This window comes from Notolabrus celidotus, chromosome 18 (genome assembly GCF_009762535.1).
Source record: "Notolabrus celidotus isolate fNotCel1 chromosome 18, fNotCel1.pri, whole genome shotgun sequence".
Lineage (NCBI taxonomy): Eukaryota > Metazoa > Chordata > Actinopteri > Labriformes > Labridae > Notolabrus > Notolabrus celidotus.
Genome location: NC_048289.1, coordinates 23,784,793 through 23,928,971, shown reverse-complemented (window position 1 = coordinate 23,928,971; position 144,179 = coordinate 23,784,793). Strand labels below are relative to the sequence as shown.

The following is a 144,179-nucleotide window of genomic DNA, read 5'->3' as shown; positions in this document are numbered from 1 at the left end:
GGCTTGATCCTAAAAAATAAATTAGAATTAATTCCCTCCTTGGAAAAAAAATTAGCTTGGGGGCTTAACAAAATAGGAGATGGAAACTCCTTTACCAAACAGGTCCTGACGTGGCCAACATTTACTCTAAAGACTGATCACCTGACAAATGCTGTGTGTTTTAGAATCATTGGATTAAAAGGTAAATTAGCGATTGATTAAAAGTTGCAGGACAGAAAAGATGTTTTTTGCTCAGTTTGCGGGTAAAGAGGAGACTTCACCGCCATATTTTGAAAAACTATACGCCGTTGATAGAAACACAGTTATCCCACATAAGCATGACATCTGAACTTAAAGATGACATTTTTTAACATTCTGTTATCAGTATCAGTTTAACTTATCCGGGCTGATCCTCTGATTTATTGCTGTTTTTTTGCCCCACAGCAGGAATTATCCTTAATTTATTGCCTGTGTTAAATCCTTGATTCTGATTGGTCCAGATCCCATAACAACGGTTATTAATTCTAGACAGCAAATCATGCCAGGGACAACCTGATCACAACATCACATCAAATCCATCAACAGAAAGGAGTCCTGCATGTTCCAGGTCTTCCTGTTGACACTGTGGCAAAATGTTAGCTTGCGTAGGCATTCAAAAATGGCGGCCGTTGAGATTGAGAATATTCTAATATTGGATCTTGTCCTGCAATCCAAGCAACAGCTGCAGAGCTGGTGAGTGCTCCTAATGTTGCGTTTTGTTACAAAAGAACTTAATAAGAAGTAATAATGATAGCTGCACCAATGTCGGAGGTTGTTTTTTTTTTTAATTCATACACAAATAATTTTTAAATCAATATTTTATATGAACTTGTTTATGCCCTTCGTTTTTAGTTGGGTGATCAGGGGGATAATGTATAGTGAGCAGCTGGTATGTCAACAAGAATCCCTCCAGGGTCAACCTCTCTGGATTACATAACCACCTGCTCACTATACATTATCCTGAACATATGGGACACTGTCAGGTCACCAAATTTAAATGAGAAAGAACTTTTTATTGTTGAATCAGGAGTTGTTGCTGGTGGTAACAACTGAGGTGAGGAATCAGTGGAAAAGGAGTAAAGCCAGGGCAATCTAATGTTAACAAGCTTAACGCTCCGCCAGATTATAAATACAACTTTATATGGAGGTAAAAGGTGTCAGAGTGCGCTCACAAAGTGTGGCCAACACAAATCTGTGTGAACACAGCTACAGTAAATATGGTCAAATCTGACATGTAAAGTCAGACTGGAAACTGTGACGGATGTATGTAACAAATTGTGGATGTTTATCTTTCCTTTGGCTGACCCGGGCCTGGTTAGGTCAACTAATCCGGGCTAATAAAAGACTGTCAGACTGAAATGATGTGGTTAACTCTCATCCGGATTATTTTGGTTAAATGCCACGTTTTCTGGTTACATCAGTCTTAATCAGTCTGGTGACTTATTCATGAGTTTATAGCTTTCATTTTTAGGAGTTGGTGATTTTTTTTAAGGCTATGATGCATGATTACATGATAAGCTCAAAGTGGTTTCTTAATAAGCATGTTCTTATGTAAATGGTCGTACACCCCACCCCCGAATTGGGTTCCTTTTCAGTAAGGAATCTGCTAACTCTCAATTGGCTTATTATTAAGACAACAGCTGCAGTACAATCTGAATTGTAGCTTTGAAGAGCTACATAATCCAGACCATCAAGAGTCCAATGAAGCTGGCTAGGTTATCCATGTATAAAGGACACAGCCTCGGGGTTCGTTAGATCGCGCCTGACTACTTTTTTACTCTGTTAGACTTGTTAGAAGGGATCATTGTGATCTCAACAACAAATATGAGCTGCCGGTTGTATTTAACCAGATTTATCTTTTAAATAAGTAAAAACAATATATATTATAAATATCATGATTGTTTCTGAATTTCCCTAAATTGAGTTAATAAATAAAAAACAAAGATTATATTCTGCATTTTATAAACCAGTGGGAACCCTCATAGAAGCTTGGTGGATCAGAGTGAGGCAGCTCAAAGATGTGAGACGTCATTGCCAGTGACTACAAAAAGCCAGGGTGGGAGTGGGGGGGTGGGGGGATAGGTGGGTGGGTGGGTGGTTGGGTGGGGGTTGTTAGGTCCTTGCCAGTGGCGACCGCACAGCTTCTGGTTGCCATGGATAAAACTTACTGGCAGGTGAGCTTTGAGGTGAGGGCAGAAGTGGGGGCATCTCCTCTGTGGCGCTGCTCTGCGCCGAATTGTCCGCTAGAAACACACACACACGATAAGTACGTACATACACACACACCACAGGCACACAATCAATAGTGTGAGAGACACATTTCGTATCTCAGAACACCTGCCAGTCTGTACAGTCAAATACACACATTTTACTAGACAGGAGACAGAGAGAGAGAGAGAGAGTGGGGAAGAACAAGAGAGATGGAGTTAAACACTTGAGTACCTTGCCTACCTTTCATTTCCTCCTCGTCGTTGGTGGCGTTGCTCTCTGTTGATCCCTGGAGTGCAGTGAGACGGACAGAAGGAAACTGAAATTAACTCGCCCGGCTTCTCGTCCATCAGGACAAAGAGTGAAGCAGTAGGGGGATGCTCAGGCTTTCAGACGGACTACCCTTACCTTGACTCCATCAGGAGGGTTGTGGACCACTGTGCTCTGAGACTCCTGCAATGTAGAACGGAACAGTTAGTCCAGCACATCGTAGTCCTCATCCAGTGCCTCTCAACTGGCTTCTAACTGGACCCTAATCCTTCACTTCAGCCTTGAAATCTGAACCTGATACGACGCCTCCTTCCTGGTAGTTGGTTTCTCCTTTTAACTGTCAAGAGCACTCTCAGCTAAGGTTGGGAGATGATGTTCTTTCAACGACAGCCTTCCCTGATTTCATTCTTATGAAAGCAAACTATTTCTGGGGTTTGACAATTTTATAAATATCTGAGAAGCTACAACTAGTAAGGTTTTGAACTTATGCCTTAAAATTGGGAATTACTGTCAAAATGTTCTGTTGACTGACTCCACAGGAAACCTATTGTGATAAAATCTCCATAGTTTCACAAAGTTATCTGAGCTTCATTATTCAAACAACAGAGAGAAAAAACAACTGAAAGTAAGATAAATGATACTTCAGCTTTTGTTCTCATATTTGATAATTCAAGCATTCAATCTGCTTATTTTTCAAAAATAAGAAATGTAAAACAGTAACATCCAAAATCCTCATGGTTTTAGTGTTCTCCAGAAAGAGGTGATGTCTTCAAATGTCTCATTTATCAAAATAACAGCTGTTGTCCTAATGAGAAGAAACAAATCCTCACATAGGAGAATCTAAAACCAAACCTTGGACCGTATTTTCTGGACCAAGTCCTTGAGTATATTTCTTTTTTGTCTCAGTCTGATGAAATTTAAGCAGAACATAATTCTTTGCATTGACCAGTAATTATTTACAACCCTATTTCCAAAAGGTTCATGCTGTGTAACACATTTATAAAAAACGATTTACATGAATTGAAAATATTTTAAACCCTACATTTAATTGAAAACAGCACAAAGACATATCAAATGTCAAAAGTGAAAAATTTTGTTGTTTTATGAAAATTATATACTCATTTGAAATTTGATGTCAGAGACATATTTCTAATAAAAGGGACAACAACATTTTGAAAAAGTTTTATAATGCTCAAAACAGAAAACAGACATGACTCTGTAGTGGAAGTCACTGCATGGGCTCAAAATTACTTGGTCTGTGAACACAGTTTGTTACTGCATCCACAAGGTTTAAAGGTTAAAATGTTAAAACTACTTTTTGCTCTTTACTGTGTGGGAATAAGAATTGAAAGCTCTCCATGTCAGTACACTCCTATTTTTAATTTGTTTATTTTATATATTTTATTCTATGTATTTATTGTTATTTAAATTTTGTATTTATTTATTTCCTGCTATAGTTATTATTATTACTATTATAACATACATATACATGTTTCTTTGTTTGTTTGTTTGTTTTTCATTTTTTACCCTTATTTGTCAATTTCCTGTCTGTTTTATAACCTGTCGGGTGGTTTGGGGGATGTTGGGGATGAACATATTTGTTTGTATATGTACATATCTGTTCAAAACTAAGAAAAAACTATAAATAAAGTTATTGGGGGAAAAAAAAAGTTAAAACTAATGATTCCTCTGAGCCTGAGCCAAGTTAAGAAGGACTGGCAAAGTGGAACATTCTCCTGTGGTCTGATGAATCAAAATTTGTAATTCTTTTTGGAAATCATAGATGCTGCGTACTCCGCTCAAAGGATGACGGGGGAAGCACCCATACCGGCACACAGTTCAAAAGCCAGCTTCCCTGATGGTATGGAGATACATAAGTGCTCAAGGTATTAGCAGCTTACACATCTGGGTACCATCAATGCCGATTATTACATACAGGTTTTGAAGCAACATATGCTGCCATCAAGCCATCGCCTTTTTCAGGAGACACCTCACATGCTTCAGCAAGACGATGCCAAACTACATTTTGTATGCAATACAACAGCATGGCTCCTTAGTAGAAGAGTCCAGGTGCTAATCTGGCTTTCCCACAGTCCTGACTTGTCACCCATTGAAAACATTTGGTGCACCACGAAACAAAACATTCGACAAAGGAGACTCTGAACTGTTGAGCAGCTGAAATAATTTTAGTCTCATCAGAAATGTGTTGGTGGCATCAATTCAAAATGAGCATATAGTTTCCATAAAAACACATTTTACAGTTTCAGCATTTGATTTGTTGTCTTTGCACTATTTTACGTTAAATATAGGGTTTAAATGATTTTCAAACCATCGAACTCTGTTTTATTAACATTTCACACAGCATCCCAAATTCTTTGAATGGGTTGTATAATACATCTCAAATTCTTCCCCCTAGGCCTACCCATGCTTTAGGGTCCTGTACCACGAGTTGAGATGCACTGTATTACCAGACCCAACAGCGTATTATGTCACCATACCAGTACAAGCCACCATATGTTACGCATGCTATTAAAGCGTTAGTAAATTCCAGCATGCCAGCACAATGAGAAGGTTTGGTAGTTCGGTTAGGAGGTGATAGGGATGGTAATGGGAGTGTTAACCAGGTTAGATTGAGAATGATGGACAGATCTGCTAAAAAGTAAAATATTGGGAAGGATGGTTGCAAAGCTTACTCTAGTCAGGAGAACTGGTTAATGGTAGAAATCAAATAGCAAAGAGGCTGAAGCATGACATGACTAGATTCTACTTTTATAACAGCAGCTGAAACAAGATGATTCAGGACTCTACAGGTCTCTGTGCTCATAATCAATAGTCCTGCAGACAGGTTCATGCTCCTTAAAACAAAAAAGGTGCCAATGTGCAACCTGAAATTCAGTCAAATCCAAAAGGTATGATTCCTCTTTTTAATCTTTATTCTTTTTAACTTTGGAGACTGCTTTTCAGGAACACATGAGCACCTCGAGAGATAAAATGCCCAGAGGATGGGTGCTGATGGGTGAAAGTGTCACCTCCTGGATGGTATAGATGAATGATGAAAAGCAGCAACTATGACAATGGAGGATGATGCACAATGGGCTACTAATGCAACTACTGGAATGAAGGGGGGTGTTAGGAAGTTTAAACTGTCACTGAGGCGGCCTACTGTACCATCTGGGCGTTGGTTGCCATGTTGGTGTCTTTCAGGGCATTGATGGCGCTCACTATACTGTTCTTACTGTTGTTGGTGGAAGGCTGGGACGAGAACGCAGACACTCAGGGTGAACACATACGTTACATACACGTCAACTTACACACAGATGCATTAGAACTGCACGCCTTTCAGGGAGTGGGGCTAATGTTGGCTGAAGCTCCTGGGCTGTTTAGAGCTAACAGGGTAAATGAGAGGGTGAGTGCCATAGAATGGCCTCTAGATCATCCTTTTTACTGCCTCACTAACTCTTTATGCCTCCGCCACTTAACTGCACAGAGAGACCCCTGGGGCGGGGTGAGAGGGAGGCAGGAGGCAGGAGGAAGAGGAGGAGTGATGCTTAATAGCAGCAGAGAAAGAAGGAGACTGCTCGGGAAAGAGAGCAGCAACCCTCTGACTGAGACCAACTAAAGGTGGAAGAATTACACAGAAAAAGAACTGAATTACAATTAGGGATCATTAGATAGTTAGAAAACAGAGTTTCTCAAACTTATAGGGATGAAATGATACGCTCAAATCACACAATGCTGAGTTTTTAAGGGTGTAGGTAACCAGTTTATGTTCAAGCCATAGTGATGAGAACGCCTCATAAAACTATTGTATGTGATACTTTAATTTTGCCACTTTTACAGCCTCATGCCGACGTTTATGTTTCCTTTTTCCTTTTATTCTATTTAAAAGGACGCAAAAGTTACTTCGGCTAGACTTTCACATTTTGGTAGTAAATAGAAACAGCCAAAGAACAATAAATGGTGACAAGTGTTTGATGTATCTGCACCATCCAAAAGAGGAGTGAGCTCTCGGATTGTAGTAACGCTGTAGTAACTGACTGAACAAGACAAGTCAGGACAGAAAGTACCCTTTACTGTTAAAAAAGGGTATTGATACTAGGGATAGACCAATTAACGGCGCCGATATTCGGCATTTTGGCGCATATCGGCATCAGCCATTTTTAAAAGTCTGACGGACGATAAGAGATCAATTTAAAGCTGGGTTATTTTGGCTCAAAATTCACTAAATCATGTGGCAGAAATGACACCGTCTGCAGAAACCGTAGCCTTGCTTGCGTTCCATTTCTTCTGTAGTTTCTCATCACAGGGGACGAGCTGAGCAGCATCTGTTGTGGCCCTACTATTACTAGTGATTTAAAACTCATACAACCCCACTTCAAAAAAACTGAAATACCCCCATAAAACAAAGATAAGTGAAAGATTAACATTTCACTTATATTGACATTTTGGAAAACTTTCTTTACTGTAGAAAACTTTAGGGAGCTATTTATTTGTTTAAGTTAAGTTTTTATTTAACTTTATAAGACATGCTGCTGAGCCTGGGAGCTCCCTGCACTTTGTGTTAGAATTTTAAAACAATGAAGTTTATTGTCTAGGATAACAAAAAACTTTAACATGTTGCAAATCTGAAAAGTTGTTTAATAAACAAATGCCTAAAGGCATTCAAACGAAGTTAAGTGTTGGAGTTTGTGTTATTCAAAATTTTGACGCCAATATTTCTCCTTTTCCTGCAAATGAATATCGGCTCCAAATATCGGTTATCGGCCTCCTTCACTACTAATAATCGGTATCGGCCCTGAAAAAACATATCGGTCTATCTCTAATTGATACGCCTATTTACAGTTTGTAAACAATAATTACAGTTAGCATGTGCGCAGTTTGTCAACTGAAGTACGAGTCAAGCTGTGTGACAAGATTAATCACCAAAGATCAGAAGTTCTAACTTAACAAACTGACTGATAAACGGTAAACGACTCAGTGAGTGGGTAGATGACATTAGCATATGGACAATTATTAAGTGGCCAGACATTTTTGGTGAAGAAGCCCACAGTCACTCGATGTTGACACTACAACTGCATTATCTGTGCTCATGTACAGACCATCAAATATCTCGACATAGACTGAGTTTTGGGTCTTGAAATCAGAACTCTTCCTGAGCTAAAAACAAGCGCGAGACCTTGGTCATGATAAAAGAGCTAGAAAAACAGAGTAATCCCAGTTTTTTTTTTTGGCTTGCTAGCTTGCATGGTTATTTGTTTGACTTCATATATGCCGAGTGAACATGAATTCTGCTCCTGTTAACCGTTATTCCAATTTCCACTTATTACTTACCTCCCAATGTAACTTCTTAATAGTCTCGCCCTGAGATTTAGTCATAACCAGGGCTTGAAATCAAAACTTCAGTAAGAACATACAGTGGGGCATATTGATTCAGGATTTTGGCAGTTTTATTATTTCTTTGCAGATGATACCCGATTAACCTCAGGTTGGAAACAGTCAACACGTTTAGTAGCTTGGTGTTTTGATTTGAAGTGTGACCCTGTTAACTGGCGACTTTCAGACAAATACATTTCTTGCAAATGTCTGTAGTTTCAGACAAATCTTTCATCATCATAATAAACTACAATAAGATGCATTCACCAGGACTCTTTCTGGGCTTCAGCAGCTGAAGACCACTGAATGGAGCAAAATACTTCCATTGCCAAAACGTGTGCTTATGTTTGATGACGGGAGGTCGAATGTCAACTCTCAGACTAAGATACCGTTACATCCCTACAAGCTTGAGCACGAGATAACAGGAGGTGTGGAATCTAACAACAGGCTACATTTCCAGAGGAATCTCCTCTGGAAATAAGACTTTGGATAAATATAATATACTTTGTGAAAAAGATATTACAAGGTAAAACACAAAACGTGAGCTTGGGAGTGACATATAGAGGACCAAGAACATAACAAAAATGAGGTCATTAACTAGAGGAGAGACAGTGAGTGATGTGGTAGGACAAAAGAGGACAGAGAGGTGACGAGACAGCCTTACCTTAGCAGAATCGGACTTCTTGTTGAGTAAACTTTTGCATGCTGTAAAAAGAAAGGAGAATAAAGACGGGGAGAAAGAGGTAGAAAAGAAAAGTTTAACTGTTGACGACAGCACCCGTGCCAATCCATACTTTGTATTCAGCTTTTAAAGGAACCCGCAACTTGTGCAAAAACCCGGAGCAGCAATTTTTCATATCCATGACCCCCCCCCTCCCTCCCTCCCCCCCAAATACCTGAGCCTTCATGACGAAGTGAGCCTGGGTGTTGCCAGAGAAAAACATGCATTTAATGGATTTCTGGGACAAGTTGCTACACTCTGCAAAACCCATTCAACATCATAATCCATTCATTGCCATCTGGGGATAAAAGAGAAACCTGAGAGCAAAGTAAACTTCCTCAATCCATTTCCTGTCTGGAAGACCCCAGCAGATCTAAAAAGAGAGGGATGGTCAGACTCAAACTGCCGCCAGGACTGACGGAGATGAGCCGGGTTAATGTAAATCATTGATTTTCCTTTAGGGCCCTGGTCACTTTTCCTCTCGCTCTAAAGCTCTCAACTTTCTCTTGCTTTCTTTCTTTCGCTCGTTTTCTACCGATACAGTCCCCCAAATTCTTATCTTTAGTGTCTTACCTTCCAAAAAGAAATGGGAGAGGGAAAGAGGGGGAGAGGGGAGGGTTGAAAAGAGGGCTTAGCATTTCAATACATGAGAGAATGGAGATAAGGGGCAAACAGCATTTACAGCAGCAAACAATATCATGTGACAACTCATGCTTCTCATTATGGGCTGTTATCGCTTTGCAACTTCTATCTTGACCTGATCATGCAGCATCCAAAGAAAAAAAAAGTATATATCTATGTATATTTAAAAAAATGTTCATTCCAAAACTAGTGAAAAGAGCTGATTTGTCCAAGCACTCTTCATTTGGCTACTTCTTCTACAGAACAGCCAGCAGGGTGCCAATCGTGACAGCATGGGGGCGCTACGTTCAAATGCTCTCTGACACGCCCTCCCCTCCCGCTCCTCCAGAGAATCATCACCAGACTCCACATAACAGTTAAGTCGAGATGACCCACAGCAGGAGCTCCTCACCGCTCAAACTCCGTACCAGATCAATGACAGGCAGGAAAGGATGGATTAGAAAGCATCTGAAGTTGTACCTCCCAAGAGACTTTTTGTTTTTATCTTAACAGGGTTTTAAACCACCATGGACACCCACATGCGAGAGGCAGCAAGGCAAACACCTCAAAAGAAACATAGAGAAATACTTCAAACGCTTCGGTCACATTTTGCTATAATGTCATTGAGGAAAAAAAAAGAAAACATCATGTGCAAACTGCCAAGCCTTGCTTCAGCCAAACTCTGCAGACATGTGCAAGGAAGCTGTCACAGTAAAATGTGTTTGCAGTGATGTGTGACGTCATCAGAAAACCAAAAGCTAATTATTATTATTTTTTTTAAAAGGCTGCACGATTCAAAAACAGGAGGAGAGCTGAGAAGTCCCATCTGGAGTGATGATGTCACATGTGATCTTCAGAAATAAACTTACAAAACTGGCAACTTGGTCCAGGATCAGAGAGGAAGCCCGCATTCGGTGGGCTCTGGCAGACAGTCAAACCACCACAAACACCCCAAAACTCAACAATCACACATCCCTGAGGTAATACCTCCCTAAAACACTTAACACTGAACCTTTAACCCTGCCTGAACATAGTTTTCTATGGATGAACTTCTGCACACTGTAGAGCAGACAAGATTCAAATGTCTGAAAAGGTGACAAAATCTAGTCTGCTCAACACTGTCTGTTTCTAGTGTACTGAATCCATGGAGCCACCATCGGAATCGCCGACCTTTCCCACCCACCCATCCCTCCCTGCAGGGCGAGAGCAGAGCCTGGTTTTAGTACTTTCCAAACAAAGGAATCCATCCCTCGGTTCCTCGTGAAATACACTCTAGTATCTGACGAGTGGGGTGGCAGGTTTACGGCCACACTGTCTGGTGGCATTTCTTTCGAGGAGGTTTGGAGACCTTTCTGGAAAGCACTAAAACAGACCTCTGTTTAGGGAGATGAAACGTGGGATGCCATAAGTCTCGAGGGATTCATCAGGAAGACTGCATGACTGCAATGATTTCAACAGTTGGCTCCGTTAGCAGCACTCCCATCCGTTTCAGCCTCCCCCTGCTCCTTTGACATCCGCCCTGCCCCTCCCCTCCCTCCCTTCCAAAACCAAGGTCGGACGATGGCAGCACGCCAACCCAGCTCTTGCCGGCCCCCTGCTGTGTCAGTTCTCGCCCCCAGGATACAAGCCCCTCCTCATCCCCTGCCCCAGCCCGCCCTGTGCCCGTCCCCATGACCTCCGCCAGGGGACAGCACAGGTGAACGTGGGGTCAGCTGGAGTTCAGGATGGAGCGTGTTGGAGTTGACGACAAAACTGAGTTTGAAGATGAAATGGGGGTTTCACTGCTGAGGCTCGAGTGGTGGTGAGGTGTGAATGTGAGAGGCACTTGAGTGCCTGGGTTGGACTAAATCGATTACCGTTAAGTGATGTTGATGTTTATGACTGTGTGCATTATGTCTTTGCATTACAGCAAAGAGAAAACACAAACTTAAGGGCCTAATGTGTGTGAGTATGCATGGATGCGTGTGTGTATGTGTGTGTGTGTGGATGTTGATGAGGATGCTGGTAAAGGCTGCATGCAGGAGTGTGAGGATGGTGATGGGGTCCCACCCTGCGTTATGAACCAAAAGAAGTAACTGTGTGTGGAGAGGAGGTGGATGGGCGTGTCTCTGGGACGTACCTTCCTGAGCCAGTGAGGCCGTGGAGGAGGCGGCAGCAGCAGAGTTGGTATGCTGCCGGCCCACTATTGGACAGAAATGCTACAGTTGGGTGGGGGTGTATAAATTAGGCAGGTCTATGTCAGTCTTTTTTTCACTCATGGGCCAAGAGAGCTACAGGGCGAGCTGGCAGGAGCCCAGAAGCATCACAAGGTTTGATGGAAACGGGCTGAAGCGAAAGTCGTGCCCCCCTGTGGTTTCCTAGGCCCAGGATTGAAATCTTTAACCATCGACTGACCAATTAACTTAGAGGCGGAAACCAAGGCTTCAACGAAAACAAGTCACTCTCAGAAGACTGAGAAAAAAAAACACTTAATTCACCCCCAACATTAAAATCTCATAACTTAAGGCTTCCTTCTTTTGAACATGCAAATGCTCCGTGGGCAGCAGAAAAGAGGGACACACACACTCTCGCACACACAAACACACAGACACACAGGGAGAGATACATTAGCATGGACAAGGACGTAACAAGCGCCCACATATAATCTGGTACATGACAGAATATCATAAATTAGCCTTTTAACTCACATAAAAGATGCATTTTACTCATAATAATAATAATCTACTGTTATCTGTATGTTATTTCTACAATGACTCCAATGGAGCTTCACGTTTAGCATCAGGTTGATAAGTAACTCTTGTGCACACACAAAACATATTGTTATTTTGAGGATGAGTGGGTGAGTGTGTGTATGTGTGTATATGTGTGTGTGGTGAGGGGGTTAAAAGAGGTGCAGAGGACTCTATCTACTCTCCTTCCTCCTCTCCCTCTGCATTTGCAGCGTGGGAGGCGGAGGGCGAAAGGGCACACCCACCTGAGAAGTTTCTGGACACCAGCATGGTGGTGAGAATGGCTCCCTGGAGGAAGAGAGGAAGGAGGAGAGAGAAGTGAGGGAGGTGTAATAAGTGCAAGGAGTTTGATTTTATTTACAAGGAATCAAGTTTTTTCCTCCCGACTCGCTGCTTTGTATTCATCTCTAAAGGGACGACAACTTTACTTTCTCGGTTTCTTTTCAGCACGTAAACACAGTCAAGGCTGTGTGTTCCTTTGTTCTCTGTCAGAACAGAGTCTAATTATTAAAATACTGTATGTATCCTGTTACAACTGAGATGCACAATTAACAGTCTTCACATCTCCAAGTCCCAGAACATTTTCTTCTATGCAAATTTATTTAAATGATGTGGGGAAAAGAAGAACAAATGACACTTGATCCATTACTTTGCATGTTCTCATGTTAATGCAAACTGCAGCTAAATGAGGCGGCTTTGCTGTAAGTGTTTCAACTCTGCTCCTGATACTAGTCTCTGTAAACACATCAAAGATACAACTTTGTATGAAATATGTTTTTCAGGAGACTCTTTTTCATTTTAAGAGAAGAAACCAGGCAACTCTTAGAACTTCACCTGAATTAAATCTTACATTTTTAATATATATTCAGTTATTTACATTATATATCAATTTGAAAGAAATTCAATGCCATGGTTTGGCATTTGGTATTTCCAAAACTCACCACCATAGAACCAAAAACAAGAGATTTCATACCCAACACCTTTTAACATTAATTTAGATCAGGGCAGCTGGGCACCTCTAGAGTTTTAAGCTTTCAATAAATGTTAAAAGATGTTGTCTATTTTAAAAGTTACAGTTTGGAGTGATGCTAATAAAAAGAGAGATAAGTTCAATAAAAAACGGTTGACCCAAACACAAGCCTGCCTCGATTATAAGACCACTCCCATTTTCAGAAAAAAATTATAATCATTTTAAGTGTTTCAATTCTGCTCCGGATTCTAGTGTCTCTGCAAACACATCAAAGCTGCAACTTTGTATGAAATATGTTTTTCAGGAGACTCTTTTTCATTTTAAGAGAAGGAGCAAGGCAATTCTTAGAACTTTACCCAAATTAAATGTTAAATTTGTAAAAAATATATATAGAAAATGAACGAGCAGGTTAAACAATTTAAAAGAAAATCAATGCCACTGTTTGGCACTTGGCGTTTTGAAAACTCGCCACAAAACAAGAGATTTCATACCCAACACCTTTTAACATTAATTTAGATCAGGGCAGCTGGGCACCTGTAGAGTTTTAAGCTTTCAATAAATGTTAAAAGATGTTGTCTTTTTTTATAAGTTACAGTTTTGAGTGATACTTAAAATAAAACAGAGAAAATCTCAATAAAAAACTGTTGGGACCGGGCGCTGGTGGCCTAGCGGTCTAAGTGCCCCACATACAGAGGCTACAGTCCTCGTCGCAGAGATTGCCGGTTCAATTACCGGCCAGTTGACCATTCCCCTCATGTCTTCCCCCACTCTCTACCCCCCACATTTCCTGTCTCTCTTCAGCTGTCCTATCATATAAAGGCAAAAAGGCCAAATATATAACTTAATAAAAAAAAAAACTGTGGTGCCTCAAATATAAGCCTGCCTTGATTATAAGACCACTCCCATTTTTAGATTTTTAAATAATATATTTTTTAAGAAAAAATCAGTTCAATCACAAATAAAACACATTTAATAAAACAAGGTTTGTTGTTTTTGAGACATTTTAAATAAAAACACGTTTTTGACATCACTTAAAACCTAGCTTTCTCATTAAAGTGAAATAAAATTTGATCACATGAGCAAATTAATCACTTTGTTATTGGTATACTAATATTTAAATAACCTGCAGTCTATTGGAGGACAGCTCTGGTCGTGGGCCTTCTTTCATTTTTCAGTAACGTACCCACATGTATATTTTGAAACAGTCTATATATGCTCGCCAGTTTCAGACATTACACTGTGTTGAAGTATTTCTTGCTTGACAACTGTTTAATATCTCTGCTGCATTGATGACCATATTCTTAAAATAGACATCATAACTCTGCCTCAGTTATTTGTTAACTTGGCCTACTTTTAATGATCAACTAGTCTCTCCATCTTTCATCCCCCTGGCGGTGTGGTTGTGAGTGACAGCTGGCCTCAGCTATGAGGGGCGTGCTCTTTACAGATCAGTGGTGCCGTCAACTGTTTTGGCATTTAAAGACTAAACCCTGAATAAAAGACAGTCCCTTTCATGAGAGAATTGTAATAATCAAATCAGGATACATACCTTGAGTTTTCGACGAGCGTTAAACTTGCGGAGACACTCAACAGTTTCCTGTCTGTGCATCATGGAGGCCACTGTAGAGCGGTGCTGCAGGACGACAAGATATCAAACACATTACGTACAATCAGACTAAATCTATGTGACTTTTACTTTGTGATCGTCGTTAGCTTTTTCGGTGATTAGGGCGAGTGAGTGAATACTTACGCAGACCCAGGGGTGCTTGAGGGCCTGCTCGGCAGTGATTCTCTTGGCTGGGTTAATAGTCAACATCTGGTTGATCAGGTTCTTTGCCTCTGGAGTCACTGTGTCCCACTCAGGGGAAGGGAACTGTGTAAAAAAATGCAGGAACAGAAAGAGTGAAAGTTGGGAGGAAGGAATGCAGATTTGAAACATGCTTATTGAGGGACTTGTTAAGAGATTGCATCATCATGTTCAGCTAATCCACACCATCTGGACTCCAGGTCTCCAGTTAATCAGTCAAAATTAGACCGCAATGAGAACAAAACTGTTCATTTTCTCTCTGCAGATTGATACAGAGGCATGAACACATGCTTCTGTTTTGGTTTTGAAAAGCTTTTTTTTTTTATACTGACTGGCTTCCAAACAAACAGGCTGCATGTTCAAGCCTTCCCCTGTCTCTCTCCTTACAAGCTGCAGTGTGACTTTATCATCCAGAGACTGAAAGAGGAGGATACCCCTTCTCTGATTCTCTCTCTCCACACACACACACACACACACACACACACACACACACACACACACACACACACACACACACACACACACACACACACACACACACACACACACACACACACACACACACACACACACACACACACACACACACACACACACACACACACACACACACACACTCCTCTCTGCAATGCGTCAGGGAGGCCCTGATAGGATCAATAGCTTTGGACCAGCTCTCAATTGGACACTATTAAACATTCAAAAAGTGCTTAGCAAACCCCTGCACTGCACCCTTCACAAATAAACACCTTACCCACACACAGACACAGACACAGACACACACACACAGACACACACACACACAATGCAGACTCACGTCGTACGCTCCAGCTTTGATCTGCTGATAGAGTTTGTGTTGATCTTCATCCCAGAATGGAGGATACCCCACTAACAAGATATAGAGAATAACACCTGACAGAAGACAAAGAGGGGACGAAGGTTTAGAGGAAGATCTTCACATTTTTTTTTAGTAAAGTACGGTTGCACAATAAAGACATTTTATTGATTTACAAAATGCAGAAGCTACAATTTTATGACAAATGTAAAATGTGCCAGAACAGCATCGCAATGAAGCAATGCAGTTCTGGAGAGGTGCAGTGGACTACAAATCTTATTCTCTGTTGATTGGTTCAGACACAAACACAGTTTTTCAGAGTTGAAACAAAAATTGCAACTTAAAAGTGACATATCATGCAAAATTGACTTTTTAATGGTTCTCTACCTGAAAATACGTGTCCCTGGCATGTCTACAAACCCCACCAAAATGAAAAAAATCCATTCTGCCCCTGTTCTGATTTCTCCACCTTTCTGTAAATGTGTGCTGAAACAAGCCGTTTCAGTCTTCTGTGTTTTTCATATGTCACAACGACATCCAGTCTGTAATGGAAGTCAGAGCTCTGAGCTTGTTCAGCCCATAGACTGTATTAAATACAACTCAACTCCTCCTCCGTTTTTCATTTCCTGCACACATGTGTGCTAACCAGGAGCTTAGGAGGGAGGCATGCTAGTTGCAGGCTGTCTTAATAAACACAAAGGTCGGTTTTACTCCCCACATCTGCAGATTTGAAGATCTAGTGGATGATTTTTATTTTTCATGGAAAAGTGCTTGAGCTAGTTAGCATAGCCACATAGCTACATGTTCGTAGCTGTGTACCAAGACACACGTCGACATACTGACAAATAAAACAATAAGAAACACTAAATCTGTGACCAATCGTTCAGAAAGGTCCTGCTGCAGGCGCCTCTCCTTCAGGATCAGATTCTGGATCAAATTCAGAGGGTTGAAGTAACGTGGGTCTGTGAGCAGCCGTGTATATTCAGCCAATATGTAAACATTAGATCAACATGCTGGACAGCCGAGGCCACATCCACTTCCTGAGGGGGCGTGGTCAGAGAGCTCATTCTCATTTAAAGGCACAGACACAGAAAACAGCCTGTTCTGAGCAGGGCTGAAAAAGAGGGGTTTACAGGCATGCCAAAATCTGATTTCAAAGTGTTTTTCTGAGCAATAAACTTTAAAGACATGTTTTGGGGACCTCTTAGACCAATATATTTTGATGACAAAGAGCATAATATGTCACCTTTAAAATGACCATTCCAACAAGTTGTAAGTCACGTCCCACTGAAATATCTCTCTTTAATCATCACCATGTCATATCCTGCAGCCCTGACCTGAAGCTGCATCACATAAAATGTCAACAAAACAAAGTAACATGTGCAAGAATAATATGGAAATTAAATACATGACGTAAAAATCTGATATTTCTTTTCCCACCGCCAAGTGAGGAAAATATTTCTTCACAGTTTTATTGTCAGTTTGAGACTCACCACAAGCCCAAATGTCCACAGGCTTGCCATAAGGGTCCTTCCTCAGGACTTCAGGGGAGAGATACCCCGGGGTGCCTGCAAACCCTGCCCGACAAGAGAAACACACAATTAACCGATGCCTTTCATTAAACTTGTGATGGAGGCTATTTCTGTGCAGTTATGTGAATGGTTTGGATGATAGTGACCTGTTGGACTTCAGATTATGACAGTGTAGAGTCACAAGCAAATACCCGTTAATCATCTCATCCCTGCCGGAGAGTCAGCCAAATGCTGGCAGCTCGGGCTGTTCGCCAAGACACAATGGCCTAAGCATGAACTGGAAGAGTGTCTGTGAGCCTCTTAAGCAACGCTCGGACAACGAGTCTTTTGGACTCCAAGTGAAAGGGCTGATGTGTTTGCACGGAAATGCAGGGACCTACTGTCTGAATGAGGGCCTACTCAGCTGTGAGCCTTCTGTTTGACACTGAAACGATGGAGTGCTAAACACTCAGACGGAATAACAGCTCCGTTAACGGTCAGGCACATTTGATTTGTGGGTGTCCGTGTTTATGTTTTCTTACCGAACCAAGCCTGCTGGTCTCCTTGCACTTCGATAGCAAGGCCAAAGTCAGCCAGCTTCACTGCAGCTCCCTTCATCTTACTGGCCAACAACAGGTTCTCAGGCTGAGGGAGAGAGAGACACACACACACACGTGCGCACACACACGGTTAAGCAGAATGTAGGACAAGAGATCAAGACAGTGAGAGACAGATAGTGACAGGCACTTTTCAGTAAAGCTCTTTCTGAGAAATATTCACATTTGATGTATTCGACACAGCTCGTGTGGGGGTGGGGGAAAGGTGTGAGCGAGTGATGGAAACAGAGGATATAGAGAAAGAGAGAGAGAGAGAGAGAGAAAGAAAGGATGGGTGGTTGAGAATCTCCACATCGCCTTATATGGGCATGGGTTGGTAGCCATAGAAACCACTCGGGAGTCATTTAGGCAGCGCTGCAGACTGCATGCTAAATGGAAAGTGTACTTAGCAAGAGGCGGCGTGTGTGGCGGCGTTCTAAATGGCCGTTGTTTGGGCAGTGGGACATAAATGGCCGCAGTAAAAGCCCACTCAGGATAAAAGGCCAACAAATCAGACAGGCAGCGCTCGAGGTAACAGCATTATTCTCTGACACACACAGAAAAGTCGCCCACATGAGTCTGAAACACCCCTCCAGGTTGTTTTTTTAACCCCACTCCTCCTGCTCTCTGCTTGAACACACGCAGCTCATCTCTATCATTACTCCTGCGTCCTACCTGGATCCTCATAATCACCTTTAAGTAGGTTAAGCACAGAATTGAAGGTGGCTGAAAAGCTGTCTTCCTCCCATCTTTGAATTGTAGCCTATCAGCTATTAAAGGATGATACAAGCCCCTCCCCCTTTTGCTCTATGGGTGGTGTGATGTCACTCGGAGTTGTCTTGGCAACCCATGAGGTTTATCTATGCCTCTTCTCTTATAATAGACCCCCACCCTCACAAAAAGGCACAAAGTGTGTTCATGTGCCGCTCCAGTCCTTGTCTTTTCCTTGCCATAGGTGAGAGACTGACCCCTGCACGTGATCGTGACTCACCATCTCTGCTCCACATGCACACTCACTCACTCACTCACTTACACACAGACAGACAGACACACACACACACAGCTGATGACGTGCTGACACATCCGAGAACAGAGACGGATTTAGGGAGACAGAAAGAGGAACAAAGGGTGGTAGAGAAGGGACGCAGGGGAAAAATAATAAGGGATAAAAGCAGAAGTGTAGAGGAAAAAGACAAAAGAGAAAGAGAGAGAGAGAGGGAGAGAGATGGAGAGAAACCGAGAGCCATCTGTGTGTTGCCATGGCCACGAGCAGAGGTGTGTGTGAGTGTGTGGTTGTCACAGCAACGGGCAGCCACTCACCTTGAGGTCTCTGTGCACAATATCATGCTGGTGGATATGATTGACACTCTCCAAGATCTGACTAATGCAGTGACTACGGAGAGAGAAGAGGGGACAAAAGAGAGAGAGAGAGCGACGTCAGTCAGTCCAAAATAAAACACATCACATCGGCTGGTTAGAGGAGAAACGTCAGCGTGTTTCCTTTAAGAGCGGTGGATCACAGGCTGGTTAAGGGCCTGCACGGTTCATACGTGGAAAAACACGAGATGTGTGATTACACTGTTTAATATGTGATAATGACGTGAAGTGCATTAAGCAAATGTTTGAGGAATTGACATTAAACACAACTCACATCCTGTCTATCAGCTGTTCCTCATGTTTTACCTGTTTGCAACATGTCCCTCATGAATCCTAAACAAACCTATAAAGCAGTTCTTTTCACTTTCCAGCCATATTTATACTTCTGTATAGGATCGACACCGTTGTAGCCTTGGTCGTAGATCTGCGCAGTTGTAACTGATGTGTAAAATAATAGGTTTATAATTCACCAAAAGTCCATCCTCAGTTTCAGTTTACACTTTGATATATATGTTTCATGTTTCAGTATATATTTTAGGGGTATTTGTATTTTATTTTGGAATCTGTTTTATTTTCGCGGGCTTCCTGTGATGAAGTCGCTTCCTATTCGCTCACGCTACTCTCCTCAGACGGTAAAATCCCTACTGAGGAGAGAGGTGTGCATGTGAAGCCCAACAACGAGTTGCTGTACTAAACAGGTTGTGTTTTGTACAGAATAAATATCTCCTGTGTTCGTGGATACTTGAGTCCTGCCTCCTCATTCCTCAAAGCAACACAACGCAGAGTGCTACCATTGGCAGCTGTGGAAAGTACATGGCCAGATCGGCTACACAGCCACTGTATCTATGCGGAAGCCTATGCAAGGAACCGACGCAGACCGCAAGCCCCGCCATTGGTCCGCTCCACAGCATTGCATTTCCTGCATTTACAACACTTCCGTTATCCCCGCACATTGGCCGTGTGTTTCATCTCCTCCAACGTCTCCTCTCTATTCTTCCCTGTCAGCATTGCTGTGTGATAAACAGCAACATGTATCTGCTCTAAATTAACATAATGCGCTCGCAACCTGACTACCGAAATTCTTGAGGGCAGTGTGGTCTCTCTGATTATTGCTGTTTGACACGGACACATCGACGCACAAGTATGTAGAGGTATTGTCTGCGTCGGCCACTGCTGCATAGGGTCAACGCTAGGGATGTTAACAACTAATTTAGTATCGATTAATTGATTTTTTTGTTTTTTTTAGAAATATATTAGGTTTTTTAACAGTTCAAACAAAACCTATACACTTGGCTCACATATATATCATGGTTAGCATTCAAGTCAAGTTAATACATGTGTCAGGCACAGGATTCACAATGTACACTGCAGAGGTGCAAAGATAGAGGAAAAGAAAGTAAGGGAATAAATAAAATACAAAATAATAATGATAATAATAAAAAGTTGTGTCTATAGCACAAAGCCTCTTGTAAGAATAGCGGAAAAATTTAGCCAAATATATACCAGGAAGGGTTCCCATGTTCTGCGGAAAACATCGTCTCTGGAATGTAGTTTACATGTTAAGTAGTCCAGTGGGACATATTCAAGTATGATTAATTGATTGTTAAGAACTTACTCAAACACATTTTTTGGTTTGATTTTCTATCACGTGGAACAAACATCATGTGGTCTTATATTTCGTTCAGCTATCAGGGAGGTGTTTTATGTTTAAAGCATGTTTTGATGTGAATCAGCTGACAGCTGGGGGCTGCGGCTGAGTGACAGGTCTCCACGAGCGCTTTTTTTCTCCACAGTTGGACTGATTATGACCCGGTTGCGCTCCCGGCTGACGCCTGACAGCGTTCACATGCTTATTTTTCTCAATAAGAACGAGAAGACAGACAACTGGACACTGTGAGTCCAAAATATGTTTCTGTTCAATTTCTTTTGTTGCAGTAAATCCACATGTTGAAGTCTGAGTCTTCACTTTTATGACTGTATGCCCACAAGGTTATTTTGAGTTTTACATTTTGTACGCCTCAATATGATCTGTAGCTATTGAATACTGTCAGTTATATACATTGTGTCGTGAAGGAGCATTTGATCTAGGGGCAAAAAATGCATTTGGCTTTGTGTTTTTTTTTTTTTTATGATTAATCGATTATTGATCGATAACATTTCCAAAGATCGATCACGGAAAACACTTGAAAGTTGAGTCTCTAGTTAATGCAGAAGTATAAACCAGGCTTTCATCTGCGCCAATCCCCCTGAGAGGAGCTAGCCTGAGCTTCATCTGACCAAACATCTCACCTGCATCCAATATGTAAAATGTACACATGCATGTAATACATTTATTTTACTCTGAAACGGCTATACTTCTTCTTCTGTGGTTTTTTGTTGCAAACGCTTATGTTTGACGCTAAAGCAATATTTATTTTTTGTTGTTCCTTAAAGCTTCTGTGAGGAGCTTTACAGCCTGATGTTATCAGTGATGACCTACAAAAACAAACAAGAAGATCGTCAACAAAACTGACAACTTCAAAGTGTGAACACTGAATGACTGAAAACGCTGTGAGGGGGAGGGTGTCGGACCAGACAACTGAAAACACCTTTTACATACGTACATGACGAGGTCAGCAAAGAGGTGAGAAGAGGGTTTTTTTGTTTACAGAAGGTGTCAACATTGACGCAAACAAAGTTCCTTACAGGAGCTTTGATACAAGTTATACAAGGTAAAAACGTCAGTTATTTGGAGTTCTGAGTTTAGTTTTTTCACAGTTAGGCCTGGTGGTAAACATCATGCGCCGCATGTATAGGGGCTGTGGTGCTCGAAGTGGGTGTGCCCTTTGTCACTCCTATTTTTCTAGTTATTAAAGGCATTTTTGCCCCCCTCCAAAAAAAATCGGGAACAATTCACTTCCTCAACAATATACATAAAAGTGTTGTAAGTGGGTCTAGCGGTCTAAGCATGGCCCATATAGAGGCAAAACCCTTGTCGCAGAGGATGCAGGTTCGATTCCAGCCTCGACCATTTATTGCATGTCCTCCCCCACTCTCCACTCCCCACTTCAGCTGTCCTATCCATTAAAGGCAAAAATGCCCAAAAATACAACTTAAAAAAAATGTAATAATAAAAGTGTTGTAAGAACATCATTAATGCTTGCATGCTGCAGGTTTTTGGTTCGTGCTACTGCTAAATTAAGTTATTTTGTAAAGATTAAAAGCAGTGATGTATTTATATGCCTAACTGCTGGATAGCAGTGTTGTAATCTATGACCAATAATTTAATTATTCCATCAGACAGTAACAGTTTAAACTGTGGAGGTAGGACTAACATAAATAAACCTCTGAAACAGGCAAAGTCAAACAGGCACAATAAATCATCTTGACTGCAATATCTCATGTTTAATCGTTATTGCTGCATCATGATATCCCCACATTTCAGCAATTACCTCTGTAGGATGCAAGTCTGTCAATTACAGATGATGTGAATAAAATAATATGCAATTTTCTGGGTCATCTTCAGACAAAAATGCTGAGCGCGCCTCATGATGAGTTCCTAAAATGTGAAGATTTGTAAGTGACTCAGTTATGTATTATTGACAACATCTTTAAAAGCAAACTCAAGACCTCCCTTTTTAGTCTTGCTTTTAACTGAGTTATATTCTTATTCAGTTTTTTTTTTTAATTCTATTTATTCATTAATTTCAAATTTTAGTCAGTTTTATTCTACTTTATTTATTTATTTATTAATTTATGTATTTATTTTAAGTATAGCATCTTATGTTCTTTTAATGGTTTAATATTTTAGTGTTTTATTATCTTAGAAATGTATTTTATTTTGGTGATTTTAATTTCCTGTGTTGAGTTTTAACATCTTATTCTACCTCCAGTGTTTCCTCATTAAGATATCATGAGAGCGTTTCCTCAGTACGTTCAGAAACTTCTTTTTTATTTTTCATTTATTTATTTTAGTTTGGGGTCGGGCCTTGGGTTGGGATCTTTTTCTTTATGTATTCTATTTCAAGTTGTTTTTATATACAGCACTTTGTGTTACAATGTCATTGTATGAAAAGCGCTTTATAAATAAGCAGTAAGCAGAATGTCAATAACAGTGGCCTTTATTCTGATGTTTTGTAAACACCCTTTACATACGTAAATAACGACGTCAGCAAAGAGGTGAGAGGTTGGGTGTTTTTTGTTTACAGAAGGTGTCAACATTGACACAAGCAAAGTTCCTCAGAGAAGTTATACAAGGTAAGAATGAATCTATTTTTTGGTCATCTTTAGATAAAAATGCTAGACATGCCTCGTGATGAGTTCCTAAAATGTGAAGATTTGTAAATGACTCAGTTTTGTATTATTTAAATCAGATATCTTTGAGGTTTGGACTGGTGAATTGACAAAGTAAGCAGAATGTCAATGACAGTGGCCTTTTTTCTGATGTTCCTTCAGGATTAAGCATTGATTAAGGATTTTTTTCACATGGCTTTAAACACTCACATTCAGCCAGGAGAAGTTGAACATAAGGCTGAGTTACATAACAAACGTTAACTACACAAACGCTATCATTTTTCAAAGGCACAATCAAGGTACTGTAGTTTTAAACAATCAATATTGAGCACTGGTGTGGGAGGCCTTCCACCACACAGTCAATAAATCTCTATCCCGGTAGCAATTTTAATAATGGGGGCGTCAATTCAGCTGCTACTAATATAGTTATTTTTCAATTCTGGCTGCAGAGCATGTTTTCACACTCGCCTGGTGGTGAGTGTGTTGGCTCATGATGGATCTTATAAAATGTTCCTATGAGCCAGTACATGACCACCTTATTACTGTCCGACACACTGTGGTGTCAGGCTCCACCATCCCACTATTTGAGGCTCATGTTCATGTCACGTCTCCAGAAAGGTTAACGGGTCAAAGGGCACCGCAAGAGAGAGAGAGAGAGAGAGAGAGAGAGAGAGAGAGAGAGAGAGAGAGAGAGAGAGAGAGAGAGAGAGAGAGAGAGAGAGAGAGAGAGAGAGAGAGAGAGAGAGAGAGAGAGAGAACGTGGCCGAGGCTCAACGCACGTGGCTTCCTCTCTGTTTGTGTGTGAAGGTTTGTGCGTTTCCAGCCCCTCTCCATGTGTGCGTGAACAGACAAAGACCCCCCTAATCCAATTGTACAACAGGCTTCATAAGCTGCACACCACACAGCCACGGGGAGAAGGGGGAAAAAAAAGGAGGGGAACTCCCAGAAGGAAGATGCAGCGAGGACGGAGAAAGCTTAAATGTCACAATGTCGACAAAATGTCAGAATGTGGTGTAAAATGCCCAATGCTCTTCCACAGGAGCCAAGATGACGTCTTCAAACTGCATGCTCTTGTCCAAAGCAGCCACCTAAAACCCTGCGGATAATCAATTTGCTAAATTATAACACAAGAGCGGTGAAATCGTGACTTTGGAGAAGCTAGAGCCGGCGTCTTTTGGCAGAATTAATCATCTCAAAAAAACTGGTTTGTGATCAATTTGCTGGTGATCGCTCAGGAAGCATGTAGATGTAGGATGGAGACTGACGCATGTGGCCAAAGAGAGATGAGAGACCAGTATAATAACCCACTTGTTGACAGGAGGGGGGGGGGTTCAGTCACTGCCAAGAACACAAGCAAACCAATTATATCCACCACTGTGCGCCTGTGGGTCCACGCTCATAAACTGAGAGAGTATTCATATATTTAATGGGATTACACTGTATGTTTGCAGCAAAGCGGGTGTTCATATGTTATTGTTGCTCATATGTACCTGGCATCGGCCTCGCTGTAGTACTCCCTGGCTACAATGTCTTCAAACAGCTCTCCTCCTGTCACCCTGGGAAAGGGGAAGGAATGAAAAGGGAAGAGGAAAGTAAGAGGAAAGGAGATGTTAGCATACACAAACAAACCATGGTCACACGCATGGATAAAATGTCACTGTGTGTGTGTGTGTGTGTGTTTGTGTGTGTGCAGAATATACTCACAGGTCAAAGACTAGGTAATGAAAGCCTTCCTCTGAAATGCTGTCATGGAGTCTCACTGCGGGAGAGAGGGAGGGCAGTGAGATGAAGACATAAAGACAGGAGACGGGTAAAAAAAAGAAAGAATTGCCGCAGCGTTTGAAGAGAGAAATGGACCAAGGCCAGGCTGAAGAAAATGTCAACTCTGACTGTGACGTTTCGGGTACTGCAACAAGGTTCTTGGGCACATACCGGCTATTTAATCAAACCTTAAACACTGTGTGGTTATTTCTTCATTTCTTGTTTATTCTTAAAGAGACATACGTGCTAATAGATGCCAGCCAATGCCACACACCGCAGCGTTTACAGCCTGAGCTTAAATGCAATGACCATCACGAGACTGCCCATTAAAAAAAACCACAACACTCAAATTTACAAGAGACAGTAAAAACTCCAACACGAAGAACCAAACAGTCCGCTCTGAAAATGATTCAAAGAGATCATTTTACACTGACTGAACCCTTCCGGAAATGTAACAACACCGTCTGGAAGTCATTGTCGAGAGCGCACGGTTCGATTCCTGGCAGTTTCAAATGTATCTCAATGAATATGTGTTTGTGAGCGCCAGTCCAGCTCGGCAGTTAAATCCCGGACAGATGCTTTCGTCCTCAAAATTGACCCCCACTTATCCCTCATTCTCTCCGCTGTCCTGTCATCTAAATAATCAAAGCTTAAAATATAATCTTAAAAAAAATGAACATGTGTCGTAGGGATGACGTTATGGAGTACGCTCTTGATCTTGAGCATCCGAGTGATATTCCACCAAAGACATATCGGCTGTCAAACCACGGATCACTGACTTAAGGTGAATATTTTTGCCTATTGAGCTGAGTTTGGGGGGCTTTTTCCCCTTTAGCTGACAGTTTAAAGAAGAACAGTAAGAGAGGGATGATGAGACGAACTCTCTGGAACTCCTCCCTCCAAACATCTGCAACTCTGACTCTCTTCTCTGACCTCTACTCCCTCCCCATCTCTGATCTATCCTTCTGTATCTTGTATCTTTACCTTTTGTTTTGTCACTTCATGTAAAGCGTCTTTGAGTACCTAGAAAAGCATTACATAAGTCTTATCACTTATTATCAATATCACATGCAACACATGTTAGTAGCTAGCATGGAAATGAGATTTATGGTCTTTAGCTCGATAGTCCGCCATTGTTGTTCTTATCCTCCCACTCCATCATGGCTGTTTGACTGGGAACATCATAACATGTGTTAATAGGGCTGTGATCAAATGGCAACATCCGGCCGTGAGAATTGAATACCATGCGGAAGTGTCAAAAACAGCAGTTCCTCGAAAGTCCACATGAGGCTGGCTCCAGAAGTACCGGAAACCACATACACACCAATTGAGAAAAGACGATCTTTAAAGCAGAAATAAACATGTTTACAGCCTGGTACAAAAAATAAGTTTAGTCTAAGCAGGTAACTTTTCGTTTGGTACACACTGTACGGGGGGTGATTTTTTTCAGAAAGCGGCATTTTAGCAGATATTAAGGTTATGAGTTAAGGTTAAAGCTGACTTGACTGACAGGCCATGGCACTGTAGCTGTTGGCGAGGAGGCTCAAAGCCCGCCTCTTTACCTCACATTAGCTCGACAGAAGTTAGCATGGCTGTTTTCAAAACCGCCTTCTATACTAGCAGTACATACTGATTTGGTCACAATTCAGTTTGTAGTATGTGAACAAGAGCAAAATCTGCAGAATGCTAAAACTACCCGGATGTCGTACTGATTCGGAAAAGTTTCTCAGTATGCATTACTCTCGGACAAGTCCCCTCACGTACTGTTTCCCACAGTGCACAGCACTAACGTTCTGCTTTTTCCTTTTTCTGTAAATGGCAGGGGGCACTCAGTTTTTAAGTACTGTGAAGATTATCAAATTCCATATTAAACCACTTCCTAACTTTTTAAATCAGAAGTGATGCTAAAGAAGCAGTTTTGCTATCAGCTTGGCCGTTGTTTGCTTCCACTTTCTGAAACCAGAAATCCAGCAACGCCTGACCCAGCACGCTGCAAAACAGATCCAACAGAACAGTCATACTGCATACCTTCAAACACAGTATGTAGTAGGTAGTATGCCTTATGTACTGCATACTATATTTGAAGGTAGTATGTAGCAGGCAGTTTCGATAGGTGCTTGCTAACAGCCTGTAGCAGTTAGCTAGGAGGCTCAAAGCCGGCCTCTTTACCTCAAACTAGCTCAACAAAAGTTAGCTTGGCTGTTTTTGAAGCAGCCTACTACATACTACCTAGGAATGTATTATGCAGTACGTACGGCACACTACATACTGCGTTTGAATTTAGCATGTAGTATGATTGCTCTGTTCGATCTGTTCTGCAGTATGTTGGGTCAGGCGTTGCTGGATTTTTTGTTTCGGAAAGTGGTAGTAAACAAATAGTGAAACTGCTTCTTTAGCATCCACTTATAATTTAAAAAGTTAAGAAATGGTTTATATGGAATTTAGTCATTTTCACAGAAACTAAAAACTGAGTGCCCCCTGTCAAAAAAGAAGGAGAGCCTTAGCGCTGTGGGAAACAGTACGTGCGAGGGAGACTGGTCAGCTGCGTACTTTACATGAATCAGTAGACATCCGGGGAGTTTTGGCATACTGCAGATTTTGCTCTTGTTCACATGCTACATACTGAATTTTGGCCAAATCAGTATGTACTGCTAGTGTAATAAGCAGTTTTTAAAAAAACAGCCCTTGTGTTCAGCATTTCCAATATGGCATCCGCCGATCTATCCTTCTGTATCTTATATCTTCATCTTTTGGGATAGGCTTCAAAACAGCGCTTCAGAAACAGATGGGTGACGTCACGGCTACCACTTTCATTTATTACACAGTCTATGGCTTTGATGTTTTCAGAGGATCTCGTTTACATGGCATCAGACGCCCAAAAGGCTGTTTCTGTGTAAATGAACGCCCAAAATGCAACAATAGTTCACAGTTTTCTGTTGAAAACAAACAGTTTAAAACGTACAAAGTAACCGCCCTTTAGTTCTGCTTTACACTCAAACAATCAAACAACTGAAACAAATACAGCTGCAGGCAGTGAATCATAGGTCTGTGTCAAGACATGGAGATGTTATGTTTGTAAACAATCATGCTTTTAACAGTAATGATTCCTGATTACTGATAGACATTAGTAGCCTTGTGTCAGGAGTAGACAAATCGAAGTGGAAAGCACAGTAATGAGCTCATAATACCATGATACTGCGGTTAAGCAGTAACCATCTGAGCCTTCCTGTCATCACAACAGCACAGCAGCAGGATGACAGAGCAGCACACAGGCAGCAGGAGCCAGGCGTTAGAGGAGAGGCCTGAGATACGGCTTAGGTTTAGTGTCAGGGAGCCACAGTTATCGTTATGTAAAGTGAATATCAGTTGTATAATAAGATGAAGTAGGATGGCCCTGCAGCAAGAAACAAGAGCGACTGCTCTTTCCTCCTCTTCCCATCTTCTCGCTCTCCCTCCATCTGTCTCCTACTCCTCCTGCTTTCGTCTCTCCATCTGTCTCTCTTTTTTTGTGCCCTCTTTTGTCCAAAGTTTGAATGCAGTCCATGCCAAAATATGTCAAAAAGAGGAGGAAGGACAAGGAGGGAGAGAAAAATCTATACGGAGAGGGGAAGGGGAAAGTAGGCGAGGGGCAAATAAGCGCCTGAGGGACGAGAAACTAGGACACGAGGAATGAGAAATAAGGAGGAGGGCAGAGGGAAAGGTGTCATTGATTTTGTCCTATTGCCCCTCTCCGCCCGTTCACACCTTTCTCCTCTGGATATCTCCATTACAGGAGCACAATGTGTTCCATTCTTTAATCATCACTGTGCTCCAAATTCCCACCATTAAAAGGCTGTTACACTCTGTGATATCAAAACGGTCAAGAGTGATAAAACGAGACAAGCCGAGAAAGCGGAGAGGACGTCTCTGTCTTAATAAAGTCTGTTTCATCGGAGCTGGCCGAGCGAAGATCTGCTGTCACAGTGTTAGCAAGAGGAAGATAACCTTCTGTCGCCCTCATTCTGAGCATCAGTAACAGCAAGCACGTCTTTTTCTTTCTGCTCTAGATCAGCTCTATAACTGAAGATATCTCACACTAAAAAAACAAACCGATGGAGAGTAAAATCGACTCTCTGCTGTGCATTTCAAGAGGCTTTTGCAGGAGCTGGATGTCTGCACACAGATAAATAAACACTGTCAATCAGCGCGAGTGATCCTGCTCCTTAATGTACATCAACCTGTTTGCAATCACTTTTCCATCTGCCAGGCTTTACAATCCTCGCCCTGCAATCCCACACAAAACCCTGCGCTTCCATCCACCTTCTGCCTCCAAAGCTCTGCTCTTTGCACCGACATCCACAAATGACAGCAGCTGCGCGGTGAGATCAGCGTTATTGACAGTGCAAATGAATGATCACAGTGAGGAGGGTTGTGGCTTCTCGAGGGGGCTGCAAATTCCACCTGAATTGTTCAGACTGGAGCTAAGAATCTTAACCTGTATGCGTGAAAAACAAAACAGAGACACACCACTCGACACGGTTTAACAACGAGCTCACACTCACCAATGTTAGGGTGCTTCAGGAGACGGCAGATGCGAGCCTCTCTCTCGAGTTTCTGATGGTCTGAGGAGAGAAGAGTCACTGTTTAGACTACATTCACAGAAGAGCAGAGTGTTACATCTTTAACATCATGTTCAGCATCTGATTCAAAAGGCACAACAATATGATGCGCACATTTGGGCTTTTCATTTGCAAACAATTACAAGTGCTTCATATTAACGAGTCCGCCGCTGCTATAGGCAGAACATAAAACACTCAAAGGCATGCAGATTTATTAAAACACCCTGTAAAATGCACCAATTTAAATCCTTTTTCTTAGTATGATGCAGTTTAGCTGTAATTGATAAGGAGAGAAGAGGTGCAGAGAGTAAAGGGAGAGAAAGGTGGGTGGTAAACAGGATTACATGCAACATCTCCAGCTGAAATTTAAACCAGGACACCGTGGTTATTTGTTATGTCTCTCCAACACGACACCACAGGACCCAGATAAACCTTTACAGCAATGTTTTGGTTAACACCAGAGAGAGACACTTGTGTTCTGAAGCACTGGTCCAAAGGGTTACCCAGGCCCTGTAAGTGTACTTGTACTGAAAAAAAAGCATCAAAAGCAACTTCAAATAGCTGAACTATGCATTTCAAAACACGCTCTTTGTGATTTCCATCAGTCTTTTAGATCAGTCTCTTTTTTGCAAGTGAAATATAAGAAATGTTAAATACAAAATGTGCAAAAACATTTAAAAAAAAACCCTCACATGATTTGACTTCAAGATGCACAGCATTACTCACTGCTATCACTAGCCGTGATATTATGTGTTGCTGTAGACGTTCCATACTCCAGCTGATACGGTCGTCTCATCACTATCATCTCTCTCTCTTATTCTCCTCTATCCCTCTTTCCAACCCCAACTCGGTCGAGGCAGATGGCTGTCTATCATGAGTCTGGTTCTGCTCGAGGTTTCTGCCTATTAAAGGAAGTTTGTCCTCGCAGCTGTAACTATCTAAATACTGTGAGGTGCAATGCTCATGGTGGGTTAAGATGAGATAAGAATCAGTGTTCTCCTGTCTTGATGTTGGGTCTTTGTTAATAATGTAACAGAGGGGGCGCTGGTGGCCTAGCGGTCTAAGCACCCCACATACAGAGGTTACAGTCCTCTTCGCAGGGGTCGCCAGTTCGATTCCCACCCACGATTATCTCCTGCATGTCTTCCCCGGCTCTCTGCTCCCCACATTTCCTGTCTCTCTTCAGCTGTCCTATCGAATGTAGGCGAAAAAGCCTTTATTGATAGTACAGCTGAAGTGAGACAGGAAATGTGGGGAGCAGAGAGCGGGGGAAGACATGCAGCATATGGTCGCGGCCGGTAGTCAAACCAGCGACCACTACAATAAGGACATAGCCTCTGTATGTGAGGCGCATAGACCGCTAGGCCACCAGCGCCCCACATACAGAGGCGAACTTGGACTCATGGTTTTTCACCCTGCATACTGCAGTCTTGCAGTTATAGTTACTGTATATTAGGGGTGGAATCGCAGGGTGACTTACAAGGCTATACCATAATGTGATTCTGCAATAGTTGATACCACATAATGATTGGGGATGGGTATCAGGAACCTTGTTCTGATATCTCATTGAGACTGGGTCTCATCTACCAGAGAGACCTGCCTTGGATAAGCAGAGCAATACTGATTGACAGACATACAGCACAAAGGATCTGCTGCCGACTAACAATACATCATTAAACTACTAAACAGATTATGTAATGCAAAAAACAAAACCATAGATTGATGCATAGACTAAGCAAGAGCAGGTTCCCAAAGATGCTCTCTCCATCGCCCCTAAAAGAAGTTTAAAATCCTGAGTGGAATCGAGCTGGACAGCTACAGACTCCGCTGTAACATGTTCCAGGGTGAGGGGGTAGAATGAGGAAATGCCCCTTCCCTGAGCTCTGTACAGACTGAGGGGACAGTGAAAGTCATGGAGTCCTGGGAGCATAGGATATGGCGATATTGTTTATGTAACATGTACAAGGATAAGTGCCAAGAAAAAACAGAAACCACATACACACCCATTCAAAAAAAGATGATCTTTGCAGCAGAAATAAACATGTTTACAGCCTGGTTTAAAATACGGCTTAGGTCTGAATAGCTAATTTCTCTATCGGCACACACTGTACGGGGGTGAATTTATTTACAACAAATTGTTAATTTTGAAAATATCAAACTTTGAGTTTTGCCTAAAAAAAAGGCATGGCTGACTTGGTTGACAGGCGGCCACCCTACAGCTGTTAGAGAAAAGGATAAATGTCCGCCTCTTTGCCTCACACTAGCTTGGACAAAGTTTTCCAGGAGAAGTTAACATGTTTACAGCCTGGTACAAAAAATGATCTTAGTCTGATTAAGCTATTTTATCTATTGGCTCACATTGTACAGGGTCACATTTTTTGATGACTCAGCAGTTTCGAAGCTATAAAGATTACGAGTTTTTTATAATTAGAGGCAAAGTTGACTTGATTGACAGGCGGGAACACTGCAGCTGTTAGCAAGGAGGCTCAAAGCCCGCCTCTTTACCTCACACTAGCTTGACAGAAGTTAGGTTGAGTTCAGCATTTCCAATATGGCACCCACCGAAGATGAGCAACAGTCCAGCGATGGATTTTATTCTTATATCTGTTTTATTTATTTATTTATTTATTTATTTATTTATTTATATATTTATTTATTTATTTATTTATTTATTATCTAGTTCAAATTTGATTCACTTTTATTTATTTATGTACTTAATTATTTTAAGTAAAGCATCTTATTTTCTTTTAATGGTTGAATATTTTAGTGTTTTATTATCTTAGAAATGTTTTTTATTTTTGGTGATTTTAATTCCCTGTGTTGAGTTTTAACATCTTATTCTACCTAGAGCGATTCCTCGGTTCGTTCAGCAATTCATTTTTTATTTTATTTTTATTGTTTTTATTACTACTGTTGCATATATTGTGTTCTCAGCCTTAGGATTGCGGGGCGGGTTTAGGGTCGGGCTAGGTTGTTTTTATGTACAGCACTTTGTGTTACAATGTCAATTTATGAAAAGCGCTTTAAAAATAAAGTCTGATCGATTGATTGATTGTAAAAATATGTTATACCAATGCCAAAGTCTGCCTATGAATAAAATGGAAAATAACTTAAAAAGTAAATACAAATATTTGGCACCAGCTCTATGATAACTGTACACAGGAGTCAGGATGATGTCATACTAATGTGTTGATATATCAATCCACTCCTCATATACAAATTCACAGTCTAATGCACCGTGAGGCTAAGGCAATGCTTCGTCTTATAAACTTGCATGTGAACACTTGACTCACTGCTGTTTCTTTGGTCCTGATTATTTACTGAAGCATCAGTCACAGAGACTACTTTCTCATGCCGTTACATTAATTATGTCAATGCAAATATTAGAAATGTAAGAGCTTATTTGTGTCGCATCAGCCTGACCTCATGGTAATCCACTTATTCAAGATGAGTGGCTTCATTTGCCTCTGAAAGGTAACAGACTAGTGTAAGTCGAATAGCGCTGACCTCACGTCGCTGTATGGTTGTATTTAAGAGCGTCAAACTGTTTGTGGATGTTAAACAGGCTGTGTGTAGCTGTGGTGTTGAGCTTTGCATGCTAGTGTTCATGTGGGTTTGTGTAAAAAGGGTTAGTGTGAAGCACAGTTAGACAAAACATTGGAGTGTTTGCTCTTCAGGCTTGGATGGGACGCCAGCAGCAACACACACACACACACACACACACACACACACACACACACACTCATGTCCAAACAAACATCCTTGTTGGGGATTTGACTGAATCCTGTAGCAGTTTGTATGCCTGTTTGTACAAGATGTCTGTGTGTCAACCACATGACACGGTTGTCACTTTTAGAGCCATGTAGCTTAGGTCAAAGGTCGCGTGTGGGAACTGTAGTGAGGATCCTATGTGTGGAAATGTGTGTGAGTTATCACTGTGGTCCAGCCGACTCAACCCACACACACACACACACACACACACACACACACACACACACACACACACACACACACACACACACACATTACACACACATTACACACACATTACACAGACGCAGGCTCACTAAGATTTGCATTCATTTCCCCAGTGCAGGAACAACCTCAGATAAAACTCATATGCTGTTGCCGAGCGATCAACTATCACCTTACCCAACTCCTCTCCTACAAAAGACTCTAGGAAGAGCGAGCCGGCTTATTAAAAGCGGCATTGAGTAAAATCTGCATCACTTCTCCAGCCCTCTCTGCATCCCGCCCCACCATCCCCTTTCTTCCCCCGACTGTCTCAAACTTGTTGCTGACCTGGACTAGTTTAAACACTGCAGTCATTGTGCTTTCAGGCTCTGTCTATCTTTCACTAGCCTCCCCTTCGTCCCCCTGCAGGTATAGGTTTCCTTCATGTGAGAGAAAGCCAGAGAATAAGGGAGAGACCTGAACCTCCTTCTAATTACACCGGTGACGCAAGACAGAGAGAGAGAGAGAGAGAGAGAGAGAGAGAGAGAGAGAGAGAGAGAGAGAGAGAGAGAGAGAGAGGAGAGAGAGAGAGAGAGAGAGAGGAGAGAGAGAGAGAGAGAGGAGAGAGAGAGAGAGAGAGAGAGAGAGAGAGAGAGAGAGAGAGAGAGAAGGAGAGGGGATTACATGGAACATCCATTTGCTAGAAGAGGATCACAGCTCCCCTGTGTGAGTATGTGTGAGCGTGTGTGTATGTGTGTGTTTGTGTACAGCCGTCTACCCTGGTGCAGTGTCACTGCAGCACTCACTAATTCATTCAATCTCCTTATTTGTTGGTGCGAGAGTGTGTGGTAGAAGAAGACAGGAAAGAGAGGGCTGCAGGGTAATTACTGGCACTTCCTGCTGCTCTCTAATTGGCCATCTGCCTTGCCACGGGGCGGGCCCACAGCCATCTTACATCAGCTGAGGAGGATGGAGAGGACCCGGCACACTCGCACTCATACAAACCCTACCCTAACCAGCACTGCTCTGCTCTCTCTGCCACACATATGAAAACGGACATCTGATGGAAGGCAGCATGATCCAGTTCATTCAGCGAGATTACATCCATATCATCAAAACAGCACTTCATATTGAAAATTCAACAGGATTCTTACAGTAGAGATACTCCTGGAGGCCTTGTATCTAGGGCTGGGCGATAATTCCAGAACGATAACTTTCGTTCGATAAAAATTTGATGTAAATAAACCTGTAATTAGACCCTCCAACCACTGGAAAGGGAGGGGCCGCTAATGAGCCTTAAATGCTAGTTGCCAACCAACATTAGACAGAAGAAGAAGACGGCATTGAACAGCCAATCATGTCACAGGGTGAGAGGTAGGCGGGCGGGTAAAGGAAGAGCGTGGAGACAACCTCTGCTGTGCATGTCGAACATGTTTAATGTCCACTGCGACCATAGTACAACTGAACACAGGATAACCGTGATGCATTCACTGCACTGTGGGAAACTACATCACTCTGTACGTGACCCTTGTAATCTTAAAGGGGAGTGCACGACTCAAAACAATACTCCATAAACTGATACTCAGAATACAATTTAACGTATCTTTGTTGTAAATTTAAATCAAATTACTTCAACCTGAGAAAAATAGGAATCTACAAACTAAGACTTCTTACACAAAAGATCTCCTTCCTGTTAGCACCGTCAAAAATGATGGATTCAAGAAGCTTATCAGAAAACAAAAATCTGCCTTTAAATGTAAATTAAATAATGATTTGATATTTATCGTGATAATTGCCGATCAACTGATATGAAATATTTTATCGTGAGAACATCATTTTTAATATTGCCCAGCTCTACTTGTGTCAATATTTTTCCTGCACGCTGCATTCTTTATGTACCAAAAGCAGCACAGAGTTCTCCCTAATATCTACTGACAGACCTTTTAACCCTCCTGTCCCCCTTAAATTTACTAACACCTTTTATCCTTGGGGTCAATTTGACCCCAGCAATTTAAACCTCCAGAAACTGATTGTTACCCAGGTTTATGTGTCAGGTACTTTATGTTTCTTTGTTGACTACCTAAATAGCCCTTTAGATAAAATATATTTTAAGCATAAACATAATTTAAAGCATTAAGAAGGACTTTATTTGTAAAACAGAACATCAGACTGCTGCGAGTTGTCATGCTCTCGTCGGCACTGCCTTGTTTTTATGTTATCAAAATGTATTACACAGGACTCATCATTGAATGTCTTTAGAGACTTGGTGGCTGGAAATATTATATCTCAATATAAAGGTTGGCGGTTCGATCCCAGCTCCTGCAGTCACATGCGGGAGTGTCCTTGGTTATAGTGACCTCAATATCATCCAGAACAACCAAAACAAATGTGTGTAAAATGTTGATATTTCTTGTGTTATATGCAGCTAAAACAGCCTTGGGTCAAATTGACCCCAAGGAACACTGATTTGTACTTTTTTTTTTACAGGAAATTGGAACAAGTCAACATTTTAATTTGACATTTTCCCAGTTGTCCCCATGAAATTAGGAAAAGTCATGAAATATAAAGCCAAGAAAATGATGAGTCATTAATTTAGAGACGATAAACATTGAATGGGGTTCAATTGACCCCAAGGATAATAGGAGGGTTAAATATAGTTCGCTCCATTTGATGATGTGGTTCCTCATTTTGATACAGACACAAAGAGTCAGTATTTTTCTCCAATAACTCATCCCTGCTTAGACTCTTCTGAAAAACCACAAAATGTCAACTAAACCAGATAATAACCTCGACCTATCAAGAAAAACGGTCTGATTTGAATAACAGTCACAACCAACTATTCTGCACAGTCGTAAAATAGTTATCATCAAGCCGGAAGCCTCTCTAAGCCTGTCTAAATGATAATGGTGAAAAAAGTATTATCAGAGCCGTTACTTCAGCAGAGGGATGGAAAAGCACATGCAACTGGCATTTGGTTATCACGGTAACCACTCCACAAAAAATAAACCACACACCCTCCATCAGTTGTCATCTCCAGGAACTCCAAGCTGTGTGTCCACCAAAGTGTTTTTCCCCAGCTGGAGAGACGCCAGGTGGAAAACCCTTAAGAGCGCTTTGGAGGTGCAACATTTTTTAAGCCCCGGACGCTTTGGTTGCTACGAAACTGAATACCCGTGTCAGTAAAAATAAGGGGGCACGTAGTGGAATACTTGCTCTGGATGGAGGGAACGCTGAAGCATGTAGTAAAAGAGTGCAAGTCAGATTTTGTAAGCAAGGAGTCGTTTGGTCGTAGAACTGAAGTTGGAAAGGCCCATTTCAGGAAGACTCTCATATGAGCAGGACTAGGGTTGCAAAATTCAGGGAATTTTCAAAGTTGGAAACTTTCCATGGGAATTAACAGGAATTTACTAAATTGAATATTGGCTCTTAATAGGGAACTTAAATACAGTTGGGGAAAATACATTTTAGCATAATCCTGACTAAAACAAACAGATTTCATGCAAGAAAATGCTTTTTTATTTGCATGTTGAATGGGACTTTTTTGGAGGGAGAGGGGCTCTCTTCATTTAACATTTTGAATGGGACTTTGTTGGGATTGCATTTTTGCTCATTTTTGAATGGGTTGGGCCAGAGGGAGTGAATAATATTTAACTCAACATTCATGTTTTTGTTCTTCAATGAAAGAATTGATTGTGCAATAAATATTTAACACTTGATAAAGTTCTACTTACAAATAAATCTGTTTTAATTGTATTATTTTGGATGGATGTCTTCTTATATCAAAACAAATATCTATGCTTGGATATGATACATTTCAATTAAATTACCGTCAATTCCCATAAATTCCCATGGAAAGTTTCCAATTTGGAATATTTCCAAAATTCCCCAGCTTAACTTCCCATGGAAATTTACCGGACATTTTCCACCCCTTTGCAACCCTAAGCAGGACACACAAGTTCAGACACAAAATACCGAGCATCAGCTTGAAGTAACATCTACCCATTCGTCTAAATATGGGAGCCACATTAGCTTCAGTTGCATAATTCATATCCTTTTGTAGCTCATTTTGCTTTTAGCTATCTGCCCACCCTTCCAGCACTGTGACTGAGTGGTTGGGTAAAAAGTAGGAGTCGTGTAGGTTTAACAAAAATTTAATATCTTTCAAATCCAAGAACGTCAAAACGCACAACACGTGCAGTGCTAAGCCCAGAAATTTAAAAATGTCCGCTGGCCTCATTAAGAAATGCTTTGGTTGACACATCGCTTCAAATACAGAAGAGTAAGGAGGCAATGTCACAAAGAGGGACAAACATTGAGCTCGGGGGTCTGAGCTGACAAAACATGAACAACTGCTGTCAAACACTGCTGGAAGTGTTGATGAGACGTGGCCATAACCCTGCAGTTGGGAACATTAACGTTGTTGGTCTTAAGTCCACATTATCATGTTTAAATTCTGAAGATCAGAGCATCCATATGTTGTGTGTACTAACCACTGGAGAGGGAAAAATGTTGTTCATAAATGCCGGCTTGCTAACTCCAACAAGGAGTGTGAAAAGTTGGGATAATTCCACCAGCGTTCTGCTTCTCTTCATATGGGCTCGGCAGTCAAATTGTATCTCTTGTGAGGAAGGCGAAAGAATATCCTGCTAAACCAAACTTTGAAATCCATCAGAAAAATTCAAGCTAATGCTGAAGGAGTTTTAACACAGTGTTAGATTTGTAGGGCACAGAAATGCATTATCATTAGATGCTAATAAGAAGGTTTTGTCTGTCACTTCCAAAAAAGACATCCTATAACCAAGCAGCATCCTTCGACTGCCAGATAAAGCAAATGTGGAAGTGCTAAAACGTCAGTTCCGGGTGTCCACTTGAGGCTTACTCCAGAAGTACTCAGACTGTGCAAATAATGGACGTAGAAATGCTGAACTCAACCTAACTGCTGTTGAGCTAGTGTGAGGTAAAGAGGCGGGGTTTGAGCCTCTTAGTCAACAGCTACAGTGTTCCTGTCTGTCAGTCAAGTCCTTAAATGGGCAAAACTCTTAATATCTTCTGAACTGTTAGAAAAAAAATCACCCCTTGTACAGTGTGTGCCGATAGAGAAATTAGCTCCTCAGACCGAAGCCATTTTTTGAACCAGGTTGTAAACATGTTTATTAATGCTGTAAAGATTGTCTTTTTTGAATGGGTGTCTATGTGGTTTCCGTTGTTCCTGCAGCCAGCCTTGAAGTGGACGCTTGATGAACTGCAGTTTTAAGCCCTTCCACATGGGCTTCATATTTTGAGACCTGAGGTTGACGCTCAGAAGAACTGGAAACCACATTCACACCCATTAAAAAAAAAAAAATTGGTACAATAAAATGATTGTAGTCTGAATAGGTAATTTCTGTTTCGCCACACTGCGCAGGAGGTGAATATATTCCTAACTCAGCAGTTTTTAGAAGATGTTAAGATTATGAGTTTTGTATAATTAGAGGCACAGCTGACTTGACTGACAGGCGGGAACACAGCAGCTGTTAGCGAAGACGCTGAAAGCCCGCCTCTTTACCTCACACTAGCTCAACAGCAGTTAGGATGAGTCAGCATTTCCAAAATGGCACCCAACAACGATTGGCTTCAAAACAGCGCTTCAGAATCAGATGGGTGACATCATGGATACTGCGTCCATTTATTAAATAGTCTGCGGTTTAAACTCTGAATGTAATTCATCAGAGCGTCCATATGTTGTATTTACTGACCAATGGAGAGGGAGAATAGTTGTTCATACATGAAGCAGTTTCCAGCCAGCATCTATTGGGGTGTTCAAGTGAATGCTGAAGGAGTTTAATACAGTATTAGTTTTGTAGGGGGGAATGCATTATGATCAGATGCTAATAAGAATATTCTGTATGTGATTATCTGTACACTGCAAAAAAAACATGCTTTAACAAAAGTCCTTGTTTTGTGAAGACAACTTAATATCCTGTACTAACGTATGGACCACGTTTAAGCTTTTCAGCAAACATGAGTAAAGTTTGCCTTTGGGCCTTTCCTTCTGGACAGCTACAGGCGATGGAGGTAAAACAAATGTGTCAAAGCATGGATAGGGACAAGGCAAGCGGCAACCTCTGGTCTCAAAATATGAAGCCCATACGGAAGTGTTATAAACTGCAGTTCATCGAGCGAGTGTCGGAAACCACAAACACACCTATTCAAAAAAAAGACGATCTTTGCAGCGATAATACACATGTTTACAGTCTGATTCAAAAAATGGCTTAGGTCTTAAGAGCTAATTTCTCAATCAGCATATAATGTACGGGGGTGAATTATTTTATAACGCAACGGTTCAGAAGACATTAAGATTACAAGTTTTGCCTATTTAAGAACTAGATTGACTTGATTGACAGGCGGGAACACTGTAGCTGGTGGCTAAGAGCGCAAAGCCCGCCTCTTTACCTCACACTAGCTTGACAGAAGTTTGGTTGAGTCAGCATTTCCAATATTGGCCTCAAAACAGCGCTTCAGAATCAGATGGGTGACGTCACGGATACTATGTCCATTATTTATACAGTCTATGATAGGGAACAGGCTGCGGTGGATGAATCGGTCAATAAGCGGTTTCCCGTGTGAAACCAAAAGCAGCTCATTTCACCACATCTTTAACGTCTCTTCAACCAGAACTCCTTGGTTAGTTTTAGAGAAGGACAACGGGTTGGGTTGAGTTCTCACAAGGGACTGGAGCAGCTGTCCCCTTGGTGAAAGAGCTCTCTGGAAGAAAAGCCCCGGAGGCAAACATACACCACATGCTTCTTAATCCCAACCTACAACTTCTCATTAGTCATTTTCTTCTCATACTGGGTTGAATAGCTGTCAATGAGCGTGACGCCGGACCTGTTCAAAAATCTGTCAAAGAAGTGGATACATTGGTTGTGACGCCAAGGCTTAGGCTCAGGCCTCACTTAAAGAGAGGAGACCACCGAGTCCCAGGAGTTTAGTGGTTTGTCATTAATAATAATTAGAGGGATTTTTGGGCTGCAGAAGACGAGCAAACTGAGCTTCAGAGGAATTTTACAACAATGTTTCGCAATAAGTAATGACAGACACAACTAAATACTTTCAGGACAAAAAAGGTTTTAGGGTAGTGCTTAGAATGGATGGTCTGTCTCACCCTGACTCTCTCTCTCTCTCTCCCCAACCTACACACAAACACACAAACACAGTGTCGCAGCAGACAATGCAGCAGCCAACCACTTCTCACACTCACTCCACTCATAGACAAAAAAATAAAACTGAGCATTCATTGTGCACAATAAAGCTTGTATCACACCATCAAAACACTTCAAGCACTCTCAGGTAAAACAAATATAAAGAACATTTCAAACAGAATCACATCCACGTGTTCTGGATTTTATTGGGATACTTCTCTTTTGCAGGGTTCCAGTTATTTCACCATTTATCTTATATCTAATAGAGTTGTATTCCTCCTTTAATTCATCCTCTCTTTTGTGTTCATCTCTTAATGCGTTCACCTTCATTCTGGGTCTGTTTCATTACAGACACCTCTCCTCAAGATACCGCTTCTTGAGAAATACGTAAGACTCCTTTGGGGGTGAGAATCAGGTGTATGTATATTTGTAGATGTGTGTGTAAGCGCATACTGTGCACCATGCTGCCCACACACACGCATCCACCCCCAAACTGCCTGTAGGCCGGACCATCTCACAGCCGACTACCTACACCTTTCCCATATATCCCATCCACCCTTGCTTTCCTTCTTTCACTTCCTTCCTTCCTTCCTTCCTTCCTCTCCCACCCTGCCTCTTTTCTCCCCCTCCCCCCTCCTCAGATTACTGCAGTGTTCACCAGAGCTTTGAGAGACTTACCCACCAGGCCACGCGTGAGGTCACACTCGCCCCATCAGGCTAAAAAAAACCCACCCAAATCCTACCAGGCAAGCTGCCTGCTCACGCACTGGCCGCCTGTATGTGCGGACACTGGAGTTGTGTATGTGTGTGTGCGTGTTGCGTCGGCCCGTGCGGTGATTCTTCACCTTGCACAAAAACCCTCTTGCTCCCTCCTGCGCTCACTCTATCACGCCTCATCTTTGTCTTGTTCACCTTGCTGCCCTGGTTTGAGTGTCACTGATCTCCTCGCAAGACTACATTGTTAAAAATCTCCTCCTTCTCTTCCTCCTCTTCCTCCTGCTCTCCTGGACAGCTTTCTTCTCCTCTGGCAAACACGCACACACACAAACAGGCCTACATTGTGCTGCCTGCCTCTGCAAAGAGCCAACAGTTTTCTGCTGAGCCCTTGCTTTTCCTTGGTGGGACATTAATACCAGGAGCTGGCCTGTGTGGACACTTGATGGCAGGGATAGAACAATAACAGTATTACAACACACTCACAGATGCCTCACAATGCAGACATGCTCTATTAGTGTTACTCCCTGCCCTCTCTGTCTCTTTCATACACACACACACACACACACACACACACACACACACAGAAATGCCTTCAGACGGAGACAACAACAGGGCAAACAGGGAGGCGCCTATGGAATCCGTGGGGTCTTAGTAGTTGATGAGATACATTTAGCATAAGTGGATTAGCCTCAATACAAACCAATCCCCCTTTGCAAGAGAAAGGCAATGAGTGAGAGAGAGGCCTGCAGAGAAATAGGTGAAGAACTAATCAGAAAGACAGAGAAAGAGAGAGAGTGTGTGTGTGCAGGAAAGGAGGACAAAGGAACCCAGGTGTGTGTGAATGTCAGGAACGAGTGCAGGCCTAATTTGTCAAGATACAAAATAGGAGGAGGCAATTAAGTATCCGAGTCTGCAGCCAGGAGGAGGAGGATCTGACACACTGACATGGGCTCACGTCATCGTTACGACACAGCACGCCGCAGCGGGCATGTGCACATAGGTGTGGAGTGTGTGCTTGTCGAGACGCTGCGAGTGACGCCACAAATGAGAATCAGCAGACACGACAATAATGGAGCAGCAACAACAGACGAGAGGAGTGTTTGGCGCCCTGCACATTCCTGTAGTTTACATCTGAATCCCATTCTTGTTCCCTTTCTCGGGAAGAGCCTCTGAAGAAATTGCGATCAATTCATTCGCACAGGGATATTCTAATGAAACCACAAAGGAGGGACAGCAAGTTATTCAATACCTTTTTTTTTTTTTTTTTTTATAAAGGAGGGTCATTAAGGCACCAAGAGGTTCCTGTTAAGAACTCCCAATAGACCCGGTGATTGAATAAAAGATTTCCTTTGTCATTGGAAAACTTGGGGCTCTCGCTCAGCTGTGAACTCTCCTCTCAGGGTAGACGATACTGCATGATGTATATGTTTCAGAATTAAGCTAGCAAAGAAATGGCTAGGGTAGTTATCCCAGAGCTACTTCAACTGTTGCAATGTCTGGAATACACGTCGCACTAGTATATAAGGTGTAGTCTGTTCTTTGGGGTCTCGCATACCTCTTTTCGACCAACGCGAGCCGGGTTGTATTTCCTGGCTGGTGCTTGCGCTGGTTCAGAGCTGGTTGAACTTGCGAACCAGCGCAGCACCCGTTTGTTTTTAGCACAAACTTTCCCTCACAACAACAACGATGGCAGACAACGGCAGCTTATCTCCTCGGCCGACCACTGCTTTGCCTTGGAATCCATTAGTCTCTCTTATTTTTTCTCTGCAGGACAATGGTGGAAACACGTTTGGTTTGTGTTTTTGATCACGGCAACCTCGCCCCTGACGTAAGCGGTTCGTCGTTCTAGACCAGCAAAGAGTTGGAACATCTGGAACCGGTTTTCCTGGCCGGGAGTCAGTACACTCACAGTCGAAACACGAAAAACCGGTTCTCAATTAAGCGAAGGCTCTGAACCGGCCCTGAAACTGCCTCGGTCGAAAATGGGTATTAGAGGCAAAAGGGTTTAAACTGTCATCCTGTGGGATGATTCCCGTTGTCGAGTCAGCATTTTCTAGCTCTTTCTAGCACCATCCGTTTGTAATCCTGCTAGCTACCGGTAGAGTAGCTGAGCTAACTCAGATAGTTATGAGGTGCAGAGTCACTGGTGTCGACCAATTCGACAGCTGGTCAATTGTCTTATATAGAGGTGTCCGTCCAATCAAATCAAATCAGCCTTTCAAGGTTTATTCACTCAACAGTGTACCAAGTCTTTCTTTAAAAGCAAGATTATGTGGGAAGAAAAGCTGTTAAACATGGCACTGTCAGCCTAGTCCCCATCGCCAAGTATCCCAGCATGCTTGCTTCTTGGAGCGCCATCTACAAGGTAATATACTGTAACACAACAAACTAGGGATCGGCAATGATTTTCAAATATTCAAATGTTCGTCCACTGAGTAAAAATCGAAGAGTTACTGCGAAAATTCTCATTTTTTAAAGTAATCTTTAATCGTTTTTACCAAGCGTCAACCTCCGGCCGCAACAATTGAAGCCAATGCGGAAGTGTTAAAAACTGCAGTTCATCGAGTGTCCGCTTGAGGCTGGCTCCGGAAGTACCGGAAGTCACATACACACACATTCAAAAAAGCCGATCTTTACAGCAGAAATAAACATGTTTACAGCCTGGTACAAAAAGCGAGTGTAGCCTGGATAGCTAATTTCTTGATCGGCACACACTGTGAGGGGGGTTGATTTCTTCGTAAAGCGGCAATTCCTAAGATATTAAGATTACGAGTTTCCCATTATGAGAGGCACAGCTGACTAAACTCACAGGCGGGAACACTGCAGCTGTTGGTGAAGAGGCTCAAAGCCCGCCTCTTTACCTCTCACTCAAAACAGCGCTCGGTCAATGGTTTTTACTCGTGACTGGTTGTAAAACGGTAATCCGGCCAGACGGTGGATATAGAGCGTCTTAAAGCTGTTTGCTAAACGCGTTAAGAAACAGAAGAAGAAGAATGCTAACTCCATTAAATAGCAAAAGAAGAAGAAAACATTAGCGACAGTCGCCTCCGATTATTCAAATAATTGTTGAATAGATGCCAGTGATTATCGAATAGTAATTTTGCTTGATATGCCCATCCCTACTATAAACTACCACTCCCTCTGCATTTTATAAGTGCATGTCATCCTACTACCAAATGTTATGACAGTGTTGTGGCAGTTTTATACATACTGGAGCTCAATCATTGACCTTTATCTTACCTGCACCACTTCTGAACAGGATAAAACTGCATAAAGCATACATCTCTATTCTTTACATTCAGCACAAAAAGGCAATCATGCAAACATCACATTGTGTGTGTGTGTGTGTGTGATTTCACCATACCTCTTGCAGACAGCTTCTTAGTGTTGATGATTTTTGCAGCATATTCCTGTCCTGATGACTTCTTTACACACCTACGCACCACTGAAAAAGCTCCCCTAAGAAAGAAGAGCATAAACAACCAAAAATCAGTTCCATTACACATGCTCGTTTCTCTTCTCGCATACACAAAGTGTGACATTTTGAAACTGCTTTCATTTCTGTGGCAGGTGTTTTTTTTTTTTGTGTGTATGCTAACAACCTTGATCCCTCTCTCACACAAACAGACAGTTTACAGTCATTACTAACAGAGCATCAGTGTGGGCAACAATCGAGCAAAGCAGCAGCGGGTGTAACAACACTGGAGTGTGCGTATCAGTTTAGGCTGTTGATTATAAATAAAGGCCTGAATACTTGAACTAATTTTGATAGGCACACGATACAATGCAACCTGCAGCCCTAGAAGGAAATTCAATTTGCACCAGCCGGCATACAGAACAGGTTGCATCTCGCACAACAATGGGCCATATTGACCACATTCACAAGGTAACAACGCTCAGTTATAAATCTGCTCAAGCAAAAGAGGGAAGTGCATAACGCACTTTAGAGCACCTCTCACTCTGAGGGCTTTCATATTGACCTAAATGAACGCTCCATACATTTTTCACCTGCTCGCTGCTTTAGTGACTGTTCAGTTTTGAGCATCATAGGACAAGTAATTATGCATGATTTCCACAGAGCCCGTACAGCCTGCAGTTAGTATCTGCCTCTATGTTGCTTTCTTTAAAGGAGGACAGCAGCCTTTTACTACTTTTGATGATATGGAGGGGCTGCTGCTTTTATGCTGCACTCTGCTCCAGCCACTCTGCTCCCTGTTTCAATTATTTACCAGTAAATGAGAGGTGACAGGTGACAGAAGCACAAGTCAGTGCCTTGATGTTAATGGCCTATGACGGAGCAAGATGCATTAACAAACGGAAGCAGAAACATAAGACGTGGTAAGTGGCCAGTGTACTGAAGATCCAGGAGCAGTAAGGCCCCGGTTCCAGTACGGAGGAGGAGGAGGATGTGTAGGTGTGTGTATGTGTGTGTACTGCCTGTGCAATCAGTACCATCGATTACTGTCAATTATTAGGCAGAGAGTGGAAACAACAGCTGGAAATTAAAGCCTTTGTCTCTTCATTTATTTAAATCCTTTTCTTAAAAAAAAAAAAACAGGTACAATTTGAGATCCTTTCTCCTGAAGTTGTATTCAAAAAATAAAATCACACGCTGATGCACAGACATCTTAACGTTTGGAAATCCTGTGTATGTGTAATTGCAAGCATACAAGTACAACCTGTTCAAACGTTGTCAGAGCCTGTTCCTTTTAATTGCACCCAAGTATTTGAACATACTTTTATCTTGTTCCTATGAACAAGAGGTATTGCTGGTGTTACAATATCCTGTGAGCTGATGTTGCAAGTGCTGTATTTGAATGTGAGCAAAGTAGAAGTAGCTCAGCAGTCGGGCCTAATGAATCAACAACCACACTACTGTAAGATGAGGAGGAGCATTCTGTTTATGGATTTATAATGATGAGTGAGATGTTATTAATCACATTGCACGGTGATTCAGGGAGTCAAGAGTAGAGGGATGCACCAAAAATTCGGCGACTGAAAATCTTTGGCCGAAAATGACCCAAAAGTGCATTTTCGGTTTTCGGCTTAAAGACTTTTATCGCCGAAACAACACGGCCCAAACAGAATGTTGTGATGACTCAGGCAAAAAACGCGAACAGTAAGCGCTTGTCTGGATAAGGGCCAACATGTCTGCAGACATTCTTCCATTAATTGCAGCACTAAAGCGTCTTCTAAGCAAAGAGGTTGAGATGGACCATGGAGTGAAAACAATGAAAAGTCCACTCTTAGAGCCTGTCAGCACAAGTTTCACTGAGATCTATTCGGATCCTCTGCACTTCATCGCGACTGTACTTGATCCACGTTATAAAGATCGGTACCTGGATGTGGGAATAAAGCAGCGTGTACGAGAAATGATCCAGGCTGCGATGAATGCGGAGAATCCGTTTGGAGAAGAAGAAGCGCTGTGCACAGCACAGGAAGAAGAACAGAGCGCAGAAAGAAGGACTCGACTCTCTGAACCAGATGTGGGTCATGCATCCTCGTTGTCCAATACGTTCAATGAGATCCTTGATTTTAGTGAGGTTAGCACACAGTCATAGCCATAAATGCAATGGTAGGGGAGACCGGGGACAGTTGTAACATTTTTGACATTTCTGTCTACAATTTTGAGCTCCTTTAACCTAGAGTGTTCAAACTGCTATACAAACTAGATGCAACTCAACTGAGCATGTGCAGAGTGAATCAGGTGATTCCTAACTTGTTCCTGATTGGAGCAAGTGCAGGTGTTACAACTGACCCGTGGAGGCACTGGTGGCCTAGCGGTCTAAGCGCCCCACATACAGAGGCTACAATCCTCATTGCAGGGGTCGCCAGTTTGATTCCCGGCTGGTTGACCATTTCCTGCATGTCCTCCCCCGCTCTCTACTCCCCACATTTACTGCCTCTCTTCAGCTGTCTATCAATAAAAGGCCAAAATATAACTTAAAATAACCTGACCCATGTTAGAACTGTCCCCGGTCTCCCTACTAATAATGACATAAAAATTTATTTCAGTGTTTCGGTTTTTCCGGCCTTTGTTTCCTCATTTTCGGTTTCAGCCAAGAATTTTCATTTCGGTGCATCCCTAATCAACAGTCTTTTTAAGGTTGAAGGTGAAGCAGGCATAATATAATATTCCAACAAGCAAGTAGGACAGCATTGTAAGATTGCACCACAGTCTTTCTACAAGCATAGGAGAGACATGATTTGTTTCTATATTAAAACCCAATTTTGACCTTCAGTCTGCATGATAGGGCCAGTGCCGCCCTGCAGCCTCTGGTTTGGGTACAACAACGGGGAGGGGGGGTGGGGGGACGAGAGCCTTCGCCGGCCAAGAACAACAGATGCTGCTGCTGCTGCTGCTGCTGATGATGATGATGATGATGAAACAGATGAGGTAGTGGCCTGCTCTTCTTGTCGTCATCAGAATACCGAGAAAACACGTCACTGCCTCTTGCACAGTAAAACGCCAAATGTCACAACCAAGCAACGTTTTTCCAAAAAAGAGCCACAATCTAATGGTCACACACAAATACATTCATGGATAACATGACGTGATGATCCGGCCAGCTGGTTGTGCGTACTGCGGCGCGCACGGACATTACAGTGCAAACATTACGCAGAGGAATAACTTCCTCATTAAAGAGATCCAGGGGTACGTAACGTTACTCAACACGGTAACACAAATCATCTGCAGCTGCTCAGGGTGGAGAAAAAAGTGGTCGGCCTAGTTAAGCTAAGCGACCGCAGCCTTTTGGGTGTATCGAGCCAAGCGCGGAGCTGTCAGACCCGGGGGCCGGTGAAATGTCACAGGGCTACCGTCTCTCGTCTCTAGTCTCTCGAGGGGGGGCCCTGCTGACGGCTCCAGGAGACCGAAAATGCCAGATAGGCAACACGGAGGGACGTGCAGCTGTCAATGCATCAATGGTTGGAGACTAAAAGACGCAATGAAGGGGGGCTAACTCGGCTACTTTATCCGTATCAGCGTGGTAGCAGGTCGGCTAGTGACTGAACCTTACTGCGCTGTTCTCAGCTAGTTAGCAAGCTAGCGTTAGGGTTATGTAGCCTGACTGCACCACGACAATAACACACATATTAACATTCACTGACAAATCATCCAAGAGCTGGAAATGACAATCTGCAGGCTGTTTTGGAAAGATCACCCTGGAGCTCGCTAAGCAGTAACACTGTGTTTAAGCGAGGTTGCGGGGGTGGGGGACAAAACGACAAACACGATGCACACTGTAACGCGGAGAGACTGCTGCTGCTTACTTCCCGAGCTCTCGTACAGCTGGTACTCGTCGGTGAACCGGGTGGAAGTAGCCGTGGTCGCCATGGTTAGAGCCTTGCTGAGTTGGGGGGGAGCCCGAGCCTTAGGGTACGACGGTGGCTGGCTCTCTCTCTCGTGCGGGGTCCGGAGGAGGGTAGCCTAGCCTCCAATACTGGAGTACCTTTCTGACAGGCAGCAAGGCTGAAGAGGATAGAGGCGAGTAGAGACGGAAAGGGAGGGGCTGGTGAGAGGAGGGGAGGAGGAGGAGTGATGATGGTTGTGTGTGTTTTGTGTGTGTGTGTGTGGTAAAGGGAAGGAATCCTCGCGAGAATAGGCTCGTGCAGCATGAGACCAAGGCCTCCAGTTCTAATGATGGGAATTACGAGTCTTTAAAGTGAACCAGAACATTGGCACATCTGAGAAAAAAGAGTCGGCCCTTCTCTCCTTTAAGTACCTTTTCTTCTTCAACCCGCCATAAGAACAGTTTCTTCCCCCAGGCTGTCACTCTGATGAACACTAAACCATAACAGTGTCATACCTGTCAGATAAATACTCTCTGTAAATATACATGTAGATATACAATGCAACAATTCTCTAAGCAGAATTCCATATTTCTATTTATTGTATTATTTATCTACTATTTTTTAATATAAAAACTACCTCTGCTACTCACCACTGCACTTTTATCATTATTTTAGCCTGTACATGCCTATTTGTTGTTCTTTTGTATTTATAGCTGATGTTATTGTTATTACATTTTTTAAATTTATTTGTATGTCTTATCTTACACCTTGTACAAAAAGAGCACAGTTTACCTAAGTCAATTCCTTGTGTTCAAGCATACCTGGCCAATATAGCTGATTCTGATTCTGATTCTGAGTCAGTCAAATTTAGCTTTTTTTTTTTAAACCTTTGACTGCTTTGTGCTCATCTCAACAGAAGACTGTATATATAATGAACAGCATCGCTCCCCCTTTTCCCATTGTACGGTTTTAAAGCCAAAATATCCCATCTTGTACATTTTCTGCAGCCGGACTCTGCGCAGTAGGGAATTTGTGTGTTTCCAACGGTAACAAGCTCCGCCCTACAGCGTATCGCCTGAGGTCCTATGGAGTTTCTCTCTACGGCAGCTGTCAATCAAAGCAAACCCGGATGTAAAACCCAAGCGGCAACCTCCGGTCTCAAACGATGAAGCCCATGTGGAAGTGTTATAAACTGCAATACATTGAGAATCCGCTTGAGGCTGGCTGCAGAAACGCTGGAAACCACATAGACATGAATGGGAAAAAGACGATCTTTGCAGCATTAAAAACATTTACAGCCTGGTTAAAAAAAACAGCTTGGCCCTACGTAGCTAATCTCTCTATCGGCACACACTGTACGGGGGGTGATTTTTTTTTTCTAACACAACAGTTCAGAAGATATTAAGATTACGAGTTTTTGCCCAAATAAGGACATGACTGACATGACTCCCGATCGGGAACACATAGCTATTGGCGAGGAGGCTCACACTACGTCACACTCTGCCTGGTTGAGTTCCGCATTTCAAATATGGCTGCCGCCGTCGATTTGCTTCAAAACAGCTCTCAGGAACAGATGGGTGAAGTCACAGATACTACGTCCATATTTTATACAGTCTGTGGTCCTGAGGTCCTACAGAGTTTCTCTCTAGTGCAGCTGTCAATCAAAGCAAACCCAGATGTAAAACCCCATTTTTTAACCTCTAATAACTAAGGAAAAAGAAACTTTTCAGAAAAAGAGGCCTTGAACCAAGCGTCAACCTCTGGTCTAAAATATTGTCCAATGCGGAAGTGTTAAAAACTGCAGTTCATTGAGGATCAGCTTGAGGCTGGCTCCGGAAGTACCGGAAGTCACATACACATGAATGGGAAACAGGCGATCTTTACAGCAGAAATAAACATGTTTACAGTCTGGTACAAAAGATGAGTGTAGTCTGAATAGCTCATTTCTCGATGTGCTCTCACTGTGGGGGGGGGGGATCTTTTTCTAACGCGGCAATTTCAAAGATATTGAGATTACTAGTCTTCCAATGAGAGGCACAGCTGACTGCGGGAACACTGCAGCTGTTGGCTAGGAGACTCAAACTCCGCCTCTTCAAACTGGCTCGACAGAAGAAATATGGCTGCCGCCGTTGATTGGCTTCAAAACAACTCTTCAGAAACAGATGGGTGACATCACGGATACTACGTCCATATTTTATACAGTCTCTGCCTTGAACAAAAACAGTAAAAATAACTACATATCACCCCAGCATAGGGATGTGAGAAACATTCGTACAACGTGTATTTATTTTTTAAAGTTTGACCGCAGCTCCATTCAAATGAATGGGGGAGATGGAGTTTTTGACCTATACTGCAGCCAACCACTGCAGTTTTTGTGGCAGCCTCACTTCAAGCCGAGCGAGATGACGTCCATATTATATACAGTTTATGATCTCAAGTGGTAACTTCTAGTGTAGAAAAGAAGCTAGCATGGAATTGCAAAAAACTGTAGTTCCTTGAGTGGCCACTTAGGGTGGCTCCAAATGCAAAGAAACCCCATTCAAGCTCATACTACAATATTCATTTTTACAGCAGAGATCATGTTTACAACATGGTACAGGAATAGTTTTGGTCTCTATATCTTTTTTTCTTTTTTCTTACCAACTGTAAGGGGCATATTATTTTTTAGAACTTCTGGTTGGATTATATTTCGGCTAGAAATTGTACTTAATGAGACAAAATTAGGGGTGTGGCTAGTTTCATGGACAGGTAGATGTGTTGTAGATGTCATGCAGCAAGGCTATGGCTTCAGCTCCACCTCGTAGCCTGTTTCTGACATCACTGGGCTTCATGATGTCTCCTAAGAGTCAAACGGGTGACTTTATTGAGACAATGTTCATGTTTGCATACAGTGTTTGGTCTATCTAAATTACCTGGTAGAGCTATGTAAAGACTGTTATAATACCATCATTTTACAAAATGCTACTTTCTCAATTGTTTTAGAAAAGAAACATGAAAAGGTCATATTTAACAATATATATTTAAACTTCTTCTTGATTGTACTTATGTCTGGGTTGCTGTAACAACTGAATTCCCCCCAGGGGATCAATAAAGTAATATCTTATCTTATCTTAACTTAAGATCAAAAAGAGGGTATGTAAAGGATGACTATCCTATTGTCTCACAGAAATGTTTCTTTTTAAACCTGAACAATGTGGTTAAAATAATTGCACAACTTTGTACAAACGAACTATGTTTTTTTGTAATTTAATTAAATAATAGGATTTGAAATATCAATTTTGGCTTTTTTTTTCAAACAAATTGACCATGTTCCTATGACACAAAATCCTTACCATGTTTGGCCCTTGTTGTTGTCAAAGTCCTTAAAACATATTGAACAAAGACATTAACAGCTGTTCATGTTACCTTGTGTAAATAAACAAAAAAGACAAAAAACTAAAAACAAATTGCTCTCAGAAGAGGGCCGGCTCCCCTTGTTCACTGAGAAGAGCCAGTTCTTTAAGTCAGCTCGTTCACGATCAGCACATCACTATCTAGTTCAATGAAGTCACTGAGAATGTGAAAAGATGGAGCTGAGCTTTTGGTTTAGACTACATGAACATTTTTCATCTGGAAAGTGGATCATAATTAGGTCACATATTGATGGAAGATACATTATCAAGCAATGGTGCATGAGCCTGGCTGATGAAACAACTTTGAACCCAGCTGTGGTCTCTTCTTATATATACGAAACATTGCAGGGAGCACCACACAGCAGCAGCAGCAGCATTTTACTGCACTGGTTGGGATACACCCAAGCCAGCCTGGGTCACACTTCACTGCAGCAGGGAGGCAAACTGTGACAAATACATTGCATTTCTCCATGCACACAGACACACACCAAGGAATCAATATTGATTAATGCAGGTCTTGCTCTGAACACAGAGGGCTTCTCTGAACCACTGATTTTGCCTTCTGCATCTGAGGGTTTGTGCGTGTTTGTGCATAAGAGAGCGAGGGATGAGAAGAGAGAATAGTGTGACTGCTGTATCGGGTTTCCACAGACGAACATGCACCTATGTTTTTCCACAGAGTGAGGGCTGTTAGCTTGGCGGCGCTAAAAGATGGTGTCACACAGATCCAGAGTGCCTCACTAAATGTTAATGTGGCATGAGTGGGAGGCCATCAGAGGACAGGCGGGTGGGGCTGGAGGGAGCCATGCAGCTTGAGAGTAAGAGGCCCATGAGTGCGTGCGTTATTGCATGTTCATGTGCGTGTGCCTGCTCAGCGCTCTGGTTCGCATAGTCGGAGAGTGAAATGGTGATTTTGCTTGAAAATCTTTATGTGTGGTTGTCAGCGTGGGAACACAAAGCTGGAACACTGAAAAGTTCAAATATTATGAGGCCATATCTGCAAGTGCAGCCTGCTGAATTTGTGATGGAGAGCAAGAAAAAGCAGGCCAGCATGTGTGTGTATGTGTGTGCGTGTTATGTGGAAGACAAATGAGCACTGCAACGTAGGCTACTGGCCCTCTCCTGCCCTCCTTTTCCTACGTGCTAACCCTGCTGCCTCTCCTTCTTCCTCCACCTCCTCAGCCTCCACAGAAGATATAATGGTGAACTCCTCAGCCTTTGTTATCTCACACAACCACACACTACGCCTTGCCCGCTTGATGAGAGACAGAGGAGCAGAGGAGGGAAGAGGAGTGAGAGCACGGGAGGCCGAGAGAAGAGAAAAGTAGGATGGTTGCAGCTAAAATCAGGACTCAGTGAGAGAGAGAGAGAGAGAGAGAGAGAGAGAGAGAGAGAGAGAGAGAGAGAGTCAGTGTGCAGTATTCCTCATTGTAGTATTCTTGTTCTTATTGTATTATTATAACAGTCATCCCTATTCTTTTCCTTTTGAGTAATCTTTCAACCACTCCCCACTTTGCACTTAATATATCTTGCATATATGACTCAAGACCACCAGCAGATTTTAAATGATACTAAAGTAACACTGTGTGTCAACCTCTCTCTTGATTTATGCAGAAGAAAGCATACAAGAAGAAGGCAGCTATCAACACTGACACTTTTGTTACCATTCACCATATCTACATGACCGCCATTTCATTCTTAAGTCAAATGCTGTTAGTAGGAAGAATCCAATGCAAATTATTTTCTAATAATTTAAACTGAATTTTAAAGTCCCTCTAACAAAACTAGTCTAAAGGTAAGAAAACACTAACACAAATAGTCAAACTTAAGCTAAATGTATTTGCCATGGTTAAACACCGGATCACAGATTCTACAGGTAAACAATGTCATATTGGTTTGTCATGTGTGGCAGAGCTAGCACCACTAACTTTCAGTCCTCAGGTTAACATCCACTTGCATGTGCTTATTAGCATTGCTCTGGTTGCGTTAACGAGGCACAGCCTACATACAACTTTCTCTCCATTATCAATCACTGTCAAACTACTGCACAAACCCTGCCACGCCACAAGATGCCATCTGTCTTCTGCGGCTTTCAGCCAAATAGTGGACCATTATAGCATTATGGCATATGCCATTAACCATAGCTACAGCCTCAGCTAGTGGCATCTGGCTGCACTACAGCTTAGACACAACATATGACCAGCATTTCCTTTTCAAATTAGCATATTCCCTATAACTGTACACTCTGCACTTCAGTAGTTTTTTTTTTTTTAGTTTTTTTTTATTTCTATTTTATATTATTATTTAGTCTGTTAGTTTTAATGATGTTTTAATGATGAATGTTTTTATTTTTTTATTCCCTGTAAGGTGACCTTGGGTGACTTGAAAGGTGCCTCCAAATAAAATGTATTATTATTATTATTATTATTATTAATTATTATTATTATTTTATTTATTTATTTAATTTCAGGCCTGCAAAAATACAAATATCAATAAAATGTTTAATAGGCTAGTAATTCCGGTGCAGACTAGCAATTGTGACAACGTGTAATCGTGTAGTTCACAGAACGCATCGTCCCTTCTGTTATGGTGTTGAACTGCTATAATCCTCACTGTAAACAGCCAATTTTTAAATTAATATTTCACCCATTCCTGTTTCAGGATCAAGTGATGCGACAAAGTATGGAAATTAGAGGGAAATTGTGCTATATCTCAAAGTTAAAAACATATTTGACAACCATTAGCAACTGTTAGCAAAAGCTTGCATTAGCATTAAACCAATACCACGCTAATACTAAATTTGTTTAGTAGTTAATTCCTGAGTGGCAGTAACAGTGATTTTACTAGTATAACTCCAGTCTTGTGTATCATCCAGCCTACCAAATGCCATTTGTAGCTTTAAACCTCTTCCCAGCTAATAGTAATTCAAGCTAGCAAGCGCTGAATGCTATTGTTAGCAGTTGTCAGACTGTAATTAATAGATATCAGCTTTCAAATTACTTCTTAGCTAACATTATTCTCGGCCAGGACATGGCTAAATGCTAGCATTAACTTTTGTCCGACTGTAGCTAATGGGCTATCATATAGATATATTCCTTGATCATGAAACTAAAAGAATTTCAGTCAATAACACTTTGACCTGGAACACAGCAGTACGACAGTATAGCAGCATTTGGACTTCACAACTTGAGCCTGACATCAGAGGAAAAAGACAAGAGGATATGGATTTTCTTGCAATACGAACTCTAAACCCAATTCAAGATTGCCATTGACTTAATGACTATAATCATGATATTGTCCACTCATATTCAGGAATCTAGTCCTTATTGAAAGGGGAGTTTTGCATCAGTTGTGCATGTTTCACTACCTTACAAAACCCTGTGTCTTTAAAGAGCCAATGATAGAATTCTTTATGGATTTGCAAATATACACACGAAGTCTGCAGAAAGGATACAAGGAGAGCAGATCTCTCCCATAAGTGATCAATAGTGCTGACTTGCCGGGAAGTATCAAGAAAGATCCAGATTGGGGCGCTGGTGGCCTAGCGGTCTAAGCGCCCCACATACAGAGGCTACAGTCCTCATTGCAGGGGTTGCTGGTTCAATTCCCGGCCGGTCGACCATCTCCTGCATGTCTTCCCCCGCTCTCTACTCCCCACATTTCCTGTCTCTCTTCAGCTGTCCTATACAATTAAAAAAAAAAATAACTTAAAAAAAAAAGAAAGATCCAGATTATGACACAAAATGTAAGTAAAGCAATAACATGCTTTCTGATTTACTTTAGATAACATGTCAGTTGCAAAAATCTGTTACAATTTAAGAAAGCAAGGTTGCATAAGCTCCCACTGGATATCACAGACCTGTAAATGTTCACCAAAAATAGAAATAGATTCACATCGATAAATAAAATAAAAGAAAACTCAGTTGTAGAAAAAAATGTAAGTTATTACACGGGTATTTCAAGGTTGTGTATCTGGATTTGGCATTTTTCAGGCTCCAATCTCTTCTGCTTACAGGGATTTTAAAAATGGAATACTGTCGATATCTTTTATCGAATACAAACAAATTGATTTTGGATATTGGATTTTGTGCATGTGCTAGTAAGAAGTGTCCTCACAAACTTTCCTCACTAAATCTAGCTGCAGGCAGTAGAGGAAACTGGTATAATCCAGTTGTATCAGCAGCAGAAAAAAGTCTGCCCACCTATCCATCTTTTGTATGAAGCTTACTGCAGTACACCCATGCAGAAATTTTACATGCTCTCTTGGAGCTAAAACAGTCTTGTGGTATGATCTACAGAGCCAAAATATCACATATCTGTTTGCAGCATTCTCCCATGGCTAACTGAAGCTCCCTTTGTATCCAGAATAGAATAATTGTGCAAAAAGAGCTGCAGTAGCTGAGATACATTTAGGCATGACTTTTCCTTTGTTGTGACTAATGAGGGTGAACATGCCATCTGTTACATCATCACAACCCAGAGAGTGAACAGGGCCAAGAGCTGAGTCATGACACTCCTGCTCCTCCGCCGCTTTCTTAGGAGAAATAATCTGACTGGAGGAAGTGAATGAGTAACGCTCCTTCCTCCTCGAACAGATACCGTCGTCGTGATGGCCCAGAGCGATAAGCTACACTGACCTGACCTCCAACTGCTCAAGTCGACTGTCGTGGTCGTGTAGGACAGCGCCCGGGCTGTCAGTGTGTGTGGCTGAGTGGGTGAAAAGCGGGGTGTCGCTGATGAAAGGCCAGTGTGCTCAGTCAGCTCAGCCAGGATAAATAAATAATGGTACATTTTTGAACATCACAGCAAAAATCAGAGGTGACATGTTCTCTGCTCCTGTTCTTGATGATTAAAGAGTTTAGTCATTCAAAGTTCAGAGTCTGCTCTTTTATTCTTTTATTTTTTACACAGACTCAGAAATCCTACAATATCTCCCTCCATACTGGGGTTGCACAAGGATGTCTCCGAGTACGCCATGGAAGCTCTAGTTAGCAAACTGAAGACTACACCCATTAGATTATTTTTCCAAGCAAGCACAAACCTTTACCTCAAATATGATTAAAAAAATTGGGCTGGAAAATAGTACATTCAAAGCTAGGGTCACACAGCAGTCATATGTACATGTATATGTAGATGAATTCCTTCCTCTTTTTCATCCTGATAATTAAAAATTATGTCTTAGACTGCACAACAAGATGGACGTTATGACAGTAAAATAAAAGTGAAGCCAAAACATTTGAATCTCCCCCTATTGACTGGCTGTGGTAGGTTGTAAAGCCTGCATCCTCCACATGTGGCAATCTCCGGTCTAAAAATATGAGTCCAATGCAGAAATGCTAAAAACTGCAGTTCATCGAGGATCCGCTTGAAGCTGGCTCCAGAAGTACCGGAAACCACATACACACCAATTCAAAAAAGACGATCTTTACAGCAGAAAAACATGTTAAGACGAGTAGTCTGGTTAGCTCATTTCTCCATTGGCACACACTGTAAGGGGGGTGAATTTTTTCTCATGTGGCAATTTCGAAGATATTGAGATTAGTCATCCAATGAGAGGCCCAGCTGACTTGATTGACGGCAGGAACCACTGTAGCTGTTGGCTAGGAGGCTCAAACCCGCCTCTTTACGTCACAATCGCTGGACAGCAGCACTATGGCTCCCGTCGATGATTGGCTTCAAAACAGCGCTCACAGATACTACGTCCATTTTTTTATACAGTCTATGATCCTCCATAATAACAGATGGGACATGGATCAAACTTAGGCACCATTGGCCTGGCGGTCTAAGCATGCGCCCTACACACAGAGGTTATAGTCCTTGTTATAGCAGTAGGTTCGACTCCTGGCTTTGATTATCTGCCGCATGTCTTCCCCCACTCTCCACTCCCCATTTCCTGTCTCCCTCTATCTCCAGTTTTCCTATCCAACAAAGGAAAAAAATGCCCCCAAAACCCAAGTTTACAAATACAACTTTAAAATCTAAGTAGATACATTTTCTAAAACATATTTTTTGTTATCATCGTTAGTTCTTATCATGTTGATGTTTATTCATGTATTCTTTTTTGTTGTTGAGAATTTTTGTTTTAGTCAGTGTTATGTTTTCATTAAAACACATTAGGCAGGGAGCCAGGTCCAGCCCTCAGGATGTTTTTTGCTACCTTTTTTCCACTAGTATTTCCAGTTAGCCTATACCTTGGGCCATCTCAAGATGATAATGAGTATTCTAAACTTGAGGCTGTTTGGTCATGAGGCACTAAACCCCCCTTTTTTTTAAAAAATGCTCCTGGCATGATAATGTAAATCTAGAAAACAAGGTGTTAAAATTGCATTCTTTGATAAACAAGTATGAAATTTGGCATAGAGTATCCTGACACATAGGAGGACGTGGTAAAATAAGATTCTGGTGCTTGCTGATTTTAGTTTTTAAAATATCATCCACAAAATACACAACAAGACTATAAAAATAGCATCTGTTTGATGAAATCTCATACAAAATGGTCACTTTTGAGCATTATATGGTTAATATCACTACCTCATTTGTATTTAAAAAACTGCCCAACTTTGTAAGCTTCAATTTGAGCTCTAGATGGTCTCTGTATCTTAATATTACACTTCCTGTTGCCATAAATACTTCACCATGCTCCATGTCTGAGAGAACAGAATTTTCAGTTTCCTGCATTCCAGATGGAGGTTAGCCTGTTACCTGAATCTAACACTGCCTTCATATACATGAAAAGTTGGGGCTTCATGAACATGGACTTTTAATGTCTCTTGTAGCACAGCTTGTATCCAACATAACAGCATTGCAGGTAACTTCTTCTACTATATAGCTCATTGTAACCATAGCAATAAGAATGTACTTAAAAGGTTATAGTACCAAGCACTGACACCTAGTGGCTAGAAGTAGTAATGACTCCTATCACTACAGTCAGCTCCATTGACAAATGTGGCCCCTGCAGCTCCTTGTGCATTGGATTGGCAGTTAAAGAAAAGAACAATGAAAGCAGACAACAAACACTACACAAGATTCACTGAACATTTTATCAGTGAGCAGGTTATGTGCTTTGGTTTGCTGATGAGATGAGATATTAATGCTAAAGCTCCAACAGCTAACCCTTACTGTACACAGTGGCTCTGAACATCATCGCCAGTATAAGACATCAGCTTGCCTCGTGGGGATATTTTAGCATTACTTTATGGTATGCTCTTGCTCAAGTTGTCTGCACTCCATGTTACCTTGTAACAGCATGGTTTGGTTCCTCTTTCTTTCTCAGGTAAACTATTTGACTGGGGTAAACTCAGTAAACCTTTATTGTCAGTAAGTTGCACACTGGTGTCGCATAGTGGTAAGAAATTGTTTTCTTTCTGACATTTTTATGACTCAGCCAACATCCCAAAACAACAATGCAGCCATCAGACTCAGAGACAAAAAAAACCAAACAAGACTTTTGAAAACAGCTAGTCCATAGCCCGAAAGTAAAGATAAATGGATAAATAAATAGATGGTACACAATTAAAAATAAGCAAATACAAACATACAAAATAATAATAATACTAAGATTGTAATGATTAACACAAAAAAAAAAAAATAATAATAATAATAATATCAAGAATATAAACAATTGTATAAATAGTGATTAGGATAATAATAATAATAATAATAATAATAATAATAATAATAATAACAACAATAATAATAATAAAAAATCCTTACAGTAAACTTCAAAGCAAATAAGTCAATAAAATAAAATAATAATAATTATGTATGTCACAAATGGTGAGAAGTTTTAACATCTCTCACAATCTCCCCGCTCTCTGTGGTTGACATAAGATAATACAGTGTAATGTAGCACTTAATCTGAAGTTACAGGTTTGGATAATCATTTTTTAAATGTCCACATTAAAAGTTAATAAAAAGTAATAATTTGTTCATTATCTGATGATTAGGGTTAACGGATTAATGAAGCTCAGCTCTGATCTTTAATGAAATGCCGCCTGTGGGCCCAAACATCACAACCATTCAGAGATTTCTCCTGAATCTCCCAATCTTTGTATGATAATATCTACTGTATTTAAATTCTTTGCAATTTTACATTGAGGAATATGATTCTGAAATTGTTAAACTATTTACTCACACAGTCTCTCACAGAACAGTGAACCTCTTCTCATTCAATATGTTGCTGGCATCCAATAAAATGAGCATGTATTTTCATGAATCAATCACATTTTCCAGTATCATCATTTGACATGTTGTCCTTGCACTGTTTTCAAATGAATAAAGGGTTTAAATGATTTGCAAACCTTGAAAATCTGTTTTTACTTTAGATGTCCATCTTTATTTGCAGTCAGTAGTCCCCTCCTAATGTTCCTAATGCCAGTTCTCTTCTAATATGGGGGATGAGGAACAAAATCCACAGCCAAAACCAATCTTTTAAATATTGAAAATAATGAGATAAACTTTCAAAGCGTCCTCCTGTGGTTCCTTTTTTTGCTTAAATATCTCTCCAACTTTTTTTTGAGGGGAAATTTTATGCAAAAAACACAATGACTGAAAGATTTGAAATTAAATTATCAAATTCAGAAGGCCTCAAATTTAAGCTTCGGATCATTTGAACTGGATTAAAGACTTTGGTAAGCAAAATCAGTTAATTGTACATGTTGGCAGCTGGGTGAATATGAAAAAATGTGAACCCATCTTTTAAATGTTGTTTTTCTCCATGTTTATTTTAATGTCTAATCACTGCTCATGGCAAATACATTCAATGAAAGCAGTAAATCCCTCAGCATGTGCTGCACTGCCAGAGAAAGTTAAGTCCTCTTGCTAGTGGAGCCTTTCCAGTAGTGCCTAAATGTACCAAGATGCATTGGTAGTGAGTGGGCTTCTCCACTGCATTTCTTCATCCATGTCCTGTGTCCGGGACAGCTGGTATCCCTGTCAGCCAAAACATAAAAAAATGTATCCTTGCATAGAACATCCTCTGTCCTCTTATTTCACATGACTCTCTGTGGTTTAGTTCCATGGTTAGTTTGTACTTCCTCCCTAATTCAGAGCAACACAGATGAGGTTAAAAATTGGCAAACAAGCCCCCAAAACATTGGCTGCAAGTTTCCAGAAATACCACTAGAGGGCCCCATGGAGAAAGTAGTATAAGAGCTGCACTATGTGCAGTGTCAGGGCAGTGAGTGAAGCTGATTTACTCTTGAGCCCCAGAATGCACATGAGCAAGCACATGAGCATGGGCGCAGCGGGGGACAAACTACCCAGGGCCTCAATTGCAGGAGGGGCAAATGAAGGGCCTGAAATGAGAGTTTAGTTGTTCAAATGATTTCTCTACAAGTTATGACTTTCCTACAATAAAATTATTATTATTATTATTATTATTATTATTATTATTATATTATTATATTATTATTATTATTATATTATCATTATTATACAACTTCTTGTGGACCAGAGAAACAGCGGCAGTGGACGGCTCATCTCTTTGCACTGCAGGACTGAGAGATACAGAAAATCATTCATCCCTGCAGCCATTAGGCTTCATAACTCTCTAGCCAATGGGAGATGAGCTGACAGACACCTGAATTTCCCCCTATTCTATTCTATTCTATTCTATTCTATTCTATTCTATTCTATTCTATTCTATTCTACCCTGGAATGACTCTGTTGCCATCTGTCATAATCACACCATGTCAACCTGTCACTTCTACATAACATGTTTACTGCCTTTGTAATTACAACTATTTATACCACATGTAATATTTGAATATATTTTTAAAATTATATTCTAATTTTATTTATCTTTTTTTTAACTTTATTTTTTTTTTTTCTCTTTTTGTGCTCTATTGTTCTTGTACTACTCTTGCTATTTTGTCTAAGTTGCTGCTACAACCGTATGTCCCAGAGGATCAATAAAGTACTATCTTACTCATCTTATCTTATCTCATCTTATCTTATCTTATCTTATCTTATCTTATCTTATCTTATCTTATCTTATCTTATCTTATCTATTAAATTGTTACTAAAAAAGTGTTACAAAAAGATACAGCAAGGCAGCCCATGTAGTGCGGTGGTTAGCACTGCGAGTGGGGGGCTTCCTGTGTGAAACTTCACAGCGATTGGCTCCATCTAAATACAGTTTGAAACATGGTGTACAGATACTTTCATTTTCTTGAAAGGTCATTAACCTAAGCAATTAAAGATACAGCAAGACAGCCTGTGATGCCAGTGGTTGGCACAACAGGAGCTGGAGAGTCCCGGCTCTCTCCCTCTGGACTTTGAAACATGATTTAAAGCTACCACGATGATCTGGCAAGTCCATAAACCTCAACAATGAGATATGCAAAGTGGCCCTTGTTGTGCTGTGATTAGCACTGCCACCTCCCAGTTAGCAGGATCAGGGTTCAAGTCAGTATGGGCCTTTCCTGTGTGAAACTGATGTTTCCTTCCTAGCTTTCTCCTGCTGGATCAAGCTTTGAAATAACAGTAATGCAATTGAAGATATATAAAGATATAGTTTAAATACAGTGTAGGGGGCTAGCAGCAAGAGATGAGGGATGGAAGGGAAGAAAAAAAATCAAGAAATGTACTGAGAGGGGTAGAGAGGGGTTAAAGCACTCTAATTTTCATTACATTATATTTGGCTTTACCGACAGACTTCCATTGATACACCATTTACACTATGGCTATAGTAATTAAGCTGTGGTGCACGGGCCCAGTGTGATATCTATTTATGGGGCCTAGAATACCTGGTGACACCCTGCATTTGAGTAATATTCTGTCCGTACTTAACTTTTGAAAAAGAACAATGTTATGTGTCAGCACAAGAAGACTGTTAAAAAACATGGATGTAAACAGGGCAAGTATCAAAGCTGGAAGTGAAGGTTCTTAAAGAGGAAGGAAATGCACATAACACATTTCTTATGAGTGAGAAACGTTTTCACACGGAAACACTTGTGGTCTCCTCTTCTGTCCTCTCTTTGTGCAGGTTTTCTCTGCTGATAAAGTACATGTCCATGAAACATCACAAATTACTTCATTTTAGGATACTACCATTTGTAAATAAATGGTCTACACAATTAAACATAGGGCTTAGCTTGAAGACAGGCACTAATGACAAAGGTAATGTTATGACCAAAATATGATTATACTTAGAAGTTTAAAGTGAAACATACAACCAAAATGAGCTGCGATACTCAGGGACTTAAAGGGTCAGTGTGTCAGATTGTATTTGTATACCTATTCTCCGTATATATTATTCACTATTCCTGTAATCCTAGTTAAGATTGGACAAAAAATGTTGTACATATGAATCTGTATATGAATGACATGTAACTGTTGCTACTTCCTTTAATTGTGATTTGATTATACTATAATTCTTATTATTCTTATTATTATATTATATTACTAGTATTATTATTACAACTATTATTATTATCATTTTCTTTTCTTATTATTTACATTTATTTTATTTTGTATTTTATTTCTTAGTTTGAGTTTTTACTTCCTGTTATCCTGTTTATGATTTGACAATAAAATGTGGTACAGGTTCATCTCATATGAATCTGTATATGAAGGACTTCCTATTATTTTTATTGTGAATATTTCCATTACTATTATTATTACTACTATTATTATTACGATTATTTATTAATTACTGTTGTTGTTTTTGTTGTTTTTCTTATTATTCTACTATTTTATTTTTTACTTTCTTAGGTTGAGTTTTACTTCCTGTTATCCAGTTATGATTGGACAATAAAATGTGGTACAGGTGCATCTCATATGAATCTGTATAGAAATGACATGTAACTGTAGATACTTCCTTTAATTATATTTCATTGTGAATATTACTATAACTATTATTATTACTAATATTATTATTGTTGTTGTTGTTTTTGTTGTTTTTCTTATTATTCTACTATTTTTTTTTTTTTTCTCAGGTTGAGTTTTACTTCCTGTTATCCTAGTTATGATTGGACAATAAAATGTGGTACAGGATCATCTCATATGAATCTGTATATGAATGACGTGTTACTGTAGATACTTCCTTTAATTATTTTTTAATGTAAATATTACTATAACTATTATATTATTATATTATTATTATTATTATTATTATATTATTATTATTATTATTATTATTGTTGTTGTTTTTGTTGCTTTTCTTATTATTTTATATATTTTTTATTTTTATTTTCTTAGGTTGAGTTGTACTTCCTGTTATCCTAGTTATGATTGGACAATAAAATGTTGTACAGTTTCATCTCATATGAATCTGTATATGAATGACATGTAACTGTTGCTACTTCCTTTAATTAATTGTGATTTTGATTATTACTATAATTCTTATTATTCTTATTATTTATACTATTATTACTAGTATTATTATTACAACTATTATTATATCATTCTTTTCTTATTTTACATTTATTTTATTTATTGTATTTTTATTTTCTTAGTTTGAGTTTTACTTCCTGTAATCCTATTTGATTTGACAATAAAATGTGGTACAGGTTCATCTCATATGAATCTGTATATGAAGGACTTCCTATTATTTTTTATTGTGAATATTTCTATTACTATTATTATTACTACTATTATTATTACGATTATTATATTATTACTGTTGTTGTTGTTTTTGTTGTTTTTCTTATTATTCTACTATTTTATTTTTACTTTCTTAGGTTGAGTTTTACTTCCTGTTATCCAGTTATGATTGGACAATAAAATGTGGTACAGGTGCTCATATGAATCTGTATAGAAATGACATGTAACTGTAGATACTTCCTTTAATTATATTTCATTGTGAAATTACTATAACTATTATTATTACTAATATTATTATTATTGTTGTTGTTGTTTGTTGTTTTTCTTATTATTCTACTATTTTTTTTTTTTTCCTTAGGTTGAGTTTTTACTTCCTGTTATCCTAGTTATGATTGGACAATAAAATGTGGTACAGGTTCATCTCATATGAATCTGTATATGAATGACGTGTAACTGTAGATACTTCCTTTAATTATTTTTTAATGTAAATATTACTATAACTATATTATAACTATTATTATTACTATTATATTATTATTATTATTATTATTATTATTGTTGTTGTTTTTGTTGCTTTCTTATTATTTTATATATTTTTTATTTTATTTTCTTAGGTTGAGTTTGTACTTCCTGTTATCCTAGTATGATTGGACAATAAAATGTTGTACAGTTTCATCTCATATGAATCTGTATATGAATGACGTGTAACTGTAGATACTTCCTTTAATTATTTTTTAATGTAAATATTACTATAACTATTATTATAACTATTATTATTACTATTATTATTATTATTATATATTATTATTATTATTATATATTATTGTTGTTGTTTTGTTGCTTTTCTTATTATTTTATATATTTTTTATTTTTATTTTCTTAGGTTGAGTTTGTACTTCCTGTTATCCTAGTTATGATTGGACAATAAAATGTTGTACAGTTTCATCTCATATGAATCTGTATATGAATGACATGTAACTGCAGATACTTCCTTTAATTTTATTTTTTAATTGTTATAATTATTATATTACTATTGTTTTTATTATTATTATTACAACTATTATTATTCTGATAATTATTATTATGATGATTATTATCAGTATTATTATTATTATTATTATATTTTGTTATTGATATTGTTGTTATTATTATTGAACATTTATTTATTCTACTTTATTTCTTTTATCTTAGTTTGAGTTTTTACTTCCTGTTATCCTATTTAAGATTTGACAATAAAATGTGGTATGAAATGAAAACTTTGATGCTTCGATTTATTTTCTAAGTTTGAGTTTTTACTCTTTTCTTTCCATGACTTATAACAATATTGTTCAACAGAGCTGTTTTGTATCCTGCATCCTTAAAAAATGTTTGAAAATAAAGTTTAAAAATACATATACTTAAGCAAAAAATGTCTTCAAATATTTAACTTCCGTGTTATGCATATAAAAAGTTTTAAATGTTACCTTTTTTAAAATAAGTTACGTAAAATTAAATAAAAACCTTTAATATCATTATAATGTATTGAGATAAACCAGTCTATAATTCACGCTGATGCAGTACCCATCTCTATCCACTAGAGGTCAGTCATCTGCAGCACTGAACACAGTGGCTGTCAGTGAAACTCACGTACTTGCAATAATGTGGAAGCATTAACTCAGGGAGGTCGGAAGACACAGATGAGGAACTACAGTGAGGAATCAGATTAACTGTGGTAAGCAAAAACATTATATAATAGTTCAATTTTAACGTGTTAATAGGCTGCTACATTAAATCAACTAGATAGTCTTAGACGTCAATTAATTATTGTAAGCCACGAAGACTCCTGTCCAACTTTACCGACCAGCCAGTTGCTTTCTTCCGCATTTGAAGTTTTACTTTATTATGATATTATTGTTTTATTTTTGTGTTTGTGTGTTTAACAAAAGAAAAGAAAAGTTTATGTTGCATTACTTGCTTATCTTTGATGGGTGTGAATAGAAAAATGTATATATTATATATAAAACAAAACATGACAAGCTTTCTGTAGCCTATTTATATAAAAGTTTTCAATTCTAGAGAAAGCATAGTTATGCAAAGAGCAACCAAACGAATTGAAACCAACTTTTTTAAAGTTTAGAACAATTTGTTCCATTATGTCAACGTCATTTTTTGCATTTTTTACATTTAACTTTATGGAGTTTTCTGTGCTTCAGTTTCACAGGAAGCAACAACACTTTTTTCAACCTTACGTACAAGAAAAACAGTGAAGCTCAAGTTAACTATCTGCTTTTAAAGCTTTACTTTATTCGAAGTAATAACTGCCTTTATGACAAAGTGAAAGTAAACTACACGAGCTGCCATTTTAAGGATACGTGAGATATGTAGGGTAGCTGGTTGTTGTGTAACAGCTCCTCACAGAGGCCCATGACGTACTTTCAGTGTAAGTGAAAGCAAACATTAAAGCTCCTGTGAGGAACTTTTGATTTATATAAATTTTGGCACCCCATTGTGGACAAAGTGATACCTCTTATTTTTTGTTCTCTACATGCAAAAGTAATGTTTTCAACAAAAACCTCACCCTGCTGTCTTTTAACGGCCAGATGTATCACCCAATGTGATTATTTGCCATGAAAACAGCCTAAAAAGGGAGTTTCTAAAGCCAAATGCCAATCATGTGGTCTGACACCTACCCCCTCTGAGTGGTTTAAGGCATTAAAAATGACAACAGAGAAGGTATCAGTGTTGTTGTTTATGGTTTTGTTTGCTTTTGAAGGTCATAAAGAGGCATCAGTGTTGGTTTCAGTCTGTTTCTCAGCTGGTGAAAAACTCCAAATAGTGCCTTTAATCACGGAAATGTGGAAAGTGTTCAACGAGTATGAAACATTATTTGGTGTTAGATAAATAAAGTTAACAAATATACACTAAGTAAGTTTACGTATGTCTCTGTCTTCACGGTCTTCACAGGTGGTATGATCAGGGGCGCTCAGGGATTTTGGGCCCCTTGAAAAAATATCACATTGGGCCCCATACCCAGTGGCGCCATATAGGGGGGAAAAGTTAGGATGATTCGAAGGGCCCATGACTGCATGACTGATAGAGGGCCCGAAAATAATAATAATAATAATAATAATCCTAATTAATATTTTATTAAGAATAAGGTAATATTAAAAAAATGTCCTGTTGTCTTCATAAAAATGTATATCAGAGATCTCTACTTTATTTGGGCAAATTCATATTAATCCCCCCCCCCCCCCGTATCGGCATGAAATGGTACAGCCCAGCCTGAGTCGCCCTAATCGGCTGTGCCGTACAGTCAGACAAATTGCACAGTGCATAGAGTGCGCTAAAGGCAATAAGAAGAAAGGGCGACAGTATGTCACCCAGTTTTTCTCCAGGAAAGGTTGGTATAGTCTTTGAGTAGTTAAAGGTGCACTGTCTCCCCACAACTCCCCCCAACCCAATGAACAAGAAGGTGAGCAACAAAAAAGCAGTGACAAAGTTAACTCACTTGAGTATCTGTACTTTACTGGAGTATTATATTTCGGGGGAACTTATTACTTTTGCTCCACTATATTTGAAACACAAATATCATACTTTTTACTCCACTACATTTCTATCAGTGCTCTAGTTACTCGCTACTTTTGCTTTGAAGTCAGCTCATGAATTTTCTTTTCTGAAATCAGATCCCAAAGACCGTAAACTGTTCGTGTACTTGTGTTTGGTTTGTCTCAGTGGTGTAGCCGTACCTCGGTTGAGCGCATAGCAAACGCAGAGCAAAAATTATTCAGATCAGTGCGTTCATTTAGCCGTGGTGATTATGGCTATGACGAGAAGGGGGATGATTCTCTGCCTGAGCACCATGCCCATATTTTAAGCCCACGTTTGAGGGTTTTGGAAAAAAAGAAGGATTGGTATGTTGTAAATCTCTGATCTGTTTACCTCACAAACTTCATCACAGCCTACAAAATGTCAGCATCTAACCTGAGAAAGCATGTGGAAACCTGTAGCTAATAAACTGGTTTCATTCCAGATGAACATTTTAAACTTGTCTGTGCTTGAAGTGACTAAGTTGCCCTTAATATTTCATGTATTACTTTTTAGATATGAAATAATGTTTTCTAGATAAACATAGCGTAGCAGAATGTACGTCCATGCATTCTTGACTGCACTCTGATATTCTAAAAAGTACTTTGAATACTTAAGTATTTTTAAAAGCAAATACTCAAGAACTTAACTCAAGTAATAATTTGAGGGAACAACTTTCACTTCTATTGATGTAATGTTTGACCGGGAAGATCTATACTTTGACTTAAGTAATGAAGACTTGTACTATGTCCACCACTGTTTATATTGGTTCATAACGAGTGTGTTGAGGCAGATTTAAGAAAAAAAAAGAATCTATTCCTGAATGTTACGTACAGAGTTTGCTATCCTGAGCCAAATGAGCCAGAACAGTGAATCTCAACAAACCCTGGTGTTCTATCTGCATTCACACAGTCAGTCAAAGCATGTTCTCTGCGTCCACCATCTGTTCAACAGGTACATCTACAGCATGTTACAACTTGAATTGTAAATGCAAAACTGGCTCTGAAAACTCTGTATTGCTTTTGAACATTAAGGATTAGTCAAGTTCCAAAACTAAAGCCAAGTTTCAACTTTTGTTTCCTCTCACTTTCACAGCCATTCTCCGCTTTATGGATGAAAGATCCTGAAAAATCACCAGGAAGAGCTTCATGGCAACAACCTGATGGCATATCAGTGGTACTCAAGTAAGAATGGCAAAGATGGATCCGGACCAAACAAAGTGACCTTACACTAAATTAATCAAAGGTAAAAAAAAAAAAAGTGTGTTTTTTTTGCATTGTATAGCAAAATAAATACTTAGAAAGTACCTTTTTGTCACGTGACAGGGGACTTGATGGATGGTGTCAAAAACTGTTTTTAAAAACTTTCTTCTTTAATTTTCGCCTGAATAGACTCAAACATGGAGCAGCAAGCAAATGAACCATTGCCCACCAACGAGAGAAAGACACAGGAGGATGCTGAGTCGACAGTCGCTTCAGATCAAGAGAGTGTAAGTAAAAATGAAACGGGGAGACGAAACCGAGAGGACCTTGGGTCACATCAGATGAGGTCATTTAGATAAGATAAGATTCTCCTTTATTCGTCCCACAACGGGGAAATTCATGGAGTTACAGCAGCAAACAAGAAGGTGTACAGTACAATAATTCCAACAAGAATATATATAGAAAAGAAATGTCCATCAGAGACGACAGATTGGCCATAATTCTCCTGTCAGCCACCACCTCCACAGGGTCCAGGACTGAGCTGGCCTTCTTCACAAGTTAGTTCATTCTTGCTCTCCTGTATCCTGTCCGCCCACAGCAGGTGAAATCCTTCCAATGTGGCGTTCGTGTCCGGTGTTAGCTCTGTTAGCATGATGCTACTCTGCCAGTATTCCCTCTGGTGCTGGGTTAGCATCGTTTAGCATCGACATGCTATGGGCTGCTAACAGCTGATCCCGTATATAAACAATGTTACCATGGTTACACGCAGGATCTCCGGACACACACAGGAACAAAAGGTGCAGTGTGCAGAAATGGGAATATTAGCGACATCTAGTGGTCCGATTCTTAACTCCTCTGTTCCTAGCCCTTCATGTTACCTAAGGAGCGGTGGCCATGGAGGACCAGTAGTTCTCTTGAAAATGGCAACTAGTTATCCAACATCGTGTTACCGCCAGATAAAAGACTAAAAGACATTATCAAACTATTGGAACATCCTCAGGTTTCAGGTCTTCATCTGACACGTGACGGAGGTTTTCGGGAGACATGATGCTTTTTCATCAGAGTACTGACACCTCACTCTAATATGAACCCCTCAGTGTACGGTATGTGTACACTGTACATAACTGTTTGCTCTGTGAGCGGGCTGCACAAACCGAAACGTCTCTTCCCATAACAATACGAATTAAAACAAATAAACATTGTTTCAAGAACGTATCAATATCAGTACAAATTATTTCGTGCAAATCTACAAAAAAACAACCGCTCCCTCTTCTTCTCCGCCTGTCTTTCGAGGTACATTTCTGGACCGGCAGCTTGGCACAGAATAACAAAACACGTTTTGCTCTGTGTTGTTCGTTTTATCTGAGCTGCTGTAGAAACATGATGGCGGTTCGTGGTAGCAGCCTCCATTAGGGGACCCGCTCCTTATGTAAATCTACATACTTATTCTCAGTTTCTAAAAAGAGAATTTAAGTTTTATATAGGTGATTAAACACAAATTTTAACATAGATATAATATTATATCCGATTTCCACCAAATCTGTTCTGCTAAAATGCGGCTAAATGCTTCTAACTTCTACACGGTGCACCTTTAAGTTGCTGAGATGTTTGCTGTGACTTGTGGTGGGCGTAGACATTTTTCCAATGTTACTAATACTTTTCTGAAAGTCATATTCATGAGATAAGGCTGAGTCTCATGCTGTATGATTGGACTGGGGTTACCAGTAAAGAGTGTGGGCTGGATCTGCTGTTTTTGTAAAGCATCATGACATAACAGTTTGTTGTGAGTTGACGCTATAAAAATAAAGATTGATTGATAGTCTGGGGATTATATTACACTTCTTGGAGAACTATATCCATCAGCATTAGACTTAGAGTTGTTTACATCTGCAAATTGATCACAGTGGGATTGTTTGTTTAATGTTGTAAACCTTTGGGCAAAAGTGTTTCACAGTGTGCTCCACAACGCTACAATTAACACTTTGAATTGTTTTAACCATGCAAGGCTTTCTGGATGATTACAATGTTGGGCTGTTTGTAAATTCTAAACTTAAGTTGTATCCCAAAAGTATCAACAAGTACTAGATGAACAATCCTATCATTAAATATGGTAAGCAAAATTTGGTAATTTCCCCTCTAGCGCCCCCTTGTGGTCAAACTCAGAGGCTTGGCACTATTAAGCTAATGTTAGCATAGCAACAGGTTAACTAATATGGTAAACTTAGACATTATTAATCCCTGCTCAACACCAGCATGTTAAAATTGTCAATGTGAGCACTTTAACTGAATTTTCTCTTGCTAGCATTAGCATCCCTGTTAAACATAGCATGCTAGCATCCTCAAAGTGAGCGACTTTATGCATGTTACCTTTTTGATTTCCATCCTAATCCAAAAGAGCTTTTAAATCTTAACAGAGCACAAAAACGTACTTATTATAAAGTAGTTTCTTTTTTTTTCTCAGGGACTTTGCACCACCAGAAAACCACAGGAACTTAACCAGCTTGTTGATAAAAAAGGTGAGGTGTCTGGAGGTAAGGATGTATGTTAAGAACTTAAAGGTACAACAAACCTTTGATTCCAGGAGGTTTTCTTACTGACTGTGCTGAAGGTCAGAACTGAGATGGATAAAAGGACGTTAAAATGACTACTTTCTTAGTTGGAATGAAATACAAAAACAGTTGAGACAGAGACATCAGGCTGCAGGCGTTTTTTTGTACTGTGTTTGTATGTAAGGCTGCTCTGTGTCCGTCAGAAACTTTGTGGACTGTGCTGATGCCCATCTTGGCCAGGACACTCTTGAAAAAAATGCTCAAGATTTTTTGGGATATTTTTCATCTCAATAAATCAATTAATCAATCAATCAATCAATCAGACTTTATTTGTAAAGCGCTTTTTATACAATTATATTGCAACAACTGTACATAAAAATAAATAAAATAAATAAATGAATAAATAAAATAAATAAATAAATAAAATAAATAAAATAAATAAAATAATAAAATAAAATAATAAAATAAATAAACTAAATAAATAAATAAAATAAAATAAGAAGAACCCCCATCCTGTTCCCAACCCCGACCCCACCCCACAATCCATATGTAAGGTTAAGAATATGATATATGCAATATTAATATTAATAATAATAATTATAACAATAATAATAATAATTATTATTATTATAATAAATCCGAAGCCATACTTATTGTGGATGCTTTTAAGAAACATTTAAAGACCTTCCTCTTTAAAGAGGCTTTTAACTTATTTTAAGTACTCTTTTTTTTAGAAATGTTCAAGTTTGTTTCCTCCTTTTTACTGTGTGCCTGTAGCACTTTGAATTTTCTTGAAATGAAAAGGGTTACATTTTTTTTATTTTATTATTATTATAGAAATAAAATTAATTGATTAATTTAACAAACAAGTAACTGAACTCATGATGTCTCAATGAGGAAACACTGGATGTAAAATAAGATGTTCAAACTCAACACAGGAGATTAAACAGTAAAGAAACTAGGATGCTACACTAAGAGTAAAACAGCAAAGTAAAACAGAACAAAATATTGAAATGCTGAGGTGATCTGTAAAAATCACAAGATAATAAGATCAAATTAATAACTAAATAGAAAATTAAATAAACCACAATAAATTAAGAAATAGAAATGAACTGAATAAATAATATAAATTTCCACAATAATAAAAATAAAAATAAGACAGTATATACTCAAAAAGTTACTTAAATTTGAACAAGATGATAAATAAAGTATCATCAAGTTTTCTTTTAGAAATGTTTAAATATATAGATCAATGAGTTGGATTTGTTATTCTGGTTCAATAAAGTTTAAACAATTAATAAATAAAATAGTTTTGATTTTGATTTGATTGTAAAAAAATGCCAAATGCAGGATCATACTTAGGCATCACAGGAGCTTCTTGTTCTTGAAGGTTAGGGGCGAACAAGAGAGGGTTTCAATCTAATTGTTACTGCTGATGTCATTGAACACCATCTTGGTTTAGTGTTATGTCATTAACAACCTTCATTCATGTTTGGATCACCTGTTGTGATGACAGAATATTGAGTGGAAGACCAGAAAAGCAGAGTTGTGACCCCATCACCTCCATATGGGAAAATGATGTTAATTCTATATACAAACTTCATCTTTAAGTCTGGTATATGAAATAATTGTCTGATGTTAAATATTCTGTAATTTTGCCTAAAATTGAGTTTTCTGGTTCCTCTTAGAGTCACTTCCCTCTCTTAATGCTGAGGTTCATCATCTCAATCAAAGTTGCTCTGCTCAGAGCGGGGGAAATGTGGTTGCTCCCTCCATCATTGGTTCCAGCATTGGCAACATGACCATGAACATCTACCCTGCAGACACAAGTATATATATATAATATATGAATTATGAAGTATCTGAAACCATTTTTGGCTTCTGCTCATGTTTCTTGTTTGTTTGCAGGATCTGTTCTTTCATCCAAAGAGGAATTAAACCATGATGCTTCTCTACAAGACAAAAGTCAGTACTTCTTCAGACACGTTACTTTGTTACAAATATTTGAAATACCTTCATAACATTCAAATATCTTTTTTTTCATCAGATGAAATGATCACTGAATGTCAACAGAAGCTCAGAGCAACCCTGAAGTGGAAGTTCAGTCAATTGACAACAGAATGGAAAAGATGCCTCTCAATCAGATTTATACAGAGCTCTATATCACTAAAGGAGACAGTGGGGAAGTCAACAAAGAGCATGAGGTGAGACGTATATATCCGGAGTCCAGGATCCTTGTGACCAAAGAGGAATCGGTCCACTGCTCTCACCTCTTTGTTCCTCCAGGGGGACAAGACCACCACAGAAGAACCGTGATCACAAAGGGAGTCGCTTACATTGGAAAAAACGGTATCCATCAATAAATTCACACTCGACTGGGCCGAGGAGAGAGAAAACACCAACCTGGACTTTGTGTTTCCTCTCTGTATCGAAGAGCTGCATCTAATTAAGAAGAATCCCCTCAGCCTTGTGGAACTTCTCGATGTGCTTTTCCCTGACACAAAAGACTCTGGCATTTTTACTATGTGTAAACACAAGATGCTCTTCATCTTGGATGGTCTAGACAAGAGCCAACTCTCTTTAGATTTCAACAAAAGTGAAATCGTGACTGATGTGACTCAGCAAACCACGATTGCTGTGCTTTTGACCAACGTCATCAGGAGAAGACTTCTTCCTTCAGCTCTTGTCTGGATAACATCTCGGCCAGACACTTCCAGTCAGATCCCTCTTGAGTACATTGACCAGGTGACCACGGTGCGAGGGTTCAATAACCCCCAGAAAGAAGAGTACTTCAGAAAGAAAATAAGTGACCAGAGCCTGGCAGACAAAGTGATCACACATGTGAAATCCTGCAAGACTCTCGACATCATGTGCCACCTACCCTTCTTCTGCTATATGGTTGCAAGTGTCCTTGGGAAGAAGTTGGCAACAACGGATGGTAAAGGCACACCAAAAACTCTGACTCCAATGTACATATACTTCTTGTCCTTGTATGTGAAAACATGGAGAAGAGGCTGCCTGCAAGAAGAGAATCAAACGCCGTCTGTTTGAGGACTGAGCTCATCTCGCTGGGAAAACTTGCTTTCAAAGAGCTCGAGAAAGGCATCTTTAATGAGGACGACCTCATCCAAAATGGTATCAAAGTCAGAGAGCCATCCGTCCTTTCAGGAATCTACACCAGATCTTCAACGAGGAGCTGATACTGTGCCCGAAGGAGGAGTTCTGCTTCGTGCATCTGAGTGTCCATGAATTCTTTGCGGCTTTGTACGTTTACCTCATGTTCAACAACGACAATGAAAATGTCTTGGTCGAGAAGCCGTCCGCTTCCAGACGACTTTTATCAAGAGGATCATCAGAGCTCATCCTCTATAAAGCAGCAGTAGAAAAGGCTTTGAAGTGTGAGAAAGGAAATTTTGACATCTTTCTGCGGTTCCTTTTGGGCATGTCTCTTGAATCTAATCAGACTCTATTACAGCATCTGATGACCAGCAACAGAACCAACCCAAAGACAAGAAATAAGATCATCAAACACATTAAAGAAAAGATCAAGAAATGCCCATCCCCAGACAGACGCACCAACCTCATCCGCTGTCTGAATGAGCTGAATGACCACTCTCTGATTGAGGAGATTCCGAGCTCTGGCAGTCCCAACACAGCCAAACTCTCACCAGAAGGAGAGCCGAGTGAGTCTAAAATGAGCAACTAAACCAGGACAGAAGAAGGTCTTTTGAGGCTGCTGCCTGTTGTCAAAACTGCCCACATTGCAAAGGAAGTGCCTTAAAAAGTTGTTCTCAAGACCTATTCGCAGAATGTTGACCGAGCATGGAGTCACCACTTGTTTGCAGACGTTCTTCTTTGGGGGTGCAGTTTTAGTGTATATAGGGTTATACAGATATTGGGTAACAAAATGATTCTAATGGGCAGTGTAAAAAAGATCCAAACATGAAAGGTAGAGTGCCGATAATTAAATGGACACCAGCCCTTGGTTCCCCTTTGGAGGTCGAGCTGACCCCATCTTTAGTACACAAGACTTTCAGGAGGTTCTCGCCTGCCAGGTCGGCCCCCTGGCTGCCCTCTGGACCTGCCCTGGCTCTCTGATTTGCTAAAAGGCCACTGGTCTCCACCTAAAGACAGTTGCTTTGAAGTTTCTCCCCCACATTCCAGACCCCCTCCACTCGCCCAGTTTTGTGCTGTGTAGAACATATCAGGGCTCCGTCTCCTGTGGGAATGGGGGATGAGGGAGTTCAGTTTTTGTATTTTCCTTGCTTTGTATTTTTGCTACTGTTGGAAGTCTAAGGACTTTTCCATTTGACATGACTGTCAGAAGCTGTCTTTAAGCTTGTCTGAATTCCAAAAGACGCCTAAGACATTTAAGCTGGACCAACGTCTGTGATGAACTTTATCAACTTTGGATCCACTCAGGACAACTCATGAATAAAAAACTTTGTTTCAACTTGGGACAACTTACGCACTCTTACACCTGTCTCTGACATGTGAAGAAGACATGGCCACCCTGAATGACATGGACTTTTAGCTCACACACATAGAGACAAACATGCTGAGGGACTGTGGGTGGGTGCTAAAGCCTGGTGTAACACCCACACCCTCTGCTCAGAGTATAAATATCAGAGCTTAAACACAACACAAGATAAGACATAAAGATGGTATTATTTTTCTTAAAGATCATGCTTGATATTTTCCTTCTTTTCTATATGTGTCTTAGTTTTATTTACCCCTTGAAATTAAAACCTTGGAATGTATCTTAGTTAAGTTTTAATCACACACACAAAACGGATTACTGACCAATCACTCCAAAAAAGAGTATGGAGGTTTCAACTTATAGAAATCAGCAGAAAGGAGGAAACAAGACAAGGCTTCAACTTTACAAAAAAGCACATTTATGTACATAGAGCAATGGTAGTGGTAATATAGGGACACACACATATATGAGTGTTAACAATGATTTTTGAATAAAGAAAATGAATTGAGAAATAGAAAATCTCTCCTCTCTTCTTTTTCTCTGAGTGTTGAATAAACTCTTTTTTAACAACTGTTTCCTGAAGAAGGACCACCATCTGTCCCTGGTGAGTACATTACCCTCTGAGCATTCTTCCTGGGTAGCCTTAGTTGATTTGATGTAGTGCCTGTTATGGCTCAAACAGGTTGAAATAACTTTTACCCTTCAGGCCTGGGTGGGTAGCGCCCCCGGTGGAACTCCTGACAGTTACCACTTCATGTTTTTTGCCCTGTGCTCTATGTCATGTTTTTATATCTGTTCGTATTAGTATCCTTATTTGGCCTCCCTTAGTTGTTTCTCTGTAACTGTTTAAGTTAAGTTGTCATATTTCACCCGTGGGCTCCTTGTCTGTGAAGAGTTTCCTGTTATATTTGTAGATTTGGCTCCTAGTGTGTCTGGTCTTCTCTTACTTCCTGTCTTTGTCTATGTCCCTCCCTTTGTGATTGTGTGCTGAGTAGTTCCACTTTTGTCTTGTTGTCTCACCTTTCAGTATGAAGGTTGTTTTCGAAGCGGCCAACTTTACTAGCAGTACATACTGATTTGGCCAAAATACAGTAGGTAGTATGCAGTATGTGAACAAGAGCAAAATCTGCAGTATGCCAAAACTTCCTGGATGTCATACTGATTCAGGAAAATTTCCCTGTATGCAACGGACCAGTCTCCCTCGTGTAGTTTCCCACAATGCACAGCGCTAACGTTCCACTTTTTCTTTTTGCTTCTTTTTTTGACAGGGGGCACTTTGTATATTGTATAAATTCCATATAAACCACCTCTTAACTTTTTAAATCATAAGTGATGCTAAAGAAGCAGTTTCATTATCAGCTTGATTGTTGTTTACTTCTGCTTTCCGAAACTGGAAATCCAGTGACATCTGGCCCAGCATTCTGCAGAAAAGATCCAACAGAACAGTCATACTACAGACTACTTTCAAACACAGTATGCAGTATACTGTATGTACTGTATACTACCTTGGACGAAAGTGTTGTCACCCCTGGAATTTTTCCAGAAAATACACAATTTCTCCCAGAAATTGTTTCAATTATAAATGTTTTTGGTATACAAATGTTTATTGCGCTTATGTATTTTGGAACAACACAAAAAACAGAAGACAAATGCCAAAATTCACACAATTTTACACAAAACTAAAAAAATGGGCCGGACAAAGAGCTTATAGCGCCAAGCATAACTGTATTTCCGTTTGGCAACAAATGGTTGAATTTATGATGAGAGTGTTCCTGACTGAATTGAAGGTAACCCCTCTAGGTCTGACATAAGTCCCTAATATGTACCACGCCTGGCCACCCCTAAAAAAAGTCAATGCCCCATTCATGCCACCCCTCTCACACGCTACATGTTAGGCTCTCTTCTCCTTGGGAACAGCTCTGGAATATGTTAGCTTGACTTGCGCAGCATGTGAGCCTGTCTCTCTGCTACATGCACATTCACTAACCTAAGACAAATGACTGCCAGGATTGACACAGAGTTAAAACCTGAAAATTTTGGGTCTTTAGAGAAATCCTTCAGGGCTTGATACCCTACCTCCACTCTGCCGCTCTCTGTCTATATCGTTCTGCATGGGTCATATGTAGGGATGCACTGATCCGATCCTGGTATCGGATATCGGCTAGATTGGGCACAAAAAGCTAGATCGGATATCGGTGACAAAGGGCCGATATATAGTGCCGATCCATATGGCAGATCTATTCATCTCAGAGCCAAGCTTTTCTGAGTTCAAAATAGCCACGTGCGTCTCCCACGTCATCAGCGCCGGCCGGTCTGTGCATTTTTGCCCGAAGGAAGAAGTTTACGTCAGCTGTAGCGTACTGCAAAGAAGGAAGAAACCTTCTATTAATGGATTCAAAGTGTGAAAAAACGGACAGGTTATTGGATTTAATTGTTCCGGATCCCCAAAATTAAGGGATTCCAGCCTCTGGTTCAGCACTTGGAACCCAGGTACAGTTCACCATCAAGTCAGAAAAGCCTAAAGTTGCCAAAACATGATTCTATCCTCACATTAAGGAATAGAGATTGTTAAATCAATATCAGGATCGGATTGGCTAGTATCAGTATCAGCAGATACCAAAGCCCAGGTATCGATATCGGTATCGGGGACCTAAAAAGTAGGATCGGTGCATCCCTAGTCATATGAAGTGCGGACCTGGGTAGTAAGTAAGATCAGCTGTTAGCAGCCCGTAGCATGTTGATGCTAAACGATACTAGGCCCGCGATGTTCCCGGCGAGCTGAGGAGAAGGAGGCAAGGACGACGTGCTGGTATTGAGGTGCAAGCTAAGAAAAGATGACATCGACCTGTCCTTCCACCCACGGTTATGGGTAATGTAAGATCTATCTACGATAAGGTGGACGAGCTAACCCAGCACCAGAGGTAATACTGGCAGAGTAGCATCATGCTAACAGAACTAACACCGGACACAAACGCCACATTGAAAGGATTTCCCCTGCTGTGGGCGGACAGGATACAGGAGAGCAAGACTGAACTAACTGGTGAAAAAGGCCAGCTCAGTCCTGGACCCTGTGGAGGTGGTGGCTGACAGGAGAATTATGGCCAAGCTGTCGTCTTTGATGAACATTTCTTTTTGTTTTAGATATATATTCTGATAGATTAGATATAGATTGACATAGAGTGGTCTAGGACTCCTATGTTTGTAAAAGTGTCTTGAGATAACGTTTGTTGTGATTTGGCGCTATACAAATAAAGATTGATTGATTGATTGATTGATTGATTGATTGATTGATTGATTGATTGATTGATTGATAAGTGTACTGCATCCCCTCAGGTTTTAATGCATCAGGAACGCAGGATGCTTACCTACTAGCAACATCAGTGATTGTTATAAGAAGAAGGGACAGCTGTCAAACTTGCTATGCACGGTGTGATAGAGTGCAGTTTTGGACACAACTTGTATATGTTAAAAAGTACCTTTGTTTTTAAGCTCCATGTCCAGTTTAAATGAATTATGTATTTTTTACCGTATGCAACTTCTTGAACTTTAAATGAGACGTAACAGTCTATTGACATTTATTTCATGTTAGTGGTGCAGTCAGACCTTTTTGTATTGGATGTGACATGCTGTATTATCATTGAGTGACTGTATTTTATTGAGAATAGGGATATAGCCTACTAATGTGAAACCTTTCTAATTCAGAAAATATACAGTAATTAAACTGTTTTTTATTTGACACACATTTGATCAGTCATTTTTTATGTGCCAGTGAAGCAGATCATGCTGTTACATTTTAGTAGAAACAGAAGTTCACTGCGCAGTAAATGAAACTGTTGTAAGAGTTGTGGTTTATTGAAGGAGACTTTGTATGTGCTAGAATGTGCAAGAAACACCACTTCCTGTTTTCTTCATCGACTAGAGAGGAAGCTAGAGATATTTTTTTTAGAGCTGTGCAAATCCAAATTTCCCTCAGCTAAGAGGGGGCTGCCGTCAATTGAAGTTTTTCCGAAGTACGCATTTCCTTCACATTTGAATCAATAAGAGTTTTGCATCAGCCTTGACGGAGCACAGTTATTGTGCATTTGAAAGAGTTATATTTGCTTGATTTTTTTTAAAGTCATTTTTCCGAAGGAATATTACCAATTCAAGACCACCTTAAAGATCATCTATGAGGGGAAACAATCTACAAAAATGAGACTTGATGAGGCGGACCAGGAAGAAAAGAGTGTTCCTGATAGAACAGGTGAGACGTCTAAAATGGTGGCTGGTTTCAAGACTGTTATCATTGACTTCAGTTTAGACAGGAACTTTAACAAGCTATAACACACCAGAACTGTCTGTATGGATGAGGATTAGGGCCACCAGAGAAATAAAAAAAAATGAAGGTCAAATTGTTTTATTATCCTTTTTATTCTGAGAAAAAAGTTAGTATTCTGAGATTAAAGTCAGAATTCTGAGATTAAAGTCAGAAGTTAGAATTCTGAGATTACAGTCACAATGTTACAATGTTACAATGTTACAATGTTACAATGTTACAATGTTACAATGTCATTTAGCAGACGCTTTTATCCAAAGCGACGTACATACGAGAACAAGAACAACACAAGCAAAGATCTAGACAAGAGGAAACAAGATCAGTACGAGTAAAAAAGTGCTTCAAGTTAATTTGGGTGCAGGTACTGCCAAGCAGTGTAAAGGCAATGCACAAAAGTAAGTAAGGAATTTTTTTTTTTTTTTTCAAAATAAGGAACATCCACAATGAAGCAACCAAACAATTTAAGACCTTCCATTATCATCATAGTCAGAAGTTAGAATTCTGAGATTAAAGTCAGAAGATAGATTTCTTAAATATAAATTCTGAATCCTGAGATCGAAGTCAGAATTCAGAGATTAAAGTCAGAATTCAGAATTTTTTCTCATAATAATAATAATAATAATAAAAAAAAAATGTACCTTAATTTTTTTTAACTTTAATCTCAGGCTTCTGACTTTTTTTCTCAGAATAATAATTTAAAAAATTGACCTTATCATTATTATTTTTTCCAGTGGCCCTAATCCTCTTCAGTATGTCTGCTATTATTGGTGAATGTTTTTAATTTACAAATACAAATTGATTTAAAAGTACAATGACACAAGACTGTGAAGGTGAGCTACCTAAAAGCCCATCAGGTGCCTGTATAGTAGCATTGTCCTAACAGAAAATAAATAGCAATACAGTTGTACAGCCCCAGTTCCAAAAAGTTGGGAAGCTGCATCAGATGTTGAGTAAAAAAAGATTTTGATGGTTTTGAACCATTAGACCCTGTATTTTATCAATCAATCAATTTTTATTTGTATAGCTCCAAATCACTTCAAACGATATCTCAAGATGCTTTTACAAACATAGCAGGTCTAGACCATACTCTATGTTCTATTATCAACCCAATAATAGACCCAACACCAAGACAGGGTAAGTAAGTAAGTAAGTAAGTAAGTAAGTAAGTAAGTAAGTAAGTAAGTAAGTAAGTAAGTAAGTAAGTAAGTAAGTAATTAAACTTTATTTAGTGTGGCACCTTTCCCAGACATAGTCACAAAGTGCTTTACAGAGAATCAATGTCAACAAGACAATACAATGAGCAATAAATAAGATAATTAAGAAAGCCGACAAAATGACATCAAATTACAATGGAACGTCGAAAGCCATAACAAACAAATGTGTCTTAAGCTGCTTTTTAAAAGTCTCAGTTGAATCAGCACAGTGCACTTTGGATGGAAGACTGTTCCAGAGAGATGAAGCTACATGCTCAAAGGCAGTCACCTTTAGTTTTAAGCCTGACACAAGGCACAGCAAACAGACCCTGGTCTGAGGATGTGAGGGGTCTACTGGGGATGTAAGGGTGGAGCAGAGATATAAGAGGGTGCTTGATGATGGATTGCTTTGTATGTTAATATGAGGATTTTAAACTGTATTCTGAATTTGATTGGTAGCCAGTGAAAGGAGAATAGGATGGGAGTCCAATATTAATCCACCATGAGAATTGCATCTTGCAGTATTTAGCTAGTTACAGCGGCGATGAAAAACTTCCTTTTAACAGGCAGAAACCTCGAGCAGAACCAGACTCATGTTAGACAGCCATCTACCTCGACCGAGTTTGGGTTAGAAAGAGGGATAGAGGAGATTAAGAGAGAGAGAGAGAGAGTGCGATGATATCGATGAGACGAGTAGTAGTAGTAGCTGTTGCCGCTGGAGTCAAGCACATCTATATCAGCTGGAGTCTGGAACATCCACAGCAGCAGGAACACTATGGCAGCGACTCAGAGGAACCTACAAGACAAGGGAGCTCAGGGACTCCAGAATCTATGGTTAGTAACTTTCAATGGGACAGCTAGGGTTAAAGTAAATGATGGGGGCGTTTGGGGGAAGTGGGTGAGATAGGATCCCAGTGTGTTAGTGATGTGTCATGATCAAAAGCTGCCGCTCTGAGAGACGATGCTTTATAGTGAATCAGAAGAGCCGACTCGCATCAGTTTTTTCCTTTCACTGCTTAGCTCTCACAGTGCTCAGCCCCAGCTCTGCTCACAGCAGAACTTTGTTTTGATTGGTCTGCATGGCGGCCATGCGGATAGAGGGGAGGCTGTGTATCGTACATCTGTTCCTTCTGAGAGAGTCTTCTTGAAGACAGGGCAAATACTCACTGAGAGGAGAAATCGGATCAGCCCATCCAAGCTGAGACATCTGATTTTTCTCAATAAACATGCACTGAGGACATTAACAATGTTTGCTCCAGTTTGGTTCTGGCTCTGTTTGCTTGAGTTTGGTTCTGTTTGCTTGAGTTTGGTTCTGGTTCTGTTCTGTTGATATGTTTGCAGTTTTTTGTTAATTTGTGCAATAAAAAAGTTTGATTAAAATACTGAACAAAAGTAAGAATGGTTTTGTAACAGAATAAATGCACAAAATTGGGCAATTATAAGGCTTCTAATGAAAACAATGTACTTAAAAGGGTTTTCAACACACAAACCATTATTTTTTGCAAAGTTAAGGTAAAACATACAGCTACAAAAGATCCTAAATTAAGAGCCGTTCGGGAGTCGAAAGAGCCGGCTCTTCTTTGGGAGCCAAGTCAAAAGAGCTGTCTCTCTGAAAAGAGCCGAACTTCCCATCACTACAGTGTGTCAGTGTGCCAGTTTCCCCAGTAGTCTAAGCCTATAAAAGCATAACTAAGAGCTGGTCAAAGCCGGAGCCAGCTCTAACTATAAGCTTCTAAAAAAAGGAAAGTTTTAACCCTAATCTTAAAAGTAGAGAGCGTGTCTGCCTCCCAGACCCTTACTGCTGATTCCAAAGGAGAGGTGCCTGATAACTGAAGGTTCTAACCTCCCATACTACTTTTAGAGGTATATGTTGTTTTATGAAAAATGTTAATACTTAATTTATTCATAATATTTACGTTTCTACCAATACTTAACTATATAAAACACGGCAGATTAGGACAGCACTTGGCAACAATGCATCTTAGATTTCCATCTATTACATAGGAATACTGAAAAATGTTCATTAATTGCATCAAACACAACAATAACCTCTCTTTGATGGACATACAATAACTGTGATAAACAGTCTCAGAGCCTTGAAAAGATGACTTTGTTTTAAGATTTTCGTACGAACAAGAAAGAAAAAAAAGCAATACAAGAATGAGAATCAAAATAATCTTTAGGACAGGTCTTCAGACTGATGTTGCAAAGTATGTATTAAGTCCAGCTAATAAGGGCAGTCACTGTGGGAAAATGAGTTCATTTTATATTCAAAGTTTAAATCTGGTATATGAAATCTTTTGTCTGATATTTCAACATTCTGTACTTTCTCCTGAAAATGAGTTTTTCGGTTTCCTTTTAGAGTCACTTCCCTCTCTTCGTGCTGAGATTCATCATTTCAATCCCAGTTACTCTGCACAGAGCGGGGGAAATGTGGTCGCTCCCTCCATCATTGGTTCCAGCATCAGCAACTTAAACATCAGTATCATCTCTACATGCCGAGGTAGATATACAACATATGAAGTATCTGAAACCATGGTTTGGCTTCTGCTGATGTTTCTGGTTGTTTGTTTGCAGGATCTGTTTTTTCATCCAAAGAGGAATTAAACCATGATGCTTCTCTACAACACAAAAGTCAGTACTTCTTCAGACACGTCACGTTAATACAAACTATCTTAAATACCTTCATAACATTCAAATTTTTTTTTTTCATCAGATGAAAAGATCACGGAGTGTCAACAGAAGCTCAGAGCGAGCCACAAGAAGAAGTTCAGTCACTTGCTCGAGGGGATGACGACAGAAGCGAACAAAATACCTCTCCATAAGATTTACACAGAGCTCTACATCACTGAGGGAGGAAGTGGGGAAGTCAACAAAGAGCATGAGGTGAGACGTATCGAGACAGTGTCCAGGATACACGTAACCCAGGAGAAATCGATCCACTGCAATCATCTCTTTGTTCCTCCACGGGGACAAAACATCCACATAAGAACTGTGATCACAAGGGGAGTCGCTGGCATTGGAAAAACGGTATCCACCAATAAATTCACTCTGGACTGGGCCGAGGAGAGAGAAAACACCAACCTGGACTTTGTGTTTCCTATCTGTTTCCGAGAGCTGAATCTAATGAAGAAGAAAACCCTCAGCCTTGTAGAACTTCTTGAAGTCCTGTTCCCTGAAACAAAAGACTTGGGAATCTTTTCTATGTGTGAACACCAGATGCTCTTCATCTTGGATGGTCTAGACGAGAGCCGACTATCTTTGGATTTCAACAAAAGTGAAATTGTGACTGATGTGACTCAGCAAACCACGATTGCTGTGCTTTTGACCAACGTCATCAGGGGAAGACTTCTTCCTTCAGCTCTTGTCTGGATCACATCTCGGCCGGTTGCTTCCAGTCAGATCCCTCTTGAGTACATTGACCTGGTGACTGAGGTGCGAGGGTTCAACAACCCCCAGAAAGAAGAGTACTTCAGAAAGAAAATAAGTGACCAGAGCCTGGCAGACAAAGTGATCACACATGTGAAATCCTGCAGGAGTCTCCACATCATGTGCCACATACCAGTCTTCTGCTGGATGGCGGCAAGTGTCCTTGAGAAGAAGTTGGCAACAATGGATGGTAAAGACATGCCGAAGACTCTGACTCAAATGTACATACACTTCTTGTCCTTGTATGTTGACAGTATGAAGAAGAGGCTGCCTGGAAGAAGAGAATCAAATGCCGACTGTGTGAGGACTAACCTCATCGCGCTGGGAAAACTTGCTTTCAAAGAGCTTGAGAAAGGCCACTTGATCTTTTACGAAAGCGACCTAATCCTAAATGGTATCAAAGTCACACAGGCATCCATGTTCTCAGGAATCTACACCCAGATCTTCAACGAGGAGCTGACAGTGTGCCAGGAGAAGATGTTCTGCTTTTTGCATTTGAGTGTCCAGGAATTCTTTGCAGCTTTATACGTTTACCTCACGTTCAACAACGACAATGAAAATGTCTTGATCAAGAAGTCTGCTTCTAGACTATTTTTATCAAGAGGCTCATCAGAGCTCATCCTCTATAAAGCAGCAGTAGAAAAGGCTGTGCAGTGTGAGAATGGACATTTTGACATCTTTCTGCGGTTCCTTTTGGGCCTGTCTCTTGAATCTAATCAGACTCTATTAAAGCATCTGATGACCAGCAACAGAACCAACCCAAAGTCAAGAACTGAGATCATCAAACACATTAAAGAAAAGATCAGGGCAAGTCCATCCCCAGACAGATGCCTCAACCTCTTCCACTGTCTGAATGAGCTGAATGACCACTCTCTGGTGGAGGAGATTCAGAGCTTCCTCAGCTCTGGAAGTCTCAACACAGCTAAACTCTCACCTGCCCAGTGGGCCACTCTGGTGTTTGTGTTACTGACATCAGAAGAAGAGCTGAGTGTGTTTGAACTGAGCAACTACACCAGGACAGAAGAAGGACTTTTGAGGCTGCTGCCTGTTGTTAAAACTGCCCAAATCGCAAAGTAAGTGCCTTAAGAAGTTGATCTCAAGACCTATTCGCAGAATGTAGACAAAGCATTGAGTCACCACTTGTTTGCAGTGCAAGACGTTCTACTTTTCTGGGGTGCATTTATTTAAAGAGGCAATAGGTTTATGCATATCAGATAACAAATTATTCCATTGGGCATTGTAAAAAAGATCCAACAATGAAAGGCAGAGTGCCGATAACTCAGATTCATGTACGACCTCTAAAGGGAGGTGTCCAGAAAGCATCCTCATTAGCAGAGCCGGCCCTAACCGACTTGGTGCCCATGGCAAGATTTTAACTGGTGCCCCTTGTATTATAACCATCTCCAACATTCCCATCACATATACACTGAAAGAAAACTGACATCCAGCTTTATGTTTTACACATTTCCTTTGTTTTAAAATAAAAATGACCTCTAAACGAACATTAATAAAATGGTAACAACACTGATATTTAGCAGGAAAATAATTATACAATTTTCAAAATGCATAATCTAATAGTAGTAGAATTTATTCAGTCATTATATAACACAATAGTTTTCACAGTGCAAACACTTTAAACAAAGCAACAGTAATGTATTAAGTGATGACTGAAAAGGCAGTCCTATTAGACTTCAAAAACTGCTTTGAATACCATTCTTTTAAAAACCAAAAGTGAATCACAAGCTTTTAAATGTTTACTGGCATCATTCCGCAATTTAATCCAAAATTAAATTAACTAAAACAATATTGTTTTTCCTATTATCTTCAAATTTTCTTCCTCAGTCATTTAGCAGCGCCCCCTATGGATGGCCGGCGCCCCTAGCATTTGCCTATACTGCCTATGCCACGGGCCAGCCCTGCTCATTAGGTACCCAAACCACCTCAGCTGGCTCCATTGGAGGAAACACATTTTGTCACTTGTATCCACAAAGTTGCCCTTTCAGTCACTACTCAAAGCAATAAGTATGGGTGGGAACCTAGATCGCCTTGTAAATTGCAAGCTTGGCCTTCAGGCTCAGCTCCCTCTTCACCATAACAGTCCAACAGTCCAACGACCACATTACTGCTGACACAGCACCAACCTGCCTGTCGCTCTCCCTTTGGAGGTGTTTGCAGGCATGTCCGACTGTGAGGAGACCCTAGGGTTGACCCAGAGCTTGCTGTTGGGATTATATATCCCATCTGCCCTGGGAATGCCTTAAAATCCAATCCACCAAAGGGGAACTGAAAAACGTTGCTAGGTGGAGGGATGTCTGGGTCAACTTGCACAGCCTGCCAGGACCGTGACCTGACCCTGGATTGGTGGAAGAAAATGGTTCAATGGACCAATGTACTGACGACACTCTGTACTTCTTTTACTTCGTCAAGTGGTTTAATGGCATTGAGCTTTTGGTTCACTTACATCAATTTTGACGTTCCAATTTACCTCCTTCATTTTTTGGCACAGTTGTTTAAGCTGCCAGATGACAACTTTGCCCAGACAAGGTTGCCAACTAGCTGGTGAACATATAAAAACAACTAAAGAGCCAGCTAATGCCCTTTTTATGTGAGTAGAGACCAAAAACAGAGCCAAAGCAAAGTGAATATTGGAACAAAACTAATCAATGATATTGTTTCTTTGTCTCCTAGATGCGTTAACGTTTACATCTTGCTACTGCTGCAAACAAACGCAAGCCTAAGCCTTTAACCTCAAAAACTTGTAATTGTTTCTTACCCCAAAACCTTTTGTGATGACTGCAATCTGTCTTTAGTAATCTAAGTGATGCTACATAGTGTGCGTTAAGATTCTTATTAAACCAGGTCAAACTGGACATGGTTGGGCGACCTCAGTCCTTGAATTTGGTTTGATTTCCTCAAGTATACAGAAACTTTAAAGCAGTATAAGTTAAGATCATACTCCTTGCAGGTGTGGATAATATGCAGTAAGTCTCATCTCAAAGGACAAGGTCATTTATATGTGCTATCTTTTCTCATCCTGTCTTTTCTAATGCAGTCTGAACGCCTGCAATCTCACCGCAGTCTGCTGTCGACCCCTGGGGATTGCTGTCGGCTCATCCACGCTTAGAGAGCTGGACCTGAGTAACAATAAGCTGACGGATGGAGGAATGGTACTGCTCTCTTTGGGGCTCACGTCAAGCAAACTGGAGACACTCAGGTCAAACCCTGACACTTTTCTTACCCTCCCACCAACGATTAAACAGAAGATGTTTCATTTAGAAGTTATATGAAATTTTCAAACATTTTGGTTATTTTCTGTTTGTTCAGATTGAGGAGCTGCGACCTAACAAAGCCCAGCTCTGATGTCCTGGCCTCAGTTATGAGCTCAACAACCTGCCAACTGAAAGCTTTGGACCTTTCTGATAATGACATTCTGGATCTCGGAGTCCAAAAGCTCTGCAGTGGACTTGGGAGTCCTCACTGCAAACTGGAAACACTTATGTGAGTGCTCGAAGTGAAATTCAGAAGAGTTATCTAACAGCTGAATACAAACATCCACAGTGAGTAGTTTGTTGTTGTGGTGTGGATCAGCTTGATGAAATGTTTGTCTGTTTTGAAGGTTGTCCCTCTGCAGAGTGACAGAAGAAGGATGCACTTTCCTGGCATCTGCTTTGAACTCATCCCGATTGAGAGAGCTCGATCTGAGCTACAACCACCCAGGAAACTCAGGCCTGGAGCTGCTGTCTGCTCTGGAAGACGACCCACAGTGCAGCCTGGAGAAACTCAGGTAGTGGTGGTGCTTGCATGGCATGTGCACACTGTTGATTAATCACGTTGAATGAGCTAAAAATAGATTTATTGACTGTAGAGCTGTCAAAAAATTTTGAACTTCACTTCACAATTATCGTTCCCAAGGAATGTAACGATAAGATGAATCTTCAGCTCTGCTGCTCATCTCCTCTTTGTAAAAATACTCTGAACACGAGCATAGGGAGGTGGTGAGCGAGTCTGTAACCAACCATAGCTGGTGCAGGGATGTGGGGCTTGTGTGAGACCACAGACAACTAACCACTCTGGTATCATTTGTCTAATGTCCACTGATGATTGTGTGAGTATGTTTCTTTGTCCATTTTTTATTTTCTCCCTGTCACAGTCACTGTTTTTCTGCATTTCTGGAGACTTGAGTGTCCTCAAACACCCTGTCTCTTTTGTGAAATCAGAAAAACGTACAAGAAACTTTTTTAGGGTTCGGGTAGAGTACCTAGATCCGCTCCGTTGTGTTCCGGCTGAATCTCTGATCCGGTACGCCGGAGAACCTCCAGATCAGATTAAAGTATCCGTTAATTGTCTGCGTTCGTTCAACCACCAAAAATAAGGTGAATAGCACCTTGCTGTTGGTCTCCCCAGTTTACCCCTGACGTCCACCACACTTTGTGTAATTGAATGGATTAATTGTTAATTGTTTTGCCTTTTCTGACGTATTATCCGGCATACTGGGTGCTAGTGCTGCTATGATTTGAGTTGGTTTTGCAGCTTTTTGATAACTAACTTACGTAATTTTCAACCAGATTGGATATTTTTTTTTGTTTGATCAGATAGAGAAGCTGCAACCTAACCTCTGATGCCCTGATGTAAAAGCACAAATGCTTGTGTATGAAATGACTCCTGAAAAAGTACTGGTTCCAAAATGCCCAAATAGAAAGAAATCACCTCTGAAAAACAGTTACTTAAAAGCCAACTGAACCTCACATTTAGGAGACTTTTTAACTCAAATAATTCAGTTGTTATGTGAAAATAATTAAGATTTACTTTCCTCCAAATTGAAAATTGAATCTGTTTTATTGCCTTTTCCATTTGTATTAATGTCTTGACAAATTTTCCCTGTTGGTTACATGAAATTCATAGATGTGTCTTCTAGGTAGTGGAGGTTAACTCTCTTGTATGTTTTGATGTTTTTGTCCTTAAATTGTCTCTTATTTCTCCAAATGTCTTTTTTTACTTGTTCGTATATTTCAAAGTGTGCTTTCATTAAAGATGTTGTTATAAAGAAAACTGTGTTTATGACGAGCTCAAGAGAAGCAAAGCCTTCCTGATCCTTGTTGTAGGCCATGCGCCGTTGACGGTCAACAGTGCAAGGAAGGAAGGGTTGAATCTTTTTAGGTTATGCTGCAATTGGGTCACATTGTTAAAAGCTGCTGTGAGGAACTTTTGTTTTGTATCGATTCTGGTGCCCCCTTGTGCACAAAGTGATACCTCTTATCTCTTGTCCTATACATGCAAAAGTAGTTCTTTCAACAGTCAACTGTATCAGGCAATGTGATTATTTTCCATGAAAACAGTCAAATAAAGGCTGTATCTGAAGCGAGATGTCCATCATCTGGTCTGACACCTACCCCCTCAGGGCGGTTTCAGGCATTAAGAATGACAACAGAGGAGGTGTCAGTGTTGTTGCTGATGGTCTTGTTTGCTATTGAAGGTCATAAATAAGCATTTGTATCACTTTCAGTCTGTTTCTCAGCCAGTTCAAAACTCCTCACAGGGCCTTTAAATATAAAGTGATTAATGCATGTAACTATCTACACATTATTTTATGTTTCAGTGTGGAAGAGTGTGGTGAATCCAGGATTCAGCCAGGTCCAAAGAAATGTGAGTAACCAACCCTTCAGGTTGCTTTTTTCTTGTCATGTGGAAACTTTAAGTGTTGTATAAATGACTCGTATTTTTGATCTGTTTCATCAGATACCAAAAAACTCACCTTGGACCCAAACACAGCACACATTGACCTCTTACTGGAGAAGGAAGACAGGAAAGCCACGAGGTGGACCAAGAATCCGTATCCCGATCACCCAGAAAGATTTGACTTCTGGACACAGGTGCTGTGCAGGGAGGGACTGACCGGGCGCTGTTACTGGGAGACAGAATGGTGTGGGCGGGCTTTCATTGGTGTGGCCTACAAGAGGATGTGCAGGAAGGGAGAGGATTTGGACAGCTGGTTAGGCAGAAACGACTGTTCCTGGGGAATGTTCTTCAACAAAGATGGGTACCAGTACTGGCACAACAATATGGGCAGAGGAGTACAGATCCCTCCTGACTCCAATAGAGTAGGGATCTATCTGGACTGGTCCTTGGGAGTTCTGTCCTTCTACAAAATCTGCTGTGGCACACAGACCCTCCTCCACACCTTCCACACCACCTTCACAGAGCCTGTCTACCCAGGGTTTTGGCTCGGTTGGGTAGACTCTGTCGTGTACTTGGGTTAAATGTTAACTTTGCAGTGTTGACATTTACCTACCTTCCCTTGATATCAGACTGAACACCCGGGGAGGAAAACAGAATTGAGTATTTTCTGTCTCCCTGGTCTTACTTTTTAATTTTTTTAAAAAGGTAAAACTACTGTGAGGTTCTCAGAGTTTGTGTTTGCCTTGGCAACCCTTATGGACAAGCAGTCCTGTACATGTGTAAGTAGTGTTTTGTGATATATGAGTATGAATGTATAAAAGACATCAGCAGCATGCTGTTATTGCCTGACAAAGACCTAGTGGTAACAAAGCGGCAACCTCCGGTCCCAAAATATGAAGCCCAAATATGCGGAAGTGCTAAAAACTGCAGTTCATCAAATGTCCACTTGAGGCTGGCTACAGAAACATCAAAACCACATACACACCCATTCAAAAACGGCGATCTTTGCAGCAATAGCAGACATGTATACAGCCTGGTTGGGTCTACGTAGCTAATTTCTCTATTGGGGGGGGATTTTTTTCTAATGCAACAGTTCAGAAGATATTAAGATTACAAGTTTTGCCCATTGAAGGACATGACTGACAGCCGGGCACACTGTAGCTGTTGGCAAGCTGTTGGTTGAGTTCAGCATTTCCAATATGGCTCCCGCTAACGATTGACGGTTGGCGCTCAGGAAGAGACGGGTGGCATCACGGATACTACGTCCATCATAAATACAGCCTATCATGGTAACAATAAGACACATTTTAAATAACTAGGATAGTGAATCTTCTCTCTTTGCTGGTCATCGAGGCATCCTTATTTTTGGTCTGTTTCATAACCAGCTTAAAATTCCTTCAAAGGGTTTTATTATGAAATGTTTGAATCACCAAGACAACAATGTAACGTGACTACCAATGATGGATTAGTAGTAGAAAAAAAAAGATATCAAGATTGAAATTGTACATTTCTGAGAATAATTTTGAAAATGTATGACTTGATTCTAGAGTATTTGCAACTGTTGCAAAGTCTTGCAGACTTTTACTTTAAAGACTTTATTCCCATAATGTTTCCATATTCTTGTAAATTTACGACTTAATTGTCAACTTCACTCTTGGCATTCTACTTGATTGTTGTAAATATTCTACTTTATCCTTGAAATTTAATTGTGTATTTTTTCATTGATATGGCCTTAATCCTACGTGGAACATTCTGCCTTGTACATTCAGCAACGAGACGCACTTGGGTCAAACCCTGAGACTTTTTTACTCTCCCACCTTTACGTAATTTTCAACCAGATTGGATATTTTTTTTTGTTTGATCAGATAGAGAAGCTGCAACCTAACCTCTGATGCCCTGATGTAAAAGCACAAATACTTGCGTATGAAATGACTCCTAAAAAAGTCAGAGTACTGGTTCCAAAAGGCCCAAATAGAAGGAAATCACCTCTGAAAAACAGTTACTTAAAAGCCAACTGAACCTCACGTTTAGGAGACTTTTTAACTCAAATAATTCAGTTGTTATGTGAAAATAATTAAGATTTACTTTCCTCCAAATTGAAAATTGAATCTGTTTTATTGCCTTTTCCATTTGTATTACTGTCTTGACAAATTTTCCCTGTTGGTTACATGAAATTCATAGATGTGTCTTCTAGGTAGTGGAGGTTAACTCTCTTGTATGTTTTGATGTTTTTGTCCTTAAATTGTCTCTTATTTCTCCAAATGTCTTTTTTTACTTGTTCGTATATTTCAAAGTGTGCTTTCATTAAAGATGTTGTTATAAGGAAAACTGTGTTTATGTCCATCCATCCATTATCTTGACCCCTTATCCCATTAGGGGTCACAGAGGGCTGGAGTCTATCCCAGCTGGCTTCGGGCGGAAGGCAGGGTACACCCTGGACAGGGTGTCGCCAACCTATCACAGGGCTAACACAGAGAGACAGACAACCATTCACGCACACACTCACACCTACGGGCAATTTAGAGTGATCAATCAACCTGGTGTGGATGTTTTTGGACTGTGGGAGGAAGCCGGAGTACCCGGAGAGAACCCACGCGTGCTCGGGGAGAACATGCAAACTCCACACAGAAAGGCACCCGGCCGGGGATCCGAAACCAGGAACCTTCTAGCTGTGAGGCAACAGTGCTACTCACTGCGACACCATGCAGCCCTTGTTTATGTGAAAAAGTGTTTCGTTGTTTTTTATTAATATTTGGGGCTTTAATTTGTGCCTTAATGGATATGACAGCTGAAGAGAGACAGGAAAGTGGGGAGTAGAGAGGGGGGGGGGGGGGGAGACATGCAGCAAATGGTCGCATCCAGGAGTCGAAACAGCGACCTCTGCGTTGAGGACTATAGCCTCTGTATGTGGAGCGCTTAGGCCGCTAGTCCACCAGCACCCCAACAGAGTGCATGTTTGATGTTTGTGTGAAAAAATATGTAATTTAGTTTCTCGCTGGCATTGCGAGAACAAATAGATAAAAGAGAAACACTGAGTTAAATTTCACTTTCAACAATCATTTTATTAGCAGTCCCAAGAGGCAATGAAAAAAAAAAAACACAAATCAAAGAAAAGAAAGGAACAGAAATTAAGATTACAGTCGAGACAGTGGGCCAATCACAGCCAGAGAACATAAAGACGGAACAGAGGGGTACACACACACACACCAAACAAACGAAAGTCACATTGTTTAAAAAAAAAAAAAAAAAGGAACTGAAAGTGATAAATGAAGACGACTGAATTTAATCTCCCAGGAAAAGTGAGTGTGCCTGTGTGTGTGTTTATGTGTGTGTGTTGGCTGATCCCTCTGTTCCTTAGAAGAAATTCACCAGGACCGACCCCACATTCACACCCGCGCACACACACACACACACACACACAATCATACCTCACACGCACACAAACATATCAAAAAGCCAGCCAAGGCGTCTTTCTCTCTCTTCAGTGAAAGTCGTGATTTTCTATTTTAGACTTTCCGTGACAGAGAAACCGACTGCCAAAAACCGACAGCGGTGCAGGCAGGTCTTTAAAATTGTTATTTTCTATTAATTCTGTACAGATTATATATTTTATTTACACACCGAGCAGATAGTCAGTGCGGAGACAACTGAAAAAATTAGCAAACATTAACTCATGTCCGTTTATCCGCTCTCTGCTGTCTACTTGAATCTGCTTTTATTGTACAATTCTGGACATCAAAACTTTTTTTTGATTAATATAAAGTCGGCAGCACTTCACGCCATCAAACCGACCGGCAGGATCATCAGCTCACATCGCCTTGATGTTGGAGTCAAAAGTTCACACCTGTCTGATTTCTTTTATCTTTCTTTTTGTTTTGTGTCCGGCCTCTCTCTCTCTCTCTCTCTCTCTCTCGTTGCTGCATAGACTTTGATCTAGTGAAAGCTTTCTCTCTTAACTGAATCAAAACATGCACATCTGGATCGTTAGTGCTCAAACATCTGAGCATCTACATCAAAAACTCAACTGAGGCTGCTTTTAAACAAACCTGGACTACATCAATCACTGCTATGACGATATTTTTTGCAGTTCCTTCGTGGGTGATTTGATATCATTCGAGACACTTCTTTGATGATTTCTGAAGGTGAAGAGTCATCGGGGTCAAGTTTGAGCTAACACTTTGATGTTCACACCTGGAGACACCGCAAAAAAAACAAAAACTGAGTGACTAATCCTCTCACATCTGTAAACACACATACACACACAAATAATGGATGATTGGAGCAGCATGGGGGTACTAAGGCCATGATTAAAAGGAGAGAAGAGATAGAAAGAAACAGCATTTATTTAATTCCATGTATGTCTTGGTAGATGTAGATGTCCTTCACTCTATTGGGATTCATTTATATAAAAAGTGTTTGCTATCTGAGGGTCATTAATGCGCCCAAAACAGCCTTTCAGTGCTCGTAATACAGACAGTACACCGACTACAGTCACACCAGCCGTCTCTGCACTCACTCTGTCTGTTGCATACATAATTGTTCACTTGAGTATATACATTACCCCCCTCGTCAGTTAGCCCGCTCCTGCTGTATTGGAGCGGTAGATTTGAGGCAGAGTAAAGCTCCATTATTATCAGACTCTCCCTCTTTTACACACACACACACGCATGCACGCACACGCGCACACACACACACTCTCTTACACACACACACACACACACACAAACACACAACAAGTTCTGCCAGCTGGTCTTTGTTGCTCAGCCGACAGACAGCAAGGAGAGCTTTAGTTTATTAGGTTAAAAAAAAAAAAAAAAGATAAAGCGCTTTCTTTCACTAGGAGGGGTGAACCTGGTGAGGAGGGTAGGGGGAGGGGTCAGGTGGGGGTTCATACAGGTGAGGGTTGGACTCTGCAGGCCTAGCTCAGAAGCTGGCGGATCTCCTTGTGCATGTGACACAAGAAGTCCACGTATGACGCTCCCCCGCTGGCGCTCTTGTCCTCCACCAGGAAGTGCCTGAATATCAGCTCAGTTCTGTCTTCCTGTTTCACTACCATCAGCTGTGAAGAGGAGGAGAGAGCGGCGTTCAGAAACAATGAAGATACAGTAGTGCTCATAAGGTTACATACCCTGGCAGAATTTGTGACTTTTTTGGGCCATTTTTCAGAGAATATGAATGATAAGATAAATCCTTTTTTTTTTCACTCATGGTTAGTGGTTGGGTGAAGCAATTTTTTATCAAACAACTGTGTACACTCTTTTTCATCATAATAACAACAGAAACTACCCAAGAAATCATAAATTCTGCCAGGGTATGTGAACTTGTCTGTACACTCACAGGGCTCCAGCCAACAATAACTATTAATGTGGATTAAGAAAAGGTAAACAGTTTTTTTTCTTATTCTTGGGTCAATCATTTCCTTTTTTTTTTTAAGTGTAGCCAGTTTCATAAAGACCAACTTCATGGAACTCCTCTTTGTAGTGATAAAGATAAAGATGGCATATTTTGCTTTAGTATATAAGTAGACTTGAAGGAAAACAAAGTAACTTATATTTCTCAAAGCAATAAGTCAAAAAACATTTAGTTTCAGGATCATTACCGACCACCAGGTTACCTTAAAGAAAATGAAAGAGATACATAAAGAAGGAGAATGAGTCTACTATGCACAAGAGGGCTGAATAGCTTCTTCTTTTTAATCTAATTCGAGGAGTATTCGGAGGAGTATTGCTGCGCGTCACGGACAGATCGACGCAAATAAGTAGTGCTCACGTCCGTGTCAACCCCTGCTGGGTAGTGTCGACGCAGAAGTGTAAACCAACCTTTAGGGCCACTGGAAACCTCGATTTCACAGTGATTCTTACCAGCGTTTACTCGGTTACAAAAGAAGTCCCGCGGCACTTCCACTTCACAAATTAGGGACCATTGGGTATTTTTTTAAAATACTATTATATCTATTAAAAAGTCTTGGATGGTGTCATCGCATTAGCAGCATCTCTCGGCTTGTAAATTGTACCTTGAAAAAAATGAGCGATATTTTTTCCCTTCCATTGTTGTGAAAAAAGTTGATTTTAAAGTTCCACCCCTTCTTGATTCTGATTGGTCGGTGATCAAGACATGACATTGATGAGCACAGCGGTGTTACCAAAAGTTGAATTTTTTTTAAACTGAGACCGCTGCAACAAAAATCAGCTAAGTGCTGGAAACGTGGAATCACATTGGGGGGCTGCCAGCGCAAAAACGGCGGCAGTGGACACGGCACCCAAAGTCAGAACTCTGCCTTTAATCTCAGAATAAAAACGAAATATTGTACGTTCATTTTTTCTTTCCAGTGGCCCTAATCCTCCTCAGAGGTTTGATGTGAAATGAGGATGAAAGAAGCAAATTCAATCCTTTTGTGTGTGGTGAATCTAATCATCTCCTGCTGTGCACAGGGCATCTCTACTTTTGTATGAGAAGAAGTTTACCTTCATGTATCGTGATCTCTGAGCTCTGAAGGATTCGATGATCTCTCGGAGTCTCTGGGAGAATGGATTATCTAGCACAGGCAGACCCGTCTGAAACACAGAACAACCACATTACTACACCGAAACAGAGCTCAACGCGACAACAGCCATTCAGATATACCAAATAACACAATACAGGGAATATCTTTAACTGTTATTATGCATTACATAAGAGAAAATATTTAAATTTAATTTTCCATCTATGTAAAAAAAAAAAAAAAAAAAAGTAAAACTTTGACTGATGCTGTATCACATGAATCATCAAGCTAAGCCTAACAAATGTAACATGTCACAGATCTGTGTCCTCACCATGCTGGCGTCTATCTGGCCGAAACTTGGCGTTCCAAAGATGTTGAGCAGCAGCTCCTGCTGAACGCTCGCTCCGACCCACAAGAAGAGGTGGAGCCCCGTCTCCAAGAGGTAAACCCCACCTTTAGACAGCCTCTCCTCCGAGTCCCTCACCGCCATCGGCAACGAGCCGCTTTCTAACTTGGTCTGGAGAGCCAAAGAGAGGGGACAGTGTTAGAGAGAGATGTCATCCAGCGGTGCTTGACTTTCCTCCACTGAAGAGACAGAATTCTTAAATTAAAGTCTAAAACATGTCAATGTGAAAAAACAGTGGTTAGAAAATCCGAATCCTAATCAGTCTGGCTCTTTGTTCTGTTAGAGCATGATGCAGATTCATTCAGGCCTTTCCATTTTGTAATCATAGAAATATCTTTCATTTTAATTCATCATACTTGTCAGGTTTCTCTCAGGCAGTTTGTTGCATTACTGCTGCACGGCAATCCCACTTCGTTTACACCCATGCTCAACTAGTTGCGCGGAAGCTGATCAGCTCATCGGCCAAATTGCTGGATATTCCTGCAGAACTGTATAAATAATGGACGTAGTATCCGTGACGTCACCTATCTGTTTCTGAAGCGCTGCTTTGAAGCCGATTGTCAGCGGGAGCCATATTGGAAATGCTGAACGCAACCTAACTTCTGTCGAGCTAGTGTGAGGTAAAGAGGCGGGCTTTGAGCCTCCTCGCCAACAGCTACAGTGTTCCCGCCTGTCAGTCAAGTCAGTCATGTCCTTATTTGGGCAAAACTCATAAATTTAATATCTTCTGAACTGTTGGGTAAGAAAAAAGTTCACCCCTCATTGTGTGCCGATGTAGAAATTAGCTCTTCAAACCAAGCCGTTTTTTGAACCAGGCTGTAAACATGTTTATTAATGCTGTAAATATCGTCTTTTTTGAATGGGTGTGTATGTGGTTTCTGGTGTTTCTGCAGCCAGCCTCAAGTGGACGCTTGATGAAGTGCAGTTTATAACACTTCCGCATGGGCTTCATATTTTGAGACTGGAGATTGCCGCTTGCTGTCTATAGGAGCAACTGTAATGACCAAACCCCCCCGGATAAATAAAGTATTTCTGATTCGGATCTCTCAGAGTAAAACACACCCGTGGTGCTGCAGTGAGTGTGATAGGGTTAGGTGAGAACAGTGGACCGTGTTACAGACCAAAGACACAAACGAACCATTCAAGTGGTACAATATAAAGTGAATAGATGTGTGTATTAGTGTGTATTTGTGTGTTTTGTCTGACCAGAGGCAGCAGACGGGGGTAGAAGAAGACATGGCTTTCTTCGACGTCCATGCAGCTGATGAGCTGCCTCAGGTACGCTCGGTCGTCCAACGAGACGTCGGCTCCCGGGAGCAGCACGTCGCTCTTCAGCACACAGTTCAGATAGACCGGCAGCAGCTTCATGCACTCTGGGAGGATCAGCTGCGAAACAGAGAGAAAATGTCAGTGTTGCACATTCCTTAAATGACACTTCGAAACGTCTAAATATTTGCAAAGAGTAATTTGAGGACTACACCCTCTGTACATGGGGCGTACGCTTAAACTACTCAGCGGCGCCCCCCCCAGCACTAAGAATGTTTGAAGTACCTGACCAGCCGATGAAGGGCTCGCACAGTTCTTTCTGTAGCAGGCCAGAATCTGAGCACACTGGTTGATCAGGGTGTCTCTCACCGCCTTGGTGGGGTTGTTTAGGATGCCACGGAAAGCTGCAACACACAAAGACACATTCATAAGCATACTCAAATTAAACGAGGTGTATTGGAGTGATCTCTAAAAGAAAAAACACTGTGGTTTGAGAAACAGCATATCCCTATTTCACCATCTTTCACCGTTCTGTATCCTGTGACTCATGAGTGAAAGAGCTGAATGCTTACACACAAAAAAGCCTTTGAGAACAGCTGCTTCGTTTTATTGTTTCTCTGGAGCAGCTGGTAATACTTTATGGTATTTTTAGAAACTGTTACTCCTTCATTTCTCTGCTCACACCTGGTTCAGTCTTCCAGAGTAAAGTGTTGGGTGTGTGTATATCTGTGTTGTTCTGACACTAACGCCAAAGAAGAAATCGTGCAGAGTGAGCGGCTCACCGTATTTAGAGAAGAAGTTGATGATTGTGTCCGTCTCACAGTTGCGGTAGAGGTCGGCCAACTGAGAGCAGCAGTTGACCGCCATGTTGTGGACGCGGAGACGCCTCTGGCCGCTGCAGCTGGTGTACAGCACAGCGCACTGCAGGGACGCACAAGAGATACACACTTCATAAACACAGTCTGACACAGGCATTATTCTGGGTTGTTTGCAGAATTTTATGAAAGGTGTTTCTTTTTATAAAATCTAGCTCTGCATAAAGACTGTAAGGATGAAACCACACTGCATCCAAAAACGGTTCCTTTCTCCTCACATTTCATTCCATAAAGTATATTTTAATAATCAAATATCTTTAGTGTAATTTTATTATCATTCATGTATTATTACAAATGGATTTTTATTATGCTTTTTTTCTTCTTTATTATACTTTTTCCATAACTATTTATTTAATTTTTATTTATCTATTTTCGATTTTAAATTATTACATATATATTAAAAGTTTTTAATATCTATTTTTTTCATTATTATTTATTTTCTTTTTATGTATCTATTTTTCATTTTAAGTTATTATTTTTATTTGTGATGCTTTCTTTTTGTATTGATTTTTTTTTTAAATTCATTTTCTTTTTATGTATCTTTTTTTTATATTTTAAATTATTTGAATTTGTGATGCTTTCTTTTTGGTTTTGATTTTTTAAAATTATTATTTATTTCCTTTTTCTTCATCTATTTATCCATTTTCCATTTAATGTTTTATTTATTTTATTTTTATCAAATATTTCAATTAATTAATTTATTGATTTGTGTACTTATTTATTTTGTTTTGATGTCATTTGGCATATATGTCTGGGAATACTATACCTTGTATAATATACATACATGCAATTTTGTAATATGTGTATAATCTGTATACACTCTCTATTTCATGGACAATGTCAAATGCTATAATGTACATTTTTATTTATTGCTTATTTTTGTACTTCCACATTTATCTATCTATCTATCAATCAGTCAGTCAGTCAGTCAGTCAGTCAGTCAGTCAGTCAGTCAGTCAGTCAGTCAGTCAGTCAGTCAGTCTGTCTGTCTGTCTGTCTGTCTGTCTGTCTGTCTGTCTGTCTGTCTGTCTGTCTGTCTGTCTGTCTGTCTGTCTGTCTATCTATCTATTAGGTTTCCTTTAAAAAAACAAATAAATAAAAACAAATAAACAGAGCTTTGAAAAATATTTTATCTTTACCATAAATTTAGTACATAATCTTCTGTGACTCTGCTTTTTAATAATAACCCTAACAACCTAAATCATGGGAGCGTTTGTTTTGAAAGTTACAATAAAATATGAATCTAATTTGATACCAGATGAATTGACTGATGGAGATGTCAGAATATAGATGACCCAATCACCACTAGCAGGATTTAAAAACCAGCAGAAGTCTTGATTGTAAGTACTTAAAACCACAAATTCCCTTTAATGGCTCATTTGAAAACTACAAATTTAAATATTCCGTTCTTAAAAAAGATTTTACGTAAGACCTCTCGTTGCACACACCTGCATGAGCGCCCCCGTCTCCTCGCTGAGCTTGTCGTCGTGTTTGAACTCCACAGTGACGGCCTTGTCACAGTCCAGGCCTGCCAGCTCCACGTCTGTGGTGTTGCTCATGAAGAAGGAGCCGAAGAAATCTGTCGCTCGGATACCTGAAGGAGAGGCGGAGGAGAGGAGGGATGGGTGACGGAGGAAGAGGAGGAGGGGTCATGAGGCTATTCGTAACTTTGCTCTTGGCTTGTTTTTTCAGAAATGTTCTCAAGTATGGAATCCTCACCTGTGCTTGTCCGCACCCTCATGACGGCATCAAATCCTACGAGCTTTTGGATGTCTCGTCGGAGGTCGTTGAGAAATCGCTCCTTGTCAGCCTGAGCCTGTGAAAAACACACAGTGTGTTACACTTTGGCAAACGAACCAGCTGCTGTTACAAATATTTAACAGGGAGGAGACACTGGAGAGAAATGATAGCTAAATGTCATCCATGTGGAAGACGACCTGCGTTAGATTGACACTCACAGAGTAAAGAGAGTATCCCTCTCACCTGAAAGTAAGTGTATTTGTAGACAGATCCTCCAGTGGAGACAGGAATCACCCCTAACGTGGCAACGTCTACATACTGGTTGGGGAAGAGGAAGAGATCCACACAGCAGCCCTGAGCTACACACTCCTTAGCCAGAGTGTTGTAGAAACCCACCTGGGGCTGAAACAGAGACTGAGGAGGACGAGAGAGGAGACGAGGAGTCAGTGAGGACACTTAATGAGCATACTGGAACTACTTTGTGCTCCATATAAAAGCCAAATGTATTTCTTTTATGTTGCCACGCTCGTGTTTACCTTCTCTTTATCCGTCCCCATCAGCTTCTTGTCTTCTCGGTTCTTTAGTTTTCCGGGAGCTTCTGCGATGGGCAGAGATGTGTGGAACACAAACAGCTTCCCTGAACAGTCTGCGGCCTGAGGAAGAAACAGAAGATATCATTCACCGTACAGACGAATAGACTCTGGATTTTATGAGAAAACACTTAAAGATAAAGAAAAAGACTGGGGTGTGGGCAGGGCTGCGTAACTTGGTAAAGATAATTCCAAGTCCACGTATCAGAACACTGGATCATGTCAGTACTATGACATCTGGATCACTTTTGTCATGCTAATATTTTAGTTCACTTGCCTTTTTTTGGATCAAATCCTGCGTTTACTGCCAGACTGTCCATTTAATCAACATGTCATGTTTTTCACAGTTAAAAACCAAAACAAAATGTGGCATGGTTAACTTACAGCTCTCACATATAGAGGCTGCAGTTCCCAAACAGGCATCCCGGATTATATTCTAACCTGTTGCCCCTTTCCTGCATGTCACTTTCCACTGTCTCTTCCAGTTCCTGGCTTTATCCACTGTCCTGTCCTCTCTGAATAAAGGCATAAAGGCCCAAATATGTAACTTATAAAAAAAAAAAAAAGGTAAAATAAACCAAAACACAAAAATAATTTCAAGAATAAAAGTCAACCTAAGAAGTCAATGGTTTGTAGTAACAAGTGTTCACACATCTTTTTGGGATCAGTTTAGTAAGGAGGGATACTCTTCACTTCAGGCATATTTTTACCAAGAAAAGTTACGAAACAGAAATTGTTTATAAAATTTAGATCTAATTATTTTTTTAAAAATGATTTTACTCATTTATTTGTTTACTTATTTAATTTTAAGAATTCTAATGGTCAAGGCTTGGAGTCAAACCAAGAACCTCTGCAACAAGGACCATTACCTTTGTATATGGAGCTCGAGCTGAAACCGCTAGGCTAAAGGTACCCCACATTTATTTATTCTAAATATAATCATTAATATTATTACTGTTGTCATTGTTTTTTTTTTAATATTATTGTTACAGATATCTTTATTTTTTTTTCAATATTTCGTCTTCTTTTTCTTCTACTTATTATCATTATCATTATTAATTTTTATTAGTTTTATTATTATTATTATTATTGTTGTTGTAATTATTATTATCATTAATAATATTATTGTTTTTATTATTATTATTATTATTATTATTATTATTATTATTATTATTATTATCATTATTATTATCATTATTATTATTATTATTATATTTTTTTAATTTTAATTTTGTATTACCTTAAGTGCCTCTAGTCCGGCCTGGATGACTGGTCCAAAGACCGTCTCCGTCTCTCTGGTGTCTGCAAACATCTCTGGGATCTGGTCCAGCAAACTAGAAAACACAAACCATGTCAATAAGTCTGTCCTTAAACAACAAGTGTTAATGAGTGTGAGTGTGAGTGTGAGTGTGTGTGTCAGGGTAAGATTTCCCACCTCTCAATAACTAGCCGGCTCTCGTTCACGTTGACCAGAAAGCCGTCGAGCAGCGGTACGAACATGTCGGACACATCCGACACCACCAGCATCTGAGGCTGGGCCAGGCTCGACTTCACGTTGTAGAAATGCAAAACCTTGTTGTAGGTGACGAAGCCCACTCGCACCACAGAGTCCATTTCTGGGTTCTCCCTGAAAACAGAAACACAGGAAGGGTCAAATATTATAGTCGGCTTTTAATTAATGACAATCGGTTGTCTTAACATGAGTCTGGTTCTGCTCGAGGTTTCTGTCTGTTAAAGGAAGTTTTTCCTTGCCGCTGTAACTTGATAAATACTGCGAGGTGCAATGCTCATAGTGGATTAAGATGAGATCAGACTGAGTCTTACCCTGTCTTGAGGTTGGGTCTTTGTTAATAATATAACAGAGTCCAGTCTAGACCTGCTCTGTTTGTAGAAGCGTCTTAAGATAACGTTTGTTGTGATTTGGCGATATACAAATAAAGATTGATTGATTGAAATTGAGCATACACAACGTTAACCTTCTTCAAGCTCTTTGTTCTTATTTCACATCCTTCCTTAACTCTTTGCTAAATAATTTCCTTCCATTCTCTACATCCCTGGTGTATTCTGTCGTGTTTATGTGTTTGAATACCTGGGCAGATAGTCCAGGAGGGTCTTGAGTTCCTGGCAGACCATGTTGACCATGCCACTCTTCACAGCGTTGTAGGACACATCGATGAGGAAAATGAAGGCTGGAGGCTGAGGAAGCTTGTTATTCTGTTGGGGACACACAAAGACAACTCATAAAGTCAAACCGAAAGAGGACATATTTAGTCTTTTTCTCTGATATATGTTCGGAACAGATTCAAACCTTGCATACAACATGTAGATTGTTGATGTGTTTCTTCTTTATTTTCTCATTCTGACTCGTAATAAAACCCATGCAACGAGCTTCTATTCCTCTGATTTACTCTTGCAGATCTCTAAAGGTGTTCGCGATGGCCTACACTGCATCAGACTCCATAACAGGGAATTTTGAAGATCCCAAAACAAAGCTCTGAAAACACTCACAGTGATCAGAGAAGAGCTCTTCAGGACGTACCTTACAATAGTCGACAGTGGCCAGAAACTCGTAGCTTCCCAGCGAAAGCTCCGGCCTGTCGTAGCAGTCCACCCTCTTCCCAGTGTGGTCCAGATGCTGGAAGTAATGTGGAGGCACTGTGGGAGATGAAAAATACAGTCTGTTTAACACAGACACTCTGAGGCCTCTCTCAGATCAGTGCTCTCCCTAAACGCTCATGTAGAGTCTGCCTCATCGAGTGCCATCCTAAACCCATTAGCATGGAGTGAGAGTGGGTTGTAGAATCCTCCTACGGTGAGTCTGAGCTGATGCTAAAGCTGCTTCAACTATACAGAAGTTTACATTACATCTGGGATTAAATAAATCCTTCCTCAGGAGGGCGCTGGTGGCCTAGTGGTCTGAGTGCACCCCATTTAGAGAAGCTCCAGTCTTGGCCACAGGTCACTGGTTCAATTCCCAGCCTTGACCATTTGCTGCATGTCTTCCCCAACTCTCTACTCCCCACATTTCCTGTATCTCTACAGCTATCCTAGCAATAAAGACATGAATGCCAAAAAAAATAAATAATAATATATAGAATTAAGAATAAAATAAAAACATATATAAAAAATAAATGTGATAAAAAAATCAAATCAAAAGATAATACATTGAATTAAAAATAAAATAAAACAAAAATGCAATAAAGATTAATAAATTTAATTTAAATTAAAAATTAAATTAAAAAAAATAATAATGTATTTAATTAAAAATGTAGTTATTTAAAAAATATATTCAATAAAATATATATATGATAAAAAATAAAAAATATAAACAAAATAAATGTCATAAAAAAACAAATCAAAAGAAAATAAATTGAATTACAAATTAAATTAAATTTTTATGAGCTATATGCATAAATTTAAATTAAAAATTAAAGTAAAAAAATGAATAATGTATTAAATAAAAAATGTATTTATTTAAAAAATAAATATAATCATAAACATATATACTTAAAAACAATAAAAATAAAAATAAAACAAATGTAATAAAAAATATCAAATCAAAACATAAAAAATTGAATTACAAATTAAATAAAATATAAATTTAATTAAAATTAAATGAATTAAAATGTTATCAAAAATTAAAGTAAAAAAATAAATTATGTATTAAATCCAGCGTGAAACAACGTCCGTACTCACCCTCTGTGACGCAGCTGCAAAAGCCACACTGGAAACGACGACCTCCCTCGATGAACTGCATGTAGGGACACATGTAGGCCTTGCACCTGTTACAGCGGATCGGACCGCCCTCGCCGTGGTCCACCAGGTACGGAGGGGTCTGACAAGACATGCAATGAAAGGATTAAAAGAAGTCTGATCCAATAATCTGGATTTCTGAAGCCAGCAGACTTGGATTACACATTTTTATCAATAAGACTGACTTCAGTTTGAAACATAGTGTGGGCGGAATCACTGAGACAGGAGGAAATGTGAGTGTGTGACTTCTATCCATTAGTGAATATTTACACCTTCTTTCATAAAGTGTTGTTTTCCTGCCAGACGTGAAGCTGGTCCAGATGGATATCTGTTACACATGTGGCGTGTGCCTGAAACAAGGTCATTCAGCCACTCCCACCTCTGTGATTGTGACAGATAATCCCACATTACATAACAGACATCCGGTGATAATACAACGTATCAGCCTGCAGCCCTGAAATCTCTTCTTTTTTTCTTCCAAAATCACATACAGGGGGAAATCTTACTGACTGCACTTTTCAACATACCGCATAAAGAGACTAAAAAGGACAGGGAGGAAGTAGACACATAACACATCCATCATAACACATACAGGCTGCAGCTATCTAAGGTTCTGACATTATTCTGAACGGTTTGTCTTAATCTGCAACTTCAAGGTCTCTCAGTCACAGCTGAATGAAAGATAATCAATCTGATCTTTTATTCACAGTGGTTATACATCTCAAACAGAAATGTAACAAAAAGACAAAAATCTGCTTGTTCCACCTCAAATGTCACTATTTTCTACTTCTCGTCGTTATCTCTAGAACTAAATGAACAATCCTTGGAGTTTGGGCCGTTGGTTGGTCAAAAGACACCACCTCAAGACGTCACAAATGCTGATGAACATATTTCACATTTGTCTGATATTTTAATGATTAAACAAGTCACTGTAGTACAGAAGGTGAACATAATCATTGGTTGCAGTCCCGGTCTCCTCTACCATTGCATTTATGGCTATGACTGTGTACTAACCTCACTACAATCAAGGATCTCATTAAACATATCAGACAACGAGGGTGCGTTACAAGAAGCCATTTGTCATCTGTGCTTGTTTACATCCAGGCAGTAGAGCATTATGCAGTAGCTATTAACTCTGGCTACAGCACCAGCTAGTGGCAAATGGGTGCCAACATTTCACGGGCATTCTGGGCAAACATTAATAAATAATTAACAAATTGTTTAACCAACTTGTAATTAGGGATGGGTACGATTACTCGAGGACTCGAGTACTCGCCGTTGACCCCATTAATCGAATAGCATTTTGTTATTCGCGCACCTGGCAAGATAATCATACAGCGTTACATGTGTGACCATGTGCTTTTTGTTTTCACCTAAATGAATATACTAGGTAGGAAAATAATTAACGGGATATAAACATTTGACTTCTCCGGCCACGGCTTCAGCTTTAGTACCATAGACTGTATAAAATATGGACGTAGTATCCGTGACGTCACCCATCTGTTCCTGAGAGCTGTTTTGAAGCAAATCGACGGCTGCAGCCATATTGGTAATGCGGAACTCAACTAGGCAGAGTGTGACGTAGTGTGAGTCTCTTAGCCAATGGCTGTGTGTTCCCGACCGGGAGTCACGTCAGTCATGTCCTTATTTGTCCTTAATATCTTCTTAACCATCACGTTAGAAAAAAATTCACCCCCCGTACAGTGTGTGCCTTTCGAGAGATTAGCTTTGTAGGGCCAAGACGTTTTTTGAACCAGGCTGTAAACATGTTTATTAATGCTGCAAAGATCGTCTTTTTCCCATTCATATCTATGTGGTTTCCGGTGTTTCTGCAGCCAGCCTCAAGCGGATTTTCGATGTATTGCAGTTTATATCACTTCCGCATTGGCTTCATCGTTTGAGACCGGAGTTTGCCGCTTGTTTAGTACACACCGAGCCAGATTTCAGCAAAAACAACTGTTTTACGGCAGCTACGGCAACACTCTAGGGACACGTTATTCAACCGAAAGCGAAAGCACAACAAACACAGAACCGTCTGCGACACATGTCAATTATAAAAATGAATGTTTGGAAGTGCTTCGAAAAAACTATGAAGTTAATGTGCAGTGCAAGATATGTGGCGTTAAACTTACATACCATAGAAACACTAGTTCAATGCTTAACCACATGCGCTTAAAGCACAAGGAGAAAACAGAGGAGACAGATAACAGGCAGTCTCACATCACGTCTTTTGCTCGCCCTGTTAACACACGTCATTGTGATGAAACCAGAGTGGAGAAGATGAGCCTGCTAATAACCAAAATGGTAACTGCTCCCATTAAGTTTTGTGGAAGGAGAAGGCTTCAAAGAGCTGATCGCGTTAGTCGAGCCGGAGTACAAGCTACCATCACGGAGAACAACAACTACGAGTGGAAAAGATGTCTGAAGAAAAGGCAGCAGAACTTACTACAATTCTGGTCTGGTAGGTCCGTGTCCGACGGACTTTTATTTATCTATTTTTGTTTATGGTTAAAAAAATAATAATTGCGAGTACTCGAGTAATAGTTCATTAGGAAATTCGAGTAATCGATTACAAGGATTACGGTAAATTCCCATCCCTACTTGTAATCCTAATGCTTGCTGTTGAAATTGACAATGTTCAATAATTTAGTAGATGTAACACTCACATCCCTACAAACAACTACCAAAAACCCTCAAGGTTGCAAATGCTACAGATATGTTATGCAGAGCTCCATTCATTGGAAATGTATTCCACCATCTGTCAACCAAAGGCTTTGGGTTAGGAAAGCTTAAGTCAAGGTGATTGGATATTGTATGTATTTAGCATTTTGAATGACATCAAAACTTAATCTTTCTTTATCTTTCTGTTTGCATACCATTAAAAATGACATCTCTCAGAGGATTTAGGGTCATAAAGTAATGGCTGCAGAGCAGTCTTAGTCTGGAGTAAGAGCGCTGAATAAACAGGGCTTAGAGAAGAGACAGAGGAGATTTGAAAGAGAAAGAGGGACATCGCTCACCTCGTCTGGCGGCAGCGTGGCGAGGGGCTTGATGACGGCAGCCAGTGGCACCTGAGACTGCTTGGCCATGTCGGCTGTGCAAGGCATGTTGTAGGCCGTACAGCGGACAAACCTGGGACTGGCATTCCCTTCACACACACACACAAACTCTCCATTAATATCACAATCTCCACCAATCAATTTAGGCTTTATCTGGTGGAACATTCTAAATTAAAACCTGTGAGATTCTTTTCAAAAGATCAAAATGTGATTTTTCTCCTTGTTTTGGAAGATGTAGGAAGCGGAAGGAAGAAAGTAGAGCTCACCTTGGTCTTTGACCTGGAAGCTGGTGGTGACCAGAGGTGGGGCCTGACCTCTGACCCCTGTGGTGAACGGCTCGGTGCTCTTGGCCTTGTCATCCTCTATTACCTGGATCTGAGAAGGAGAGAGTGCAACAAAATGTCATGACATTCGCACGTTCACGGCAGAAATACATTCATGTAAGTTCACATGATGACACATGTCTCTGGATCTCACACAGTCTAAAAGAGGAACACTGAACACCCATGCAGGAAAAAGGACTGTCACACAACCCCTACACACAAACACACAACTAGAGCTACTAAACACACACTGAAACCCATCAACATCTGTGGATAAAAAAAAGATTTAGTTGAGCCACGAGTGACATGGTACACATGCATGCAGATGTTGTTTCACAGATTCAGAAGAATGGCAAACTGACTGCACAAAAATAACTAAATGGTATCCCTGAGAAAAAAAAGTGCAGGATTTAACAATGCATGCTGTTAATACAAGGAATTGTGGGTAAGTTGAAACAGTGCACGGTAGCATGCAGGAAAGAGAGAGGAGGATTGTGGGTAAGGGCTGTTGGCATTTCATGACCGACAAACCCCCGACAACTAAAGTCGCTGATGGTCACAGAACTAAGACGACTGCCTAAAAGTCCTGATCAGACACAAACAGGAGGAAGTGAGGTTATGGTAACAAATGCTTACAAAGGTACCGGAGGGGAAACTCACAAACCTGTTCACTACAGACATTTCAACTTTTAAAAATGTCCTCAAGTAAATGTAATTGCACAAAAGGCCACAAAAAGGTAACTTTTAATTCAAATGTATCACTTATCTTACTGGAGGATAAATGATTTGACACATCTGAGGAATATTCTCTTTTCTTGGTAAATAACGTGTAAATATTTACATAACTGGAAACCAATGAAGGCTTTCAGAAGATTCCCAATTAAACAAGTAGTAAGGTTCACAAACTTAGTAATATGTTAATTTAAAAGTGTTTCCTTAAGTTCTTGCATGGTTTAAATTGGTTTAGATGGTTAACACAAATCAATACACATATATATATATATATATATATATATATATATATATATATATATATATATTAATCCTTTGCAACACATCAAAGCTAGCCATTTCCCCTAGTTTCCAGGTTATGCTAAACTCATTTAGCAGGCTGACAGTAGATTTAAATTCAGTGTTTCCAGTCTAAATGCTAAATGCTAAGCTAGGTTCATAGGCTAGTGATAGATTCTCGTCCACGGTTACTGCTACGCAAATTTAGAAGTATGCTGGGAGAATTCCATTCAGTATTTACAGTTGTAATGCTAAGCTAACCTCCCAGGCTGGTTGTAGATTCACATTCAGTGTTTTGTGGGTCACTGCTAAGCTTAATTAGCAGGTTAATGGCAGAATAATATCAAGTGCTTCTGGTCTAAATGCTAAGCTATGGTAGCAGAATGCTGGTTGAGTCACAGTCAATGTTTCCAGCCCTATTGCTAAGCTAGGTTCACAAGCTAGTGATAGAGTAACATTTAGTGTTTCCTGTCTTAATGCTAAGCTAATTTAGCAGGCTAGCAGTAGATTACCATTCAGTGATTCAAGGGTTACTAATAAGCTAATTCAACAGAACAATGGAAGGTTCACATTCAGTGTTTCCAGTCTTAATGCTAAGCTATGTAAGCAGAATGCTGGTTGAGTCACAGTCAGTATTTCCAGTCCTGATGCTAAGCTAGGTTCACAGGCTAGTTAATAGATTCAAACTCACTGTTTCAAGGGTTACTGCTAAGCTAATTTAGTAGTATGCTGGAAGACTTCCATTCAGTGTTTCTAGTCCTAATGCCAATATTAAGTGTTTCTGGTCTAAATGCTAAACTATGTTAGGAGAATGTTGGTTGAGTCAATGTTTCATGTCTTTCATGCTAATTTAGCAGGCAAGCGGTAGAGTAATATTTAGCGTTTCTAGTCTTGATGCTAAGCTAATTTCAGTTGTTCGTGGTTGATTTCTACCAGTGTTGTGGCAAGTAAGTGCTGCCCCTTTAAGTGGTGTCATTACACTGCTGTTTCCTGTGGTAGGTATATTTGAGGCATTACTGCTGGGTTGTTTCAGACACAGATGTACCTGTGATACTGTCCTATTGATAATAACGATTGTGGAGAAACCCAGAAACAAAAAGGGATTGATCCTCAATGCTAAATATAAATAAAGTTTGTTTTCTGACAGGAGTTGATCCAATACACCGACTTTAACTGACTGTGAGGGGTTATGGGGGGGGCAGACGGGAGGTGGAGGCTGTGGGTTAGTGCAAGCAGACAGAGAGGACAGGATGGAGCATGGGAGAAGGCAGGCACACAGGAAACTTACTGGGCTGGGGATAGCGTCTGGATCTATTCTATGTCTTGATTTCTGCACAGCCGGCATGTCAGACGCTTGCTTTACATTCAAAAGTTTGTCCAGCATTTTGTGCAAAACAGGACAAGATAAAGAGTGAAAATATAAAAAAGGAGTGTGAGAAGAGAAATCTCAGCAAGTCTGTGCTGAGCAGCAGGCAGCATTGTTGTTATTCAGACAGAAAGTGATCAGTGGTATTGATCACAGATTAGTGGTACTGTCCACTATGACAGTCAAGCAAGATCAAGATTAATAAACCAGTAGTGTTCGATGCATGCTAAGCAGCTTCAAATTGAAGGCGGTTACAAACAAAATAAAAACAGTTAGACTTTTAAAAGTAAGGCAGAATTAGCATAGTCATAGAGACACCTTCAAAAATCAATATCAATTCATACTGGTCTATAAAAGTGATTTTGTCACAATTTAATGTTAATATGTTTTTTGTTTATGAATCACAGAAAACAGGATAGGTAAAGTGATTTTGGCCTAGAAAAAAGAAGCAAAGACAACAGCATTATGGCGATAATACAAAGCCATGACTTACTGCATCACTTAGCACACAAATATTATATTGAAACATAATGGCTGGTATCAAATAATAAAAAAAACATGATTAGCATGAAGCTTGAATAAGACTGATTACAGTTCAATGTGAGGACAGGGCCTAATAATATGGAATAACTTCCGATCCTTGAGTGGACATGTAGTGTCAATCAGGTACAGCTGAACTATATCATGAAACATGTCCACCATGAAGTTTACAATGTTCCACTTTTCTTGACATGGATGAAATCTAGGGAGTTCATTCATATCTATATATAGTCAAAGGTTAAAGCTAGGGTTGGTAGCCACGGAAAACTAGCATCAGTTTGAATGTAGCATTTCCTCAGGATTCCTTCTAACCCCTCCCCCCCTCTCCTCAGAGCTCCTCCAAAACGACGCCCCGCTCAAATGCACGAGCCCTGCTGATTCACGACCATCATGATCATGAGTGATTCAAAACCGGTCCTCATCACATCATTTTTTGCACTACGTCAACTCATGTCTGTTAAAAACACGAACAAACATGAAATGTATGCGCAGGAGACGGGCAGAACGGCAGGACAGGATTTGATTGGTTTCGTAATTTGGCTCCTGATGGCAGGGATTGGTTGGTGTTTTCCCAGGTTAACTCCGGATGTAGATAGTGGCTTTTTTTAACCAGTATAATAAAAAGTGTATCTAAATCTGACTAACAACCCCAGCTTTAAGATGGCATTGCACTTAAACACTACATATCAAAGACATAGGACGTAGACTATTATGGCAGGATGGTTAAAGAAGACTGCATGAGACTGCAATCAACTCATCATATGCCTTAAAGTCATCCTTTTTCACTAACAGTATGACTTAGAACATGGTGGGGAGAACAGAACTAGCCTAGGATCAGCAATTAAAGTAGCTGTTGTGTTGTAAACTGGGAGATTTGTGTGTGCCTCTGTGAGTGTTAGTCTGCTCACCGGACTAGGAATGGCATCTGGATCTAGTCTTTTCTGTGCAGGGGGAGCAGGAGCTGGTGCTGGCGCTGGAGCTCCGTAGTTTGGTTGCCCGGGATAAGGGCCTGCATAGCCGGGCTGAGGACCTCTCACCTGTCCAAATGCACCTGTAGGGAGCACAGTAGTGTTTAATGATGGAGAAAACAACAGACATATTTGAATCTTTGGACAAGAAGAGGACAGCTCCTCACCATTCTGCTGAGGAGGGTATCCTCCAGGCATGCCTGGCTGAAGTGGAGGCTGCTGCAGGGGCCCAGGGGGGCCTGGTGGTCCTGGAGGAATGTGATTGCTCTGGGCCATTGAGGTTGGAGGCATCTGAGCACCAGGAAGGGGTGGACCTGAGTGGTAGGGCGATGGCTGGGATGGAGGGGGCTGCTGTTGGGGTGGCATCTGGCCTTGGTATGGACCAGAAGAGAGTGAGGTTGGAGGAGGACCAGGGGGAGGGAAGGACCCTGGTTGAGAGGATGGAGGCGGTCCTCTGGGTGGGAAGGAGCCTTGGGCAGAAGGAGGGGGGCCGGGGGCAAAGGAAGGCTGGCTGACGGGAGGAGGTGCTGAGGAGAAGGGCGGCTGGGTCGGAGGGAAGGACTGCTGAGGCTGGGAGACTGGAGCAGCGGGAGCTTGGCTGGTTGGAGGCACAGGACCCGAGTAGGAGGAGGGAGGGAAGGTTTGCTGGGAGGCTTGGGGTGGTGGAGCAGGGGAGGTGAACTGCTGCTGAGAGGTAGGGGGGAGAGAAGAGTTGAATGGCTGTTGAGAAGGAGGTGGAGGACCTCCGTAGTATTGCTGAGGAGCTGCAGGGCCACTGGGAGGTGGAGGCTGGGTCGGAGCAGAGGATGCAGGGGGAGGGGCTTGGGTGTAGGAGGGTGGAGGTGCAGCTGTGTAGGCAGTGCTGACAGGAGGCTGTGAGCTGTGAGGAGGAGCTGAAGAGAAAAGGACAGATTAAGGGTTAGATGAAGTCCATGACACATGACTGTATGATAAATCTGTTGTAACTTGTAAATCAATCCATTTACCATATCCTGGTCCTGCAGGGGTCGGCGGTCCAGAGTTGATCTGCATCCCCGTCATCTGGTTAGTAACCTGCTGCATTGTGGGTGGGGGTCCGTAGTGTTGAGGGTAGGAGGTGTGTTGTGGTCCTGCCGGGTTTATCCCCCCCTGGTTGTATGGTTGGGATGCAGCAGGCCTGAAAATGCACAGATCTTTCTTTCAATACATTTTGGAAGCAGATTTCCCCCCCATCAGATTAGTGAGAAACCAGGACAGCCAAACTGAGTACGGGATAACTGAAAAGCTGAGGTGTGATAAAAATAAAAAGCTATTCTTCTAGAATCTGCTGAGACAGAAAAACAAAAAAGAATAACTAACTTTCCGCGTGTTTTCCGCCACTCCGTTTTTTGTCACTTCATTCTCTATGCTTTCTATTTCAATCAAAAGCAGCGGCAGTCTGCTACACATCATAATCTCTCTATCAACACACATCATACAGAGGGCCTGATTCCATAAAGACTGCACGGCTTTTACGCCTGCTAAACCTCTGCACGAGCCAAAACGCCAAGTAATTCACAGAGCGTGCACAAAGGGTTAAACGCAACACAAACTGCACTGTAGAGCCAATAGCATCACTGTGCACTAGTATTGTGGGTATGCATTCAAATGAGACGTGATGCGTTAAAGAGGAAAAACAGGCCCCTTCTTTCTATGACTTTGTAAAACATTAAAGCCACTAACACTGATGCTAGAAGCCACGCACAGTTAGAGGGACATTTTTTACCATCTCCAAAAAGTTGTTTGTTAACTACAATAATAACAATAATAATAATAACTAATAACTAACATTATTCAAAATAATTATCATGCTCCACCTTTTCGGTGGCCACCCCTGAATGACCAAGAACAAATATATCTGCACATTTAGCCTGCTAATACTAATGTAGCATCACCACTGTTGTGATAATCAGGGGTTAAATCAGTTTTGGGTTATCTGTGGTGTAAACCCTGCAAATACAGGCACTTTCTAAAAATCGGAACAAAGTACTCTTTGCTAGCTCATTCCAGGAAGTAACCTGAACATGAACAGTTAAATGCGTGGTACATTTGTCATGTATCATCTGCACAGTAAACTGGTACGAAGTGTCCCTTCCCAACTCAGCTCATCCTCCAGACAGAATTGAGCGCTGTCAGGATAAGAGCTCACAGTGCAGCAAAACATTGAGATGCTGACAGCTCATCCTCACAGCGGGATGCGAAACAAGAGCAAACAGCACAGACGTGCCCGACTTTGTCAGCGTTTTTGCATTTTCAATACCTTTAAGGCATTATGCTTTGTGAATTGGACTTGCAGTGCTTGGTGCTATTAGCGGTCTCAATCCTTTCTAAATGAATTCCACCCAGAGTGGGATTTTCAGAAATTTGCTTCAGTTAATTCATATGAAAATCTTCTCGGACGAGCCCCAAGTTTGGTGTGTATAAATAATTGACGTAGTACCCGTGACGTCACCCATCTGTTTCTGAAGCGCTGTTTTGAAGCCAATCGTGGGCGGAAGCCATTTTGGTAATTTTGAACTCAACCTAACTTATGTCGGGCTTTGAGCCTCCTAGCCAACAGCTACAGTGTTCCCGCCTGTCAATCAAGTCATCTGTGCCTCTAATAATTGAAAACTCGTAATCTTAATATCTTTGAAATTGCTGGGTTATGAAAAAATTCAACCCCTGTACAGTGTGTGCCAATCGAGAAATTAGCTATCCAGACAACACTCGTTTTTTGCATCAGGCTGTAAACATGTTTATTTCTGCTGTAAAGATCGCCTTTTTTTGAATGGGTGTGTATGTTGTGTCTGGTACTTCCGGAGCCAGCCTCAAACGGACACTTGATGAACTGCAGTTTTTAACACTTCCGCATTGGTTCAGACAGTTTCAGTGCTGTCACTCTGTGTGCTTAAATGGATCCTGCAACATGCTGGAATGAGCTGATGGAAAAAAAACCTCTGACTTCAATAACACACATGAATAAAAGTACCTGTGTTTAAAAAAAGGAATGATTCATAGCCCAAGGCCTTCATAGGAATAGCAATCAGCCCACATGTAATTACCTGGGTGGTGCTTGTGTCATGGGTGGGGGTCCATTCTGCATTTCCCCCTGACTTTGACTGTACTGATTATACGGTTGAGGCGCTGAGACTGGAGGGGGCCCAGAGACTGGAGGACCCCTGACAGGACCTGCAATACAGAAGAAATTTAATATGTGTGCAGAAATAACATGTACGTCCACCAGAAATAAACCTGAAGTTATTCTAATGTCAATATTTCCAGTGTGACAAACATACGACGAGCAAAACCAGACCTAAAGCCAGTGTGGTGCACAAACACTTTATTTTTGGAAACCAACTGATTACGTTCCCTGGTTCTACCTCTGGGGCTTTGAGCACAGACTAAAAACTAAACCAGGCTGGCATAGTGTGTGCCAGGAGGGTCAGTTCATTTCAAGGGACTGTTGTGATTCAGGCAAGTGTGACAGGTTTAGGAACTGCTGGGTCAGTGAGACGACTCTGTCGGGTTAGACTGTCAGTGGAGGTGTTTGTTGTTAATCTGTGATTTCCTCACTCTGTGTTCCTTATCGGACAGTGAGCCTGCGTAAAACAAATATGACCATTGAATGCAAAGGCTTAAATTGAAATGAAAAGTTTGACTGCACTCACAACAAAGTTAGATAACTTTTAAAAGTCACTGGTTTTGGAAAGACTCTAAAGATCTTTTTTATGTACACTGAGAGAAGAACATGGCAGCCAGAGAGAGTAGCCTGAAAGTTAAGAGAGGATTCGATGATAGCGGCGCATGTGGAGTGTGAAAATGAGCAAGAACACGAGAGGAGGCAGTTACCTAAGTCAAGAGGAGAGGAGAGGTCAGAGACTGGGTTGGCGGCCACAGCCTTAGAGGGAAAGCTTGTGAAAGGAGAGTAACCTGAAATACAAGAAAAAGTGGGGAAACGGGGGAAAAATCCACAGAGATGAAGGGAAATGCGTGAAGCAACGTGAAGACATGAATGGGCAGTCAAGAATCAGATTAGTATGCTCAAGCACTCACGCGCACTCACACACACATGAACAATCACACCAAGGGAAGCAGGTAAAAGGTGACTCCAAGGTTACAGCTGTATGAGCAGCTGAAGACATCACAGCTGGCCTCGTGTCTTGAGGAGGTTTTTTCAACCTGGGCCCTTTTTAAAGTCCTGTTTTGTAAACTGTTAAAGTTCAAACTGTTTTAGGATCGGTCTTAGCTTTTGGCTGTGACATGATTGCAAAGTTGTTTGTCAGGACAGATGCTCTCAATCAAAGCACAACTACTTATTGGTAATTCTTCATTTTAAATCCCTTTTAACTGCCTTATGCGACAAGGTTACTTTGTTGTCTGTTTCGATACTCATGTTTTTATTTTAAGTAAGAACGTGTAGGTGTTATAAACTGAACGATTAAATGTCGTCGACCATGCAAGTCATTACCAGAGTTCCTCGTCGGTTTAATAAATGATCAATATTTGTATTATTGTAGGCCTGTATGTTGAGTCTACAGCCTGGTTTATACTTCTGCGTCCAATCGCCAGCGTAGCCTACACGAAGGCCTGCGTAGCCCTCATACCTAAGCAGAGACGTACGCACGTAGCTGACGCACGCCTCCTCCAAAATGTAACTACGCGTAAAATCAACGTGGATCCGAAGCCCTGTGACTGGTCTGCTCTGCAGCATTGTATTTCCTGCATAAACAGCACATTCTGGGATCCCAGCACATCAACCGTGTATCTAATCTCCTCCAACGTCTCCTCTCTATTCTTCCCTGTAATCTGTATGATGAACATCAACACGTATCAGCTGTAAATGAACATAACACGCTCTGAATCGCTGTGAAAAAGTAAACAGACATCGTAGCGGGGCCGGAAACAGATGACACGACTATCACAGAGACCACACTGCCCTCAAGCGTTACAGGGGAGTAGTGCTGCGCGACACGGACACATCAACGCACAAGTATGTCGTGCTCACGTTTGCGCCGTCCACTTCTGTGTAGGGTTGGCGCAGAAGTATAAATCAGGATTTAGCTGTAGATCTGGTCTATGGGCGACCACCACAATGCTATAATGCTCCGCTACTCAGATGTAGAGAAACGTAGGTGGCAGATGGCGTCTCATAGCGTGGGGCGGTTTTAGCAGTATTTTGAGAAAGTGGAGATAAAGTTGCACGAAGGCAACGCATATACAACCATTCAAGTACTGTAAAGTGTGGTCAGCACAGACATGCGAGACAACTGAAGGCTGGTGGTGCTAGCTCTGCTAACATTAGATGCACTCAGCAAACCAATCAGACTCAGTTTACATCCCTATATTTAGGTAATCATACCCCTTTTAAACCAACGAGAACCTGGTTCTAGTTCTGGTCTGGTGTTCATGCTGGTTCGGAGCTGGTTCAACTTGCGAACCAACTTGGCATCAGTTTGTTTATCCACCCACTCGAGCTGTGGAAGAGCCACGTCATGACATCACTTCTATGTGACCTCTTTTCCCAGCGGCGCTAGCGTGAACTTTCCCTCACAATAACGACGATGGCGGACAACGTAGCATGCTTGCTGGTGTTGCTCCTGGCTTTTCGTAATCACATGAGGTCCCGAAGAGAACTTATCCAACTTTACCAACACTTCTGTGCCACTCGTCTTGCTTTCCATGGACGGCGACTTCACCCCCTGCCCATCGCCCCTGATGTAAGCGGTTCGCGGTGCTAGACCAGCAAAAAGTGCTGCTCTGGAACCTGTTTTTCTGGCCGGGAGCCGCTTCTCTGGAAGTCAAATCACAATAAAACTGGTTCTCAATTGAGCACCAGCTCCGAACCGGCCCTGAAACTGCCTTGTGGAAAAGGGGTTATTGTTGTGTGACTATGGGTTTTAATTCCTTGGCTCAAATCCACACTAACCAGAATGCAATGTTGGTAGAAGTAGACTGTATGACAAGGTAAAGTGAAGTTTGGCGTTAAAATAAAGCAGAGCATCTCTTCTGGTATGATGTCTTATTGTAACAAATAGGCCACGCTCTGTAGGGATTCTTTCTGTGAGACATTTTGAATAACAATCTTTAGATATTAAGCCCTCTCAGTCGACTTTTTTTGTTCCAAAGCCTTCGGCATTAATGATAAACTGCACTTATTACAGTCTTGTTCATGCTACCAGACGTGGCAATCTGCTAAATCGACATATCAAAACCTGTAGGGCCCAGATTCAAAATGACACGATATACCTTTCACTGTCATATGTGAAGGCTTGGTGAGATGCAGGTATTTACCTTGTGGTGGAGCCCCAGGTTGGTAAGCTGAAGCAGGGCCATTGTAAGGTGCGTAGGGAGCTGGGTATCCCCCGTCCAGGGGCGCGTAGCCGGGCTGACCATAGCCAGGCTGAGGCTGGCCGTATGGAGAGGCCATTGGAGTGTGCTGGTTTACATTCATCCTCAGTTCATCCCTAAAACTGGATCACATTTTGAGACAGTCAGAACACGTCAGAAACAATGACACATGTTAAACAACTAGAGACTGATCCTGTTAGGCAGGTTTCAAGATGCTGAGAACAGATTTTACTTCCAGGACCCCTGAAGTGTTAAAGCCTGTGAGACAGAGATGTTATAACAGCCTTTATATTATAAAGGGTGTTATAACCAAATTGGGTTGTGAGCCTGAGGAGGGATAACTTTCTACTCCAGGTGTAGGGACAGCAGGAGGAAAACTGAGCCACTGACAGGACCCTAAAACAACAACAGCCCTATGAGTCTCTCTCTTTTGCGACATGAGAGGGAAATTCAGTCAAATACTCCCGGACGAACAGAGAAGCCTTTTTTGTTTCCTCAGAGAAGACACCGAAACAAACTGTGTGTGCACATTTCAAACAGGAAAACACCAAATATTTGAACTCTTAGCCTTACAAGTTTCTAGTGTCGGACAACAGTCAAACTTTGTTTACGACATTGAAGTGACAACACCTTTATTAGCTTTTTATGTTTGCCATGGCCACACCCACAGAGCTCATACACAGCAAGAATGAAAGGACAGCTTCAATGGGAAAACTGTCTACTAAGATAAAGTTGCATGTCAGCTGAAATGACCATGTTACTTATAGTAGGCCAAAACTTAACCCTTATAATTAAAGCAAATCAGACACAACCTGCAACACCAGTAATGGATACTCTCACTGTTATGATGGTGAGATTAAATGTCTGATATTGTGCAGACAGTGTGTAATGTCTGCTGCAGGGGTGTCAAACATGCGGCCCGCGGTCCAAAACCAGGTCTGCCAGAGGTTGCAATCCGGCCCGTGGAACGACTTTGCAAAGTGAAAAAATGGCAGAAAGACAAAAACTGCAATTTTTCAATAAAAGTAACTACTATTTCAAATTTGTCCTCTGAGGGTCGCATTCAATCATAGACTTTTTTTCTCAAAGTGAGAAAATAGATTGCTTGCTGTTTGTATAATCCAGTTGAGATTCATAAAGACTTTTTAGAGCACTATAAGATGATCCACTAACTACTAACACCAGCTCTACACCCCTGCATACAACACTGTCCAGCAAGCAGACTGTTCATGCTGGAGCTGAGGGGTCCAAAATAGTCAACTTTACCTTCTTCATTATTAGAATCAATCTGTTCTTTTGCAGTAAACATTACACTCTGTGTCAGGTGAATGAGAAACCTGTGGGTTTGGTGTGTTCGCAGCAGGTTTCAGGGCTTAAAGAGTAAAATATTCAGCCCCACTATGAGACTCATCATGGCAAAAAACACAACAGCTGTTTTTGTAGAAAGATAGTTCATTAAATGTGAACATTTACAGAATGTACTTGTACTTTTTTGCACTAAAACAGATGTAGAAATGTAGAGTTGTTATCATTTATAGGTTACTATGTTATGATTTTACCAGCCCACTTCAGATCAACTTGGGCTGTATGTGGCCCCTGAACTGGCCCCTGGTCTGCTGGGTTCATGCCGCAGGTGCCTAACAGGTCATAACAGTGTTGTAATAAGAATAACTCCACTTCAGGAGCATGATTACTTCTTCATATCACTTGACAACTTCACCCTGGCTCACAGAAGTGCATGCTGTTGTATTCACCGGGCTCCTGGAGAGTTGGCTAACCTATAAGACAGGGTGATGAGTATCGTCTATCAGACAAACACGAGCTAAACGAGCGGGGCCTTTGAATAATTCAGCAGTGCAGGTGCAACAAGGAGAAATACTATCGCTGGAGCCGTACAGCTACAGCTCTGTATGTAGTGTGTCGGGCCTACTGAGTGACCCACATCTGCTGCTTTAGCTAGGTTCGTGAAGGAGCTCTGTTAGCAGCTGTAAAAGTGTACACAAAACACGAAGACACTTACACAGAAGAATAACTATATGACAGATGAGTGTTGCACAAGAATAACACTGTACTGACAGCAAAGACGAGCGTAGCAGTGTGCCGCATTACATGTAGCTCACTTGCTAGCAACATAAACCGTCACCACAGATCTTTAGTGACATATTATAACGACCTGTTTCTGTTTTAACAAGTGAGGCTAACATAACACCTTTATTTGACAAACTCCAGAGTAATGGCGACGACATTAGCTCGCTACATAAGTTGAATAACGATGACAGCAGCAGTGGTTGAATCAGCTGTGAGCAAATGGCTACTAGCAACGGTTAGCCTTGTTGGCTTCACAGAGCTAGCTTTAGCGTTAGCATTAGCTCAAGCTGTCAAAGCCGGCTCCGTCCTCGAACGTTAATCCACATCGGATCCAGAAACCTACCTCCGAAGTGTGGTGAACAGTAAGGCTATCCTCTGTTTAGGGGAGAATGGTGAAACCCGGTGGCCGACAGACTGTAGAGCCGATGTGGTCCCGGGGTGTTTCTCACTAATCCCTCCTCGGTATCAGAAGCGGACATTCAGCGGAACTGCTGCAGCGCTGTGCCACGTCCACATCCGGACTCCGCAGAGAGACTTCCCCCAGATTCACCTCTCACACTGTACAGAGGAGAACAGTGCTCACAGCTCCGTGCAGGGTCACAACTGTACTGTAAACTCTTTTATTATTAACTCGCCATTTTGTGAGGCTATGCTGCTGCTAGCTTTAAACCTCCTGTTACCTATGGAGCGCAGTTTGTAAAGTTGTGCACGCTGAAAATAACAGCAACATTTTTCTACATTTAACTCTAAAACGTCATAAAAATGTAGCCTGAATTTTTTTTATCACATTTAGAGGAATACTTGTGATCTTCACATTTAATTTTGATTTATGTTAATATTAAGTTAATTTTTTGTTAAATCCAAATGTTAAATCTCAATCTAAATGCTCAACGTTAAATCTAAATGTTAAATTTACATCTAATTGTAAATATGAATATAAATGTTAAATATAAATGTTAAATCTAAATCTAAATGTTAAATATAAATCTAAATGTTAAATCTAAATCTAAATTTTCAACATTAAATCTAAATGTTCAATGTTAAATCTGAATGTTAAATATACATCTAAATGTTAAATATAAATATAAATGTTAAATATAAATGTTAAATATAAATATAAATGATCAACGTTAAATCTGAATGTTAAATATACATCTAAATGTTAAATCTAAATCTAGATGGTAAATATAAATCTAAATGTTAAAGCTGCTGTGAGGAACTTTTGATTTATATCAATTTTGGCACCCCATTGTGGACAAAGTGATACCTCTTATTTTTTGTTCTCTACATGCAAAAGTAGTGTTTTAAACAAAAACCTCACCCTGCTGTCTTTGAACAGCCAGATTTATCACCCAATGTGATTATTTGCCATGAAAACAGCCTAAAAAGGGAGTTTCTAAAGCCAAATGTCAATCATGTGGTCTGACACCTACCCCCTCTGAGTGGTTTAAAGCATTAAAAATGACAACAGAGAAGTTATCAGTGTTGTTGTTTATGGTTTTGTTTGCTTTTGAAGGTCATAAAGAGGCATCAGTGTTGGTTTCAGTCTGTTTCTCAGCTGGTGAAAAACTCCTCATAGTGCCTTTAAATATAAATCTCAATGTTCAATGTTAAATCTAAATGTTAAATATACATCTAAATATTGAATATAAATATAAATGTTCAACGTTAAATCTAAATGTTAAATCTAAATCTAAATGTTAAATTTAAATCTAAATGTTAAATATAAATATAAATGATAAATATAAATGTTCATCGTTAAATCTAAATGCTAAATCTAAATCAAAATGTTAAATATAAATATAAATGTTCAACGTTAAATCCAAATGTTAGATATAAATCTAAATGTTCAACGTTAAATCTAAATGTTAAATCTAAATCTAAATGTTAAATCTAAATATAAATGTTAAATATAAATCTAAATGTCAAATATAAATCTAAATATAAATGTTAAATATAAATATAAATGTTAAATATAAATATAAATGTTCAATATAAATATAAATGTCAAATATAAATATAAATTTTCAACGTTAAATATAAATGTCAAATATAAATATAAACGTTAAATATAAATCGCAGGAGTGAATGGTAAGAGACAGAGAGCTGTGGCCTTTGGAGCCAGCCTCAAGTGGACACTTGAGGAACTGCACCTTTTTGCACTTCTGCATTGGCTTAATTTTCCAACACTAAAGGTTGTTGCTTGGGTCCACACTAGAACTGGGAAACAATGTACATTTAACTTTATTTTAAGAAAGCATCTGAGCCCCCCTTAAAATCATGATTTCAAAGCATCTGAACCAATATTTCATGAATTGGAAGCCATGTGGGTAATCAGAGATTTCATTTCCTCTCTGAAAAAAGTCTTGAAATCCTTTATTAAGAAACTAATTCATAGCTTTCTCTCCCCTTTTTTAAGTTTCCCTCAGACTACAATCCAGTATGCATTTTGTGATCCTCTCAGTCATCTTTAAAATAATATAACAACATGACAAGACGTAGCCATTAGATCATATGTGAGCCAGCTGTATAGCCGCCACATTTGACTAAAATGTTGGCCTCAATGAATTAACGAGCCAAATTTTGGCCCAGCTCCCTCATAATTCAGGCCAAATAGAGAGCATTACAAATCTGGCGTGAGTGTCGTTGGGTGGACAGGCATATCCTGCTGTTTTGCCAAGTCATTAAGGTAAATGTTATCCTCTGTCTTTCTCTGCAGGATCAGAGGTGTTGAATCAGATGTGGAGCAGCTGAAGAGAACCTATTCATCTCTTTCCAGCACGGCAGAGGGGCTTTCCAACAATGAACCAGCCCAACAAAGTCAGGAACAATTCTGTAATCCTTTCTGTTTCAAACAGTGTCACAAAGACAGGCAAGGGGATCAAATATTAAGTTTGTGAGGAGATCACAGGAGCACATCGGGAGTCCACTGTGAAGCTGTTAAACCATTCAGATGGTAAACCAGCTGGAATCCCCAAAATACATCCTCCTGGATCCCCGTCTGTGCTGTGAGATGGGGTCTCTGTGGGTGGATGGGGACAGATCTGTGGGCTGTGGCTGCTGGCCAGGCCGGCTGGGCTGGGGGTCAAAGAAGGAGTGGTTGTTGTGGTTATTTCGGGCGAGTATATCAGCAAGCATCCCCTCCTGAACTGAGTGCTCGAGAGTGACATGGCAAGTGTTGAATACTGGGGAGAATGAACACACACACACACACACACACACACACATACACAGACACACAGTCACACAGACACACACACAGACACACACTCATGCCCCTTCTCACCCTCCGACACAGCATTCCAGTGTGAGCAGATGAAAGCCAGCCTCCCCCTGACTCCTCATGGGTGGAGGGATTTGTCGTAGTCACAGAGAGGAGCGGGAGACTGAAGCCTCACTCATTGATTCTCACAGGGTGTGAGGAACTGAGGGAAGGGCAAAGAAACTTTTAAACTCCCTCTTACTGACACACTCACACACACACACACAGCAGGCTGTGAGCAGGGAGAAAGGATGGTAGCGGAGGAGATTGTGGTCTCCCTCTCAGGTGGAGCTCCATGGGGCTTCAGATTGCAGGGAGGAGCAGAGCAGCAAAAACCTCTACAGGTGGCAAAGGTAAAGTGGATCCTTTATGTGTGTGTGTGTGTGTGTGTGTGTGTTTGCGTGCGTGTGTGTGGGTGTGTGTGTGTGTGTGTGTGTGTGTGTGTGTGTGTGTGTGTGTGTGTGTGTGTGTGTGTGTGTGTGTGTGTGACAGAGGAGAGTTACTGCCAAGGTGGTAACATGAGCAGATGGGTTTAATAGAGCCTGCAGCTGTAAATCGCGGCCCGCCTGGGGCTTCAGTGGTCAGTCTTGAGGTTTGCTGTGTTTGTAATTTGAGAGTTGGTTTGAAACTCTACAGTCGAGGAAGAAATCGGACTAAATGAATCATTAAATCATTAAATCAGTATCATTAGCTGAAACCTCCAGGGCTTGTATGTACTTTTTGTTGACTGTTAAATAACTTGAATCAATGTCTCGGTTTTCAAACACCAGTGTTTTGGGAATACTGAACCTAAAACAGTCGTTTCATTTTGATTTAGAATGACCTTCTTTTGAAGAGCATCACTGAGAGGTTACAGGAGTAGTTTAGGAACAAAGCCATGCTGAAACTAACAGGATGTCTTTTGACATTAGACATCTTTATCTCCTCTTGGAAAAAAAAAAAGCAGCTCTAACTTTTCTGATGTTGATTGTATTTCTACCTTATTTAATCATGTCGTTATATACATGACAGAACTTTGAGGATAAATAGTATGCAGTTAAATAAGTATAAAGTAGTATTAAGTTATATATTTACATGTGGGGCTGCAAATTATGATTATTATTACTCTTTTTAAGTTGACTTATCAGGCTCATCATTTTACTGATTGGTCCATAAAATACCAGAAATGGCCTCAAAGCTTCTGTGAGGAATTTTTAACCTGTTATGTAACAGGCTGAAATTAACTGTGATGCCTTTTTATAACCTACAAAAACAAACAAGACCATCAGCAATAAGACTGTCTATTTCTAGAGCGTAATTTTGAATGACTGAAAGGCTTTGAGGGGGGTAGGTGTCAGACCAGATGGTTGAGAGCAAGCTGAAGAAATGGCTTTTTTGCTTAGTCGAGAGCAAATATTTACAGTGAGTGATACATTTGACTGTTAAATTATCAGAATAAACAACATACAGTATATACAGGACGGGATCTGCAAATAGATAAGAGGTATCACTTTGTCCACAGGGGGCGTCAAACAGAAAAGTCATTGCAGGAGCTTTAAAAAATATTATTGATAGATCGTCTTTCAAAACAGGATAACAACTCGGATAACTTTATGATAACAATAATATATACAAGTGAAAACAGACAGAAGTGCAATCTAAATCAATACTTTTAGTTTAACAAAATAAAATAGAACATGTTACTTTATATGTAAATTTAAAACCCATGTCATAAAAATCTGAAAACATCTCAATAAAATATATAGATTGCATGTCATGACATAAACTAAACCAACCTGTTTTACAACCAAGAAAAAAAACATTCCGTGCGCGAAAGGATGAGAGGTATCACTTTGTCCACAGGGGGCGCCAAAGCCGACAAACAGAAACTTCCTTACATTGCTTTCAAATGCCTTGATCTTAAGGTTTAGCATCATTAAGATGTTTTTAAAAAATTATAAAATACAATTTGAATTCTTAAAAATCATAAAGAAGCTAACCTATATCCTAGACATCCGATAACAAAGATATAGATTTAAATGTATAATAATTTATTGAAAAAAAATAGCATATCCACATGTTAGGAGCTGGAATCTGAGAATCTTGTTTCTCTTTCCAAGAAAAGTGACTCAGACTTTAACTGTGGTTTTTTTTGTTTTGTTTTTTGTTTGTTTGTTTGTTTTTTTATTTATTTATTTTTTGTTGGTCTATTTGACTAACTGATCATTACCTTATCGTTTGTAACTATTCTGTGGCTATTTCTTTCTGTATGTCAATTGTCATGTGCTTTTGTGTTTTGTCATGAGTGTTGTTCAATAAAAAGACCATTGAAAGACTTTAACTGTGAATCCCTAAAAATCCCTCCAAAAACCATCAATTACCTAAACAGGTTGTAATTATTTATCTATTTATCTTTTTTTTTTTTTTGACAGGTACAACACATGTAGGCATTTTTACATCTAATTGAAGTGTGACCAATGCAGTGTATATATTGCCGTTTATATATTTATATATATATATCTATATATATAGATATATATATAAGGACTTCTACATATGGTTCATTTACAGTCCATGTCCCTGGTTGGGGTTTTTGGGAAATGAGGCAGATGATACAATGCTGTTATAAAAAGACATACAAATATAAATTAAAGCAGACATTAAAGCTCCTGTGATTTTTTTTTTAACTGTAAAACAAACTTTTAAATTTTTCAAATTTTTTTTTATGATTCATAGTTTTTATTGTTATTTTCACAGTTAACAAGCATAAACAAGCAGTGGCACCCTGAATGGCAAGGACCACCTAGAACTAAAATAAACACAATACCATTACATACACACATATAAAAACATAATCATAGCAACGACCACTACATACACCCAAAAATAAATAAACAAATAACAACAGATGCACAGACAGCTTAAAATTTGACAGCGTTTCTTGTTGAGTTGCACCACAGCATTCCCACAATTGTTTACATCATTAATGTAGTTCAACTGAAATCAATCTTACTGTAAAAAAAACTTAAATCAATACTGATACTTGCTGAAGACCTAAAAAAAACAAACAAGACCATTAGCGGAGACACGGATCATTTCTGTAAGGTCATTTTTAATACCTGAAACCATTGTCACAGGGTAGGTGTCAAAGTGATTAACTACATGCTGCCAAAACAGCTGTTTTTAAAAATATTTCCCATGGTATATTTTACAGTTAAAAGAGAGCAGGATGAGATTCTGCGTAATGAAACACTACTTACTTTGTCCACATGGGGCACCGACATTGACAAGAAGTGAAAGTTTCTCAAAGGAGCTTTAACTGATTGGTGGACACTGATGATCATTGCAGACTTATGGTTTTCTCATAGTTCCTTATTGTGTTTCAGTTTGGTTTGTGTCCAACAGTTTAAAGACGTGTTAAGGGGTCAAAATTAGCTCAAGTGTCATAACTGCATACTGAAAATCAACAGTAGCAATGAACAGAGTGAATGTGTGCAAGCATTTATAGTCTACACTACAGTATCAGAACTCTATACCTGCACAACTACACACATAGGTGTATTTACTGTAACAACATGAATTGTGCAAAATGAACTTGTTTCAGATCTGTCATCATCCCATATTTTCGAAGACAAAATAATCCGCTTTTAATCCCTGGAATATTCTCCTCTTTTCAGTTCGGTAGCTTTTCGTGTCTGTGTTTATATTTGCTGACAGTCCAGAATGTCCTCTCTAATAAGAAAATCTATTCTGGAGACAAGGAAGGAACGCGACCTCCCTCACACTGACGTTACAGAATTGGCCGGTCACTCAGAAACTGTCATAACCTCTGATGCAAAGTTGGGTGGTGGAGCGATTCTGGCACCCAAAGCCCTCCCTTTATTCGGGATTTTCAAGTAGATAAGGTCACCTTTAATCAGAGTTTGATCAGTGTGTGCTTCCTCTTGTTGGTGTAGGTGATTGTGACCTGTTGTGTGTGTGTGTGAGTGTGTGTGTGTGTGTGTGTGTTGTTGAGCATACCTCAGATAAGCCCTGGTGGGACGGGAGCACAAACTGCAGGATCAGAATAGCTCATTTAAGAGGAGCTGGAAGCAGAGCATGGAAAAAGAAGGCCTCTTGTTCACACACAAAGATACACAAACACACACACACACACGCACACTTGCTAATTTTTCTGTCCCACATTGAAGTATATCAAAGTTTCATAAGTGTTATTCTTTAAATTTCTGGTCACAGTAGCGCCGGTCTTTCTTTGTCCGTCTAGGAATGTGGCAGATTTTTTTCGGCATGGTTTTATTTTGGGTTTGTGGGGAACAAATGGTGAATGACAGGAATCCCCCCATGTCCAGACTGGTGATGCAGCTGTTCAGACCCCCTTTTTACGTGGTGTGCATGTGTGTGTGTACACGTCTGTGAGTTGGAAAGTACAGTGTGGATTGATCGTTCCTGCATGTGTTTGTGTGCCGCCACATCTAGATTATTGGGTCAAGAGCAACTGATAAAAACAAAAACTGTGACCACTTAAAGTCCAAGTAGGTGCAAGAACACTTTCACCTCCTCTTAACATTTTTATGGTGATAAGATGTGTGTGTTTGTGTGTCAGTGTGAGTCCTTGCCGCCTTCTTTTAGAGGAAACAGTACTCTAGTTTACAGGAATACTTCCCATCTTTCAAATATATCCCCCCTCCTCATTTACAGATATACTTCCTGAAGGGTCCTATGACATCATCTCTGAGCGACCTCCAGGAACAGCTGCATGACCTCATGAGTTATTCTCATGGTGGCTAACATTAGAGGGTCGCCTGTTGCTGAATACTGTTCATCAGAATTAACTTACTCAGCTTGATGATTGAGATCAGGGGTTCCCAAACTTTTCAGCCTGCAACCCCTAAAATATAGGTGCCAAAGACTCGCGACCCCAACTGTCCCTCAAAGTGATTTAATGTTTCTTTATTCAGCTGGTCTGCAGAAAATTAGCCTACCTATATGGGCATGTAGCTGTGTTTCCTGTTCCTTTATGAATTAACCTACTGCTACTGATGCTTTTGATAATTCACCGTTCATTTACCCTAAACTTAGGAGTCATCTGGCAAAAAGATTGGCAGAAAGCTCACTACATGTTCTATTTTCAAGGTTTTATTTCAAGTTTAGCTACTATTTTTGTCGATATTCTTTACTATGATGGGTAAAATGTACTATTTTAAGATAACTTGTCATTCAATTTTTTTATTGCAATTTTTTCAGTATTTCTTTGTTCACCACAAGTTAACAAAAAAATACATAAATAAATAATAAATAAATAAATAAATAAATAAATAAATAAATAAATAAATAAATAAATAAATAATTAATAAATAAATAAATAAATAAATAAATAAATAAATAAATAAATAAATAATAATTAACAGTACAAACAAAAAGAAAGATAAACATAAGAAAACAAGGTAAATAGATAGAGGTTGAAATAAGATTACACAGTTTAATCTGAGCATTTTGAGATATAATGTGTTCTCATAGTGAACTGGATATACTAATATTCAGTCATGTTGTTTTTTAGGATAAGCCAGCTATGCTCAAAAGTAGGCGTTTCATTGTGCGCATGTAGTTTGAGGATGTATATTTTTTATCTGATTTAGAAGAAAGAGTGCCTGAAAACTGTAACACACCCTTTAAAAAAACTTCTTTCTTTCTTTCTTTCTTTCTTTCTTTCTTCTTTCTTCTTCAATCAATGGAGCTGTTTTCTGATAGATTCTCCAATAAAATGCATTTACTTAATCAAGATTATCTGTCTTCTACAAATAAGATCTCAGCTTGAAAAATGTATGAAATGTAAAATAAACCTTGTTTCTTCTAAATTACAACTCAAAACAAGATCATTTCAAGATTGTTTGACTTAACAAGATATTTAAGATTCATTGTCTTAAAACAAGTCCCTCTATCTTGCTCAAATGTTACTTGCTAAGTAAATTTATCTTAAATCAATTGGGATAAGACATTCTGACTAAAAATGAGATAATTTCACTTGGTAAGATTTTGAGTTTTTGCAGTGCACCTATTAACGTGTTACAAACCTTTTCATCTCCATAGGTACGTAGGCGCAGCAAAGCGTGCAGAGCTGGACTGAAGGAGCATGACGAGCTGGTTGCCATTGGGGATGATTGTTGTGCTGATCTCAGTCATGCTCAGGCCATGAGCCTCATAGATACGCAGAATGCCACACTCAACCTGAGGGTCAAAAGGTCAGAGAATGAACTCACACACACACTACATTGTCCTCTCTGATCTCTATACATGCAGAACAAACTGATGCATGTTTTACATTTTCACGACTTGTTGTCTGTGTGTTTCCAGGGCCCCTCCTGGTTTCCACTCCTCTTCTCACTCTACATCGTCCCGCTCCTCCACGAGGGTCCTGTCTCCCACCTCCAACCGTTCCTCCATCCTCTCCCCCACAGGGATACCCAGCGGCATTACTTCCCCTCCTGACAGCGAGGCTTACTATGGAGAGACAGACAGCGATGCAGACACACAGTCACACACACACCGCCGCCAACGCCGCACACCTCCTCATGCACGGTCACCTGCTCGCTATGACAACCAGGAAGAGGAGGAGACCTCAGAGATGAGTGGGTAAGGGATGGGGACCAAAAGTCAGGCCCTTCTTCTTGCTCTCAAGCTTTTTTTTCTTTGAACTGAAGCCACCTGAAGTTTTTTAAATTAGTAATCTATGTTACATTTCTTCATTCCTCTTAGCTATGAAAGTGCCACAGATGCCGGTCTTTCCCTGCAGAGCCAGTGGGATGGTCAGTCTTTCCTCGGAGTCCCTCGCAGAGAGCTTATCTACCAGCCCCCCCAGACTGACTGGATCACTCCAGCACACACTCCACACACTCTGACCCCTCACTCACTCACACCCACTCCTGATCAGGGGTTAACAGAGGCAGAAGGAGAGGGGGACAGCGGCTTCCAGGAGGCGGGGGGCATCATTGGGCTGGCCTGCCCGCCACTCGTGTCTCCTGAGCGGGCTAAAGAGGCTATGATGCTGAGCTCCAGTAAACAGCTGGTGCCCATGGTGGGACCACAGATGACCCCTCTGAGTGATGAGCTCTCAACTACGTATAAGGATAAAGCACGGCAAGCCAGTGAGTATACCGTCATACAAAACAATAGACTATCACAGGATGAAGAATAATAATAACACAGTTCCAGAAACCAAAGCCAGAGATAACAAAGTGGTAGGTTCTTAGAAAAACTAAAAATAAAGGGAAAATAAAGCAAACATAGGTGTCTGGTTTGGGGCTCTTTTGGGTTGCCTTCAATTGGTTTGCTGGACTGCTTGTGATCACAATGTAATGATATTAAAAAATAACAGTAAAACACCTTCCAACATACAACCCCAATTCCATAAGAGTTGATGTTCTGTTCATCATTTAATTGGAAATAGAGCAATGACAACAAATCAAATGTTGAAACTGAGAAAATGTCATTGTTTTATGAAAAATAGATGCTTATTTTAAATTTGATGCCAGCAACATTTTTACTATCGTGACGTCTCACCTCTTCTTTCAACAAAACTCTGTAATTGTTGGGAACCAAGGAGACCCGTTTTGAAAGTGAAGTCTTGTCCCATTCTCAGGATTTCCCCTTTATCGTATTCTTTGTATCATGATGCGCCAAATGATTTCAATTGATGACAAGTCAGGACTGCAGGCCGGCCAGTTTAGCACCTGGACTCTACTGCTACAAAGCCATGCTGTTGTAAAAGCAAAATGTTGTTTAGCATTTTCTTGTTGCCATCCAGACAATGCCTTTTTCAGTGAAGACCTTGCGTATTTCAGATGTGTTTTTTAAGTTATATTTTTTGGCATTTTGGCCTTTAATGGATAGGATAGCTGAAAAGAGACAGGAAATGTGGGGAGTAGAGAGTGGGGGAAGGCATGCAGCTAATGGCCGAGGCCGGGAGTCCAGCCTGCGACCGCTGCGACAAGGAGAATAGCCCACTTCTAGAGACATTAGAACGGCACCCCTACTTCAGCATATGTTGCTCCAAAACCTGTACGTATTGTTCAGCATTAATGCTGCCTTCCTTGCTGCGTAAGCTACCCATGCCATAGGCCCTTATGCATCCCCATACCACCAGGGATGCTGGCATTTGAACTGTGCACTGATAACAAGCCGAATGGTCCCTTTCATCTTTAGTGCGAAGGAGGTGGCGTCTATGATTTCCTTTTTTTTGTTTTCAAGAAAGTGCAAAATTCAGTAAGAAATAAAACAATACAGAAAACAAATACATTTCACTTAAAAAGTAGTAATAAGGCCAATGACAAGAGAAAGACATAGTGATACCAAACAAACAGTAATAAAAACAAAAACCAGAATAAATAAAAAAAATACAAAAAAATACAAAAAATCAACAAAACTAATTTCTCACAGGGAAAGCACTGAGCTCAGTGCATCGTGGCCACTCACACACTCCCATCACACTCATAAACAAAGGTAGTTATTCCATATTGTATTGTATCCATAAAGGGGCTCCATATGTCCAAAAACATCTCCTGTCTGTTATTAAGCTTAAAGATGAGTTGTTCATAGGTGGCTATTTTAGTCATTTCTCCCAGCCATTCATTAAAGGAGATGCTACTTTTAGTTTTCCAGTGTCTGAGCAAGATCCGACATCCTGTGGTAAGAGCCAATCTACACCATAGAGTCTGGCGATGTGATAGTCTAACCCCCTCTTTTATTACACCTAAAATGCAAAGCATAGGGCTCAACAGCAACTTGGTTTTCCATACTTGAGAAATGCTACTACATTGTTCCATAAACTCAAAGTCATTTTGCATTCATAAAGCATGTGTATAAATGTGCCTCTACTCCTGTCACATCTCCAGCAAATGTCAGAATCCCGTAGCTTTGTCCATGATTTCCAAAAAGAATGTCAAATTTGGATTTGGCAGACCACAGTCCATTTGACATTGGCAGATAAGTCCCCAGTGTTTCTGGATCATGTGTGTATGTGGTTTTCCTGTAGCAATGTACAGTTTTATCCCACATTTGTGGATGCAGCGACATATTGTCCAACCGTTCAGTGCTGCCAAACTTGCTGCTAAAGATTTAAGCCCTGTGAAAAACATCTCTTTGGTCTCTACTGCAACATCAACACCGGCCACACCAGACCAGTTTGGAACAACCACACCTTCAGTAACCTGTTGTTTCATCAAAATCTTTAAAGTACTATATCTCTGCTGACTTGCATCTCTCCTGTGGTCTGGTACGAACTTAACTTGATCTAAATTATAGTTGGATCTTAATTTAAACTTATAAGTTTGAGGACAATTCATCAGCTGCCACTGAAAGGAACCAAACCTCTCTAATTTCTGATGGTGATGCAACTATTTCAGTCTTTACTGCAGTGTTTTTCTTTCTCGTTTAAATTCCAAAGACTCCCTCGGTGTCCCCAAAGAGAACTGCTGCAGATTGTGTTTGTAGTGCTTGAGCATGAATCAACAGCAAGATCGCCCTCTAGTGGTTGTTCCCTATGACTGAGGCTGCCTCAGTGAGGCATCAGGTTACATTTACAGGCTGGTGGTGATGGGGTGAGATATACCAGATACCCACTGAAGTATTCCACCTCCCCCTCCTCCTACCCCCTTCTGTCTCTGCTCTTAGTATTCTGAGCATTTGCCTCACTCGCTGTATTTATAGGCATCGAAGCTTCTGATTGACAGTCTCCACATGAATTTGACTCACAGACCACACAGCTGAATATGCAGTGAGTGAGTGAGTGGTTGTTTGAATGTGTGTGTTTATGTGAATTATAATATATATGCCTTCATGCATTTTACAAGCCAATCAATAGATTTACCAACATGATCAAAGTAGGGATAAAGGTTAATGTGATGTATTACATGTCATGATTTGATTCAGGCACCAGAACTCAGAGAATTTACACTTCTACATAAAAGTAAGTTTGTCTTTATATTCTTTTTTTTCTCTTGTTTATCTCTTCAGTAGTATTTGAATGAAACAGTGTGATAAAGTTCATGTCATGGATGCATCACAAGCATATGCTGCTTTTTAAGGGATACACATTCAAGATGAGATTTGAATGAGTCACTCAATTGATGATGAAATAATACTTTTTGCTTCCATACAATTCATACAATCACAGTGAAAACACTTGGACCTGGAAACAGTTTGCTTGGCCCTGTTTAAAGCTGTCAAAATCTGCATCCTAACTTCAACAACACTCACTGATTAGAGCTTATTATGGCTTCTAAATTACCTCAAAGCCATGTTTCTTTGCCAACTTCAGTACACAACAAGATTTAATGCTGCAGTGTTAAGTTCACAGGTTTCTCATGGTTTGTGCGTGCATGTGTGGATGCCTATGTTGGGCTACGTTATGCTATTTGACTTCAAAGGGATGTGCCACGGCAACCTGAAGTAAAGGAAACAAACCAAGATTTGCTGAATGAACAAGCAACCAAATGAAGAACTGTTTTTTACTGGGAGTCTTGAAGGCATTACAGTTGAAAACGAAGTAGAATGACGCCTTTAAAAAAAGGTTTCAATATATTGTTGTTCCTGTGACATCAACCAAATATGGCACATACACAATCAACCTCAAAAAAATTTTTTTTTTTTTAATTACTAATTATTTTACATATTTTTACAACATCATAACCCAATAACTGACAGAACACATTATTCAAAAGGGAGAATCAACAATGATGACAAAAACAAATTGAATGAATAAAATGACAAATAGAGAAGTGATTATATATATATATATATAATTAAAATATAAAAACAACAATGATAGAATAAATAAAGAAAACATTATAATAATACATAACTTTAAAAAAGGCACACTGGTTTTAGTATAAAAGTGTTTGTTGTATCCTGTTTACAGACTGTATAGCCAACATCAAACTACAGGAGGCTGTAATCCAAGATTAGACTATTTTAACATCATATCTTAACTAAGTATTTCTAGCATTAGGCTGTTTTCAAAACCACCTGCTAAATACTACCTACCAATATAGTATGCAGTACGTACTGCATATGTAGCACCTGCAAAAATATATTTTTTGTTATATTGATTTTCAGTCATTTTCACTTACTGCTGTGGTAAAGTGATGTACTGTATTATAGAATTAGTGTGTCCAGTTATGTTGTACTTCACTGGCCACTAGGTGGCAGCGTAGACTTTTTTATAGCACAAAAAGGAAAACACCCAGAAGAAGTTCCGGAAAGTAGTCTGAGCCTGAGCGCTGTTTTGGAGCCAATCGACAGCGGCAGCCATATTGGAAATGCGGAACTCAACCAGGCAGAGTGTGACATAAAGGGGCTGAATTTGAGCCTCCTAGCCAACAGCTATGTGTTCCCGAACGGGAGTCACATCAATCATATCCTTATTTGGGCAAAAACTCGTAATCTTAATATCTTCTGAACCGTCACTTTAGAAAAAAATTCACCCCCCATACAGTGTGTGCCATTAGAGAGATTAGCGTTGTAGGGCCAAGCCGATTTTTGAACCAGGCTGTAAACATGTTTATTAATGCTGCAAAGATCGTCTTTTTCCCATTCATGTCTATGTGGTTTCCGGTGTTTCTGCAGCCAGCCTCAAGCGGATTCTCGATGAATTGCAGTTTATACCACTTCCGCATCGGCTTCATAGTTTGAGACCGGAGGTTGCCGCTTGGTGTTGAAGGGTGCACTCGGTGTTGCCAGACATGTTGTATTCTCTGTTGACCCACATGTGAAATATTTAAGTACTTAATTGCTACGCCACAAATGCCACTGCAGTCTGGATGGTGTATCACATGCTGCATGCTGCGTTTGAAGGTATTATGTAGTATGATTGTTCTGTTGGTTCTGTTCTGCAGTATGCTGGGTCAGGCGTAAACAACGACCAAGCTGATAGTGAAACTTCTTCTTTAGCATCCACTTATAATTCAAAAAATTAAGAAGTGGTTTAAATGGAGTTTGATCCTTTTCACAGCACCTACAAACTGAGTGCCCCTGTCATATACAGAAAAAAGAAGGAGAACATTAGCACTTTGCATTGTGGGAAACATTACACAAGGGTACTGGTCCATTGCGTACTGAGAAATTTTCCCAAATCAGTACGACATCCGGGTAGTTTTGAATTTTGGCCTAATCAGTACGTACTGCTAGTATAGTAGATGGTTTTAAAAACAGCCTTAGACATTTTTCCCTTATCTAATGATTGTTCCTCATAAAAGCCAAATTCTTTTTATATCCAGACAAGTTAGAGCCACCATGTCTCACTTAACAAGTAGTTGTCAGACTGACATCATTCTTCTTATTCAACATTTGTCAAGAGAGGTCATTAAAATACTTCTCAAAGTTGACCTTCTTCTATAAAGACATAAGGTTTTAACAAGCTTGTCTAGCTGACTCATCGGTTCTTTTGGGGTAACAATGTTCACAGCTGATCGAATGAGATAGCTATGCACTGAGTGAGCTGTGATTCACTAATGGGAGATCTGTCCTCAGGTACACGAGCCTGAAGGCCAGAACGACTGAGACTAGAGCTTTACCATAGGACCAATGATGACTGTGGTGTCCAGGGAGCTGCCCTTTCTCACGTTACTAACACACACACACACTAAAGCACACAACATGCATAACCTTTGACTTTGGATGTGGGATTGTTGGCTTTGCTGCTGTAGAGGTGGGGCTGGCGTATTTATGTGCGTCTGCATCTGCGTGTGTGTGTGTGTGTGTGTGTGTTTGTGTGTGCGCAGTTGATGTTAGGTGTGAAGTGTCAGCGGAGAACAGCACATCAGTGAAGAGTTATGACCAGGCTTTCCTTTAATCTATAATTGGATTTATGAACTCATACACACACACACATATGCATACACAAGTACACACACTCAATGACACTGCCGTCTAAATATCTTATGCTGTGGGGTCTTCCGTCCTTGTGTGTCGGTGGATGTGTATGAGACAGAGAGTGGACAGGTGTTTGATGCCCGTCACACAGACAGGAATAGTGGGTTGACATCATGTGTTGCTTCGAGTTGCTGGACGCAGACAAAGGTCTTTACATGGGCTGTGCTCTGAGAGAAGAGCTGGAAGACAGAGACTAAACAGTTGCCATTCAGAGCAGAAGTTGACAGGGTGTGTGTGGGAGGGTCTGAGGGAGTTTAAGGACACAAACACACTCACGCTTGTGCGATGAGGGACCTCACATCTCGTTCAGGATCAGATGTAGGTGGACATACAATCCCACACACCGTGTACGCAGGTAAGACACACAAAGTCTCTTCAATGTAGATTTCAGGCTGTTTTAAATTAAATGTTGTTTTGTCTTCTGAATTTGAACTTGATAATTATTTTCATGGAGCTTTGTCACCTCCAGAGATTGATTACTATCGATGTCATTTTATTTCTACTTGACGGATGTGTTCGATGATTCTGAGCTTGAATACTTTAGGATCGAGAGAGTCGCTTCATGTGTGATCGCTCATCACAACTTGACATTTTGTGCCGTTAAGAAAATAATTCAGAAATCTGTCAATTCTATAGTGCTTTAGCAACTTTTTGGAGCTATGTTGCTCACTAGGTCAGGGATACAACATTTGAAAACCATGAACTCTTACGAACATCAGTCTGCGAATTTGGTGAAGACTAACACACAAACATTTTTCACTGAGAACAAACACAAAGGGATCCAAGTTCACACACATATTGATATGATTCCACACCTCCTTTGGGAGATGTGAAGCCAAAATACCTCCCTGATGGGTGCTGACATATTGGGCAGGTGAGGTCAAGGCATGCGCTGGTGGAGCTGCGGGACTGACGTCACACACCTTCCTCCAACCAAAACATGCATTGAACTTACTGAACGTCAAAGATCCTTCATGACGGTCCAGTCCACAACAGAACAGATTCTTGTTTTGATTTGAGGCAGACACTTCAGTTCAATGGCTCTTGTTTTACTGTTTGTTACATTTTCTCTCTTGCCTTTCTCTGCTAATCTTCTAAAGAACACTTCATGACCCATGTCCCATCTGTTGACAAGAAGGAGGCAAGCTTTAATATCTATACTGCCACCAGGGGAGCTGTAAATGTGAACAGTATGTGAACACTTGTGGCGTCAAATTTTCTTTACAATTTATGGCGCTTACGTATTTCCCTGGTGGAACCGGGGCATGGGTAGAAGTGATTTGGCTTGTAGAGCTGCGGGACTGCCTCCGCTAACCAAAACACGCGTTAAACTTACCGATAAATGTCAACAATGCCTCAGGTTGGTCCAGTCCACAGCAGAACAGATATTAATGTTGATTTGAAGCGGACACTCATGGCTATGGAAAGTTCAACGCCTCTTGTGTTAGTGTTTAGAATTTTTTTTATCACTGATCTTCTCCTACTTTGCTAATCTGGTAGAGCCTCCATAAGTCAAAAGGGCTGTCAATCAATCATCTTCCTAAAATCAAATTAATTAATTAGAAATAAATTCCTTGAACCCTTTCCCATAAATTAGCATGATAAGAACTAACTGCGATGACAGAATCCGTGACTGAAAAAAAAAGTATCTGACGTGTATTTTAATTTTATAGTTTGACCACGTTCCATCTGTTAAAGTTGGGTAGGCGGCGATCCTCAGGTTTCTGGCTGTTGCTCTGACAACTGTAGTTAGCAGTCTATGTTCTTAACCTGGATGTGCTAGCTTGTAGCTCACTGCACCACTCTCCAAAAGTACTGCCCGGCAGAGCTGCGAGCATGTCGGTTGTAGACTCTTTCTTGTCAAACCTTGTGTCAGATCTTGTGGAGGGGTAGCGTTATTTTTACAATACAAATATCTGAACTTTGAAAGCAAGCTTTGTGTTGGGATTGTGAGCGATTGTTTTTTTTCTTGGTAAGCTCAATGTATGAAAGATAGTTTATATAGACTATTGGTGTGTATGAGTGGTGGCCTCATAGTTATGTAGCTATGATATTCATGAGAGGTGAGCCAGGACACTAAAAGGACTTAAATAGCCTTGGACTTAGTAGAGATACACTTGTGTGGACAAACTGTGATCTAACCTTCCAGGATGGTGTGAGTCAACTCTGGAGAGCAGCAGGAATTCTTCATTGTAAATCCACAACACACACTCCTGTCTGTCAGTGGTAATGCTTATCACAGCTATGTTGTTTGCTACCTCGCTGTTGTTTCTGTTGTTTATTGCCTTCGCCTTGTTATTTATTCATCTGAAATCCCATTACCAGGTCTCTGTTCTGTGTCCTCTCTCCTTCAGCACTTTCATACCAGTATCTCTCTCTTTCTTGTTTCTGTCTTGCAGAGTTGCAGCGTGGGGAGAGCCAGGTGGAGAAACAGGTGAAAGAAGCTCGTACTAAATGCCGCTCCATTGCCTCTTTGCTGACTGATGCTCCCAACCCCAACTCGAAAGGGGTGCTTATGTTCAAGAAACGCCGGCAAAGGGCCAAGAGATACACACTGACCTGCTTTGGCAGAGCTGAAGGAGATAGAGGAGGGGATACAGAGGGAGAGACAGGAGGGGAGACAGAGGAGGAAGGAGGAAGTTCAGTCCTAAGTGGCTCAGAAGTTGATGAAGAAGGATTCTCAGCATCGTTTGACCCTACCTGGGATTCTGGTTATCTAGACCTGCTGGACAGGAGGAGCTCTGCTTGCCCATCAACTACACCAACTACACCTACAACGCCAACAACCAATCACAGCTTTGGGGTGGATATCTCAACCTATCAGACTCCAGGATTTATAAACCCTGTCAATCAAAGCCCAAGATTGGAGTTATCAGGACTGGAGAGTTCAGCTTTGCAAGGCTCAATACTGGAGAGCAGCATCACGAAGCAACCAATCAGTAACCACTGTTCACCAATGTCTCCCCCAGCTATTGCTCTGGCCAATGGGGGGTCAGTAGGTGTTAGTCGGGCTAGTGTTGTTCTGAGTTCCCCTACTCAGATGCACTTTCAGAGCCAGAATGGGCAACATATCAACCCTAATCCAACTGCTAATCTTAGTCCTAGCCCACTCACTGACTCAGATCCTAATCTAAATGCCAACTTCAGTCCTGCTGCAGGTGTTCTGAATCGTACCGCACGCCCCTTCACCCCAGGTCCTACTGGTTCCCGTCCAAATGTAACTTCTGTGATGTTTCGCCCTCCCCAACCTAAACCGACAGCCTTAACCATGGCTTCAAAACCTGTGTCAGCTGTCTCCATGATGACTATCCAGCCTTCTCGCCAACCATCTGGGCCAGATCCAAGGAGAGCGGTGTCCAGCACCTCCCTGTACATCCCCCCAAGAAATACCAATGGCAACACTACCCCATCTGTGAACTCTCCTCCCTCCTCTTTGTCTTCTGCACCGTTCTCCCAGCCTGCAATAAATCCACCGACATTTCCCCCCCAGCCTGCGGTGTATGCTTCCCAACCAACCCCGTTCTCTCCTTCTTCAGCTCAAAGCACCCCAATCTATCCAACACCTGCCCAACCCCTCTACCCTCAACCTCCCATGTCATTTACCTCTCATCCGTCTCCTACCCATCCACCTCCTCCTTCCTACATTGCTGCTTCTTCAATCTCCCCACCACATCCCCCTGATCTGACTCATGCCTCCTTCCACGCCCAGCCAACCCCACCTCCTCCCCCTCCTACCCAACCTGCTACATCTCCACCAGTGCACCCCTACATCAACACAACAATGACTGCTGGTCCCCATGCTGTCATGACAGCTGCATCAACCCCACAAGCTCCTGTGGCTGATTCACTGGGGACACGAGAGCAGCGCATCTCTGTCCCTGCTGCTCGCACCGGCATCCTGCATGATGCCCGTCGTCGAAGTAACAAGAAGCCAATGTTCTGTTCAGTCCAGAACAAAGATATTTCCCCTAACCCTGACTTAATGTCGATGGTCCAGAACATGGATGACCGTTTTGAGAGAACCCCAGGTGGTGAATCTGGAGTCGCACCAAGTGGGGAGACCGGACATGAATCAGGGCCTGAAGAGGACTGGCTTAGGCTTGGTGCGGAGGCTTGCAACTTTTTGCAAGCTCAGAAGGGACCAAGGCCACCTCCTGTAGCCCCCAAACCCCAGGCACCTCCTCAGGTGCCACAGCTGGGAGGGAAAGGTGGTCAACTGTTTGCCCGAAGACAGAGCCGGATGGATCGGTATGTTGTGGAGCGAGCCCCTTCTGTTGCTGCAGCACCTTACTCTCCCGCCCAAACAAGGGAGCCCTCACCCACACCATCTCTTCCTGCCACCTGGAAATACTCATCCAGCATCCGTGCTCCCCCACCGATCAACTACAACCCCCTGCTCTCTCCTTCCTGCCCTCTCAAGGCCCAAAAGAAGACTGAGTTGGCAAAGTCCGGGAAAGCTGGATCCAAAGCAAAGAAAGCATGTGCCAAAGCTGTTGACATCATGAACCACCAACCATACCAGCTCAACTCTTCTCTGTTCAGCTATGGGGGTGGGGTTCCACAGGATACCTCCACTTATCAGCAGCAGCAAGGAAGTGCAAGCGGTCCTCAGAAGACAGCACGGGTGTATGAAGTAAAGCGCTTCTCCACACCACCACCAACAAGCACAGGGCCTGCCCTCAAAGTTATCGTTCCTCGGTCAGCTACGACACTTGGAGAGCCTCTGTGGCGCCCTGATGTCACATCTCCTCCTCCTACAGCACAAGCCCCCTACCAACCCTACCAACCTCAACCCCAACCTTACCAACCTCCACCCCAATCCTATCAACCTCAACCCCAACCTTACCAACCACCACCCCAATCCTATCAACCTCAACCCCAACCTTACCAACCTCAGTGGGCCACCTCCCCAATGTCTCCTCCTCCTGCTCCTACTGCTCCACTCCCACAGCTTCCCTCCTTCTCCTCATCTCCTGCACCAAATCAAGTCCAGATCCCTACCTTCTCCCACCTTCAGTCTTCCAACAATGCCCAGGCCAGCAGGCAGTTTAAAAGTGCCCCAGATCTGAGTCCCCTCAGTCCTACTGGTGCCCCTCAGTCGGTGTCTGGCAGCACTCAACAGCCCAGGGTCCCCAGGCCCAGGTTCAGCACTTCCAACCTGGGTCTGCAGCCTGGTGTCTGGCGCCCTGGATCTACTGCACACTGAACTTTGCTCTCTGGACATTTGAAAGCATGGCTCTATGGGAACATAGAGGAATGTTTTTAATGTGTTTTTAGTATCGTTTTGTCACTAAGCAGGGCTGCAGCTATGTTTTTATCACCAACAGTTTGTCACATGACCTGTTTGGATAGATCACCCATGTAGCACATTGTCACACTTATGTTTAATCTTGTTGACACTGTTACTGTATTTGGCAAATGTAATAGTTTAAGGGAACACTGTAAAGGAAATGTAGCAAGGTGCCTGAGAAAAGTTTTTAAAAATTGTGTCAATGGCTGTTTGAAAGGACAGGCTGAGGGAAACTGATTTAAAATGTAGTGAATATTGCACTGATTGATGAAGAACATGGAAAAGAAGAACAGAGGATGTGAAGACAAGACTGTTGAAAGAGAGGTGTGGTCAGCAATGACTGAAAGGCACTGATGAAGTGACATTACAGAGACAGTAGCTCGAGAGCTTTAGAAATGCAAATCATAATATCACAATATGTAAACATCCTACAGAACCAGTTGCCATCCAGGAATATCATTTTAGAAATGTTGCATTTTCGCAAGTCATGCTACTGCTAACATTCATAGTATTCAGCCATTCTACTTTAGTATTAAGCGGAGGGTATGAAGCTGTTATAACCTCATACTGTTGTGTTTTAAGTTACAATGTTACAATGTTACAATGTCATTTAGCAGACACTTTTATCCAAAGCGACGTACATATGAGAACAAAAACAACACAAGCAAAGATCTAGACAAGAGGAAACAAGATCAGTAAGAGTAACAAAGTGCTTCAAGTCAATTTGGGTGCAGGTACTGCCAAGCAGTGTAAAG

The 144,179-nt window shown here is 40.6% G+C and overlaps 4 protein-coding genes and 1 long non-coding RNA gene across 14 annotated transcripts in view; 2 read left to right on the top strand and 3 right to left on the bottom strand.

Moving 5' to 3' along the window:
* Positions 1-49,060, bottom strand: part of LOC117829881 (calcium/calmodulin-dependent protein kinase type II subunit gamma-like) — a 61,625-nt gene extending 12,565 nt beyond the window's left edge. Inside the window, exons 1-18 of one of the 9 annotated variants that reach the window (XM_034707624.1) lie at positions 48,789-49,060; positions 44,881-44,975; positions 29,608-29,667; positions 25,010-25,064; positions 24,796-24,861; positions 18,977-19,049; positions 17,603-17,705; positions 17,043-17,126; positions 15,532-15,626; positions 14,661-14,783; positions 14,460-14,543; positions 12,186-12,228; positions 11,331-11,393; positions 8,534-8,574; positions 5,665-5,748; positions 2,635-2,679; positions 2,461-2,515; positions 2,187-2,261 (exon numbers count right to left, since the gene is read on the bottom strand). In XM_034707624.1, coding sequence (XP_034563515.1) covers positions 2,187-2,261; positions 2,461-2,515; positions 2,635-2,679; positions 5,665-5,748; positions 8,534-8,574; positions 11,331-11,393; positions 12,186-12,228; positions 14,460-14,543; positions 14,661-14,783; positions 15,532-15,626; positions 17,043-17,126; positions 17,603-17,678 — 868 coding nt within the window. In that variant the 5' untranslated portion in view covers positions 17,679-17,705; positions 18,977-19,049; positions 24,796-24,861; ... (2 more) ...; positions 44,881-44,975; positions 48,789-49,060. Of the gene's footprint in view, positions 1-2,186; positions 2,262-2,460; positions 2,516-2,634; positions 2,680-5,664; positions 5,749-8,533; positions 8,575-11,330; positions 11,394-12,185; positions 12,229-14,459; positions 14,544-14,660; positions 14,784-15,531; positions 15,627-17,042; positions 17,127-17,602; positions 17,706-18,976; positions 19,050-24,795; positions 24,862-25,009; positions 25,065-29,607; positions 29,668-44,880; positions 44,976-48,784 lie in introns of all 9 variants that reach the window. The other 8 variants (XM_034707625.1, XM_034707619.1, XM_034707620.1 and 5 more) reach the window with 8 other exon arrangements.
* A 31,436-nt stretch (positions 49,061-80,496) lies between these two features.
* On the top strand, positions 80,497-93,479 carry LOC117829614 (NACHT, LRR and PYD domains-containing protein 3-like). The gene is made up of 9 exons (XM_034707194.1): positions 80,497-80,785; positions 84,413-84,553; positions 84,628-84,684; positions 84,767-86,552; positions 88,532-88,693; positions 88,804-88,977; positions 89,096-89,263; positions 91,076-91,122; positions 91,216-93,479. The coding sequence occupies exons 1-9, from the start codon at positions 80,734-80,736 to the stop codon at positions 91,734-91,736; spliced, it is 3,108 nt and encodes a 1,035-aa protein (XP_034563085.1). The 5' UTR covers positions 80,497-80,733; the 3' UTR covers positions 91,737-93,479.
* A 2,001-nt stretch (positions 93,480-95,480) lies between these two features.
* Positions 95,481-122,667, bottom strand: sec24c (SEC24 homolog C, COPII coat complex component). 2 transcript variants are annotated; one of them, XM_034708049.1, is made up of 24 exons: positions 122,313-122,526; positions 119,825-120,003; positions 116,596-116,722; positions 114,520-114,689; positions 113,701-114,426; positions 113,474-113,616; positions 111,948-112,016; positions 109,592-109,700; positions 109,287-109,414; positions 106,210-106,348; positions 105,053-105,168; positions 104,603-104,727; positions 103,949-104,140; positions 103,754-103,847; positions 102,460-102,576; positions 102,167-102,337; positions 101,903-101,999; positions 101,632-101,777; positions 100,091-100,229; positions 99,594-99,712; positions 99,249-99,428; positions 97,968-98,153; positions 97,620-97,709; positions 95,481-96,214 (listed from the first exon to the last, which is right to left on the bottom strand). In XM_034708049.1, exons 2-24 carry the CDS (start codon positions 119,982-119,984, stop codon positions 96,074-96,076), a joined length of 3,684 nt encoding a protein of 1,227 aa, XP_034563940.1. In that variant the 5' UTR covers positions 119,985-120,003; positions 122,313-122,526; the 3' UTR covers positions 95,481-96,073. The 2 variants fall into 2 exon arrangements, with proteins under 2 accessions (XP_034563940.1, XP_034563941.1); XM_034708050.1 differs by lacking the exon at positions 111,948-112,016 and having other exon boundaries at positions 122,313-122,667.
* Positions 122,668-125,398: 2,731 nt separating this feature from the next.
* synpo2lb (synaptopodin 2-like b) lies at positions 125,399-143,860 on the top strand. Its single transcript, XM_034708048.1, has 5 exons — positions 125,399-125,584; positions 131,298-131,449; positions 131,562-131,840; positions 131,964-132,352; positions 140,534-143,860. Exons 1-5 carry the CDS (start codon positions 125,483-125,485, stop codon positions 143,338-143,340), a joined length of 3,729 nt encoding a protein of 1,242 aa, XP_034563939.1. The 5' UTR covers positions 125,399-125,482; the 3' UTR covers positions 143,341-143,860.
* Positions 128,050-131,845, bottom strand: LOC117830101. Its single transcript, XR_004634727.1, has 4 exons — positions 131,530-131,845; positions 131,282-131,435; positions 129,231-129,295; positions 128,050-128,264 (listed from the first exon to the last, which is right to left on the bottom strand). It is a non-coding gene; the product is annotated as an uncharacterized LOC117830101 (long non-coding RNA).
* Positions 143,861-144,179: the final 319 nt, after the last annotated feature.

Bases quoted from the DNA above. Each gene is read 5' to 3' on its own strand.
- LOC117829614 (XM_034707194.1), top strand. From the start codon at position 80,734: ATGAGACTTGATGAGGCGGACCAGGAAGAAAAGAGTGTTCCTGATAGA. The intron at 84,685-84,766 runs GTCAGTACTTCT...TTTTTTCATCAG, and splicing joins TGCTTCTCTACAACACAAAA to ATGAAAAGATCACGGAGTGT. The intron at 88,978-89,095 runs GTGAGTGCTCGA...TCTGTTTTGAAG, and splicing joins TGCAAACTGGAAACACTTAT to GTTGTCCCTCTGCAGAGTGA.
- sec24c (XM_034708049.1), bottom strand. From the start codon at position 119,984: ATGAATGTAAACCAGCACACTCCAATGGCCTCTCCATACGGCCAGCCT. The intron at 103,848-103,948 runs GTGGGAAATCTT...TGTGTTTTCTAG, and splicing joins AGCCGGCTAGTTATTGAGAG to TTTGCTGGACCAGATCCCAG. The intron at 102,000-102,166 runs GTGAGAGGGATA...TGTTTTTCACAG, and splicing joins ACAAATACACTTACTTTCAG to GCTCAGGCTGACAAGGAGCG.
- synpo2lb (XM_034708048.1), top strand. From the start codon at position 125,483: ATGGTAGCGGAGGAGATTGTGGTCTCCCTCTCAGGTGGAGCTCCATGG. The intron at 131,450-131,561 runs GTCAGAGAATGA...GTGTGTTTCCAG, and splicing joins CTCAACCTGAGGGTCAAAAG to GGCCCCTCCTGGTTTCCACT. The intron at 132,353-140,533 runs GTGAGTATACCG...TCTGTCTTGCAG, and splicing joins GGATAAAGCACGGCAAGCCA to AGTTGCAGCGTGGGGAGAGC.